Source organism: Rhinatrema bivittatum, chromosome 5, assembly GCF_901001135.1.
Source record: "Rhinatrema bivittatum chromosome 5, aRhiBiv1.1, whole genome shotgun sequence".
NCBI lineage: Eukaryota > Metazoa > Chordata > Amphibia > Gymnophiona > Rhinatrematidae > Rhinatrema > Rhinatrema bivittatum.
In genome coordinates, this window is record NC_042619.1 from 185,490,240 (window position 1) to 185,634,418 (window position 144,179).

Sequence of the window (144,179 nt, forward strand, 5' to 3'; positions counted from 1 at the left end):
TTCACCACCAAATCTCTGAATGTGCTAATGGCTGGATCCATAATTCCTGGGGGACACCACTTAGTTTTCGGAAATACTATTGAGGGATCACTCTGCCACTGATGGTTATTAAAATAAACTCTAAGCCAAAGTTGGCGAATGAATTTATACAAATGTTTCTCTACCTCAAAAAGGTCCAATCTTACAGTCGGTACATACGATAATCCTTTCTCTAATACAGCTCTTTTGTTGTCACTCAACGAACAAGAAGATAAATTAATTACCGTTGATTCGCTTAATCTTGATCCTGTTGTGAGCGCGTGACAGGACGGGATCGGGTTTGCTGTTGGTTCATTTTGGATCCTCGTCCCGCAAACTTGGAGTTTTTTTGCTCAAAAAACTTTACTCGTCTATTCTGTTTACCATCATTAGAAGTTTGCCATCTTCACCAGACGACTCAGAAGACGACGATGAACTCGAATTCTCAAAATTACGTAGTTTCTTGTTCTGATTACGCTTATAATTTGGTTGCATCCAATAATACACAGATCCTTTATGGTAATCGCGTTCATCGCGTAAAAATTTTTCCATTTTAGTTTGTTTGATTTGTCCTGCCATAACTTCTACTGCCTTCTCGGTTTCATCAATTTTGAGCTCAAATTCTTGAGCAGGCATTTCTTTCTTAACAGGTTCCATTAACTGTGCGATTTCGGTATTAATACCCTCTACTGTGATTTTAGTTTGTTCTATAATTGCCAACATCAAATCAAGCGAGCACTTGTTTAAGATGTGATTCCATTTTTGCATAAACAGGGTGTCCTCAGTATATAATAAGGGCTCTTTATTAACCCTTAACCCCCGCGGGATTCTTTGTACTCTGCAGTATTCAATCAATGTCTGTCCGTGCATATCCATACGTGTTGCCTTCTTTTTCAGATTTAAAATCTGTGTCCAAATCTCTCCCTGTGCCAACCCTTCCACAGGGGGCAAGAAAAAAGCTGGGGTCTGTAACACTTCTTGTAAATGAGTGTGAGAGAAACTAAAAACATCTTGCCACATCACTGCCATCCTAAAATGCTCCCAAACGATAGATAAATAATCAAATACTATGAAGCAACTACCTCTCCTGAATTGAACACAAACCAAAGGAGAGAGGAGATTCAACTCGCTTACCAAATGTCAAAAACTAATTTATCCAACAATTAAATTCCCAACAAATGACAATATCATAAAGCTTGTTGCTCTAATGTTGTAATCTGCGGCCTCTCACCACACAATGGGTCGCAGGCTGTAATCAGCTTACAGAGCTTAGTATAATGTAATCATTTATTGTCATTTGTCCACCCACCAAATACCTTTATTCACTAACCAATCCTATGGACCTATTATAAATTACTACAAATGTAAACTCTAACTGAACCCAAACGTTCTTTAAGAATCAAGTTCATCACAAATAGGAATACTTAGCCATGCGTTTTTCATCGAGCAGCTGCTTTGCTGTTCAATTTGTATATCCCAACATGTTTCGACTGAACTATCAGTCTTCTTCAGGGGAATAGTGATATCTCGACTCAGGCCAAAATATTCATATCCTACAAATTAAAAAAAGAAATTAAAAACACTCACACCCAGCCACCCAGACCAATTTCTGAACTAAGTCAATAACCTACTCTAAACCATCATTCATTCATTGTAACAACATATGGAAAGATACTCAGCTTACCCGGACCAAGTTTTCAGGTCTCTCTAAAGATTCAAAAATGGCGCCTCAGCGTCCTAGCTGGTCTCTACAATCGTACTCTCATTGAATTTAAACACTTCACATCCTTGTTAACCACCGGAAATCCGGATCCTCTATACCCAGTGAACTACATTACCCACTCTTCTTCGCTCTTAAACAGCCATAGTTCTCAAAAAACTGACCAATCAATGTCTTTATTTAATCCTTCTGGATCAACAGTCTTAAAATGATAGATCCATTTTTGCTCTCTTTGAAGCAAATAGCTGTCAAAGTCCCCCCCACGGCTCTTAGGCAAAGGCTTTTCTATTGCAGCGAATGTTAAATCCTCAAACGTGTGAGAATATGAAAGGCAGTGTTGTACTACCGGAGCTTCTACCTTCCCGCGTGTAATGGCACTCCTGTGTTCAATCATGCGGGTCTTTAAAGACCGTATGGTTTTGCCAATATATAAACGGGGACACGGGCACCATAGCCCGTAAATCACGCCTTTAGACTCGCAGTTGGTGAGGGACCGCAAATGAAATTTACCGTTTGCAAAGAACGGTAAAACACTGCCTGCAAAGGATTGAGTGCATACAGTGCACTTCCCACAAGGGAAATGTCCTTTAATGCCAAGATCTCTATTCCCTTCATCACCTTTTTCATCTGCGAAATCAGAATGCACAATCATATCTCTCAAGTTTCTACCCCGTCGAAAGGCAAACCTAGGAGGTTCATTGAACCCTTCATGTAGACGTAAAATGTGCCAAAATTTTTTAATGATGTTCTGAACTTTAAATATCTGTGGAGAAAAAGGCAGTACACACACCAACCTATTGTTATCTTGTTGTCTGTTCTTAGGCAAAAACAATAGATCTCTGTTGACCCAGCGCGCACGCTTATACGCCTTCTTAACAATCTGAGGGGGGTAACCTCTTTGTTGAAAATTATGACTCATCACTAGGGCTTTCGATTTATACTCTCTAATGTCTGAACATAATCTTCTTAAGCGCAAGAATTGACCGTAAGGAAGATTATTGCGTAAATGATGAGGATGACAGCTGTCATACCGTAACAACGTGTTTCTGTCAGTCGGTTTTCGGTATATCGAAAATTCAAACCCCACTGGTCGTAGCATAATTGAAATGTCCAAGTAAGCTACTTGGTTCTTGTCAAAAGTGTATGTGAACTTCAAATTGTTATCACAACCCTCCAACCATTCCATAAATGCTGCAAATTCACCAAGTTCACCCTCCCATACTACCAGGATGTCATCGATGTATCGTCTCCATAATCTTATATGATTTTTATAGGGGTTGTCTTTCACAAATTTATCTTCAAAATTCCCCATATACAAATTAGCCACGTCAAGCGCCATTGTGGCTCCCATAGCCACCCCTTTCTTTTGGAGAAAAAATTCGTTGTTAAACATGAAAAAATTTTGTTCCAAAGCTATGCGTGCCAGATTAACTAAAAAACTGGATGGAATACGAGATGTCACTTCACTCAGTTTTGCTGCAATAATTTCAATGGCCTCTTGCTGTGGAATATTCGTATAAAGCGAAACCACATCGATTGTAGCCAGCGCCAAACGATTATTGGGGAATAATTGCGTAGTCAGACAATCTAGCTGACACATCAAATCAGACGAATCCCTAACATATGATGGGAGTTTATTCACCATCGGTGCCAAAAATTTGTCGACGAAAATAGATAATGGTTCTAATAGTGAACCCTTGGTAGACACAATGGGTCTACCAGGGGGATTCACCAATGTCTTGTGCACCTTCGGCAGTATGTATAAGACCGGTATCTTTGGAAAATCGACTATCAAAAATCTCCTTGTAAACGGTAAATTTCATTTGCGGTCCCTCACCAACTGCGAGTCTAAAGGCGTGATTTACGGGCTATGGTGCCCGTGTCCCCGTGTCCCCGTGTCCCCGTTTATATATTGGCAAAACCATACGGTCTTTAAAGACCCGCATGATTGAACACAGGAGTGCCATTACACGCGGGAAGGTAGAAGCTCCGGTAGTACAACACTGCCTTTCATATTCTCACACGTTTGAGGATTTAACATTCGCTGCAATAGAAAAGCCTTTGCCTAAGAGCCGTGGGGGGGACTTTGACAGCTATTTGCTTCAAAGAGAGCAAAAATGGATCTATCATTTTAAGACTGTTGATCCAGAAGGATTAAATAAAGACATTGATTGGTCAGTTTTTTGAGAACTATGGCTGTTTAAGAGCGAAGAAGAGTGGGTAATGTAGTTCACTGGGTATAGAGGATCCGGATTTCCGGTGGTTAACAAGGATGTGAAGTGTTTAAATTCAATGAGAGTACGATTGTAGAGACCAGCTAGGACGCTGAGGCGCCATTTTTGAATCTTTAGAGAGACCTGAAAACTTGGTCCGGGTAAGCTGAGTATCTTTCCATATGTTGTTACAATGAATGAATGATGGTTTAGAGTAGGTTATTGACTTAGTTCAGAAATTGGTCTGGGTGGCTGGGTGTGAGTGTTTTTAATTTCTTTTTTTAATTTGTAGGATATGAATATTTTGGCCTGAGTCGAGATATCACTATTCCCCTGAAGAAGACTGATAGTTCAGTCGAAACATGTTGGGATATACAAATTGAACAGCAAAGCAGCTGCTCGATGAAAAACGCATGGCTAAGTATTCCTATTTGTGATGAACTTGATTCTTAAAGAACGTTTGGGTTCAGTTAGAGTTTACATTTGTAGTAATTTATAATAGGTCCATAGGATTGGTTAGTGAATAAAGGTATTTGGTGGGTGGACAAATGACAATAAATGATTACATTATACTAAGCTCTGTAAGCTGATTACAGCCTGCGACCCATTGTGTGGTGAGAGGCCGCAGATTACAACATTAGAGCAACAAGCTTTATGATATTGTCATTTGTTGGGAATTTAATTGTTGGATAAATTAGTTTTTGACATTTGGTAAGCGAGTTGAATCTCCTCTCTCCTTTGGTTTGTGTACAAGTTACATTTAGACAGATAACTTTTGAGTAATCCATCTAAATCACTTTTGAATATAGACCTCTAGATGTTTTGAAATATTTCTTCATTGTGTGAATATGATTGATACTTTATATTTCTTGATTTTGTTGTTTGATGTTTTGAGGAATTGTGATGGGACAATGGGTGGTGAGCACCATTTTTCAAAATGGCATGGCCAGTCCTTTGCCCCTAAAATTTGACAGGAGCTACCCAAGGGCAGCCCATGCTATTTTGAAAAATGGAAGCAAATAGGCCAAGGTGCAGTTAGCCAATCCAGGGCCCTCACTAGTCTAACAGGGACATTTTGGTGAGTCCTGGGGGCTCAGAAGGACTGGCAAGGATAGGCGAGGGGAGTCAGCTGGTTGGGGGGGGGGTGAATATTTTAATAAAGGAGAAAGGTTGGAAATGGGTCCTGTTAGCATTTTTTTTTTTAAATAAACCAAAACAAAACAAATTATATAGGAGGACCCGAAATGACACACTGTCAAAAAGACAGGGTAGGTAAAATTAATGTTTTTTTGTTTACATCTCTTGCTACTCTTTGAGTCCTTAGTGCTGCTACTATATGACAGATTTCTTTTTGTTAATTTTGTGTTACTTCACAAAGGGTCTTATAGTGGAAAGTGCTGGAGCTGCTGTTACTGAAGTGACAACATAATTTAAAAGTATTTTATTTTTTGGGTGTAGTTAATACCCTAGGTCCATTGTTGGGGCTTTTTTCTGTGGCTGCAGTTTGTGTTATAGAACCGGAGTTATAGGATTTACAGTATATTGAGATTCTGTACCTTCTTGCATGGACTTTAGAACATTCTCATATCCAAATAGAAGAATTGGTTGAATGAAGCTATCAAATTATTTTAATGGTTATTTTACCCAGAGGTTGAAACTGGCTGTTTTTTTACATTAGCAGGGGGGGGCATGATGTGTGTAAATGTCACTTTGACTTGCCCCCTCCCCCCATACTTAGCTTGCACCCTCTGTCATCACCCCAAATGTCTAGATACATCACTGCCAGCATGTAATGCCAGATTCCCCACATGACTAATATGGTAACACCAGGCACATAACTGCGCAGGTTTGTGAGAGTTAAACTGAAAAGGAAAAAAAACAACTGAAAAAGCAGAAATAGAAGTAAATGGTGAGAAAGTGTTAATATCTTATCTAGGCTCAGAAAATTGTTTTGGGTCATCATGACATATTTATCTAAGGCTCTGAAAATATTCCAAAATGTTCTAAGTTTTAGAATCAGATAATATGTTTTTATCTTTTCTAATAAAATGCTCACTACAGCTACCTTTTAACATAATAATCCTGGGGAAAATATTAAGAGTAGCTCAGTGAGAGAGAGTGAGAAAAAGGCTGTTATTGTGGTTCATGGGCAACTTGGTTAATGACTAAGGGGTGAATATTAAAAAGCATTCATTTAATGAAAATTGTGTAACCATATAAAAAAATACAGTTTAAAATTCTCCCCAATCCCTCCAACCTGCTTTCCAGTTAAATTTGTGCATGCAAAAATCACTTTGCACACTAATTTAGCCTGACAAAAATGGACTGAGTTGGAATATGCCCAGGGAGTTCGGGGACCCTGAAACCCAAATTAATTTTTCCCAAAATTTCAGGAAAAATTCATTTTCAGGTTAGTGCATGCTAATGTTAAAATGTTAGTGCATGCTAACGGGAGTTAGCATGCACTAACCCAAAATTTGGGTCCCCCCCGAATTTCAAAGGCCCGAACTGCAGGAAATACAATATTTCCCATGGTGGGCCGAAAATGAAGCCCTGTTCAGGCTAAATTTAGACTCATATATCTGAGGCTAGAATATTTATTTATCTATAAATATTGGGGGTGAATTTTTAAAACTTTACATGCATAAAACTTAGCATATATGTGCATAAATAGCCTCTACTTGCATATTCCATATTTTATAAAACTTTAAAATACATTCATACTTTCATTTTCACTCACATATACACACCTAAAAAAGGAACAGTCTTGTGGGGATCTGGGGCCAACACTTATGCATGGAAGTTGTTATTTTAAAAGACTTTCACACCTACTTATTTTCTGGTAAGTGATATTAAACGTGTTTATTGTGTAGTACTTACTGAGTGGCAGGTCTGGGTGATCTGGTTGGAGTTCAGGCTGAAGAACCAGGAAGGTCTCAATGACCTGGAGAAGGAAGGGGGAACTGATAGACTAACTGGTTAATTTCATTTATGCATGTGTGCTTTAAAATTGGATGACTTACACGAATCCTACTTTACTTTTGCACATAAAATATATACGTATATATATATATATATACGTATTTATGAAAATAGGTAGGAAAAGTACACATGTTCAATAATTGATATATATGGTTTCAATGCATTGCATATATTTGCAAATAAGCATATATATGTGCATATGTTGCAGGGTAGAGATATGCATATTTTATAAAACATGTACATATCAATCACACTGATTATATAACACTTGCATAGATCACCTCACTGCAATTTATGCATGGATATGCCTCTGTGTGCATTTGTTTGAAATATATTCTCCGTATATATATATATTTTCAAAATCTAGCCACAAAGCAGATTACATACAATTTAAGAATCACATTGAGAAAAGAAAGCATATAGAGGTACAGTATAATATATAAATATGGTGAGATTGCAAGAAATGTATAAAGAGCTACAAGTGGGTACATTGGGTAGCAATAAAGATATGAGTTAATTGGTATAGAAATATGTATATACTTTTATCTCTGTCTGTAAAGATAGAACTAAATATTGACATATAGATAGATAAATATAGTATATGGGATCTAGGCTTTAAATAAAAGTTATATGTGGGTACCTAAACTGCTATATCCATCAGAGAACCCTAAACTAGGGTGAGTAACACCACTAATGTTTTAAATGATTTGAAAGATGTTTAATGCTGTAAGCTTTATTACACAATAGCAAAGAATATCAAAACTTAGGGATGTGAATCGTTTTAGGACGATTAAAATTATCGTCTGATAATTTTAATATCGTCTTAAACCGTTATGGAACACAATACAATACAGATTCTAACAATTTATCATTATAAATCGTTAGAATCGTGAGCCGGCACACTAAAACCCCCTAAAACCCACCCCCGACCCTTTAAATTAAATCCCCCACCCTCCCGAACCCCCCCCCAAATAACTTAAATAACCTGCGGGTCCAGCGGCGGTCCGGAACGGCAGCGGTCCGGAACGGGCTCCTGCTCCTGAATCTTGTCGTCTTCAGCCGGCGCCATTTTCCAAAATGGCGCCGAAAAATGGCGGCGGCCATAGACGAAAAAGATTGGACGGCAGGAGGTCCTTCCGGACCCCCGCTGGACTTTTGGCAAGTCTCGTGGGGGTCAGGAGGCCCCCCACAAGCTGGCCAAAAGTTCCTGGAGGTCCAGCGGGGGTCAGGGAGCGATTTCCCGCCGCGAATCGTTTTCGTACGGAAAATGGCGCCGGCAGGAGATCGACTGCAGGAGGTCGTTCAGCGAGGGTTCCGGCGCCTCGCTGAACGACCTCCTGCAGTCGATCTCCTGCCGGCGCCATTTTCCGTACGAAAACGATTCGCGGCGGGAAATCGCTCCCTGACCCCCGCTGGACCTCCAGGAACTTTTGGCCAGCTTGTGGGGGGCCTCCTGACCCCCACGAGACTTGCCAAAAGTCCAGCGGGGGTCCGGAAGGACCTCCTGCCGTCCAATCTTTTTCGTCTATGGCCGCCGCCATTTTTCGGCGCCATTTTGGAAAATGGCGACGGCTGAAGACGACAAGATTGAGGAGCAGGAGCCCGTTCCGGACCGCCGCTGGACCCGCAGGTTATTTAAGTTATTTGGGGGGGGTTCGGGAGGGTGGGGGATTTAATTTAAAGGGTCGGGGGTGGGTTTTAGGGGGTTTTAGTGTGCCGGTTTTTCGATTTTTCGATTTTTCGATTTTTAACGATGTTCCGGCGAGGGATGGGGTTCGGGAGGGTGGGGGATTTAATTTAAAGGGTCGGGGGTGGGTTTTAGGGGGTTTTAATGTGCCGGTTTTTCGATTTTTCGATTTTTCGATTTTTAACGATTTTTCACGATATTTTACCCCCCCAAACGGCAAACAATACGATTCCCTCCCCCTCCCAGCCGAAATCGATTGTTAAGACGATCGAGGACACGATTCACATCCCTATCAAAACTATTCAAAAGATAAAATTGGCACAATAACACACACATATAATTAATTATCATCTGCCCTAGTCAATCATTCCCCCTGCACATCACTTCTAAACTCTCTTTAGTTTTATGAATTTATAGCATGTATAAATATCCATGTATTGTCAAAATATATAAAGAGTGCTTGTAATGAAACAATAAAACACTTGCAATGGAACTGGACTTCAAGAAAGATACTTTGTGAATTGCAAATGAGTCACATGGTATACAGTTGAACAACACTCCACAAGAAAGGATACTTTGTAATTTTTTTCACAGGAATGTTGTCCCAGTAATGTTTCTGTATCCTGTGTAGTATCTGATGTATTTCTTCTATATCCTGTGTTCTTTCTTTCCCTACAAAGGTCTCTGTTTTGCTATACAGGCTTCTTCAGGGGAAAATATGGTCCATAGCTTTTCTTACATTGATATAATGGACTGTATTTAGAGAAGATAAATCAATCTCTTTTTGTTGATTATACATTATCGGGCGGATTTTAAAAGCCCTGCTCGCGTAAATCCGGGCGGATTTACGCGAGCAGGGCCTTGCGTGCCTATTTTCCATAGGCCGCCGGTGCACGCAGAACCCCAGGACGTGCGTAGGTCCCGGGGCATATCAGGGGCGGGGCCGAATGATGCTGCGTTTTGGGGGTGGGACGCGGCATTTCTGGGGCGGGCCCAGGGGTGTGGTTTCCGGCTGGAGCGTTTCGGGAGTGTGGCCGCGCCCTCCGGAACCGCCCCCGGGTCGAGTCTCGGCACGCCAGCAGCCCGCTGTCGCGCGTGGATTTACGTCTCCCTCCGGGAGGCGTAAATCCGTGGATAAAGGTGGGGGGGGTTAGATAGGGCCGGGGGGGTGGGTTAGGTAGGGGAAGGGAGGGGAAGGTGAGGGGAGGGCGAAAGAAAGTTCCCTCCGAGGCCGCTCCGATTTCGGAGCGGCCTCGGAGGGTACGGTGACAGGCTGCGCGGCTCGGCGCGCGCCGGCTGCCCAAAATCGGCAGCCTTACGCGCGCCGATCCAGGATTTTAGAATCCAACGTACTTTTGTTTGCGCCTGGTGTGCAAACAAAAGTACGCGAACGCGCTTTTTTTAAGAATCTACCCCTATATGTTGATTTGCCAATTCAGTGTCTCAAGACTTCAACTGTTGTTAATTAACAGCTTGTTAAATGCACCAACCTAGTTTGATGGATTCTCTAGCTGGGTAACATCAAGCTAGGTTAAGAGAACATTGCACAAATATCATCTTTGAGTGAGTTTCCTCACTCCGAGGGTCATCAAATCTTCACAAGAGAGCACTGTTCTGTTTGTACGTCTCACTTTGAATGTCAAAGTGGCCCCTAACCCCCTACACTAATACCTAAACCTCACCTCGAGTTACTAGATGGGCCTCCCATCTACTAGATAAGGGAGCCCTGATCGACGTGCCAGAAATGCATGGTACAGAGCAGCTCTACCGTGCATGCACACACATCGGCCACAGCGGAGTGTGCCCGAAAAAAAAATGGCACCTGCTCCTTAGGAGCAGGAGTGGTGGCGGCAGCAGCAACGAGCAGGAGCGGCGGCGACGAGCAGTTGCCGTGGCGGCGGCGGCAACGACGATGACACGAGGGAGGGAGGAGCAGTAGCGGGAGTAGCGGTGGCGGCGCACGTGCGCGAGGGAGGGAGGGAGGAACACCCCCCTGTCTGCCGGTTGTGGATGATCTGAAGGGAGGGGATTGAGAGAGGGGGAGTGAGTGAGGGGAGGAAGGAGAGAGTGAGGGGAGGGGGGGAGGGAGGAGAGAGTGAGGTGGGGGGAGGGGGGGAGGTGAGAGTGAGTTGGGGGGAGGTGAGAGTGAGGTGGGGGGAGGTGAGAGTGAGGTGGGGGAGGGAAGAGAGAGAGTGAGGTGGGGGGAGGGGGATGTGGGGGAGGTGAGAGTGAGGTGGGGAGGAGAGAGTGAGGTGGGGAGGTGAGAGTGAGGTGGGGGAGGAGAGAGTGAGTTGGGGGGGAGGGGAGAGTGAGGTGGGGGGAGGAGAGAGTGAGGTGGGGGAGGGGGAGGTGAGAGTGAGGTGGGGAGGGGGATGTGAGAGTGAGGTATGGGGAGGAGAGAGTGAGGTGGGGGAGGGGGGAGGTGAGAGTGAGGTTGGGGGAGGGAGGAGAGAGTGAGGGGAGGAGGGAGGGAGACTAGAGGGGGGAGGTGAGGGGGGGGAGGAAGTGGGAAGGAAATGGACCAAATTTTTTTTTTAAATGTAGCCCATTGTTACGGGCTTAACGGCTAGTAGAGATATAAATACCTATCTAGGGTTAGGACACTATGGCTAGTCTCTCTCGCTCTCTCTCTCAAAACATGGTCTACCCAGTGGTTATATGTAGGAAATACCACTTATCTCAAAGTACAAAAAAGTTATCACAATTTGTAGTAACTTAGCTCTTCATATAGGTATTAGCAATAAACTGCCTATTACCATAAAACACACCCCTTTTTCTATCACAGGCAACATTTAGTGCATTTTGATAAATCCAGGCCTTAGAGATAACTTGTTCTATATTTTAAGGATAGAGCAATTGAATGGGTGATGTCTCATGCATGTTAATCTAACTGAAGCCAGTGAAGAGAAGGATGAAAGGGCCTATTGGAAGGATTTAAGTTCCTTCCTCAGTGTGAAGGAGAACAAAATTTGAGAAAGATATTCAGGGCCAGTTGATTAATGTTTTAAAAAACTAAGCAAAGTGTAGCAGGCATAAATCTGTAAACTAGTAACTCAGCTGTCGCCTTTACTGGCAGCCGATACTTAAAAAAAAAAGGTCCCTAGCCATGAAGCCTCTCCTTTCTCCCAGCCTCTGATTGTTTTAGAAACATTGCCCCAGCTGTGATCCCCCTTTCGTTTCCTCATCTCCAAAGCCTTGTCCTCCTATATCCTCTCCCAACCTCAAACCCAATCCCAACCCAATGCTCTAGAATACCCTAATCCTTCCCTAAGTCACCTAAGATATTCCAAACTGAGTCAGCACTAGAACTCAGTTTTCTCTCCTGCTAGCTCAGCATACAGCTTTATTAGTAGCATTGTTGTCAGAGAGATGTTGGATGCTGAACCAGCAAGAGGGAAGAGGGAATTCCCATACTGGCTCAGCTTGGGATGAATTCAGGAGACTTGGGGTGACATTTGGGCAGTTTGGAGAGTAAGATGTTCTGACAATGCAAGTAAGGGTTGGGAGGGAAGAATGGGGTCAATATTTTGGACGTGGAGGGAGAAGGGACCTCTAGATTGGACCCATTGTGCTTTAAACTCTGAGGTGCTGAAAAGAAGAAAGAGAGGGGGGGGGGGATCATGTCTAGGGGCATGAGTTGGACTTGCACATGCCCACTGAATTTTAAAAGCTGTCCAGGTGTATGCACATCTCCTGATGTGTGCACATCTCACTTGATCTAAGAAAGTGATGTACCCTGGGTGGAGAGTGGGAATTTCAGGGCATGTCCAAGAGATGTGCATGTAAATAGTTATGTTCCCTGATGTGTGCCCAGGTCCACTGCTATGTAACTTTACTTCTGCTATGGAGAAGGTATAATTTATATAATAAAATTAATTAGCTATTTCTGCTGGGTTTTAAAAAGTATGGGGTAACTGAGGGGAGAGCTGGCTATCAAATCGGGAGGGGGGGGGGGCTGTTTTAGAGAACCTAGCTAGCTCTTAACTGGGTGAACTGATTTATGCAGGCGAATCAGGATTTGTGTTCCTAGGTGTGCACCCACTTAAAGCTGGTTGCACATGTGAGCATAGCAAAGCTATTTTATAATGTGCATGCATATGTGTGCACAAGTTATAAAATGACCATGTATCTGAGCACATACCGACGCACTCATGCCAAAGTGGGATTATATCTTGTTTTCTATTATTAAGAGGATTTAACTGGATAGTTATGATTTTCCAAGCTAAACAGCAAATCCCAACATTCCTCAAAATGTTATAAATATAGTGGAAATAGCACCCATATTAAAAAAAAATGGGCATGACTAGGCAAATTATAGAGTTACCACATCACATATTGGGGTAGATTTTTAAAAACAGCGCGATCGCGTACTTTTGTTTGCGCAGCAGGCGCAAACAAAAGTACGCTGGATTTTATAAGATACACGCATAGCCGCGCGTATCCTCTAAAATCCTGGATCGGCGCGCGCAAGGCTGCCGATTTTGGGCAGCCGGCGCAAGCCGAGCCGCGCAGCCTGCCTCCGTTCCCTCCGAGGCCGCTCCGAAATCGGAGCGGCCTCGGAGGGAACTCTCTTTCGCCCTCACCTCACCTTCCCCTCCCTTCCTCTACCTAACCCATCCCCCCGGCCCTATCTAAACCCCCCCTTACCTTTGTCCGTAGATTTACGCGTGCGAGAAGCAGACGTAAATCTACGCGCGCCAGCGGACTGCAGGCGCGCCGTCCTCTGACCCGGGGGCTGGTCCGGAGGCCTGGACCACGCCCCCGGGCCGGCGCCATGCCCCCGGCCCCGCCCCCTAAATGCAGCGTCATCGGGTCCCGCCCCCGACACGCCCCCAACATGCCCCCTTCCAAAATCCCCGGGACCTACGCGCGTCCTGGGGCTCTGCCGCGCCGGCGGCCTATGGAAAATAGGCCGCCGGCGCCCAAGGCCCTGCTCGCGTAAATCCGGGTGGATTTACGCGAGCAAGGCTTTTAAAATCCACCCAAATATTTGTTGGTCATAACACACACCTGCAGCTGTTGAAAGATATATATATATATATATAGAGAGAGAGAGAGAGAGAGAAGAGAGAGAGAGAGTGTGTGTGTTTAAAATCACTGTGACATGCTATTTATATACTGCATTTAAGAGGGGAACATTTTGGGGGGATGGGTGAATTTGGGGGAGGAGTTGATTACTACAAAGCAGTCTCCATTGCATTGTACAATCAACTCCTCTTGTTAGTACCTTTTATTGATTCAAATGATAGAAATTCATCAATCATATCTAATTTGTAGTTAATTCCTCTGACTGTGTATGTAAAAGCACTCCCCAAAACTCTTCCCGAGTTAAAAGTGTACTCTCTTACAGTGGTATATATATATATATATATATATATAGATATAGATATATAGATATATAGCATGCCACAGAGTCTCTCTCTCTCTCTCTCTCTTTCATTTTCCCTGTTAATGCACAGAAAAAGGTGTAGTTAGTGTGTGTTACTCTATCACATTCCAGACTACTACATTTGCATACTAATATGCGTTGTGATATTTATTGCATGTGTTAGTGTTGTGCTTGGAGGTGGACCCTTGTCTTGGAGCAGTGGAGAACGCTCCATGGTAGGGACCAGGAAGTACCTGCCAGCAAGGGGCGGAGCATAGGAGGAGAAAAAGGCTAGGATGAGCTTCACCACTGGAAGCCCGAAGTCCCCCTGGGTGGAGCCCGTAGGGAACCGTGCCGCTTGGACTTAGGTGGGCCTCGCAGGGTCTCCTGGAGAGGTAGTAGAGAGGCATGCCCATGATCAGCAAAGGAGCACGGTCGGACTTCACGCTGTTGGCCTGGAGAGGCAAGAAAGGCCCAAACAGCATAGGCGATGACAAGGCAAGGGACAGAGCCAGAATCAGGAGATGTAGTCAATGGCGGCCGAAGTCAGAATCTGAGGATCAATCCGAGAAGTAGTCAACAAGGCAGAAGTCAGGTTCCGGAGGTCAGATGAGGTCACAAGGCAGGCAGAGGTCAGGATGCAGGCAGCAGACAGGAAGGTCAAGGAACAGGCCGAGGTCAGTACCAGAGAGACAGTCTGGGAAGACGAACAGACAGATGCAGGAACAGGAGGAAGCTGGAACAGTAGGACACTGAAACAAGGCTGGAACAGTAGGATCCTGGAACAAGGCTGGAACAAGACTGGAACAAGACTGTGAACGCGAAGGCAAACTATTACACAATACAATGCTGACCCGATTGCCAAGGCAAGGAAGTGCAAGCAGAGACTTCCTTATATCGTTCCATCAATCAGGGCATGCCGCGGAGCTAGGACCCGCCCCTGGCGCTATAAGAGGCCGGGCAGTCTGTGCACATGAATGTAGGGATGTGGCCGACGCCACTGGAGATGCCTACTCCGGCGTGAGGCATGGTGTACAATGAAAGGCCTGGCGACTGCAGCCGCAGGACACCGAGACCTAGCGGAGCTCACGGCTGCCACTGGGGAGGCTGACCCGTGACCTGCAGAGGAGCTAGCAAGGTGAGCAGGCCCGTGTGCGGGCCGGATGTGGATGGGGAGCGCAACAGTTAGGGCCCTAACCCATTTTGATCAATGACCTGGAAAGCTTGGCTCGGGAGCATGTCACACAGAGGTATGCTAAATCTTGCTGATCAAATTTTAACTAGCTAAATTTAGTCAAATTTTTACTGAAAACCTAGTCAGTGAGATAAAGTAGGACATTTTTCTAAAGATAACCTGTTAAAATTAATTGGTTGCTTTTGGCACTCAGCAGCTTTTTGAAAAGTAGTTCCCTAATGATCTCATTTAGTAAGCCTTTTTCCCATAGACACAGAAAGGAAGAAAAGCCTTAATAAATCAGACCCTAAGTTAGATACACAGCTAATTAGTTTATATATAGTTGCTATCTTATGAAAAGAAAGGAAAGAAAAAACATACAAAATGAAGATATGGGAACAAAGGAAGAAGAAGGGAAAAAAAAACTCTGATGAGAAAGAACTTGACAGCAAAGAGACACTTTTATTAGCAAGTGTGCGTTATCCACTGAAATGGTGCTATTTCCTGGCTAGATACTGTAGTGTGAAATAAAACCGGATATAATCTGCACAAAGCAAGAATCAGGGAGAATGTATTTATCATACTGTGCATGGTTTGGGACTTGCTTCTTACCACAGGGAATTGTAGCTATTACTTATATTATACCAAATGCAGACTGCAGAGTAGAGCTCCATAGCCTTATAGAGGTGTTCCACACGGTACTTATATTGCACCTTGAACCTGAGATGTTCCAGAGACTGAAGAGAGAAGAATTCTAACCCAAGAAGCCACAATAACCACACATGATTCATTCATAAGTGTTCAACTGATAATACCAAAGAGATTAATACAAGTTTATTATACATTAGAAAATGTCTAAAGATAAGAAACATATACATTTCAAGGTCCATGTTGTCTTTTACAAATGTAAGGGACAAGCAATTTTAATTTCTTTGGTCTTTCTGATCAAATACAGAAAACTGAAATTTTCTGACAATTGAATTTGATGGTGCATTCAGTAGGAGTTTCTCATTGCCCAGATGGAATCATGCATGCATTACTAGTTCTCTTACAAGTCCCATGCAGCTAGAGGCCTTTATCTTTCCAATGCAACCACCTTGCACTTTGGTTCATATAGACAGAATACAAATTATATCCTCCCCTGTACCAGCCAAAAAACAAATTATTTATAACTGTGACTCACTATTTGGCAGAAGAAACACTATGACGGACCACTAGCACAGTAATAGTGAAAGATCACTCTAAATTATGAACACACCAGTTCTAGTCTGGTGTTGAAAGTTGGAGTACTGTTGCTAGGGATGTGCATTCGTATTGAACATAAATGTAAAACGCTACTTTTTTTTTTTAACTTAAAAAAGTGATGAGACATAAACGATCGGATTTCCAACTTATTCAACATAGCTATGTTGAATAAGTTGGAATCACGTGACGCCACATCACTCCGACGTGACGCCGACATCACGTGCTCCTCGGAAAGGCTTTCAGAAATGGCGTCCTGACCCCGCTGGACCACCAGGGAGTTGTGGTAAGTCTTGGGTGGGGGGGGGGGGGGGGATTAAGGAGGGTGAGGGGTTTAAATTTTTATTTGCACATATGGACATATACTCAACTCATTGAATTCTGTTTATGTCCATATTGACCGCAAATGGGACCCCCTTTGGACATATGGACATATGAACTTAAACTTTTGCTCTGCACATCCCTAACTGTTGCCTTAAATTTTAATTTATCCAGAATTGTGTATTTAAAAAATATAAAAAAATATAAAAACATAAAAACATGATGGCAAAAAAAGCTCAAACAGCCTATCTAGTAGGGATGTGCAGAGTTATAAACATCATTTTGGTTCATACATTCATTTTGTAGGTCACAGTCATTTATCAAGTATACCTAGGACCAATAACAGGACCTGGCCCAAGAGAGGTCCCATCACAGAGGCCCAGGATGAAAGCTAGGGCCAAGACCAAAGCTGGCTCCTGCAGTTGAGGCTTAGCCTAGGGCTAGGTCTCATGCCAGGGCCTGGCTCTAGACAAAGTCCCATCACCAAGGCCTGGCCTAGTCCCAGGACTGATACAGGGCATAGCCTGAAGTTGGGTCCTGTCACAGAGGCCCTGGCCTTGGCCTAGACAGTGGTGAAAAAGCTAGAGCCAGGCCTGAGGTCAGGTCCTATCACTGAGGCCTGGACCTAGGCACAAGCTGTCCAGGCCTGATTCCAGGGATTGGCCTGAGGATGGGATCCATTGTTAAGGCCAGGGCCTGAGCCTAGCCCTAATTCTGATGCCAGGTCCCAAAAATAGGCCAGATTCCATCACTAAGGCCCAGGCCTAGGTCTAGGCTCAGGCCTGGAGGCCCAGGACCAGGGCTTCTTTTGTCTTTTTTCTTTGCCCAACTTTAGCCCTGTGCCTGAACTCAGGCTTGGAGATAGGTATCAGCCTTGAATCAGATCAGGCCTTGGCAACAGGATTAGACTGAGGCCTGTCCTTGCTTGAGACCTGCTTTGGTAATAATGCACCCTATTTTCTAATAAGGTGCACTATTTTCTGAAAATGAAAAATTCTTCTGCATTGATGACAGGTGGGTCATGAGATTTGGAAGTAAATTTGCTGAGAATGAGCGGTTTCAGAAATGAAACATGGAAAGCATTATGGATGTTGAGACCAGGTGGTAGCTTCAGACGGTAGGTGACTTTGCCAATACTTTGAAGGACTGGGAGGTGCAAACTGGGAGGTGCAAACTGAGAGGAGGGTAGTTTAAGTCTGAGGTGCTTGGATGATAACCAGACTTTGTCTCCTGGCTTGAAGACTGGAGCTTGCGAATGGTGCGCAATGTAATACTTCTTAGCATGGTCACTCGCTTTGATTAGCATATCCTTTGTCTAAACCCACAGATTATGGATATCATGAGCAGTAGATTGAGCTGCTGGGGACGTCACTGAGAGCTTCAGTGGAAGTAGCAGTGTTGGGGAACGTCCAAAAACCACTTCAAAAGGTTACAATCCAGTAGATGTTGCTGGATGAGAGTTGATGGCGAATTCAGCCCATGGAAGCAATTTGGCCCAGTTATTCTGTTGGGATGTAACATAAGCTCGAATAAACTGCTTCATTGTTTGATCCATCCATTCCGTCTGGCCATTCGACTGTGGAAGATAGGCTGAGGTGTAGTCTAGAGAGATGTCAAACAATTTGCACAAGGCCCTCCAGAATCATGCCGTGAATTGGGACCCACAGTCGGATATGATGTGAGAAGGTAGTCCTTGGAGGCGGAATAAGTGCTTTATGAAGAGCTTTGCAAGCTCCAAGGCTGAAGGTATGCCAGGGAGTGCCACGAAGTGTGCCATCTTGCTAAAATGATCCACAGTCACCCAGATGGTATTCATTCCTCCGGAAGTAGGTAAATCGACAACAAAATCAGTAGCGATGTGCGACCAGGGCCGTTCCGGAACTGGCAGAGGTTGCATCTGACCCCATGGCTGTCCAGAAGCGGGTTTGATCTTAGCACAATTGGTGCAGGATGCCACGTAGGAATAGGTATCCTTTTTGATGGTAGGCCACCAATACAGCTTCTGTATCTTGAGCAGGGTACGACGTTGGCCAGGATGGCTAGCCAGCTTGAAATCATGCACCTAAAAGAGTACTTTCTTCCTGAGTTTTTTAGGAACAATGGTTTTAACAGCAGGTTCAGACTGAGTGGATGCCAAGAGGATCTTCTTTGGGTCAATTATGTGCTGTGGCTCATCAGGCACATCCTCTGAATGAAAGGATCGTGACAGAGCATCTGCTCTGGTGTTTCTATCTCCAGGGCGGTACTTCGACACAAAATTGAAACGATTGAAAAATAAGGACCATCTGGCCTGTCTGTAATTAGACATTGTGCGTGGCGAAGATACTCTAGATTTTTATGATCTATGAATACGGCTATTTGATGTTGAGCGCCTTCGAGCAAGGCTGCCATTCCTCAAATGCAAGCTTTATTGCCAAGAGCTCTTTATCGCCGATCCCATAGTTTTTCTCGGCTGGAGGAAATCTTCATGAGAAGAAAGAACAGGGACGTAAGGCTTTCGAGTCTCCTGTTTGGCTCAACACAGCCCCTACACCCACATCTGAAGCATCAACTTCAACGTTAAAGGGCTTGTTTGGGTCTGGATGCCACAAGCACGGTTCTGTGGAGAAGGCAGTCTTCAATTTATTGAACAAGGAAATGGCTTCCGCTGACCATTTTGAAGCATTGGCACCCTTGCGGGTCAACGCAGTCAAGGGTAGGGTTAAAGAAGAATAGTTATTTATAAAGCTTCGGTAATAGTTGGTGAACCCCAGGAATCTCCTTAAAGCCTTCAGGCTGGTAGGTTGGGATCAATTCTTGATACTTTCAAGTTTGTTAGGGTCCATTTGGAAGCCTTCTTTCAACACTATGTAGCCTAGAAAAGGCACTGAGTCTTTGTGAAATTCACACTTAGAGTTTGGCGTACAGCCGGTGTTCGCGAAGACAGTGGAGTACTTAAGAACATAAGAACATAAGAACATGCTATACTGGGTCAGACCAAGAGTCCATCAAGCCCAGCACCCTGTTTCCAACAGTGGCCAATCCAGGCCATAAGAACATGGCAATTACCCAAAAACTAAGTCTATTCCATGTTACTGTTGCTAGTAATAGCAGTGGTTATTATTAGAGATGTGAATCAGAACCGGAATCTGATCGGTTCCAGTTCCGATCCAAATCTTAAAATTTTTATCGCCCAGCCCGATTTGAGTTCTGATTATCGGTTGCACCCGATCCGATAATCAAAACACCCTCCCAAACCCCCAAAAAAGGTTTTAAAATTACCTGGTCGTCCAGTGGGAGCGCGGGGAGTGATCAACGGCTCTCAGGCAATCGGCTGTGTTAATAAAAATGGTGCCGATGGCCCTTTGCCCTTACCCTGTGACAGGGCAAAGGTAGCGCCGGCGCCATTTTGAATATTGGCAATATGGCCTGAGTGCAGGAGATTGCTCCCGGACCCCCCCAAACATACCAGGCTGTCTCTATCACCAGTCACTAGTCACAACTCTAACCAGTCTCTCTCTCATCTGTCACCCCATAGAGTCACTCCAGTTAATCCCACTCTCACCAGTCACCACAAAAACATACCAGGCTGCCACTCTCTCACCAGTCACTTCTCCAACTAGTCTCTCTCCCACCTGTCACTTCATAAGGTCACCCCAGTCACTCCCCCTCTCACAGCCCTCCCCCCCCCCCACACACACACACATACCAGGCTGCCTCTCTCTCTCACCAGTCACATCTTCAACCAGTCTCTCTCCTGGCTGTCACCCCATAGAATCCCTCAAGTTAATCACCCTCTCACAGTCACACCCACACACTCACCAGACTGCCTCTCTCTCACCACTCTAACCGGTCTCCTTCCCACCTGTCACCCTATACGGTCACCTCAGTCACTCACATTTTACCAGTCACACCCACACAACTAGGGGAATTAAAAGTATGCATATACCAAAATGCCAGGGCCCCTTTCCTAAAATACAAAGGGATTGGAAAATTCAAAATACGCATTTATATTACATTCTTTTGCTTTTGGTTACTAGAATGTGATGGTATTATTATATCAATTGTTTGTTTACATTTGTTTTCTGGCACTGGCTAACCCCCACAAACACCACCTTGCAACCCTGGCAATTCAAAAATGTAACTAAGAAGACAGTGAATGGGAATGCAAAATCATACCTCTAGCTAAAAAACTGCGGCCTCAATTGACACATTTTCAGTTAGTGAGCACTAACTATAGTGCAAAAAGGCAAGCCATTTAGACTGATTGCTTGTGAGTTATCTATCTAAATGGATCTATCTAAGTTATCTATCTAAATGGATTTTGAATATTGACCTCCAAAAGACCTGAAAAGCTGTAAAACATGGAAAATGGAAAAATTTAGCTCTAACTAGTAGGAGTGTACTTATTTGTAGCAAAATCCTAATCAACTGTCTACACAAATAATGTTTAGACAGCTCAGAAAGAGTAAGCAAGCAGCAAAGAAACTGCAGACTTGCATTATGTCAAGTAGTTCAGAATTGTCATTAACTATTCAAGTTTTTCTTTTGTAGGCTAGGGTTGCTGTGGTAACCAGAAATTGTTACAGTTGTCAGAATCATGAAGGGGTAATTTTGTAATATTGCTCACAAAAAAATTCTGCACAAATTTTCTTCGTGAAAGTTTGCATGCATACTTTTCAAAATCCAAAAGTATGTGCATAACTCCAAACCACTCTGCAAATCTTCCCCAGGCATGCCTCTGCTCAGTCTGGGTAAGCTAAGGTTTGGCTATGCTATGTATTAGTTTATCAGTATATCAGGTGGATGATTTTAGAAACAAAAAAACATTTTTGTTTGCTCTGTTTTACCCACAGATGTCAATTACCTAAGACTAATGATAATAAAATATCAAGACAGTAGTTACAGTAGTAGAATTGTTTGCTTGTTTTGCTTTTATTCATTTAACTCAAATAGTTTAGTTGCACACAGGGAGAAAACCTTTGAAACATTCCTCTGTGGCACCATGTATGTACATATATAGACCTGCAGAGGTTTGCTATGGTTAGTAGTTTACTGCACAGATCCATCTATGTAGATTCTAAACTATGTGTATCACTGCACCACCCCACCCCCAACATATGTGCACAAGTTGAAATATGCACAATTGTTTGCATGTATGTAAAGTGTTGTATGTACGTATGTTATAACACAAGCATACCTGCACCTCCAGTTTTTCCAGGGTGGGATTATTACAAGATAGCCCAGTGGCAACACAACCAAATTATACTCCCAAGTATATGGCCAGGCTGGTGATCTGGAATGAGTTCCTGCTCTTTCCCAATATAAAATAATGCAATGGGAATGATGGGGCCTACAGGCAGAATTGAATCCCAGAGTCTCCTAACCCTCTAGGACAGGTACCATGTGGGAAATAGAAACGTGGGTGGGGGTATACTAGGGTTTGAGGGGTGGGGGTTGGGTGGGGTGCGGGAGGAGGCTAAGACAAATGCTGAACAGTATATATTGATGGGCAATGGGTCAGCAAAGAGTCACAATAACAGTGAGTCAAGGGTAAACAGCCAAAAAAAAAACAACAAAAAAAAACCAAAGCAAACCATTGAGGAAGACACAGGACCAGAAACATTGAACTAAGACCATTTTATTTCTATTTCTCCTCTATATTGTTTAAGGACCTCACGAAGAAGGCCCAGGAACTGCGCCACAAGAAGTGATTAGGCCAGCTGCATGCCAGGTAGGTGGAGGCCAGCGATAAGCTCCCTAAATGCCCTATCAGAGATATGTCAGCATGGTCTACCTATATCCTGGTTCCATCACAGGGCCTGCTATTGTCCTGCCAACCAGCTACACCTTACCTCTGCAAATAGTGACAAGAAACTCTCAAGCACATTAACTTTTCCTTCTAAAACACATGCCTCATAGCCAGCCCTGTCAGGAAGCAAAACTTAAAAAAAAATAAAAACCTCCCAGGCCAACTATAGAATTAAATAGAGTGAATGCACCAATTTTATAACATGTGCATGCCAACGTGCACATGTTATAAAATCCAATGGCCACAGGCAAATGCGCGCTGGCATGCACACGTCATAAAATGTGATGGCCGCATGCACATGCGCACCAGATTTTAAAATCCACAAGGGGGAAATATTATAACCTATGCGCAGAGATGCGATCGGCTGGTCCCCAGTTCCCTCCCAGTCCACTCCAAAATAAGAAGCAGACTGGGAGGGAACTTCCCTAACCCTAACCCTACCCTGCCTATCTTCTTCCCTATCCTCTCTGAGCCTTAACCTAACCCTACATAGCTCCTAATTTTTTATTTTAATACTTACTGCTCCTCCAGAGCAGAAGTATCTTTCACACACCAGCCAGCTGCCAGTGCGCATTTGCATGGAACAGCAGCTAATAACACTGTTCTGGCCCGCTCCCGCCCCTCCCCACCCAGACTACATCCCTAGGCCACCTCTTTCAGCAGTTCCGGTACTTCAGCGCACAACAAGATTTACACGCGTGGCCAAGTCTGTTGTAAAATGCGCATGGTACACACAAGGCCTGGCCATGTGCGCAACTCCTGAAATGTACTCGCGTGGCACTTTTAAAATCTGTAAATTCAGAATACAGTATAAAGTCTTACTAACTATCTATAAAATAATCACGGGGTCCTATGCATTTTGGTTGGAAGTGGCACTCCATCTGCATGCACCACAGTGAATACTAAAATCAGCAAATACAAGTCTCTTTACAAATCCAACAAAAGTAATGGACTTCACATGTCACCTAGACAGGATTTTAGACAGTGCTGGGGAGTAGCTGGCAATTTTTCTACATGTGGTCATCAATGACATAGGACTATGTGGGAGGGAGTTTCTGGAAGCCAAATTTAGTCTTTTAGGTAGAAAGCTGAAATTCAGTAGGGGTGTGCATTCGTTTGCGACGAAATAGGAAATAGAGACAATATTTCCTATTTCATCGCATTTTGTTTGGGGGGGGGGACGACAAAACGATAAGAAAACCCACAAAATGTTCTGTGATTTTCTTATCATTTTTGGGGAGGGGAGAAAGGGCATATTAAAAAAAACAACAAAAAACCCCACCCCAACCTTTCATATTTAATTAATTGCAACCCCCCCCACTTGACCCCCCTAGACTTGCCCAACTCCTCCCCCAAGACTTACCAAAAGTCCCTGGTGGTTCAGTGGGGTCCCAGGAGCGATCTCCCCTCTCGGGCTGTCGGTTGCTACTATCAAAATGGCACCGATGGCCCTTTGCCCTTCCCATGTGTCAAGGGCTATCAGTGCCATTGGTCGGCCCCTGTCACATAGTAGGAGCAATGGATGGCCCATGCCATTTTTTAAGATAGCTGTCCATTGCTCCTACCATGTGACAGAGGCCGGCCAATGGCACCAATAGCCCTGTCACACGGTAAGGGCAAAGGGCCATCAGCGCCATTTTGATTAGTGGCAGCCAATGGCCCGAGAGGGGGAGATTGCTCCTGGGTCCCCGCTGGACCACCAGGGACTTTTGGTAAGTCTTGGGGGGGGGGGGCTCAGGCAAGTCTTGGGGGGTCGGGAGGGTGGGGGTTGCAATTAATTAAATTTGAAGGGTTGGATGGGTTTGTTTATTTTTTTTTAAATCTGAAGAGTTGGGGCAATTTTTGGCCATCGTTTGGGGGGGGGGGGGGGCAGATGAAATAAAATTGGCCCGAACCACGGAAAAACAAAATTTCCTGTGGCGGGCCGATAATGAAGGCCGAACCAAAAGGTTCGGCTGAATCACATCTCTAAAATTCTGAACCTTCAGGGTAGCATTCTGTGAAATGCTTCCTGTTCCATGAGCAGGTTTCCAGAGTCGGGCAGATCTGCAGAGTCTCAATGTGTGGATGAGACGATGGTGCAGGGAAGAGGGATTCAGTTTTGTTAGGAACTGGGCAATGTTTTGGAGAAGGGGGAGTCTTTTCTGAAAGGATGGGCTCCACCTTAACCAGGGAGGAACCAGGCTGCTGGTGCTAACCTTTAAAAAGGAGATAGAACAGCTTTTAAACTAGAAGAAGGGGGAAAACTGACAGTCGCTCAGCAGTGAATGGTATGGAGGGAGGTATTTTCAAAGGATACTAATGAAGCAGGAGTTTGGGCATCTCAACAAAGAGGTTCTAATACAAGTAAAAGTAGTCCATGTGCTTATAAGTGAGGAATCACCTGTGCTAAAAGATTCCAAAATTATTCTTGTCGAATGAAAAGCAAGTTGTTAATATAAACAAAAAACATACTTTGAAATGTTTGTATGCCAATTCCATAAGTCTAAGTTGGGAGAGCTAGAGTGTATAGCAGTGAAAGATGTGATAGACTTAATTGGCATCTCAAAGACCTGGTGAAGGGAGGAATATCAATGGAACAGTGAAATACCAGGCAAAAATTCATAATAAAAAATTGGACTGTTAGATGATTGGGGGGGGTCTAAAAGGGCACTTAGGGAACATAAGGCCAATGAGGAAAGACTAAATGAATTCTTTCCTCCAGTGTTTACTAGTGAGGATGATGGGGAGATACCCATTCCGAAGATGGTTTTCAGGGGTGATGATTCAGCTGAACTGAACCAAATCACAGTGAGTCTGGAAGGTATAGTACACTAGTGACAAACTGAAGAGTGGCAAATCACTTGGACTGAATGATGCACTGCCAAGGGTTCTGAAAACTAAAAAAGGAAATTTCAGACTCCATTAATAGTAATTTGTAACCTATAATTAAAATTGTCCATTGTACCTGAGGACTGGAGGGTGGCCAATGTAACTCCAATATTTAAAAGGGGCTCCAGATGTGATCCAGGAAACTACACACTGGTGAGACTGACTTCAATGCCAGGAAAAATCAGGGAAACTATTCTAAAGATAAAAATCACAGAGCTAATAGATAGACACGACTTAATGGGACATATCCAGAATAGATTTAGAACATAAGAACATAAGAACATGCCATACTGGGTTAAACCAAAGGTTCATCAAGCCCAGCGTCCAGTTTCCAATAGTGGCCAATCCAGGCTATAAGTACTTGGCAAGTACACAAGGGAAGTCTTGCCTCACAAATCTGCTACAATTTTTTGAAGGGGTTAGGTTAATAGATAAGTGGATAATGGTGAACCAGTAGATGTAGTGTATTTGGATTTTCAGAAGGTGTTTGAAAAAGTTTCACATGGGTTTGGAGGCAGTGTCCTATGAATGGCAAACTGATTAAAAGTCAGGAAACTGAGAGTAGGATAAAATGGTCAATATTATCAATGGAAAAAGGCAAACAGTGGAGTGCCTCAGGCATCTATACTAGGATCAGTGCTTTTTAATATATTTATAAATCATCTGGAAAGGGGTTATCAAATTTGCAGATGACCCAAAATTATTCAGAGTAGTTAAATCACATGTGGATTGTGATAAATTGTAGGAGGACCTTGAGAGACTGGAAGATTGGGTATCCAAATCGCAGATTAAACTTAATGTGGACAAGAGCAAGGTGATGCATATAGGGAAAAGTAACCCATTCTGCAGTTACACAATGTTAGGTTCCATATTAGAGTTACCACCCAGGAAAAAAAATCTAGGCATCATAGTGGATAATACATTGAAATCAATTGGTCAGTTTGCAAACAGAATGTTAGGAATTATTAGGAAGGGAGCAGTGAACAAAAAACGGAAATGTATAATGCCTCTGGATCACTCCATGTTGAGACTGCATCTTGTGTGCAATTCTGGTCACCACATTTCAAACAAAATATTGTTGTACTGGAGAAGGTACAGAGAAGGGTGACCAAAATGATAAAGGGAATGGAAAGGCTTCCCTATGAAGACGGGCTAAAAGGATTAGGGCTGTTCAGCTTGGAGAAAAGATGGCTGAGAGGGGATATGATAAGGATTTATAAAATCATGAAAGGACTTGAATGGGTAAAGTTATTTACTCTTTCAGATAACAGAAGGAATAGGGGGCATTCCATGAAGTTAGCAAGAAGTAAATTAAAAACAAATCAGAGAAAATTCTTTTTCCATTTGAAATATTATCCTATAATATTATCATCCTATGGATGATTTTAATGATAGGTTACAATATGTTTTATTTGGAAAGTAAAACCAAGAATTCAAATAAAGTTTACCAAACATAAATGTCTTAAAATATTGTACTTCTAATCTCAGCTCTTAAAACTGTTGGTGAGATATGAAATTACACTATAATGATTGCAAATCACCTTTCTAAAGCCAACTCATAAATGTTTAAATCTGGGGACTTTCAATTTAACTTAACCAGAGGGATAGAGCAATAATAGAAAAATGACAACTATGATAGATTTTGAAAGCTATCCAACAGGTATGGTAGAGAGAGCATCAGCCCTTTAAAATCAATACAAAAGTAAATTAAAATTCTTATAAAGGTATGGTGATACAATAAGATCAAATTTATTTTCAGACTTAGGTCTCTAGCAGCTGTAGTTTGATTCAACTGCAGTTTCTGAATTGAGCCTTGAGGGAGATCCATCAAAACTAAGTTAAGGTAATCTAATTGAGTCAAGACAAACATATGAACTATTATTGCTGTAGTGTGAAAAGCTAGATGGGACAAATACAAGGCATATTTCTCAGTTCAGAATAAGCTACATTATTACTTTTTAATTTGTTCTAGAAAATGTCTATAATCACAATTACATTTATAACTGAAGGGTCAAAATAAATGTATAATATTGCATCCTATATTTCCCTGTAATAAGAAACTGGCCTTAATTTTTCAATGCCAGTTAACATAATACCTCTCGTATACGGTATCCTTTCAGTCATGGATAATTCAATATTGTCCAGGTTTCCTGTTCTCCATATTATTCTGAGTCCATTGAAATGGTGCTTACTAATGAGTAAAAACACTGAGCTCAGGATTTTTTCAAGTAATAGGAGGAGTTAATTTTCAACACCCTACAGTGAGGGAAATATATTACATTTTTTACTTCACAAAAAGAACTCTATGTTGCACCAAGCTTTGGGTTCCCAGGAAATTGTACTTTTATTAATTGAGGAAAATAATTGCAGCTCATTAAAAAAAGAGAATGGTACCAGTAGCTTATACAATCATGTACTTACACTTTCTTCCCTTTTCTGTCCCTCTTATAAGGGTACAGATTTCTTAACTCCTTTTGCATACTCACCTATTTCAAAAGTTCCAGATGGACAAAAGGATGATTGTGAATATACAATGCATACACTGTATTAATTTTTCTCAATAAATTATATCCATGGGTCAAAAATTGTATAGCAAAGCCAAAGAATATTGTGTAAAAAAGCTATACTGGCAAAACTTCAAAAAATACAATGTATTAAAAATCAAAATAAGTCAGAAGTATATAACAAATAAATCCCATATTACAATATGCAAAACTAATAAATCTAATGTATGTGCCACAAAAAACAAATTCAACATTATCAAGGCAGAAATTCTAACACATCAAAGTAACAATTTAAAATTTCACACTAATGGAGTATTAAAATAGATGTTTTATCTACCCTTTCCATCTATTGTGTTGTCAACAAGCAATGGTCCTTCTCCAAGGTCTTCTTTTGTGAACACCAAACTGAAGTATTTGTTTAATATTTCTGCCATTTCTTCGTCTCTCTTCACATATTGCTCCTCGCCATCTTTCAGTTTCACTATACTACTTCGTGCCTTCCTTTTTTCTCTAATACATTTAAAAAATATTTTGTCGCCTCACTCTTTGGCTATCGGTTCTTCCACTTGATCTTTCATTTTCCTGATTTCTTTCATTGTCTCCCTCAGCCTCACCAGATATTCTTCCCTGTGTTCTTCTTTTTGGGATCCTTTATACTTCTTGAATGTTGTTCTGTTTGCCTTTATTTTGTCATCCACCTCCTTTGAGAACCAGATCAGTTTATTTTTCTCTTACTTTTGTTTACTTTTTTAACATATAGATTTGTTGCTTTGTAATAGCTTCTTTTAATATTTGGCCCACTGTTGTTCCACCTCACCCATTTTCTCCCAGTCTTCCAGTTCTTCTTCCAGGTACAGCTCCATTTTGACAAGTCTGTATTTGTGAAATTCAAAACTCGGGTCTTTGTGTGACCTCTCTGTATCCTGATTACAATATCAAACCATACCGTTTGATAATCATGGGTGCTCAGGTTGGCACCTACCTGCACATTAGAGACATTATCCCTATTAATGAGCTCTAAAATGAGTATAATACCCTCCCTCATATGTTTCATTACCATTTGTTTGAGCAGAGCCCCTTGAAGGACATCCACTGTCTCTCATAGATTTCACAGAAGGGATACTCCAAACCACATCCTGTAGATTATAATTTCCAACAAGAACACGTCTCCCTTCTTTCTCACCTTTTGAATGTCTTCAATCAGATCTATGTTCATTTCTTCTGTTTGAGAAGAATTCCTGTAAATGACACCAGTAAAAATGGAAGCACCATCTTTTTTTTAGGAGAGTCCATAATCTTTACCAATGTCCCTTGCAATTCAGTTGCTTGGAAATTGTTTTTGACATAATGAGCTACTTCTCTATCTTTTCTGTCCTCCCTGTCCTTCCTAAACATGCTATAGCCCAGTATGGCCATATCACAATCAAAGAATCAGTGAACCATGTCTCCATAACAGCAACAATGCCCAAGTCCACCTCCACCATTAGCGTTGCAGCTCTGGGATTTTATTGCCCAGACTATGAGCATTTGTGGTCATAGCTTTCAAGCTGCTATTCTGAGCCACCTTTCTGCTTTTTTGAACTGATTGATTTTGTTACTCTTCCTTCCCACTTCCTGTATTTCTTGGAGGTGACCTGCCAATTTTATTGGCCACCTCCTGCCACCCCAACTCTCTAGTTTCAATGTCTGATAATGTATGATCTGAATGTTTCACTTAGCATCTTTTTTCCTGTCACAGACATATGTAGGCCCTCCCTCCATATACCCTTTTACTGTTCCATACACGGCCCCAGCCTCCAATGTATCCAAAAACACTTTCTTTACACCAGGTTTTGAGACAGGAATTGAAATTATCTATGTGGCATAGTCTTTCCTTTTCCATGAACAGATAATACTTCTGAAAAGGCAACATTTTTTGCCATGTGTCTAATCTTCTTCTCTAAATTTTGGAAGTCATTCTGTATTTTATGGATTTCTAGTGAGGTCATTGGTCCCCAGATGGATGATAACAATGATATCAGATTCTCTACCTTCTTCCATAATTGCTTTGACTGTCTGGTTGGTATTTCTACTGACTGAAGATTAAGGAAGGCATTTAACTGTTGTGTCCCCCACAAAGTGAGTTCCCAAATTGGTTCCTCTGATGGCTGAGTCTCCCAGTATAAGAAGCTTTCTTTTATGACATTTGATCCTGTTGGAGGATTTCTGATTGCACTGGGTAACTACTTCCCTTTCAGACATCAAATCATATTCTATTGCTGGGCTTCTTCATTTCCCAATGCAGAAAATGTGTTCTTTAATGGTAACATTAGGGGGAGAGGGTGTCTCTTCATCATAGGCCTTATTTTGCCAGAGCCCACTGTTATCCACTTATTACAGGGTTTCTGAATTCTGGATGTTTGACTTCTCTGTGGGAGTGGGGGCAGATAATCAGAATGCTTCAAAGATGGGGAAATTGGGTGTCTCAGAGTCACAGGTCTTGTTCTACCGGTGCCCACTATAAACCATTTATACTTGAGTTTTTTACTTCTATGTGGGATTTGGGAGAGATAGTCTGGATGCTGCAAGGAAGGGAAGGATATTTGTAACCTGAATAATTTCTCTTTCAGGTGAATTAGTTCCTTTTTCATGGCAGACAGCTGAAGGCAAATTGGAACATTCTTATTTGTCCAAATGATAGGCTTTGGAACATAAGCACCACAATTGTTGCACTAAATATAAATATAGGACATTTTGTTAATAGTGATTAATAAACAAGTCGTGAGATTGATACTTAAGTCCTACATTATTCACTTAACCTAAGTCCATGGAAAAACTATTTAAGAAGGAAACACTCTAGGGGGAGGAAGGAAGAAACAGCCTCTCTTTTGATTGGTAGCTCTACCTAGATTTTAGTATTTCCTTGATTCAATACTCCTTGCTATGCAACAAATTACACACCACACCCACAGGTGTGCTAGATAGTAGATGCAGCACTGTATTTCTCTTAAAAACACATAGGGAATTAAAATAATAACTAGCAAAGATAATAGCAGCTAGACAACAAATATAAGAATCTAGCAACACACAGGACAAAGTAAGCAGCAGCAGAAATAAAGCACTGTCTAATGGAGATCTTTTTTTTTTTTTCTTAATAGAGGTTCCTTTATTTTATATTCAACCGATCAATTTCAGCAAAGACTAGCCTTTCCCCCTGGGTAACTATATATAGAGGAGCAAATGCAAAACCACCTACACTTTAAAAGAAGGTAATTTTATTTTTGGCTGGCACAGTGGTTTCAGTAGCAGAACTGTGAACTGTCATGCAGAATGTCCCCATTCAGTTCTTGAGTCAGCTTTTCTGCTTTCTGGGTTGGCTGGGGTTGGGATGCTGCAAAGGCAGCATTCATAGCTCCCAGGGTGGGAGAGAGAAATATAGTCATTGCTACAGACCATAATCAGGATCCATGATTGCAAGGTTCCAGATGGAGCCCTGGTGTATGGCCCCCAGCTGAAGATTGACCAGATGAGGAATGTTTGGGGAAGGGATATAAACTCCTGCATAATTATGAATGAGGGCTTACAGCACCAAATCCCAACCCTGGCTCTGATTGAGCGAGAAGTACAAAGAATAGAAGGAATCTGCAGTATCAACAACAAATAAAATCAACAGAGTTTTTTTTAATCCAACAATGAAATACTTTATTAAACATTCACAAAAACAGATTTTTTTTCTTAGAAAAGTATCCAAATAGTAGTTACTTATAACTTTAAGGGGCCTATGTGCTAACTTGTGTTAATGTTGACATAATCATAGGCTGACATGAAAATGTGATCTGCAACAGAAGGGAGAGGACAAGGCAGAGAAAAACTGTAGGTGCTGGGGGCGAGCAGCTTTGCTTCCTCTCCTTCTTCCAGGATAAACTGCTACCTTGTATGTTGTTGTGGCATCCTTTGGCTTCATCTCTTCTGGCTGATGTCATTACAGTCTAACTTGAAAAAGTGGCCTGCTTTGGAGAAGGGATGCTCTGGCTGGATGCCTCCAAACGGGAAACCCAAGAGGTGGGTAATTCCTTCGGGAGCAACAGTGTAGAGGAATGCAGAGCGAACTTCTATTAGGCTGTTTCAGGAGTTATTAGGGGGTATTATATAAATTGCACTGGATTTTTGTGTGTTTAGTTAGTATTGATAGGGTGCTTAGATCCATGCAATTTTTGGACATTTTTATTAAGTATAATTGTGGTTAGAGGTAGGTTGAGAGGGATTGCATTGTTTTTGATTTGGTGGGAAATTCTTAAAACTGACTGGAAGGGAGTGTTATTTTTTAGTTGTACAAGAAGGCCTTTCTCATTTCCCTAATGAAATAAGAGGATGAATTAGGATTGTATTAGAAACTTTTAATCTATTATTGTATATTGCATTATGCTAATTTGTTGTATTGTATTGTAATACTTTTTATGTTGTATTGTACTTTTTTCATTAAGTAGAATGTTTTGGGGGCCCCTTTTTGAAGCAAAAGGCAGTAAATGTGTGAAATAGAAATAAGAAAATGTACATGTGTACATGTTAATTTTAGGGTTCATATGTTAAAATCTTCAGATGCTGGTTTAGCAGGAACCTCCCAGCCCCCACTTACCATTTCCATGGGGATTTTCAGCAAAGAAAGGGGCAGGAGTGATCTCAAGTCTGTTGCGCTGGAGGTGGATTCTTGGGCTGAGGTGGAGTTGATGCTACCCATGGCAATGGCAAATGGGTCCATCAGCAGGTGGAGTGGGCTGAAGCTAGAGGCCACTGGAGCTTCACCTATACCAGCCCACGTTCCCCTCAGGTTGAGCCTTTTTTTGTGCTGGGGCTGACAGGACTTAGGCTGGCCTCGAGGTATAAGTCTAAAGGTGGATGGTTCAGCCCAGAGACAGCTGCCAGTAGGTGGCGTGAGTCTATCCAAGACGGGTTACAGAACTGGAACCCAAGCACCAAGGAACCAAGAGTGACAGGGGGTGCTTGAGCAAAGAAAGGCCAAGGCTTGAAAGTCCACGCCCAGAGAATAGTCGCAGCGGCATCACTGTTGAGCTCAGATGGAGACTGGGGGCCAATGGAAGTGTGAGCAACATAGAACTCTGGACAAGAAAGAGTCTATAACAAGGTTATCCATAGCAATGGTCAGGGCAATGAGAAGGCAGGCGAAGTCAGGCATTTCAATGGTCAAGCACGGGGAAGGCAGGCATGGTCAGATGAAGCAATGGTCAGGCATGGAGAAGGCAGGCATGGTCAGACGAAGCAATGGGCAAGGCATGGAGAAGCCCGATGTGGTCAGGCGTAGCAGAGGTCAGGCTTGGAGATGGCAGACATGGTCAGGCATAGCAGAGTTCAGGCTTGGAGAAGGCATGTGGTCAGGCATAGCAGAGGTCAGGCTTGGAGACAGTCACAAGGCAAGGTCAGGCAAAGCAGGGTCAAGTCCATGAAGTCAATCCGATACAAGGAGCAAGGTGGATGAAGGAACAGGAACCAGGAACAATGAGGAATCAGGAACACTGGAACACAGGCTGAGACGAATCTCTGGAAGCAACGAGCCCCTGATCACAGGGAACCGAGAAAACCTGTTGCAAAGGCAATGCTTAGGAGTGCTGCCTGAGTTTAAGTATGCTGGGATCGATGATGACAACATCTGGGTCCGCAGCCAAGTTCCTGCCGTGGGCCCTTTAAAGGCATCAGAGGTGCGGACGTGCACACCTAGGAGGGGTGCAGTGCCGTCAGTGGCGTCTATCTGCGGAGCGAGCAGAGAGGCCTGCTTGGAGGTGGAATCCTGGCTGGAGGTTCTGGGCAGCATGGTGGGACCAGGGACACTGGCAGGGGCCCGAGGTTGGAGCCGACGGCCGACTGTCGTCAGCAACGGAGAACCAAGTGTAGAGGTCTGTCTGGGAAGGTGAGAAGGCCGAGTCGCGGGCCTCCCACAGGCAGCAAGTGTAACAGTCTTTCCTATCTCACTGGCATCCCTTTAGAAATAGAATTGGCTGGCTGTGAGACCAGTGCCAATGTTTGATATTTACAAAATGGCATCCGTTTTAGGGCAGTCCAGCCTCAGGATTAGCCTACACCATTTTTAGAAGGAGGCAAGAGTGACTTCCTTCCCTAGAAGGGGTAAATGGGAGTCAGGGAAGTCCATAGTCATAGATTATCGGGGGGGGGGGGGGGGTTGGAGAGGTCCAGGGAGGCCCTAGCAAAGGATGTCTCAGCCCAGTTGTTGAATTTTTTATGTACAATTTATTTGTGTTATTTGGAGAAAAGTGGTGCATGGCTAAATAATTTTGTAAAAACAAACAGTGCCTTACCAAATGGAGTACAGATGGTTGAATCCTTTGATAAGAAACTGGTAGAAGATCACTAATTGTGTTGGAATAACCAATACAGTGCATCTGGTTAGTGCTAATTTTTAAAATTGTCCCCTTATGGTCAGCAGGCTCTCCGTAACAGTAATATCCTATGTTTTTACCAGAATGTCCATGGGAGAAAGGGAAGGGGAAAAGCTGATAATGATTGTTGAATTTAAATAGCAAAATATTAGAGGGGGGCAGATTGTATGTGCCAAAGCCCCATAAGCCCATGTTCAAGTCTTTAAAGTACCTATCAATTGCTTTGCCTGAAGTTGACCTCTTCTAATCTCTGAAGACAAGAGTATTGCTGACAACTTAGGCCCTGAAAGGCATGTGCTGCCACAAATCCTATTTTCTAAAGACATAAATGTTGTCTGGTGTGAGTACTGCATACAACCTTTGGGCCTACAAATATACCATGGATTTGTAGCCCCCCACAGTTGGTGATAGAGTCACTGTTAGGCCCTATAAGGCAGACAATGAAGAAATTGACTGAACAATGCAAGAAATGTCCCATCATGGACTGATGCTATTTGGTGAAATGAGGATAGAATGAGTTGGCATTATGCTGGGGACTAGGACTAGCATATTTTGCATACTGATCTTTACTGAACGGTGAAAGCTGCATTGAGTTGGATGTTCCACTTGGTTAAATAAAGCTGCAGTCATTTTATTCCCCCTGGTTCAGGCTTGAGGGTTTCTTTTTACTGGAGGGAATATTGGGGGGGGGGGGGGGGGTACCTAAATGGGATTCTTGGGGGAATGTTAAGTTCAGGCTGATCATGTTATAATTATCAGTTTGTGAGATTTATCATTAATGACAGAATGAACATTTTTTAAGTATGGTTTGGAGATGAATATTGAAATGTTCTGGTTACAATGTTATAAATAAGAGACAGAGAAGTGGCAGCACTCTGCAAAATCATGGATTCAGTAGCAGCAAGTAATAGAGGGATTGCAGCCCAGCATTAATAGTGAAGTGCTGAAAACAATTTAACTTGTTACACTTACCAAAGAATATATAACAGGGATTGACACCCCAGCGTACATGCCAAAGACACTCTTGCCAGCGCAACAAGCAATTTTCAGACCTTGGTGGCTAGCTGAGTGAATGTTTTGATGCAAAAGATCATCATTACCAACCAGTGAGTGTTGAAAATGCTTGCAGTGCTGATACTTTGCAGGGATGAGCAGGTTTGCAGCTCTAGGATTTAATTGGGGTTTTGGAAGGAAGACTTTGCTGTGGACAACAGGCAGCACAATATTTGTCTGAGGCAGAGTTTCTTTGGAGTGAGACGCTCCCCTCCCGGAGGCAGAGGTTCATGAGGAGGAACTCTCCATCTCCACACTATGCCAACATCTACTCCTCCCTTTCATACAGTTGTTGAAGTAGAGCGTTTTGATACTGCATTTGTATATTTGGACTCGAGTCCCAGATGAATTATTTTTTCATTATTGATCAAGAAACGTATTGCAAATAAAAGAAAATATTGAAAACTACATGGAAAGGACAGATCTTAAGGGCAGAAATATGTAGAATTCTGTCAAAGAACACTGTGTATTAGGTCTATAGATGAAATGTTTTTGCAAAAGGTTGCAATAACAAGTAAGTAGTCTTTGCTAAAGCTTTTTCGAATATGAAATTGATACATCTACTGAAAAAAAGTTTGACAAGTTATTTCACTGTTTATTTGACATTTTATTTTCTTCCTCATGCTATGTTCAAATTCTGATTTAGAATCCAAAAGTAGAAAATAATATTTTTAAAGGGCACATCATGGCTTTCATAGTAAACTTAAAGAACAATATGCCACAAACATACCTAGATTTCCCTTGCACAAAGAAATATTCTGTTTACTGAGAATTATCTATCTACAGTCAAACTAATCTATAATCTCTGTAATATTAAGAAACTACATGTATTTATGGGCTTTAGACTCATAACAGGTCTGCTGTCCTATGCCTAAAGAAAAATGGAAGGATGAAAGGAAGTAGACTGGAAGTCAGTTGGAAATTAAAGTGAGCAAGGCATTGTGGGAGGGGAAAGGGCAGAAACTGCTAAACAAAATGAGGAACTGCTATCCAACAAGAACTGCTATCCAACAAGAAAGAAGAAAACATTAAGGGGATTAAGGAACAAGTATACTCTATATTAGGGAAGTGCAGAGCAAACGTTTATGTTCATAAGTCCATAAGTCGAAAGGGGGTCCCATTTGTGGTCAATATGGACATATGGAGAATTCCATAAGTTGAGTCTATGTCCATATGTGTAAATAAAAATTTAAACCCCTCATCCTCCTTAATCCCCCCCCCCCAAGACTTACCAAAACTCCCTGGTGGTCCAGCGGGGTCAGGACGCCATTTCTGACCTCCTTTGCAAGGAGCACGTGACGTCGGCGTCACGTCGGAGTGACGCGGCGTCACGTGATTCCCCGCGGGTTTGCTCCGGGACCCTCGTTTGACCCAAAATGAACTTTTGGCCAGCTTGGGGGGGCCTCCTGACACCCCCAAGCTGGCCAAAAGATCCTTTTGGGTCGAATGGAGGGTCCCGGAGCGATCGCGCGGGGAATCACGTGACGCCGCGTCACTCCGACGTGGCACCGACGTCACATGCTCCTCGCAAAGGAGTTCAGAAATGGTGTCCTGACTCCTCGCTGGACCACCAGGGAGTTGTGGTAAGTCTTTGGGGGGGGGGGATTAAGGAAGGTGAGGGGTTTAAATTTTTATTTTGGATCAACAATCGCGATTTCCAACGTATTCAACAAAGCTATGTTGAATACGTTGGAAATCCGATCGTTTTCGCCTCATCACTTTTTTAAGTTAAAAAAAAAAATAAGTAGCGTTTTACATTTAAGTTCAAAACGAATGCACACCCCTACTCTATATGCAGCTGCAGTGAATCAAAAAATAATGGCTGACAAAACATTAACTTTCTCATCAGCAAAGTCCATCTTCCTCATGGCTGAAGCTCCTTTTTCTGGTGGGGCAGATAACTATTAACCATGAACAGTGCCCATCTTCTAAAAAGAGATCACACATTTTTGCAGGTTGGCTTCATCTCTTTAAGTAATGCATCTGTTCCCCCCATGCCAGTTATTGTGTATACTTCACTACCCATTTCATTCAGCATCATGGAGAGCAATCATGGTATTCAAGAACTGGGAGACCCACCTGCTGACTCATATTGTTGAACTTTTAACAAAGTAGTCAGAGACTGAAATGCAAGACATATTAAATGCAGTTCTGGTGAGGATCACTATCACAGAGGCTTGCCACCCAGTTTACCTGCTGTTTAATACTGGTGGCCAATGGTACACAACAATCTCAAGGCTGTAGTCAGAAAAAGGCATTCTAACTTAATAATTACTGTGGCTGTTAAAATACAATGTTCTGTTCAGTGGTGAGCCAGCAAGTCCATTTGGAGCCATCATTATGCACATCACAGGGCACATGGGCAGTTTAGCAATGCAGGGACATGGTTGTCTACCAATCAACATGAATCCAAGATGGACATCTCTACTGACTGCATGCAGAGAAGATCCTGCAAGTACCATGGCCATGACTGCCCAAAAGTCATACTTTTAACCTACATGAAGAAAATGTAATTCATCATTTAACACAAAATTCAGAGATAGAACACATATTTGGACATTGCTGCAATAGCCATTCAACATCTAGGAACTGATTAAAACCGAGTCAAGAGAAATATTTACTCCACTTTTGCAATAAACACAACAAAAGTGGTGACAATTTTCAAAATTAAGCAACAAGCCAAGACCAGCAGTTTCAACACAGTGGAAGTCAGGAAAACAAGAGTTAAAAATAAGAAAAAGAGGAGGAAATGACTCACCTACAGGCGCTTACCAAGTCAATTAGGATGTTATGTCTCTGAGCCAGGATGTTTCCCAATTAAATAATCTTTTAATTTCTTCTAGGCACTCCATAGCCAGATGCTGGAACTCTTCACAAACTCCTCCTGTAAAGACTTTACTTATTTGGTTTGGATTACTCACTCATTGAAGAAATTCTCAATGGCACAAAGTTCTGGAACAATCCCTTTCAAGTCCAGTTGAATTGTTCAACCAAGTCATTGATCTAGAGATGGTATATACTTACCATCTTACACTAACTTACAGCAGTTAGTGTAACTGGGTTTGGATAAGTTCCTAGTAGGGATGTGAATCGTTTTTTGACGATTTAAAATATCGTCCGATATATTTTAAATCGTCAAAAATTGTTAGGGCCACGATACAATACCAATTCCCCCGATTTATCGTCAAAAAATCGTAAATCAGGGGAAGGGGGAGGGCAGGAAAACCGGCACACTAAAACACCCTAAAACCCACCCCCGACCCTTTAAATTAAATCCACCACCCTCCCGAACCCCCCCCCCCAAATGCCTTAAATTACCTGGGGGTCCAGCGGCGGTCCGGAACAGTCTCCTGCAATTGAATCGTGTTGTCTTCAGCCGGCGCCATTCAGCGCCGCCATTTTGCAAAATGGCTGTGCAAAATGGCGGCGGCCATAGACCAACACGATTCGACTGCAGGAGGTCGTTCCGGACCCCCGCTGGAATTTTTGGCAAGTCTTGTGGGGGTCAGGAGGCCCCCCCAAGCTGGCCAAAAGTCCCTGAGGGTCCAGCGGGGGTCCAGGAGCGATTTCCTGCCGCAAATCGTTTTCCGTACAGAAAATGGCGCCGGCAGGAGATCGACTGCAGGAGGTCATTCAGCCGGGGTTCCGGTCTATGGCCGCCGCCATTTTGCACCACCATTTTGCAAAATGGTGGCGCAGAATGGAGCCGGCTGAAGACAACACGATTCAATTGCAGGAGGCCGTTCCGGACCGCCGCTGGACCCCCAGGTTATTTAAGGCATTTGGGGGGGGTGTTCGGGAGGGTGGGGGATTTAATTTAAAGGGTCGGGGGTGGGTTTTAGGGGGTTTTAGTATGCCGGTTCACAATTTTAACTATTTTCACGATACTCTAAACACCCAAACGGCGACGATACGATTCCCTCCCCCTCCCAGCCGAAATCGATCGTTAAGACGATCGAGGACACGATTCACATCTCTAGTTCCTAGAGGAAAAATCTGTAAACTACTATTATGGTAATTAATAAGCGATAGTAGCTTGTGATTTATCTGATGTTTAGGTACTTGCGAGGTACTTGTGACTTGGCTTAGCCACTGTTGGAAAAAGGATACTGGGCTTGATGGACACTTGGTCTGACCCAGTATGGCATGTCTTATGTTCTTATGTTCTTATGTAACCTTCTTTGAAGGCTGAAAAGCAGAATATAAATAAATAGGCAATAACTATTAGGGATGTGAATAGTGTGCCCGATAATTTTAACGATCGGGTTCAGCTGGGGGGGGGGGGGGGAATCTGATAGTTAGGGATGTGAATTAGGATCGGTTCTGATTCCAATTCACATCACTAATTGTTTTTAGTGAGGCCCGCGCCGATAAAAAAAAAACCCACCCGACCCTTTAAAATTACCCCCTTAGCCTCCCCCACTCTCCCAAACCCCCCCCAAAAAAACATTTTACACATACCTGGTGGTCCAGGGGGGCCGCAGGGAGTAATCTCCTGTTCCCAGGCCATCAGCTGCGCTAAAATAAAATGGCGCCGATGGCCCTTTGCCCTTACCATGTGACAGGGTATCTGTGCCATTGGCCGGCCCCTGTCACATGGTAGGAACACTGGATGGCTGGCGCCAAAGATGGCGCTGGCCATGCAGTACTCCTACCATGTGACAGGGGCTGGCCAATGGCACGGATACCCTGTCACATGGTAAGGGCAAAGGGCCATCGGCACCATCTTTATGAGAGGCAGCCAATGGCCCAAGAGTGGGAGATCACTCCCCGCGCGCCCCCCCTGGTCCACCAGGTAATTTTAAAAGGTTTTGGGGGGGTCGGGAGGATGGGGGAGGCTAAGGGGGTCGGTTTGAAGGGTCGGGTGGGTTTTTTTTTATCGGGCCATCATTGCCATTTATATTAGTGGCAGCCAAAATGGCACCGATGGCCCGAGAGCGGGAGATCACACCGTGACCCCCCCCCCCCCACTGGACCACCAGGAAATGTAACATTTTGGGAGGTTCGGGAGTGTGGGGGAGGGTAAGGGATTGGTTTTAAAGGGTTGGGGTGGGTTTAGGGGTTGTTTTGGTGTGCCGGTTTTCCCGCCCTCCCCCCAAATAATTCCTGTGCCCGATTTAACAATTTTTCAAGATAAATCAGGGGAATTTCTATTGTATCAGGACTCTAACAATTTTTGATGATTTAAAAAATATCTGACAATTTTTTTAAATTGTCAAAAAACGATTCACATCCCTAATAACTATTTAGAAATTTGGATAGGTCAAATTCATAAGAGTTGGCAAAACACCTTCAGCAGCTGGGGAATGAAGGCTGTTCCTTGGTCCATCAAAAAAGTCCTGAGGCTACCTCATCTAACAGAATATATTCAACAACTGTTCTGGGAACGCTAGGAGAGCAATCCCATATTAAAGAGATTGTGTGCCCTTGAGCCTCGGCATGACCCCGGAAGACTCCAGGGCAGCACCAAGGTAGGCGAGGCATGTCCAAGCATGGATGAAGACTGAAAATCCTACCCTCTACTGGACCTGCATGCTTCTGGAAGGTCAACAACGCAATATTGGTTACTGAACAGTCCTCCGACCATTCCTAGCCCTTTCAGACCGGCCGCTAGATATCAGCAAGAAGCAGCAGGCCAGAATGGGGATGAGGGCAGATGAAGGCCTTATGACATAGAAGACTTTAGATGAGACAAGGAGCTTAGAAGACTCTGGATAAGACGAGGAGCTTGGAAGGTTCAGACATTAGCACTGTCTCTCAGGGTGCCCTACACAGCCCACCAACATGGGTGGACCCAATGGGCTGGTCACGGACCACCCAATCCCATGCGCACCCTACACAACCTGGAGAGGCTGGTCATGGACCATGCAGAGAGCAGGACAAGCACAGGAAGGGAATCCAGCCGAGACGAAGCTCCAATGACAAGAACAGGAACCGATGAGACGGATTTACCCCAACAAGGTGTCATCTGGAGAACCAGAGGAGCTGGAGGGTCAAAAGGGCTCAGAACAAGTGAAGGAGGAACAGAACCTCGGAACATCAGGAAATGGAACATCAGGAAGCCTGGACTAGGAACCTTGGAACCTGAAGACATGGAACATCAGGAAGCCAAGAAGACTCAGGAAACAATGAAGATTCAGGACATGGAGCTCCAATGAAGAACGAGGAACGAAGACCTGATGGAGAGCTGGAAGACAGGAACCTCCAGGGATGAAGAACTCCGATGCAAGGCAAAGCAGGAGTGTTGGAGAAGCCCTTTTATAGGGCAAGCAGGAAGACACCCAGGAAGATGTCATCAGATGGGGCCCGGTGCATATCCAGCCGCGGGCCCTTTAAATCTTGTAGAGAGGAACGCACCAGCACCTAGAGGCAGGAAGCAGGGGAGAAACAGCACCACGGACAGCAGTGACCTGCTGCACAGGAAGCAGAAGGTAGAGCAGGCCAGAACCTGAAGCAGGATGGCATTGGGAGTGGCCTCCACGCCGCGAAGAGGACTGAAGTGCGGCGGCCAGGGCCACATGGGCGTGGCAGTGGCAGTAATGGCGGCCTCCTGGCCGCATGGTGGAAGGTGGGCAGTCCGAGGCGTTCGGTGGCAGCTTCCAGCTGCATCGAGAAAGGCAGTGCAGGAAGGTAAGAGACCTGCTTGTGGGGGAAACTCTGCGAGCAGGAATCGCAACAACAAATCATTTGCTACTATGCACTCAAATGGATCAGTTTGGACAAAAATCAATAAACACTTATAGGCCTATTGATTCTTATTGGCTATCATTTTCTATTACACTGGCAGAAACAGGGCTGAGAATCTTCAATATTGCAAACAATCTATCCTTAACTTCCTCAAGAGCAGAGGCAAGGGAGAGGTTTCATCAGGCTGGATTTAAGCATAGACAATGTAGGCAATTGTCTAGGCACCAAATTTAGAATGCACCAAATATCCAGGCCAAAGAGAAACCAGCTTCTCCTTGCTGTAGTACAATGTTCCAGCATAGCTTCAAAGGAGCACCCATCACAATGACACTGACTATGAGTGCTGCAATCCTAAATCCAGCCCTGGGTTTTAGGATCTAAAGAATATGTGAAGAAAGAGAGCACAACCTAGAGATACTGCAAGCCATGGAGTAGCCATGTTGGTACTAGCAGGCTGTCTCTTGTATTTCTGTCAAATGAGAGGATCATGGCAAGGGTATCTCAAATAATGTATTATATGATGATGATGATCTTAAAACCTATGGGGAACTGTAAATCTAGAATGGCAGAGATCCACGAAGAAACATTGGTTATATAATTGCTTATGGATTATTACAATCTTGTATTTCTCCCACCATTATATGTATAATAAACTCTCACATATTGGTAGTTAATCAAAATTTGGGTTGCTGCATTCTGTGCAAACTTTAAAACCATGAGAGTGTTAGTGCGGTTTCTGAAATAGATGGAATTGTAATACTTGAAAGAGATCAGGACCAGTGCTTGCAGCATAGACTGGAAATGCCCATGGTTTTGCAGACAATTCAGCCACTGCAGCATATGTATTTTGAAGAATATCCCTTGCATTATCACTTTTACATGGGTACGTAAACACAAATCAGACTTCAGCCACACATTGAGATTCTTTATTTTGGACATGATCAATATTGAATATCTTCCAGATTGAAAAGCCAACTATAAAATTGTCTGAGGGGAAATGACTAAGAATGGTCACATCTGTCTTATCAACATTTAATGCTAGCTTATTGTGAGTGCTTGATAGCTGACAAATATATTATGACAAGGGCTAGTGTCTCAGACCATGATGCAAACTTAGGTATAATAAAACTGAATATCATCCGCATAAATGCGATACCCAACTCCTAACCCTGTCAGTAGAGTTCAGATGGGTACCATATAGATATTAGATAAGGCTTCCAATAAGGTAGAGCCCTGCGGCAATATTATTTATTTATTTACAAGCTTTTATAATCCTTGTACTTTACCAAAAACATCCTCTTACAGTTCTAATAAAACAGTAATCATAATAACACATTACTTAAAGGTATTATTAAAAGGAAATGCTTTAATTTTCTTCCTAAAACATTGATAACCATTAGTCAAACATAACTCTAAAAGGATAGAGTTCTATAGAGTGGGAGAAAACTGAAAGAAGGCATGACAGGAAGTTGATTTTAAGCATGTTTCTTTAGCATCAGAACTAATCAATAGCTGCTGATTAATTGAACTTAAATTATGTTGGAGACATGTGCATAAATAAGATTTTTCAGATACAGTTCATAGGGTATTCTCCATATAAAATCTGATGCACAAACATTAAAATTTTAAATTGAATTTGAGATTCATAAGGGAGCCAATGTAACTCTTTCAGCACTAGATTTATGTGGGCAAACAAAGGACAGACCACAGCCCTCTGAGCCACAGTATTTGCAATGCTCTCAAGTAGCACTTAGGAAGGTCAACATAGAAGACATTGCAATAGTCCACACATGATAAAACAAAAGCCTACAACATTCTTCTAAAATCATTCTTATCAAGTACATATTTTAATCAATTGTTTCCTTAATTTAAAAAAAGTCATTCTTAACCACTAATTATACTCGTGAATGCATAGTAAATTCTGAGTCTAAATCACTGACAGACTATACAGCTTTAATGCTGACTCCTCCAACCTGAATTGTTGGGTAAATAACTTTAGCAACATGTGCAAATGAAATCAGTTTTTTTTAACAATCATCAGTAGACCATTCTGATTCATCCATAAAATTATATTATTTATGAAACTAGTGATACTTTGGACATCATCATCTACAGTAGATCACCTGACATTGTAAATAATAGCTGTAGGTCATCAACATGTAAGTGAAAAACAGCGTTCATATTCTAGAGCAGGGTACATAGAGGGAGAAAATCAATGTTAGTATTGCTGATTATAACAAGACCCTTGTGAAACACCCCATTGTAATGGTAACCAATCACATGAAACAAATCAACCCTTACTTGCTATGAATGGCCCCTTTGAAAAGATGCAAACCGGTCACTCACTTTCCCTCCACTTCCAATGTCAGCAAGTCTCGACAAAAATATAGAAAGAAGACTGAGTCAAATGTTGCTGATACATCCAGAAAAACTGTGATTATCTGATGACTTTCGTACATGTCACAAGGGAAAGAAAATTAAAACTTTCTCTGTTCTGTGGCTGCAATGAAAATCACTCTGAGATGGATGTAAAACAGTGTTATCATCCATCAAAGTGGTAAGTCGGTTCAAAATTATTTTCTCAATAATTTTACCCATATCAGGTAAAACAGCGATAGGGTAGTAATTAACGGGATCAGCACTGGCCTAAGAATTATTAGGCCCTTTCAAAATAAATCTTATGACAGCATTTTTAAAAGCCCTTCATTCAGTGAGAGATTTACCAGTTTCACCTAAAAATCAATTAAAGTATCTCTAAGTAAATATAATATTCAAAAAAGACATGTATTTATTAGATGTCGGCACTTTTTCAGACCTCTAATTTCCACCTCCACCACCATAGAGGCCACAAAATCAAAAGAAGTCCATTTCACTGATTCAGGTATCACAACATTTGGGCTAACAGAAGCTTAGGAGTGAATGCCAAGGTGGTGGCCTGGACTGCAAATTGGTTGACGGACAGAAGACAATGTCTGATTGTAAATGGAACTTAATCTGAAAAGAGAGTGGTGTTAAGCGGAGTGTCGAAAGGATCGGTGTTGGGACCAGTCCTGTTCATTATTTTTGTGAGCGACATTGCAGATGGGATAGAAGGTAAGGTTTGTGGATGATACTAAGATCTGCAACAAGGTTTTAATGATCCATGGTCAACAACAAACCTTTTCTGTTGGAAAAAAAATCAGTAGAAATTGGGGTCACGATTTGAAACTCCAGGGAGGAAAACTTAGAACCAATGTTAGGAAGTATTTCTTCACGGAGAGGGTGGTGGATGCCTGGAATGCCCTTCCAGAGGAAGTGGTGAAGACTAAAACAATGTGTTTCCATAAAGGCTAATGGATGGGAATGAAGAGAAGAGCCATGGGGGTGGCTTGCTGGAATGGTGGCTATTACCTGGTGATTAGTACCCTTACTCAATAAGCCTTCACATGGTTAATGCAACTCCAACATTGCTCTCTGCTTCAACAGCAAGGGGAAATGTGGAAAAGAGGATTTGCATTCAGACAACAACTAACAAGGACTGAACTTCACAATCTGGGTAAACAAATAATCGTGGGGATAGCTTGCTTATTACGGCAGTTACTACCCTAAACCAATTAAGCCTGATACTTCACTTTGAATGCATATACAGCATTTCTCTCTGTTTCAATGGCAGGGAGAAAAGTGGAAAAGAGGATTTACTTTCAGACAACATCCAACAAGGCATTTATCTGTGCAGTCTGGGTAAACAGTTACCAACAAGGGCCCTGAACTTGGTGGTCGGTGAAACAGATATGGGAAAATAAGTGTGGGAGCTTGCTGGGCAGACTGGTTGGACTGTTTGGTCTTTTTCTGCCATCAGGTCTATGTTTCTATGTTTCTGTATGTTGAGACATTAAGTAGCAGAGACAATCCATAATACTTTCTCCACCCAAAAGTGGGCAATTTTAGTACAACTAACTCTATCTTCTGTTAATTATATGGAAATTCAATTAGCTGATTAACAATTGTGAACAGTTCATAAGGATGATTTAAAGAGGCCTGAGGCTGTGCAGCAAAATATTCTTTATTATACCTCATGAACTCACTTCTATAAGTAACCCTACATTGCTTATAGGACTCAGTGGTTTCTGTGCAATATTATTTCCTTTAATTTTGTTCTGATCTCAACTGCTTCTTCATCTGAACTAACTAGAGGAAATCCATGGTATATGATATCTCACTGTACAACGTCTGACCAGTTGTCAACACTTTACAACATGATGACACATTTGAGCTGATCTTCACGTTGTGAAAGGTTAGAAGTAAACCCCTCCAAAACCTTACTGGCAATTTAAACATTCCTCAAACTAGTTAAAAAAAATGTCAGATTTAAAGTATCAAACATGGCGGATATGTCCCGTAGTCAAAGCCATGCCTGAAGAATCGAGTTGACAGCAGCAAGGTCTCCATACTAAAGAATTTCCTAAAAATCAAATTAGAATTGATCAAGTACTTCATGCTCAAGACAGACGTTAAGTTGTTTCAAAACTACATCTGCAATGATTTTTGTCTGGAATAGAATCCCCATCACCCATTTCTCAGATCTTCAAGAGAAGCTTCCTCTGCATAGCCACACCAGAGATAATACAAGCCCTGAATAGTGTACACAAAAATCATTGTAATGGAGAAAATAAGAGGACTGTGCAAACTATCCAAAGATTTGAATGTAAAAGTCTGAATAAAACTAAATGGAAAAAAAAAGGACCAAGGGGAAAATCCTAGGACAGAGTGAAAGGCTGACTGCCCCCTCCCCTCACAAGCCCTGCAGACACAACATGAGGCCAAGGGAAAAGGAAAAAGGAGAGTAGAGATGAAGGAAGGAGGAAGTCACAGAATGTTGCACTTTGTGTACACTATTCAGAGCTGGTATTATCTCTGGTGTGGCTAATCAGAGGAAGCTCCACTTGAAGATCTCATATCTGAGAAATGGGAGATGGGCAGGACTAAATTTAGGCAATTTAGGTAAACATAGGCAATTGCCTAGAGCACAGAATTACAGAGCAGAGAGAGCCCTACCTATGTTTGCTTTAGGGCCATGTGCTAGTGCAGCTTCAAAAGAAGCACTGCTGTGGCAGTCTTCCTATGGTTGACAAAATCTTAAATTTGGCCCAGAAGATGGGGGAAGTCACCCTGAATTTCCAAGGAGAGGAAGAGGGTTCCTCTCTGGTGATGATTAATATAGCTGAAAATGAGCAGCATAGAGATATCTTCAAGTGGCTGCAACAGGTGTGAAAATCAGGGTAGGGTCTATGTTAGCTCTGTGCCTTTCTTCCACATTGCCTTCCTGTTACCTAGAAAAATCTACCGTATATACCTTTGTATAAGTCAGTCTCGTGGATAAATCGAAGGCAGTTTTTGGCCCCAAAATTAAGAAATTTTCTATGACCTGTGGATAAGTTGAGGTTATCCCTGGTCATTTACTCCTTCCCTCTCTACCCTAGGTCTATCCTTAGTCATTCATTCATTTCCTCCCTCCCCCAAAGCTATCCCCAGTCCATTCACTCCATCCCTCCCTGCCACCATGGCTATCCCCGGTCCATTCGCCTGTGGGATGAAGACATAGGAACATAAGAACATAAGAAATTGCCATGCTGGGTCAGACCAAGGGTCCATCAAGCCCAGCATCCTGTTTTCAACAGAGGCCAAACCAGGCCACAAGAACCTGGCAATTACCCAAACACTAAGAAGATCCCATGCTACTGATGCAATTAATAGCAATGGCTATTCCCTAAGTAAACTTGATTAATAGCTGTCAATGGATTTCTCCTCCAAGAACTTATCCAAACCTTTTTTGAACCCAGCTACACTAACTGCACTAACCACATTCTCTGGCAACAAATTCCAGAGCTTAATTGTGCGTTGAGTGAAAAAAATTCTCCGATTAGTCTTAAATGTGCTACTTGCTAACTTCATGGATTGCCCCCTAGTCCTTCTGTTATTCGAAAGTGTAAATAACCGAGTCACATCTAATCATTCAATACCTCTCATGATCTTAAAGATCTCTATCATATCCACCCTCAGCTGTCTCTTCTCCAAGCTGAACAGCCCTAACCTCTTCAGCCTTTCCTCATAGGGGAGCTGTTCCATCCCCTTTATCATTTTGGCTGCCCTTCTCTGTACCTTCTCCATCGCAACTATATCTTTTTTGAGATGCGGCGACCAGATTTGTACACAGTATTCAAGGTGCGGTCTCACCATGGAGCGATATAGAGGCATTAAGACATTTTACGTTTTATTAACCTTTCCGTTCCTAATAATTCCTAACATTCTGTTTGCTTTTTTGACTGTTGCAGTATACTGAGCCGACATTTTAAAGTATTATCCAATTGAAGCCTAAATCTTTATCCTGGGTGGTAGCTCCTAATATGGAACCTAACATCATGTAACTACAGCATGGCTTATTTTTCCCTATATGTAACACCTTGAACTTGTCGACATTAAATTTTATCTGCCATTTGGATGCCCAATCTTCCAGTCTTGCAAGGTCCTCCTGTAATGTATCACAGTCCGCTTGTGATTTAACTACTCTGAATAATTTTGTATCATCCGCAAATTTGATAACCTCACTTGTTGTATTCCTTTCCAGATCATTTATATATATATATTGAAAAGCACTGGTCCAAGTACAGATCCCTGAGGCACTCCACTGTTTACCCTTTTCCACTGAGAAAATTGACCATTTAATCCTACTCTCTGTTTCCTGTCTTTTAACAAGTTTGAAATCCATGAAAGGACATTGCCTCCTATCCCATGAATTTTTAGTTTTTGTAGAAGCCTCTCATGAGGGACATAACAGAATCAGATAGAAAGAGGCTGGTGGCAGCAGGAAAGCTTCTCCCTCGCACCCCCTCCTGATCCCTTAACTTACCCACTGCTAGCAGGATGATGATGAGAGTTCCAGTTGCTCAGGTGCATTCTCCCTCCTTCCCTGCCAGGACCCAGTGAGGTAGACTAGAAAGAACAGCTGCCTATGTATAAAGCTTTTAAAGATTCATAGTCACATTTCTGGGCTGCAGAAATGAATATACTTTAAAATACAAGTAAACTGTTTAGCATGCTTAATCTGGTCAGTTTGAATGGCAAAATTCTACTTGTGTCTAATGTACATGCAAAAAAACCAGGAGGTCAATATTCAGTAGTCCAGTTAGTTGGCAAGTTATCTGGTTAAAGTTAGCCAGATAACTTGTCCTGTATATTCAGCATGATAAATGTCCACTGAATATATTGTTTAAAGTTATCTGGCTAACTTGGGGGCTCATTTATCAAAGTGCTATATGGTGTTTTCGCATGCAAAAAATGCCTTTAATGTATGCAAAAGCACCATAATGTTGGACATTGGGGTGGGAATTGCTATCAGAGAGAGAGAGAGAGAAAGAGAGAGAGAGTAGATGTAATACCCTCACACTTGATAGGTATTTATATCTCTATGGGAGGCCCACCTAGTCACTGGAGGTGAGGTTTAGGTATTAGTGTAAGGGTTAGGGACCACTATGACATTCAAAGTGAGACGTACAAACAGAACAGTGCTCTCTTGTAAAGATTTGATGACCTTCGGAGTGAGGAAACTTACCCAGAGATGAGATTTGTGCAATGTTCTCTCAACCTAGCTTGATGTTACCCTAGTGTGAGGGTATTACAGCTAGTTTCTCTCTCTCTCTCTCATAGCTAGGCTGGCTCTCCAGGAGCTTAAAGCAATAAACTGCCTATTACTATAAAACACACCCCTTTTTCCTATCACATGCAATATTTATTGCATTTTGATAAAGCCAGGCCCTAATCTGCAATGTTTGAATATAGCCAGTTAAGTTTTAATGTTATCCGTTCTTGTGTGACCGAATAACTTTCTACTTAACTGGATACCTGCATAGGTCTAAAGTAATCCAACTAACATAGCCAGATATACATGATATTCAGTTTGGTTAGTCAGATATTGCAGCCCCTCCCTGGCATGTCCCTGAAACACCCGTTTTTTTTATCTGCTAAATTATAGCCGGATGACTACTTATCTGGATATAATTTAGATGGATAAGTGGGTAAATATTTGTTATTTAGACAGATAACTTTTGAGTTATCTATCTAAATGGCTTTTGAATATCTACCTGCAGGAAATTTAAAGTTATAGCCAACCATACAAATATAACCCAGCATCTTTTTGACTGATAATTACATCACAAACAATATCATCAATGGTTTTGTATCATATTATGTGGTAGAACATGGTCCTTTATAATGTACATCCTACTAAAACTCCATTTTTATTCAAGAACAATATGACTACTAGAATTTCTCTAGAATTATGTGAAATACAGATTGTTTTTTTCTATTTGAGAAATCTAAAGCGTCATAGGATTTTAGAGCTTTAAACATTTTAATGTACCTTGACTAGCTGCTTAACACTTAGAATTATATTGTCTAAATATAAAAGGGGAAAATTGTACAAATCAGCCAAAAATATATAGTTATAACAATTAAGACAGCAAATATTCCCAATTATTTGTGGTTTTACTTTTCAGTAAATAGTTGTCTTTATATAAAATATTTCACAAATTATTGTTTTTGCAGCTTGAATATTAAAATTTTCAAAATATACAGAGAAATCAGTTTAAAGAAATGCACTTATTCACATCCAAAGAAAGGGTATTTACAAACTACTCCCATTACGAAAAAGGAGGAATTTAATTTTACCTAAAAATTCCCTTCCCTTGAATCCTGCTACACCTGTTCAGACAGATTCATTTATTTCCCCTTACCAGCAAATGGAAGCAGAGAACACAACGTTTGGTGCATGTGATGTAAATGCATGCATGCAGTATAGTGCAGTCCAGAAAAAAAAAAAGAATTCCTATAACAAAGCACTTAAAAAATTAGAACCCCAAAATCACTATATGCAAAATTGAAAACAGCACCTCGAAGATGGAAAGGATCCTATTATGCATACTAGCCCTCTACTACTTAAGTGGAAAGTAATAAAACAGAAAAAGGAGAATAAATCAGACAGAGAAGAATATGTTTAATGCTTTCTTAACCTGCTCCTCAAGTGGCAACAAGTGCCTTTTCCAGATTTCAATAATACCACATCCATTTGATTCAAGTCCAAGTTTCCTGAGAGGGTCGTGGACTAATGAAGCAGGATTCAAGAAAATAAAATAATCCGGTAAGTATACATTTCTCCTTCCTTATCATCTTGCTACACCAGTGCAGACAGATGGGAAGTTCTCCTAATCTGGGAGAGGGAGGAAGGAGAAGAGGGTAGGAAGAAGGCAAGTTTAAAAAAGAGTCATTTTGAGGGGAAACAAACCCATCCCTTCAAGCTCAGCTGAGCTGAGTTCTTTCAAGCAGGGCTCACTATGCTGAAATATCAAGTGCCCTGCCCAAATCAGATTAAAAGGACTGACAGACTGAAAAGAATATGCAGTCCTGAATAGACTCAGAGGACAGGAAAAACCCTGAGAGAAGAAATCCTGCTGCACCACCAAGTATATCCTACCATCTGCAGGACTGCATCATATGTACATACAGGTGATGATGTCACAGGAAAAGTTTTATTCTCTGCTTCCATCTGCTGATAGGGGGAAATAAACCTATCTTTCTGAACTGATGTTGCAGGATGACAAGGAAAAAACATTACAAATATGTTGTGTTTGTGGACCCTTGGGCTGAAGCAGGATTGACTCTACCTGCAGGCAGGAGCCCTGCAGGTTCCCTACTGTCAACAGGTGGACTAAGGCAAAGCAGAGACCAGTCACTACCTTCACCTATATCAGCCCATGTTACCCTCAGGTTGAGCCTTTGGGTGCCAGGGCCGGCAGGATTTAGGTGGGATCTCTGTTGATGGCAGATGAGATAGTCCATAGTAGCTAGGGTCATAGTCAGGTGCCAGTCAGGCATATCTGAGGTCCAGGCAATGGACAGAGACAGGTGACGGTCAGGTGTATCTAAGCTCCAGATAATGGTCAGAGACAGGCAGCATTTAGGCATATCCAAGAACCAGACCAAGGTCAAACCAGGTATCTGTCTGAGGGAGGAGAAGAGGGACATATAGGCAGGGCAGGCAGGCAAGGACAGGAATAAGTGGGTAACATTGATCGAACAGGCTGGAGTGAAGACAGAAGACAAACTGAAGACAGTTGAATGAGGACTGAAGACAATTCTGGAGTGAAGACTGGAACACTGGGAGCAACACGCTCTACGCAGAAGTAGCTGGACCTGTTGCTGAGGCAATGAGGGAAGGACAGAAGGATCATTATAGGACTTGGTGTAAGAGGTAATCAGCGGGCACCACGAGACTATTCCCACCATGGACCCTTTAAGAGGAGTGATGACAGGCACGCGTGAGCTTAAGGAGGAGCACGTCTGGATAGATCCAGTGGTATCCTGTTGCGTGCGGAGCTGGTGGCATCCTTCCACATTGAAGTACGGTATCCTGCCATGTTGTAGCACAGCGTCTCATGGCAGAGAGAAGCAGCGGCATCTCATCATGACAGGAGCCCGTCAGAATGGACCGGCTGGAGAGGTAAGTGTGGCAGTTCACGGGGGCAGTCCATGAACGACCAAACGTAACAAAGTAGAAATGTGCAGTCAGGAGCAACAAAATAGGATATAACAAAATGTCCAATTTTATTTCATTTTGTTCTCAAAATGAAGTGATTGAAAAGCTGACAAAATATTGTGGGTTTTCAAGTTTTGTTTTGAGAACTGAAACAATAAAAATCCACCCATCGAGTTTAAGCCCAGGCCTGAAGCTGGGTCCTCACCTAAACATAGGCCATATTACAAAGCCCATGGGCCTATGCTCATTCCCACTGTAAACTCTATTCCTATGGTGCAGGGCAGGAGAAGGCAGAGTTAGTGGATGGTGGTATTAGCAGTGGAGCAACAGGGTCTATGGAGTGGAGCACCCAAAAGCAGCAGAGCACTCTTCCAAAATTCCTTCAGAGCAGTGTTTGCAGCAGATATTGTGAGAAAATTCTGATTCAGATTAAGTACTGATTCAGATTATTCATTTGAGGGCTTCTTAGACTCAGTGGATAAATAAGTTCTATTAGTTCAGGAAAGCATAGGAAATCTAATTACTGATGTGCTATCCTGTGGTGAGTAGCTACAGGAGGCAGAAAGAGATATGGCTGGAGCAAAGAGAACCCCCCTCTGGACTTTTGCTTCTTGAACTGCCCTCAATCCCAGCACTAGCAGCAGCACCCAAGCATCCAGAAAGGGAAAGGAGGTCCTGAAAGACATGAAGTTTGGTGGCTTTCAGCATCATTTAAAAATAGTACATTAGTTAACATTAGTTTTAGAGGACACTGGCAGTAATAACCTGGGAACCCTGTCTACCACTCAAAGCAACAGAAGCAGCAGCTGCAGCAGAAATAATGGAAAAGTAGAAGTCATTCTCCCAAGCTGACTCCTCAGCCTCTTCATGCATAAAGTGACAGGCAAGCAGCCCCCAACCCAACATCAGAAGCAAGCCACCATGGAGTCACTGTTCCATAGTAGGAGACAGCATCATAGGTGGTGACATAGTGCACAAGGGGAATGATTGCCACTGTTCTGTTTGCTTTACTGCTCACTCTATACCTGACTTATCTATGCATTGTGGTTTTAATGCCAATCTACTCTTTGCTTTTCCCCACACTCTATGTCTTCATGTGTCTATGTCACTGTGCTGACTCACTCAAAGTCATAGGATGTTCATGCCACTGTTGATGCTGCTTTGCCTCTCCAACATGCCTTGGGATATTCATGCCTCTGTTTAGGATACTTTGCCCCTCACAGCTTTATTTATTTATTTATAAAAAAAAATAATTGTATTACCTGTCCTTCCTATGTACAGGAAGGGGTACAATTGCAGATTTGGCATTTCTTGGGCTGTTCATACCACTATTTGTACCATATATCCCCTCTTTTGGTGCCTAAGATTGTTCATGCCACTATTGCGGGTGCCCTTTGGCCTTTTTGTTTGGAACTTTGGGGGTATTCTTGACACTCTTGGGACTGCTTTGCTCCTTTCACAGTTCCTTGGGGTGCTGATACCTCCAAGCTACTTTGCTCTATTATGGTGCTTAGGACTATTCATGCCAGTATTGGTACTACTTTGCTCCATTCTTAGGCCCTAATTTCAAAAAGCATTTACACACTTAAAACTGGGTTTTACTCGAGTAAATATACTTTATTCAAGTAAGTGGGCTTTTGAAAATTGCAGCAATATATGCCTTTGAATTGGCCACAGGATATACTCTCGTAAGTGCACTTTACTCAAATAAATGGCTTTTGACAATTGCTATGATAGTCTGCTAGATTTATGTGCATAACTCCTTTTAAAATTACCTCCATAGAGTCTTTGGATGGCTGTCCCTCTGCTGCTGAGGGCTGCTTGCAAGTTTCACTAAATTTGAATAGAATCTCCAAATTTTGAGCCCAAAATGCAATTCATTGCTTCCCTCATTGACTTTAATGGGAAATAAACGAATGAATGACACACACAAGAAAAGAATAATCTGGCTCCAAACTGAACAAAACAAATCACTGAGCCCAATGAACCAAATGAACAAACTGAGCCAAAAATATAATCCATGCACATGTGTACCAGGCAGTACTTCTACAAGTACCTTCTCTGGCCTGAGCCAACAACATTTCTCTTTTGGCACCAGAGTAAGGACAGGTGATAAGGAAGAAGAACTGATATTTTCTATTGGCACATGACCAGCAATTGGCTCTTTTGCTACTCTGCTCCAACTTTGCCTTCAGCCTTTCCCTCAGTTCATGGTTAGTCTGCAGCCCAACTGTGATGTGTAAATGCTAACGGCATTATGTGAAAGTCTTCGTAGCACATTTGATCCACTGCATACTCAAAGGCAATGCTGGGTTGGCGGCTGCACCTTCCTCCAACATGTGATGTGCTGTCTCAGGAGCCCCACACTACCTTCCAGCTAATGTCACTGAGGCGTTAGTCCAGATATTTTGAGTTAGCTGGATAAACTTGGAGATTTGAACATCTGGTCCCTTTAACTGAATAATTTATATCTGCTTAAGTCATTTATCCAAAGTGGTACTTAAATGCTTTACTTCTAATATATCTGATCATTCGCAGCAAGTCAGGATTAACACTGCTTTCTCATTCTGGCACCTAATGACTACAGGTGTGCTGCAAGGCTCTGCTCTGTTGGCAATATCATTTAACATCTATTTGGGAACAATCTGTAAACTTCTGTTGGGGCTCAATATAGGCTATAGAATTTATGCAGACAAATACAGTTAGGTATGTTTTCCACATTAAACTGCTACCTGGTCGGACATGCTGGTTTCCATCTACCTGTCTGCAATTAAACAGTGGATCTATTATGATAAACTTGTCATTAATGTAGCTCAAACTGAATTAATTCTATGAGTCGATTCCCACCACAGAATGTTTCACCAGTTTTAACTTTGCCAGTTGTAATAAACAACTGATGTTTGCAACTACTCACGGTAGCAATATTTGTGATAAAGTAGTAAGAGCAGATACAAATGTGAATGTTTTGAGCATGCCTGTGAAAGGATTCCATCAGAAATGTGGAGCATGTACCGTGTGTAACATGACAGTTGAAGGTGAGATATGGGTTGATCCCATTTCGGGGTAGAAAGTGACCCGCACAGAGTTAACTAACTGTAATACAGTTAATGTTATATATATCATCACTTGTACTTGCCCTAAAGTATATATGGGGCATACTAAGAGACCTGTTAAGTGCATATTATGGAACATCAATCCAGGATCAGGAATAAAGTGCTGTCGGCACCGTTGGTTAGACATTGTATCGCATTTGGACATATTTTTGAGGATCTTAAGTGGACAGTTTTGGAGAAGGTTAAAGCCAGAGCTCCTTTTGCTGACATAGCATCTTTGCTCAATTATAGGGAACAACATTGGATATATAAATTAAAGACTGAGTATACTGTTGTAGGGGTGTGCATTCGTTTTGAACTTAAATGTAAAACGCAACTTTTTTTTTTTTAACTTAAAAAAGTGATGAGGCGAAAACGATCGGATTTCCAACTTATTCAACATAGCTATGTTGAATAAGTTGGAAATCGTGATTGTTGATCCTAAATAAAAATTTAAACCCCTCACCCTCCTTAATCCCCCCCCCCAAGACTTACCAAAACTCCCTGGTGGTACAGCAGGGAGTCAGGACGCCATTTCTGAACTCCTTTGTGAGGAGCACGTGACGCCGACGTCACGTGCTCCTCGCAAAGGAGTTCAGAAATGGCGTCCTGACTCCCTGCTGTACCACCAGAGAGTTTTGGTAAGTCTTGGGGGGGGGGGGGGATTAAGGAGGGTGAGGGGTTTAAATTTTTATTTGCACGTATGGACATAGACTCAACTTATGGAATTCTCCATATGTCCATATTGACCGCAAATGGGACCCCCTTTCGACTTATGGACTTATGAACATAAACTTTTGCTCTGCACATCCCTATCCTGTTGGATTGAACAATTCAATTGATTGGCCATCACTTTTGTAATTCTGCAATTTGGTCTTGTGTTTGAATGCTTTCCAGCTTGCTTATTGATTAAGTATTTTAGCGCCAGGTATAATCACATGATCTGACCCCTTTAAAAAGAAAATGCCAAGAATAAGAACATAAGAACATAAGAAAATGCCATACTGGGTCAGAGCAAGGGTCCATCAAGCCCAGCATCCTGTTTCCAACAGTGGCCAATCCAGGCCATAAGAATGGCAGCTCAGGTTCACTATTTTGGATTTTACCTTCGGAGGCAGCACTGTTCGAGTGACCCATATAAGTAAGTATATGGATTGAGATTATGGACTGAGTTATGGACTAAGATTTGGAGTTTGCTTATTGAAGATGGCAGTTTAATGAAGACAGCATGTGGGTGAGCGGGGACCTCTGAGGAAGAAAGAATTTTCGAAACTTGGCCATGTCGAGTTCAAGCACTCCTGGTTACTAAAGCTAAGTGCTCTTTAATGTCATCATTTGAAGTTCAAGTATTTTTGTTTACTTAAACAAAGTGCTCTTTCACGTCGTCATTTTTCTAAAGTTTACATCACCAAGCATTGCCTTTCAAGTTGCGTTTAAGATTAAAAAAAAAACGCAGTGAGCTGTTCAGTTCAAGTATTTTTCGAAGATGATGTTTTGAAATTAAAAAAAAAAACCCAGAGATTTTTGATTAAAGAGATAAAAAATGTATGGATGAGGGCGTTCATGATTAAAACTAAGAGTCGGGTTAACCTGGATGAGACCTGTGCTCATTTATGAAAAGACCACCGCACATCTAAAAATAATTTTTCTTGTGATGAATTTTTAAAAAATAAATTTAAAAAAGTGATTATATTTCACACCATTGAATTTGCAAAAAAGAAAATACACAATAGATTTTTTGTACATGTGGGTTTGATATTGTATGAAAGTAATATCAAGCATTTAACCCAATTTTCACCTGCTCCCAAAATAGTAATACATTTACAGGCATATCTGCCTGAGAGCCTTCCCCTCCACATGCTTTATTAAAATATATATGCTTTGGGGAAACTTCCTAGCAGACATTTTGGGTTTTAAATTTCTTATCCAGTAAAGTTAAGATAAAGTTATCCAGGAACATGTACTCAGGATGTGCCTTCATATGAAAAGAATGCATAGAATGCAACAAATAGGGTGCCCACAAATGAAAAACAAAACATGTAGATTCATTCATTTATGTTTTCCATTGAAATCTATGACAATCTGAGGAGGTATAAAAGAAACTTCCTCAGAATACCTTAAAGCAGTGGTTCTCAACTGATGTGTCGGGACAATAGTGTGCCACGAGGTCACGGAAGGTGTGTCGCAGACCCAGCAGAAGGCTGCACTTTCCTCATCAGTCTGGACAGGAGTTGGCTGATTTCTCCTTTATTCCGTATGAGAGGAAGCTACTTTTGCTTCCTTATCCTCTTCCTGGCCCAGTGGGAGGTTATTCCCTTCTCTTTCACCCAGAGTGAAATATCACCAACTCCTGTTCATATGGGCCCAGCAGGACATGAACTTTATCTTACTTTGCCTGGACATGAAAGCAGAAGCATGAGGATGAGAGCTGCAGCTCTGTAGATCCATTGCTGATTTCCGCTGCTCTCCTCAATGGTTCCTGCTCTCATCTTCTGCTGGTAAAATGGGAGGAAGACTCTGCATTGGACTGAAGGCCTATGCTGGCTAGGAGCCAGGAGGAGGGGGCAATGTGCTGGGCAGGAAGGCCTGGGGAGACAGGGAGTCAGGAGTCTGCTGGGTAGGATGGGGAAAGGAGGCTGGGGTTGCTGGGTAGGGAGAGGTGGAGGAAAGAGGGGCTGTGGGCTACTGGGTAGGGAGAAGAGATGGAAGTGGAGGGAGAGATGGAGGTGTGGAGCCTGCTGGGTTGGGGGAAAAGGGAGGTCAGAGGATGCTGAGCAAGAATAGGTGGGAAAGAGTTGGTCAGAGGTATGTTGGGTAAGGAAGGGGAGTGGATTGCTGCTATTGAGATGACACCAGAATCAGAATATCTGTATTGTATGGTGAGTTGTACAGGGAAATGTCTTAGTTCTGCTCTGCACTCATTCTTAGGAAGCAGGAGAGTCCTGAGGATGCGGAGGGTATGATTATATTTAGTCCAGTGATGGTCATGTGTTCAGGGTGCACATATGTGAGCATCATCTCTCCGGTGTGCCCTGATAGAAAAAAGGTTGAGGACCACTGCCTTAAAGGATCAGCCACAGTTGTCTAGCTAGAGCTCATCTAGCAAGGGATTCTGGTCAGGGATATACCAGTCAGTCAAGGATAAGAAAGCAGGACTCAGAAGGGTTAAGAGGGCCCCTGTAGAAAGAAGGAAGCTTAGAGAAAGAAAATTGCACTGGACTGTAAGTTGTATTGTCACCTTTGTTGAATTGCATAGAATAGCAAAGTTGTTTTCGTTGTTACTTTCTACAAATAAAGACATTTATAAAAAATGTTTGCCCGAGTCCAGCCACAAAACTGTTCTCTGGCTACCCTCTGACTGCTCAGTACCCCTTATGGTAGCAGAGTGGGTTTCCTGTTCTAGGTGGGGAGCACAGACAGGAGCTCATAGACACAGAATAAAGAGATGAGAACAAATTGTTTTTCTTTTCCAGTGGCCTGTCTGCAGGTACAGCATGGAACTTTAGTATATTCGGCCAAGGGGCTATCCCATCCTCAAGCACCTAGTGGAATAATATTTTAATAAGGACCAGACAGGCCAGAAAGCTTCTACTTTTTTCCTGTCTCTCTCCAGCCTCCGTGGAGACTCACCAGATTGTGGCTTGTTCATGTGAAGGAAGAAGGAACATGGAGTGGCTGGTACGTGTCCTGGCAGATTCAGAAATATGTTCAAAGTTTGCATGAACAGTTCATCCAGCAGAATGGAGAGTCTGTGCAGGTTGTTCAAGCCATGCAAGCTACCACAACCCAGGGAAATCCACTCCCTCTCACCCTGCTTTTTTTTTTTATTATTTTGTCTTTATTAAGTGTTATATGATAACATGAAATAAAGCAAAATCAAAGATACATAATACGAAAATGCATTTTTAATTAAATCCAAAATGCCAGCAAAATGCTAGCAATGAATCACAAGTTCCCATTTTAAAAAATGGGGCAAAAATACAGGAAAAGAAAAAAAAAATAGAAAAATAATTCCTGTTACAAGCTGTCCAAGTAAAACTGACCAAACCCAGAGAATAACTTAATTTGCCAATGTTGTATCCATCAAAAAAGTTTCTAAATAAAGAGGTTCAACAAAAATAATTTTTTTTTCTCTGAAATATCACCTCACATTTGCAGAAAAAAGAAAACACTAATAGCAAGAACATGTTTATGTATAGAAATTGCTTCCTGCTTACTTGAGTCACCCTGGAAATGTCTGCAAATACCTGAATTTACTATCCTCAAAATATGGAACTAATGCTCAGGATGATACATAAGTCTGCAATCCATTTGATGAGCTTACCTTTTATATTCTTAACTATACTAACTATACTAATCTTATCTTTAGTTTTATGCTACGAATAGTTTTTTAACCTTTTTATTATTTTATTGATTTTTTATTGTATTTATTCTGTTTTCTACTGTTATTTATTAGTTTGTATCATGTCAACCATAAAGATAGAACCTTGTGTTCTGAGTAACGGTATATAAGAATTGCATAAATAAAAAAATAATACAAATATAATAGAAGATAAGACACAAGAAAGTATATGCATAGAATAAGTAAATCAAAACTTAAAGAGTATATCTATCTATTTATCTATAGATATTTAAAATGCAATGCTAAATCTGATCATGTCGAAGGCATAAAGTCAGAAAATGAAGAGCTCTTAGAAGGAACAGGTAGAGCTAAACAGGAGCCCGCCCTGCTGGCATGCTCTATTTGTAAACCAATCAACAAAAAATAGTACAAAGCCCAAAAGTATAACAAACCAGATCAGTATTATTTATTTATTTATTTATTTAAGTTTTTTTATATACCAGCATTCAAGACGATAGTCCCATCATGCTGGTTCACAAGAAACAGGGGTGCAATTAAAATAAACTTTACAATTTGAACAATAGTGCAGAAAAGCAGTTACATGTAACAGGGAATCAAAATATACTTGGGTATCCAATTCTAAAATTCTTGAGACACAAGGGCTTGATATTTTTACTTTTTGAGGACCATCATAACACCAGAGTGGTTACTTGGTTAATCATAACTTTTCCACCGCTTGTTCAGTCATGATGTATAATCATTGGACTACAGAAATCATTGAGAAACTCTTCAAATCAAAATTTCTTTTTACTGTTATGATATTGGTCATAGAAGTTAGCCATAAGCTTGTGACAAAATTATGCTCACATAGAGGTAGATTTTAAAAACATACGCACGCGCGGACTTTTGTTCGCGCACCAGGCGCAAACAAAAGTACGCTGGATTTTATAAGATACGTGCGTAGCCACGCGTATCTTATAAAATCCGGGGTTGGCGCGCGCAAGGGGGTGCACATTTGGGCAACTTGCGCGCGCCGAGCCCTGCGCGCTCTGCCCATTCCCTCTGAGGCCTCTCCGAAATTGGAGCAGCCTCGGAGGGAACTTTCTTTCTACCCCCCTGCACCTTCCCTTCCATTCTCCTACCTAACCCACCCCCCGGCCCTATTGAGACCCCCCCTACCTTTATCGGAGAAGTTACTACTGCCTCCAGGCAGGCCCCGACACAGGCCGCTGTGTCGGGCACTCGGCCACGCCCCCGGACCGCCCACATGCCCCCGGACATGCCCCCGATCCCTAACCATGCCCCCTGGCCATGCCCCCGACCACCCCTTTTTGCAAACCCCGGAACTTACGTGCGTCCTGGGGCTTGCGAGCGCTGCCGAGCCTATGCAAAATAGGCTTGGCGCGCAGGGGGGGTTGGGGTAGGTTTTTGGGGGGTACGCGCATATCTTACGGGCGTGCCCCTTTGAAAATCTACCCCATATCTTTCAAGTCAAGTTGCCTGACATGGCACCATGTTACAAAGGAACTTCTTCAGGGGCTTAATCGCCAATTTAGAATTTCAACCTGTTCTCTCTGAAAATCAATATATGAAAAAGTCATTATATATAAAAAGGCAAGATACAAAACATTTCTACAGTTCATCAAAAGAATTATATTAAAGAGGTCCAAAAATTTGTGATTATCGTGCTTACTATCACAGCAGCTCACGAGTGTATCTGATTTCTTCGTAGATAGCCATTCTGAATGAATTGTCCTAGCATCAAACGCTTTCATATATCATCACTTGTGCATTCAAGATGCTGTGCTGACGGCACTGTTACATAACACAGTGAATTTCATTCAGATGAACATGGCCTTTCAATCTCCTTAGTCAAGCTGAATGGGGCCACTGTGTTCATATGGAAAATCCAAGCTTGTTCCTTACGTGCCAAATAAAGAGCCCTATTCCCCTCTCCAATGTTCATGTATGATATCTAATACATCCACCGTATATCTGCAACAGTATGTTTTTGTTCAAGAAAATGGGACACAATTGATACCTCCATTTTACCAGCAACATGTTTAAACAACTCTCATGTTCAATCAAACGCTTTTTGAGCATCCGTTTGGTCATACCAATATAATATAAGCCACATGGGCAGCTTAAAATATATACCATGAAGGATGCTCTGCAAGAGGACTCAGCTAACACAGGGTAAACTTTGCCAGATGTAGAATTGTCATGATACTCGTGAATTTTGATTGCACACCAAAAACATCCCCTACAAATAGTGGTCAGTTCTTCACGTGGGTGGGCTGAAATGTAGAGAATCTAATAACTTAATCACGAGCATTGTGACTCCTTGGAAAGGCAAACTGTATAGGTCCTTGAAATGAGGAGTAGGTACGCTGCAAAACTGGCCAATGTTTATGAATGGACTTGCAAATAAATGTAGAAAGTATGGAATGTCTCAAAAGAAAAATCTGTCTGTCAGATTATTCATGTATTTGGGGTTGTAACAACAAATCTCAATTGCTGTATAAAGCTCGATGGTAGGCAGGTTTTACACAGGACAAAAAATGATTTGCTATCAATTTAGTCTGGAATTTAAATTCACTTATATCAGAGTATAACCTCCTCAGTTGTAAACATTGTCCAAGAGGAAGGTTCTTCTTGAAATTAACTGGATGGAAACTCTCACCCCCCCCCCCCCCCATCACCACCCCTATTTCCATTAAAAAACTAGACAAGTGGGGCTCCTTAATCTCCCTGCCCAGGCCCACCAGCCCCCCAATCCATACCTTAAAATGTTTAAGTCTGCAAAGGTAGAGGGCTCAGAGTTCCCCTTAGCCCTAGGCCCAGTAGGCCCCATTTTCCAGAATGGCATTAACTTTACCTTGCCCCATCATATGATGGGGCAAGGTCCAGGGACAGGACCATGACATTGTGGCTTTGGTCCAGGTCCCTGTATCTTGTTCCTGTGAAGTGACAGGGGCTAGGTCAGATCAGTGCCATTTTGGAAAATGGCGATAACTGGGCCCAAGGCTAAGGGGTACTCTAGGCCATCTACATTTATAGAACTGAAACATTTTAGAGGGACTAGGGTTGGGGGGCCATTAGGCAATCAATGATTTATTTCAATTGTTAGGGAGTGGGTAAAGAAGGAGGGAATAGTGTTTTTAAGGAAAGAGTGGGCAAAAGTGGGGGATGAGTATTTGGGAAGGTAATCTGAGTACTTCAGGAGTTGAGTGGTGTGTGTGTATGGGGGGGGGGGATTGTCATCACACCACTGTGTTCTACACTTTTGTTAATTTCTTTTTGTGAGGCCACCTTGATTAACAGCCCAGAATGGCTGGTGGTGGTGGTGGTGGGGGGGGGGGGCGTGTCTAAGAAGCCCCTGTTTACTTTTTTACATCTTTTAGGGTGCTGACATCTGGATTTGCATGACCCATTAAGGTTATGGTGGCTCCATGCATTAGGAGCTGCCATCATGCTTTACCAAGGATCCTGCCATATTGTTTTGTCTCATAGACTTTCTCCAAGAGACAAAGCAATGTGGTGGTACTGCCGCATTATTTTGTTGTGGAGAGGTTAAATATCATGGGATCACTGTGATAAAATATTTTGGCTTAGTGAATCTAGGCCTCCCTTTGACAAGTTGGCAGTGCTTGCTAAGCACTGACATGAACTCAATCTGTGAACTTCATTCAGTGTGTGTGTGAAAGACACACTCATTCAGTGGTACTAGAGCCGGGCTTCCCAAACCTGTTCTGGGGACTCCACTGCCAGTAGGGTTTTCATGATATCCACAATGAATATGCATGAGATAAATTTGCATATACTAAGTCTCCATGGTATGCAAATGTATCTCATGCATATTCATTGTGGATATCATGAAAACCCAACTGGCTGTGGGGTCCCCAGGACAGGTGTGGGAAGCCCTATACTAGAGTGATACTTGTGAATGCTGGTACAGTAGCAATAAAATCTACTATGATTTCAAAAACCCCAGTAGCCACTTCAAATTCCAATATTCCATCATGTTACTGCAAGGAAAGGGAATGGCAGGGGCAGAGAATTGAGTGTTGCTGTAGAGTTAACCAAGCCTGTGAGAAGTACAAGCAGTATTAATGGCAGTGAGAAGAAAAAAGCTATCCTGTCTCTAAACTTAAAAAGAAATGTTTTAGCTGCAGAAAGCTAGGAGTGGAAATCAGCTCAAGCCATTAGAAACTGAAATTGAGAGAGCATGTGTCACCACTGCATGTTGTTCATTCTCTTTATGGGAACAGGGGATAAAAAGGCAGAAGAACCATCTGAGGCTGGTTTTAGCAGGGCAAGGGAATGGACAGGGGAAGCAGAAGTGCAGCACCCAAAACCAGCATCTGCTCTTCCGTGATTACTGCTCTGAGCTAATGGAGGCAGTATTTTCAAGAAAAGATTGTTTCAGAATAATTTCTTGAAAAACACTGCCTCCTTGTTGCTGCAGACAATTTGCCAGCTCGAGTCGTTAGCATCTCTACTGAGAAGGTGGGGGAGGTAGACAAAATTAATAGTGTTGAGAGCAATTCCTAAGAAGACCAGTAAGTACAGATAAGGAGTGTGAGTAATACCCTGGACTTTTTATCCTATTATTACTACTTAACATTTCTATAGCGCTATACAACATACACAGTGCTGTACAAACATACAAAAAGACAGTCCCTTCACAGCAGAGCTTACAATCTATTAAGACAAACATACAAGACAAGAGACTTGGAGTATTTCATAAAGCAAGACAATGGTTAAAAAGAAATAAAAGAAAGTTAGTTAACAAGTCTAAAAGCAGACAATCAGACATAAGATTTAAAAGTGGTTTCAAAAAGTTGGGTCTTTAGATGGGATTTAAACATGGAAATAGAGGGAGCATGATGCACCAGTTCAGGAAGACTATTCCAAGCACATGGCACAGCCAGGTGGAAAGCAAGGAGTATGGAATTGTCATTAGAGAAGAAGGGCACAGTTAGGAGTGAATTATCTGACCAGAAGTGTGCACGAGGAGGAGGGCAGAGAGACATAAGAGAGGAGAGGTAGTGAGATACCGCAGAATGAAGGCATTTGTAGGTGAGAAAGAGGAGCTTGAACTGTATGCGGGAGCAGATAGGGAGTCAATGCAGTGGCTTCAGAAGAGCGGTTATGCGAGCATAGCGACTTTGGAAAAAGATAACTCATGCAGCTGAATTAAGGACAGATTGCAGTGGAGAGAGATGGCTGCCAGCAGACCTGTGAGTAGCAGGTTGCAATAGTCTAAGTGGGAGGAGATGAAGGATTGGATAAGGGTTCTGGTAGTGTGTTCAGAAAGGAAAGGACAGATTTTGGCAATGTTATAAAGAAAGAAACAACACATTTTAGCAGTGTTTTGGATATGTGTAAAGAAGGAGAGAGAGGAAATGAAGAGGAGTTGAAGAGGACTCCAAGACTGATGGGACTCCAAGGGCTGATGGGACCAGGATGACAACCATGTTATCCACAGAAACAGAGAAAGGATAAAGAGGTGAGCTGGGCTTGGGGGAAAGATAAGGATTTCTACCTTGGCCATGTTGAGTTTAAGGTGGTGGCAGGACATCCAGGCAGCAATGTCAGAAAAGCAGGCTGAGATCGGGGACTGAATTTCTGGTGAATTTTGTGGTGTACAAAGATAGATCTGTGATTCATCAGCATAAAAATAGTATTGAAAGTCATGAGAGGAAATCAGAGCATCAAAAGAATTAGTATATAGTGAGAAGAGAAGAGGGCCCATGATAGAGCCCTGAGGCACACCAATTGATAGTGGAATGGTAGTAGAGGAGGAACCAGCAAAGGAAACACTAAAAGTGGAATGGGAGAATTAAGAAGAGAAGCAAGACAGGACAGAGTCCCGAAATCCAAGCAAGGACAGAGTATGAAGCAGTACATGGTGATCAACAGTGCCAAAAGCAACAGACAGGTCAAGGAGGATATGGACAGAGTAAAGACCTTTGGCTTTAGACATAAACAGGTCATTGGAAACTTTGGCAAGGGCCAAAAACTAGCCTGGATGGATCAAGAATGGCTTGAGATGTAAGAAAGTCAAAACAGTGGTGGTGAACATCATGTTGAAGTAGTTTGGTGGCACCGGTACAGTGGCCATTTGCCGCTGTGTCGGGGAAGCATGCACCGGCAGTCAGCCAACACGCACAAGTTGCTTCTACTCTGGAGGAGCCGCAACATAAGAGACAAAAATAAAAAAGGAAGGTAGGCTACATTTAGGGGGTGGGGAGGAGAGGGGAAGGAAGGTTAGGAAGGTGGTAGGGAAGTTCCCTCCCAGTCTGCTGCTTAATTGAAGCAGACTGGGAGGAAACTGTGGAAGGCAAGGATGCATTGCATGTGAAAATAGCAAAAGTCTACCCCTTCTTGCATGCACTGCATGCACATGCGCGCACAGATTACTTAATCTGTGTGCACATGTGCATGGCCCGCTGATTTTATAACATGCATGCGCCAGCGTGCGCATGTAATAACATCGGTGCATCCATGTGTGCGCACCAAATAGAGCGTGCACCTATTAAAATCCTCCCGAAAATGAATAAGCAAAAATGTTTTCTGCTTCAGATAAGACAAATGAATGACTGTGACCTACAAAATGAATAAGCAAAGAGAAACAAATATTTTGCCTCTGCACATCCCTAATGAACTCTAATCACCTTTCCTTCCCTTTGCCTCTAGGATGGGGAATTCTTTCTAAATAGGGGGTGGATGGACCACATTTTCTTTTTTTGTCATCTATTTTGTACTAGTTTAAATCAAACTTCTTTTGTCCTTTCTGGTTTTGGTTTGGTCTGGTAATGTGTGTGTGTGTATGTCTGTCTGTCTGTCTTTATGGTGTCCTGTAAAATGCTTAGAGGAACACATTTATTTATTTATTTATTTATTTATTCTAGTGTTTATAGAGGGGCAGATCTTTAAAACTGCACACAGGCGTATATTTCTTCGTGCAACCCGGCGCAAACAAATCTACGCCCGATTTTATAACATGCGCATGCTGCCGCGCACATGTTATAAAATCCAGGATCGGCACGCACAAAGGGGTGCACAATTGTGCAACTTGTGCATGCCGAGCCGAAATTGGAGCAACCTCCGAGGGAACTTTCCTTCCACCCCCTCCACCTTCCCCTCCCTTCCCCTATCTAACCCGCCCCCCATCCCTATCTAAAACCCCCTCCTGACCTTTATCGGGAAAGTTACACCTGCCTCCGGGCAGGTGTAACTTGCTCACGCCAGCCGGCTGCCGGCGTGCCATCCCCCGGCAGGGCAACTGTTCCGGAGGCCTCAGTCCTGTCCCCGGAACGCCCCTTTTTTGAAGCCCCGGGACATATGCGCGTCCCGGGGCTTAGGCTCAGCATGCACAGGGGCATAAATAACTCATAAAATTAAGTAAAATCGACTAAAAACATCATAACAATAGGAACATTTCAATTAAAATAAATTAAAATAGAATAAAACAAATCATCTAAGATAAATAAAAATAAGATCAAAAGATATAATCAAATAAAAAGAGACCTCAGTTAATTCAAGTTCCTGGGTCATTATAGTTCAATCAAACTGTAAAACATGCTTAAACTCCTGTCTCATATGCTTACTTAAACAACCATGTCTTTACATTTTTTTTTAAAGTAAAAAACTCCATCTGTAGCCTTAAGTCAATAGGAAGAGTATTCTAGAGTTTTAGTCTGGCAATTGAAATTGCCCGTTCCCTTACTGAATAGATGGAATTGTTAAAAGGTAGCACAATTGTTATTTCTTTGCACCAGGATCCTGATCAAAGCACTGTACAGCCAAAAAGAGATTCTAATAATAATCCAGGTTTAAAAGTTATAATCAAGAAATACTACTTGACAGTACCTAATATCATACTATTTCCGTAGGTGAGGAGATGCTATTCATCCCTCTTCTATCTCTATTATATCTTTTTCCATGAAATTTTATCACATACTGTAACTAGATATGGAAATCTTTTAGCAGAAGATTATTTAAACAAAACATAAGCATTCTGCTTTTTTTGGTGGAGTGCAAATTCATTTACATGTCCAAAATAAAAACCCCATTGAAACTAGACACCCATGTTTCAAAATTATTTAGATTATATTTTATGAATGGTATCTAGGTGTTGTGCTCCCCGGCCGCTTCTGCAGCGCGGCCGGCCCCGCTCACCTCGCTACTCTGTCCACCAGCACCGGGCTCATCTCCTCCGCAGCCTTGGCCTGTTTGCGGCGTCCCTGGCCTCCCCACTCGTCTTTGCCCGACCAGGCCTCGCAGCGGAGCTCTCGCCGGGGCTCCGCGTCTTCCTGCTCCTCGACCCCTCCCCGCGAGGCCAGCATCACTCCTTTTGAACATTATAGCGTGGGAAACCTGGGTCCAACGCTCCCCAATGATGTCACCATCAGTCCGTATATAAGGCAGGGCTCATTCCCCTGATCCCTGCCTTGGCAATCGGGTTGACACCATGAGTGTTTCTAGTTTGCCTGCGTTCCTGTCTGTGTTCCAGTTTTGTTCCAGCCTTTGTTCCAGTCCTGTTCCAGTCTCGTTCCAGTCCTGTTCCAGTGTCCTTCTGTTCCAGCGTCCTTCTGTTCCAGCGTCCTTCTGTTCCAGCATCCCTTGTCTCGTCTCCCCAGGTAGTACCATCGGGCTGTCTTCTCGGTACTGACCTTGGCTTTCCTTGACCACGTTTGACCGCTGCCTGCCTCTGACCTTCTGCCTGTTTCCATGGCCATGTTTGACCTCTGCCTGCCTCTGACCTTCTGCCTGTCTCGACGATCACATCTGCACGCTGCCTGGAACTGACCTCTGCCTGAACTCGACTACGCCTGACTGCCTTCTGGAACTTGACCCCTGCTTTGGCTGACTACCCCACATACTGACTACTGGTATCTGACCTCTGCTTTGCCTGACTATCCATGGACTGATTATTGGCTCTGACCATGCTTCCTTGAACCTGGCCGTGATCCTAGCTATACATTCAGAGACACTCTTCTGGCCTTCCCAGACACCCAGGACTTCCAGCCTACGGGTCGACCGCGCAACCTTGCTGGTGGTGGGCACAACTTGAACTGCCTGTTAAGGAGATCCTGCGTGGCCCACCTAAGACCAGGCTGCCTGGGTACTCAATGGCTCAAACCGGGGGTACCGAGGGCTGCTAGTGTCAAAGCTCCAGCTCACCTCTGTCTCCTCTTGTGCGCCGCCTCCTGGTGGCAGGTGCTCTCTGGGTCCAACTAGGGAGCCTACCAATCCTGCACTAGGCCAAGGGCCCACCTCCTGGCGCAACACCAGGAAATGAGAAAAAACAAACAAACAAGGTCACATCTGAAAACAAGATTCATTATTGCAACTGTTTGAACATTTCTTAAAATTGCATTAGGGATGTGAATCGTTTTTCAACGATTAAAATTATCGTCCGATAATGTTTATATCGTCTTAAATCGTTATAGAACACGATACAATAGAAATTCTAACGATTTATCGTTAAAAATCGTTAAATCGTGTTAGTGCGCACTAACTCCCCGTTAGTGCGCACTAACTCGATTTAGTGCGCACTAACTGAAAATGATACAAATAAACACTTTCCAGGTCACTGAAGGTCAGTTAGGAATGAATATGTGTTCCTATTGGCTGGCTGCCCTCTTATCTATTGATGTTACCAAGGTTACCACTGAGGTGATGGTTGGGGGGATGGGAAATGGAACTGGAAACTAACGAACACCAACAGAAAATGAAACAAAGTGTTCACACTTCCCAGGTCAGTAAAGGTCACTTAGGAATGAATATGTATGTATGTATTCCTATTGGCTGGCTGTGCTCTTATCTATTGATGTTACCAATATGGTTGGGGGGATGTGAAATGGAAACAGTTGGAAGCTTGACAAAAAAAGAAATGTAATGATCAGCACTCACGTGACTAGAACTTGTTTGTTTATTATTTTTGTTAGCAGGCACCTGAAATGCTAGTGCATGTTGAATTTGCCAATCACTGTGCATTTTAGAAAGGTGGTCCTGGCTGGAACTGTACACAGTTCAAATATATGTAATTGATTGTTGGTAAGTGTATTTTTTAAGTAGCCACACTGGCACCAGTATGTTTACTTTTCCTCCTACTTAACTCACTAGCTCAGCTTTGTAAGAAGGGCTTCTCTGCTTGTGTGTTGTTTTTGTTTGGTGTGAGGAGAGCAGAAACATCAGATCTTTATTCAATCTACTACAGTCATCTCTTACAGTGCCCTATCCCTATTAATACCAGGAGTGTTGTGATCTTCCTGCACACAGTGCCCTAACACTGATACCAGTCTGAGACAGCTCCCTCCCTGCATTACTAGTGAGAGGCTGGCTTCACAGACAGGGGGGAGCTGCCTGACCCTCACTCCTGACTTCCCCCATGTCCCAGCTAGTGAATGGTGTGTGGGTGAGGGGGGGGGGAGGATGGTGAAGTCTGAGACAGCTCCCTCCCTGCATTACTAGTGAGAGGCTGGCTTCACAGACAGGGGGGAGCTGCCTGACCCTCACTCCTGACTTCCCCCATGTCCCAGCTAGTGAATGGTGTGTGGGTGAGGGGGGGGGGGGGGGAGGATGGTGAAGTCTGAGACAGCTCCCTCCCTGCATTACTAGTGAGAGGCTGGCTTCACAGACAGGGGGGAGCTGCCTGACCCTCACTCCTGACTTCCCCCATGTCCCAGCTAGTGAATGGTGTGTGGGTGAGGGGGGGGGGGGGGAGGATGGTGAAGTCTGAGACAGCTCCCTCCCTGCATTACTAGTGAGAGGCTGGCTTCACAGACAGGGGGGAGCTGCCTGACCCTCACTCCTGACTTCCCCCATGTCCCAGCTAGTGAAAGGTGTGTGGGTGAGGGGGGGGGGGGGGTGGATGGTGAAGTCTGAGACAGCTCCCTCCCTGCATTACTAGTGAGAGGCTGGCTTCACAGACAGGGGGGAGCTGCCTGACCCTCACTCCTGACTTCCCCCATGTCCCAGCTAGTGAATGGTGTGTGGGTGAGGGGGGGGGGGAGGATGGTGAAGTCTGCGACAGCTCCCTCCCTGCATTACTAGTGAGAGGCTGGCTTCACAGACAGGGGGGAGCTGCCTGACCCTCACTCCTGACTTCCCCCATGTCCCAGCTAGTGAATGGTGTGTGGGTGAGGGGGGGGGAGGATGGTGAAGTCTGAGACAGCTCCCTCCCTGCATTACTAGTGAGAGGCTGGCTTCACAGACAGGGGGGAGCTGCCTGACCCTCACTCCTGACTTCCCCCATGTCCCAGCTAGTGAATGGTGTGTGGGTGAGGGGGGGGGAGGATGGTGAAGTCTGAGACAGCTCCCTCCCTGCATTACTAGTGAGAGGCTGGCTTCACAGACAGGGGGGAGCTGCCTGACCCTCACTCCTGACTTCCCCCATGTCCCAGCTAGTGAATGGTGTGTGGGTGAGGGGGGGGGGAGGATGGTGAAGTCTGAGACAGCTCCCTCCCTGCATTACTAGTGAGAGGCTGGCTTCACAGACAGGGGGGAGCTGCCTGACCCTCACTCCTGACTTCCCCCATGTCCCAGCTAGTGAATGGTGTGTGGGTGAGGGGGGGGGGAGGATGGTGAAGTCTGAGACAGCTCCCTCCCTGCATTACTAGTGAGAGGCTGGCTTCACAGACAGGGGGGAGCTGCCTGACCCTCACTCCTGACTTCCCCCATGTCCCAGCTAGTGAATGGTGTGTGGGTGAGGGGGGGGGAGGATGGTGAAGTCTGAGACAGCTCCCTCCCTGCATTACTAGTGAGAGGCTGGCTTCACAGACAGGGGGGAGCTGCCTGACCCTCACTCCTGACTTCCCCCATGTCCCAGCTAGTGAATGGTGTGTGGGTGAGGGGGGGGGGGGAGGATGGTGAAGTCTGAGACAGCTCCCTCCCTGCATTACTAGTGAGAGGCTGGCTTCACAGACAGGGGGGAGCTGCCTGACCCTCACTCCTGACTTCCCCCATGTCCCAGCTAGTGAATGGTGTGTGGGTGAGGGGGGGGGGTGGATGGTGAAGTCTGAGACAGCTCCCTCCCTGCATTACTAGTGAGAGGCGGGCTTCACAGACAGGGGGGAGCTGCCTGACCCTCACTCCTGACTTCCCCCATGTCCCAGCTAGTGAATGGTGTGTGGGTGAGGGAGGGGGGAGGATGGTGAAGTCTGAGACAGCTCCCTCCCTGCATTACTAGTGAGAGGCTGGCTTGACAGACAGGAGGGAGCTGCCTGTCCCTCACTCCTGACTTCCCCCATGTCCCAGCTAGTGAATGGTGTGTGGGTGAGGGGGGGGGGGGGTGGATGGTGAAGTCTGAGACAGCTCCCTCCCTGCATTACTAGTGAGAGGCTGGCTTCACAGACAGGGGGGAGCTGCCTGACCCTCACTCCTGACTTCCCCCATGTCCCAGCTAGTGAATGGTGTGTGGGTAAGGGGGGGGGGAGGATGGTGAAGTCTGAGACAGCTCCCTCCCTGCATTACTAGTGAGAGGCTGGCTTCACAGACAGGGGGGAGCTGCCTGACCCTCACTCCTCCGGGGTATTGTGATCTTCCTGCACACAGTGCCCTATCCCTGATACCAGGGGTGTTGTGATCTTCCTGCATGCAGTGCCCTATCCCTATTAATACCAGGAGTGTTGTGATCTTCCTGCATGCAGTGCCCTATCCCTATTAATACCAGGAGTGTTGTGATCTTCCTGCATGCAGTGCCCTATCCCTGATATCAGGATGTGTGCAAGAAGATCACAACACCCCCGGTATCAGGAATAGGGCACTGTGTGCAGGAAGATCACAACACCCCCAGTATCAGGAATAGGGCACTGTGTGCAGGAAGATCACAACACCCCTGGTATTAGGGATAGGGCACTGTGTGCAGGAAGATCACAACACTCCTGGTATTAATAGGGATAGGGCACTGTGTGCAGGAAGATCACAATACCCCTGGTATCAGGGTTAGGGCACAAGTTCTAGTCACATTGACTGATCACATTACTTGTTTTGTCAAGCTACCAACTGTTTCCATTTCCCATCCCCCATATACTGTCAGTAGGAAACTTGGTAACATGAATAAATAAGAGGGCAGCCAATAGGAATACATATTCATTCCTAAACTGACCTTAACTGACCTGAAAAGTGTCAAATTGTATCATTTTCAGTTAGTGCGCACTAACTCCCAGTTAGTGCGCACTAACTCCCGTTAGTGCGCACTAACTCGAGTTAGTGCGCACTAACTCCCGTTAGTGCGCACTAACTCGAGTTAGTGCGCACTAATCGGAAAAAAACGATTTTTAACGATTTTTTAACTAAAAAATCGTGCCTAAGATGATTTTCTTGCCCTGCCACACGATTTCTATCGTTAAGACGATATGGAAAACGATTCACATCCCTAAATTGCATAGCTGTACACATTTATAATTATCTTTTAAAACTGGATATGATAGTTGAGATAGTTGAAGTACTTTTTTCTCTTGATGAAAAAACATTGAAGTCTCAATTCAGCCTATTGGCCTTCGGTCAAAAATTAATGATATTCTTTTGGGAGGGACCAGCCAACTTTTCTCATTTGAAGTTCAAAAATAGGGCAGTTATCAATACTATACTTCTCAGCAGCTTTTTGTAAGAAGGATTACTCTGTTTTCATGTCCTTGACTTAGCTCTGTCAGAGAACATGTTAACTTAACTTATTAGAAAGTTTCACCCTTCATTATCTATAGGGAGGACAGTTTTCAAGTTATTCATACAAGTAAATGGCCATTTACCAGGTTAAGAAGGCTTTTTGAAAATTGCCCAGTAACTTGTTCTCCTCCTTGCTGGAGGAGAACAAGTTACTGGGCATACCTCTCAAGATGACATCAGCATGAAGTGTGAAGAACATCAAATTAAATGTTTGTAATTTCTTAGACGATAACTTTCGAACCAGCGTGTGGTGCACATGTTCATGTGTGCATCGGCCCACGCCCAGGAACGCGGTTATTTTATAATTTGAATGCCTATATGCATGTACGTTTTAAAATAGCTTGGCCACATGCACATGAGAAGGGTAGGGCAGTGCCTCCCAACTACTATGCAGTGGTACATTAGTGTGTCTTCAAACCTGATCAGATGTGCCATGATAAATTTGCCACTTTTTTGAGTGCTCATATCTAGGCCAGCATCTTGGCTTTTCTCCCAGCATCTCACAGCAACAAGAGGCATCAACAGAGGTACTTAAACATGGGAAGCATGCAGAGCATAGATAGTTGGACCCTGGTTTGTGCAAGATACATATGGCACAAAGTACTGCCTCCTTTGAGTTCTTCCAGCTTCTCTCTTATCCTCAGGTTGCAAAAAGTGGGGAGAGCATGCATTGAGCACTATATGTGATTCACTTCAAGCTATGGAGCAGCAGCGGTAGAGATCTGTAGCCACATGCAGCAGCCAAGGTATCTAACCAAACCAGCTGCTCACTCTGAAAAAAATTTCTCCTTTCTCTTAAGCATAGATTACAAGAATGGGGAGGTCTGCCCATGGTGAGGAACTGAGGGGAATGGTATAAGGAGAGGAATCCATGCATAGCAAGGAGCTGAGGGTGGGGAAGGGGCAAGAGTTTGCAAGCAGTGAAGAGCAGAAGCTGTAAGAGTATCTGTAAGGTGAGGAACCTGAGCAGGTGGATGATGTGTCCTTGTCTGTCCTTATTAAGACAGTTGAGTGCACAGAGAAGGGGTCCCAAGGCAAGACTCCTTTATGTACTTCAGGGCCAAACTGTGGCTGAAGTCCAAGGAAGAGTTACTAAAAAGTGTATTGAAACTGTGGACAACCATTAATGCAGCTGTAACTTCCTCTTTCATTACCAGTGAGGTCATAGAGATGGAGGTGAAATTCATGGATAACAACTGGAAGAACAAAACAAGAATAGGCTATCTGCATGTTGCAGCATGACTGTCTTTCTCTCTCTTTGTATGTATGTTAACCACACCCACTTAAAGCTGGTGGTGTTGGAAAATCATCAGAGCCTACAGCTGAAACACAGGTACATCTGAATTTGTATTTTAGATTTAATTGCTTGCCTTTCCAAACTTGAGCTCAAAGTGTGTTCATTTAGACAAAGTAGGTATTTCCTGTGCTAGAGTGATTACAATCTAAGGACGTGTTTTACCAATGTGTTTCTCCCATTCTATATCTATGAGCTAAACATTTATTAAATCAGGCCCTAAGCTGAAGCAAGGGAGGATGAAGATTTAAATCTTATATTTTATTTATTTGATATACCATTATTCCAATAAAGATAAAAAATAGTATACAGTTTAAAATTATATAAAAATAAAAAAACCCCACAAAACCAAACAGCAACACATTAAAACAATTACCTAAAACCAAGCATATCCTCTATAAAATATCACCAGTAAAACAGGGACTCAAATTAAATAAGCTAAAATAATTTAACCCAATGCCTTGATAAAAATCCCTAAAAGTCTCCTTAAATAGTCAGGTCTTCAGGCCTTTACTGAATTTCAAGCAATTATTTTCTAGCCTCACCTCTAAAGTAGAAAATTCCACATTAAATGATCTTGGTATTTAAAACAAAATTGTCTTGCACCTTCTAACCCAGGGCTTCCCAAACCTGTCCTCATACCCCGCTGCCATTTAGGTTTTCAGAATAGCCACAATGAATATGTATGAGATCAATTTGCATTATATGGAAACTCATTATATGCATATTTATCTCTTGCATATTCATTGTGGCTATCCTGAAAACCCAACTAGCTGTGGGGTCCCCCGAACACACTTGGGAAGCCATGTTTTATCCTAAATTTCCAATGATGCATGAAGTCTCAATAATTCTTGATTGGACGATCTGAGACATGGTCACAAAGAGCATCAATGAGAGAAGCAGTGTTTGAACCCTGACATTCTTGGTTCTAAGTTCTCTGCTCTAATTATTAGGCCACTCCTTCCCTGTCAATTAATTTCAGTCACTGGAACACTGCTTCATTGTGCTATGTCCATGTGTATCTTTGCCCCCTCTTTCCTTTTTTTTTTTTTTTTTTAAGGGAAGGGGCAGAGGAACTGGTGGGGCTGTCAATGTTTTCCTAATTCTTCTTTTGACACGAGTCTTCTCCATCTACATACAGCTTGTTCCACAGAGGCTGGTGTGTCATATTTCATTTTTTGTTACTGTAGTTGTGCCTTTAGTTTGAAAAAGTTGGAAAGCATAGGGTCAGTGAGTGCGTAGCTACTTTAGATCAAGTTCTCAATGAAGTGCAGGATCTGGTGCAAGGATTAACCTCAGTGGAGTCAGAAGCATTAGGGCTCATAAAGTTCTCAAATTTGAGATACTCACTGGCGAGATTTCAAAAATATATAAAACTACTGCAATAATATGTAATTTTAAAATGTGAGGCTATGATAATCTGGGAAAACTAGCTAGGAGGAAACCAAAAGGAACAGTTACAAAGGCTAAAAGTCTGCAATAAACTTTGGAAATTGCTACAATAAATACTATTGAATTGTCAATAGGTTTTACCTACATTTAAAGGCTAATTTTAAAAGTCCTGCTCATGTGAAATCTGGGAGATACATGCGTGGATCTTCGTAGGCCCACATCGTATCTCCTGATAGGCATAGAAGATTGGGTTTAAGAAAAAGGGGTGGGCAAGAGGAGAGGTCTGGGCAGGGTCTGGGCGGGGCATGGGAGGACTGGGACAGCACCATTATGCACTGTCCTGCTGAAGCATGCACCAGGAGTCGACTGCCCGCACAAGTTACTGCTTCTCTGGAGAGCTGGTATGTAGAAAGCAAAAAAATCTAGGGTAGTTAATGGGGTTTTAGGGGTTGGGGTTAGTAGGGGAAAAGGGAGATGAGGGTTTAGGAAGTTCTCTCCCAGTCCGGGAATAGGGCCTATCGCATCACTGAGTGCATATAATGAAATACCCCCAATTACACACAGTTCAGCACTCGCATGCACATGTGTATGCCGATATAAAATCATACATGCATGTTCACACTGGTAGAACATTTTATAACGTGTGCATTGATGCACTCATGTTATAAAATTGCTGTGTCCACATACACTTGCCAGGAACCACACACACATGGACGCCCACATACGGGTCTTAAAATTTACCTTTAAGTGTACTTAATGCAGCTCTCGGGCCGTCAGCTGCCAGTAAACAAAATGGCGCCAATGACCTTTGCCCTTACCATGTGACAGGGGCTATCGGTGCCATTGGCTGGCCTCTGTCACATGGTAGGAGCAATGGATGGCCGGCGCCAACTTAAAAAATAGCACAGGCCATCCATTGCTCCTACCATGTGGCAGGGGCCGACCAATGGCTCCGATAGCCCCTGTCACATGGTAAAGGCAAAGGGCCATCGGTGCCATTTTGATTAGTGGCAGCCGACAGCCTGAGAGGGGAAGACTGCTCCCGGGACCTCGCTGGACCACCAGGGACTTTCGGTAAGTCTTGGGGGGAGGTCGGGCAAGCCTTGGGGGGTCAGGAGGGTGGGGTTTGCAATTAATTAAATATGAAGGGCTGGGGAGGGTTTGGGTTTTTTTTATGTGCCCTTTCTTCCTCCACCCCCCCCCCCCCTTGAAATATGATAAGAAAACCACACAAAATTTTGTGAGTTTTCTTATTATTTTGGGGCCCTCCTGAAATGTGACAAAATAGGAAATATCGTTTCTATTTCCTATTTCGTCGCAAACAAATGCACATCCCTAGTATGTTACATTTACATTTTCCTTTGAAAATTACCCTATGAATTAATATTTCCTTAGCTTTTAATGAGAAGGATGTTGGAGAGATACCATACTGGAACCATTCTATGCAGTGATGATTCAAAGGAACTGAAACCAATGGATGTGAATCTTGAAGAGGTGATTGATCAAATGGACCATCTAAATAGTATCAAATCACTGGAATCTGATTGGTATTAACCCCAGGGTTCTAAAGGATCTCCAGTATGAAATTGTAATCCTGCTACTGGTAATCTGAAACCGATCATTCAAATCTGTCTCTACACTTGAGAACTGGAAGATAAACAATATAACTCCGTTTCTATAAAAGGGCTCCACAATTGATGCAAATAACTACACACCAGTGAGCCTCACATTGGTGCTGAGTAAAATGGTGGAAGATAATTACTAGGCATGTGGCTAAATATGGAAAAGATGTAACATGGATCTAGCAAAGAGAGGTGTTTCTTACTAACCTATCAAAATTATGTGAAGGTGTATATGAGCATGTGGCAATGGTTAGCCAGTCGATATAGTGCATTTGGATTTTCAGAAGGCATTTGATAAAGTTTCTCATTAGAGTCTCTTCAGAAAATTAAAAAGCCATGAAATAGGAGGTAATGTCATATTGTGGATAGACAATTGATTAAAAGAGAGAAAACAAAGAGTAGGACTAAATGGCCAGTTTTCCCAGTGGCACTGGGACCGATATTGTTTAACTTATTCATTAATGATCTAGGAAAGGGAACAATGAGTAAAGTGATCAAATATACAGACCACACAAAAGTAAAGTAGTTAAAATACAAGTAGAATGTGAAGAACTACTGAAGGACCTTGCCAGACTAGAGATCTTGGCATAGTATTGGCAGATGAGATTTAATTTAGACTAATACAAGTGATGCGCATAAGGAAGAATATTTCTAACAATAGGTACACAATGCTGAGTTCCATATAAGGAGTAACCATCCCCAAAAAGGATCTTAGAGTCATTGTAGTAGGCAATGCATTTACATCCTCAGCTCAGTGCTTGGCTGTAGTTAAAAAGAAATAGAACATTAGGAATTATTTGTAAAGGAATGGAAAACAAATCTGGCAATATCACCATGCCTCTGTAAAAATGTAAGAGGCAACTGCACCATGAGGATTATATGCAGTTCTGGTTACCTCATTTTAAGAAAGGTACAGCATAACTAGAAAGGATACAGAAAAGGGCAACAAAAATGATAAAGAGATGGAATGGCTCCCTTATGAAGAAAAGCTTAACTGGATTGTACTTTTCAGCTTGGAGAAGACATGACTGAGAGGTGCTATGTTAGTGGTTTATAAAATCATTGGTGGGGTAAAATGCATAAATAGGGAATAATTATTTTACTTTTCAAATAGCACAATGATATGAAATAGAGGATATGAAACTAAGTGGTAGCAGGTATAAAAACAATTTGTAGAAAGGTGGGGTTTTTTTTCCACTCAGCACTAAATTAAGCTGTGTAATTTGTTGCCAGATGACATAGTCTTGGTATCTAGCATAGCTGGTCTTAAAATTAGTCTGAACAAGATCCTGGAAGAAAATTACATAAATATTAGCAAGGTAGACCTGGGAAAAATCACTGCTTTTTCCTGGAAGTGAGGAACAAGAAATGGATCTACTCTTTGCGATCTGCTGGGTAATTCCTAGTGATCAGGACTGGCCACTGTCTGAGAAAGGATACTGGGTTTGATAGGCCCTTGTTCTGATCCAGTATGGGTCATCTTATGTACTACAAGATAAGTATAAACAATTAAAGTCCTTAGAAGATACCATAAGTGAATTAATAAACAAGCATTAAAATATATCAACCATAAACATATTCTAATGAAAAAAATCAATAAAGAACAAACTTCATAAGAACACCTAATTTAAAGATCAGGTTTTCTTTTGTTTCCTGATTTTTACATAATTATGTTTTGTTGATACTCCAAAGTTAAATGTTCCAAAAAACTGCTTCAGCATACAAAAAAGGCTTTGCTCTATGTTGCTGTAATTCTCATCTCTATAGAAGAGGGTGTACAGAGACAAAATTTGTTTATAGATATAAGGGGTCATCTAGGAATATAATAGGATAAACAATTCTGCAGATAGGTTGAACCTGCTCCCCATAAGAGCCTTGAAAGCCAAACTCTTTTTTTTTTTTGTTTTGTTTTCAAACCCTCCAGGACACAGGAAGTAAGTGAAGCTCTTTTAAAAGCAGACTGATATACTCATTATTATTACATCTCAAGATTGTACTTGCAGCAGCATTCTGGATTTATTGTAATTTGTAAAGGGATTTTGCATGCAAGTTGACATACAAAGAATTATAGTAATCAATCTTTTTCTGAGTTAATTAAAAAACAAAAGATGCAAACAGCAATCCTATCCAGACTTTTGCTCTGCATGCCACATGTATGATTTTTATCTTGTAGGAGAGATCTCCTAGCACTCATAAAATGATTATGGTTTGAGGAAGTTAGAGTGGATGATAGGGAGATAGACAGATAAATAAAGGAAACTTGCAAGGATATAGTAGAAAAGGCCCACTTTCATTCTGGCAGCCGCTGTTATGTTTTATAGAAGCAAGGTCACCATGCAAGAGAGTGTCACTTTTCACTTGCACAAAGTGATCTTGTAGCTGGGACTTAGCTTCTATTATTCCCTAGCACTGAGGATGCATCTTTAGTAGGGATGTGAATCGTTTTTTGACGATTTAAAATATCGTCCGATATATTTTAAATCGTCAAAAAATCGTTAGGGCCACGATACAATACCAATTCCCCCGATTTATTGTTAAAAAAATCGTAAATCGGGGGAAGGGGGAGGGCAGGAAAATCGGCACACTAAAACCCCCTAAAACCCACCCCCGACCCTTTAAATTAAATCCCCCACCCTCCCGAACCCCCCCCCAATGCTTTAAATTACCTGGGGATCCGGCGGTGGTCCAGAACGGCGGCGGCCCGGAACGGCCCCCTCAATAGAATCGTGTTGTCTTCAGCCGGCGCCATTTTTCAAAATGGCCGCCGCAATATGGCGGCGGCCATAGACAAAAACGATTCGACGCAGGAGGTCGTTCCGGACCCCCGCTGGACTTTTGGCAAGTCTTGTGGGGGTCAGGAGGCCCCCCCAAGCTGGCCAAAATTTTCCTGGGAGTCCAGCGGGGTTCCGGGAGCGATTTCTTGCCGCGAATCGTTTTCGTACGGAAAATGGCGCCGGCAGGAGATCGACTGCAGGAGGTCGTTCAGCGGCGGTCCGGAACCCCCGCTGAATGACCTCCTGCAGTCGATCTCCTGCCGGCGCCATTTTCCGTATGAAAACGATTTGCGGCAAGAAATCGCTCCCGGAACCCCGCTGGACTCCCAGGAAAATTTTGGCCAGCTTGGGGGGGCCTCCTGACCCCCACAAGACTTGCCAAAAGTCCAGCGGGGGTCCGGAACGACCTCCTGCGTCGAATCGTTTTTGTCTATTGCCGCCGCCATTTTGCGGCGGCCATTTTGAAAAATGGCGCCGGCTGAAGACAACACGATTCTATTGAGGGGGCCGTTCCGGACCGCCACCGTACTAGACCACCGCCGGATCCCCAGGTAATTTAAAGCATTTGGGGGGGGGGGGTTCGGGAGGGTGGGGGATTTAATTTAAAGGGTCGGGGTGGGTTTTAGGGGGGTTTAGTGTGCCGGCTCACGATTTTAACGATTTTTCACGATAGTTTACACACCCAAACGGCAACAATACGATTCCCTCCCCCTCCCAGCCGAAATCGATCGTTAAGACGATCGAGGACACGATTCACATCTCTAATCTTTAGGGCTGTGTGAAGAGGCTGCAGCTTTGGGTCCGGCTCAGAGGTTGTGTCCTGATGCTGGGCTTTGGCCTGTACCCAGGCCTGATGCCAGGGCCTGGCATGAGACTGTGTCCAGATTTCTGGGCCTTGACCTAAGGTCAAGCCCAAGCCCGGAGTCCAGACCTTGGACCAACTCTATCCACTTCTTCTTTTCGTCTTCAATGCTGTACATCAAAATGTTGTCATCTACTGGGGCAAATGTGCTGCAATTAATTAACTCCAGAGTGACCCCAGTAGATGGCATCAGTTGAAGAAGAAAAGAAGAAAGAAGAGTACATCATCCGAGTAGATCCAAGGTCTGGGTTCCAGGCCTGATCCTGACCCTAGGCTGAGATCTAGGTATCGACACCCTCCCTCCAGGCCAGGCTCCAGCATCCATCCTGGGACCAGGTCAATGCTCCAGTGTTGGGACTTGGCCTCATGGCTGGGCCTCAGCATCAGACCTTGGCCTAAGATGAGGTCCAGGCATTGGACTCCAGCCTAGGCCGAGGCCCAGACATTGGGACCCAGTCTCTGGGTCAAGACCCTGGCATTGAGACCTGTTCTCCAGACTGGGTCACAGCCTTGAACCTGGTCTCGTCCCTGGCCTAGGTCCAGGCCCAGATTTCAGGGCCAACTCTCTGGACCAGGCATTGGCTTCAGGCCTGCATCCTAGTAGAGGCCCCATTCATTGGAAACCAGCCTCTGTACCAGGCCCTGGCATGGGGTCTGGGTCTGGGCCAAGTCTCCGGCATTGTGACCCAGTCTTGGGGCTGGGCCATGTATTTGGGGCTGGGCCCAGGTTCAAGCCTAGGCCAAGGCATCGTACTTGCATAGGCAGAGGCTGATCTCATGGTGACCAAGTGTGTTGATGACCTTGTTGGTGGATCCCCACTGGACAGGGCAAGTGGGGATTGGGAGGTTCTGGCCCTAGCATTTTTTCAAGTCAGTGGTAGGGAGTGACGGGAGATCTTGGGTGGCCCCAATTTTTTAATGTTTGATTTGTTTTTTTTCAAACAAATGAAAAGAATCGAACATTCCACTAACCTAAATTGGTAGGGAAAAAACTCCTGAAACTGAATTGAAAAACAAAAACACATTTTATTCTCCTGAGAGCCCCTATCAAATATTTGCATATATTGCACATAAGTCTGCTTTCAAAATTATACCAACACACAACCCACATTAAATATTTTTTTTATTTTTCTTTATATCCTTTAAACTGTAAAAAATGCCCAACAACTGGGTCACCAATGTTTTTTCATTAAGAATCAGACTCCCTTTTCACAAAAACGTTTTTGGAAAGGAAAATGGTTGTTTCATAAAATTTATTCAAGGAAACATCCAGGTTATCCTCGTTATTATTTTTAATCATGAACAGACCACCGTCCCCCCTGTGTTTACTTTATTTATTACCCAAAAAACTTTTTATGTTTGTTATGTTATTGATTTGTAAAAAAATTGTGAAAAAGTCTAAAGAATTACTGAGTGAGTTAAAAGGATGGATTAATACTTTGGACAAAAATTTGATTTTTACTCATCAATGTAGTGCTTCTAGTATCATGTACCTGGATGTGTTGGTGGAAGTTTGAGGTTTACATATCATTACAACAGTGAACAGGAAAGACACAGACAAAAATAACCTGTTGAGATACCATAGTCACCATTCTGCTGCCTTTAAGAAGGGGTTGCCTGTTTCCCAATTTTTTTAGGATTAAACGGATTTGCTCTTTAAAAGATGAGTTTGAAGTAAAAGCAAGCATGCTGATGAAATGATTCAGAGATCAGGGGTATCCTGCTAAGGTTATCTGGCAGGCGTATAAAAGAGCAAAATACATGAGTGGACTCAACTTTTAAATTACCAGGCTCGAAAGGAGCAGGATTGTCTGGTGTACGTTTTACAACAGAGCACTTCTATTTCAGCAGTGATCAAGTCAGTTAAAAAAAAACACTGGCATGTGTTAGAGCTGCTTATGTTTGCAACTAGCCGTAGTCCTAATATTCGGGACAAGGTTGTCTGGGCCAATTTGGTGAGCAAAGTTAAGAAGTCTGAAAACATGGGGGGACATCGTAAATGTGGTGCCTGTTCAGTGTGTGAAAACACCATTGTAGGAGATTGCTGGGTGGATGCTAACACAGGGTATGTAGTGAGACATAAGTGCTGGACAGATTGCACCACAAGTAATATCGTTTATGCAATTGTATATGGCTGCCCTAAAGTTTATGTGGGATGAACGAAAAGAGCTATTAAGTTATGCTTGATGAAGCACAGGTCAGAATAAACAACAGAGTTTTATCTGCATCATTGGTGGATCATTGTATGGAACAGGGACATTCTTTTTCTGACCTTGAGTGGACTGTGATTGAGAAAGTGGAGAACAGTACACCGTTTGGAGATTTAGGATCGCTGTTGAATTACAGGGAGCAATTTTGGATTTACAAATTAAAATCAGAAGCTCCTGCAGTATTAAATGACCAGGTGGATTGGCTTTCATTGCTCTAAGCTAAGGTCTGGTTAAAGGGTACGCTTTTTACATTGATGTCATTCACATGACACATGGTGGGGGTCCCTTTAAAAGAGGACGCTGAGAATGGGAACTTAGGTTCACCATTTTTCAATGAACATACAGGCAGCACATTTGCGAGCATTTTTTGAAATTCTTTAAATGAGGAAATGGGGAAGTACCTAGAGGAAGAACTAAATGGATGGGAGAATGAGAGAGATGTGGATCAGCAGTGGATCAATCTAAAAGGAGCAATCACCAAGGCAACTACTCTTTATGTTAGAAATGTAAAGAAAAGCAAAAGGAAAATGAAACCTATCTGGTTCTCAAACGAGGTGGCTGACAAAATTAAAGCTAAAGAACAGCATTCAAAAAATATAAAAGATCCCAAAGGGAGGAGCACAAGAAGAATATTTGATTCAACTGAGGGAGACGAAGAAATTAATCAAGTTGGCAAAAGTCAAGCGGAAGAGAGGATTGCCAAGGAGATAAAAAATGGTGACAAAACATTTTTCAGATACATCAGCGAAAAGAGAAAAGTCCATAGTGGTATAGTGAAATTGAAAGGTGGAAATGATCAATGTGTGGAGAGAGACGAAGAAATGGCAGAAATATTAAATGAATACTTCAGCTCTGTATTCACTAAAGAAGACCCTGGAGAAGGACCATTTCTACACAAGAAGCTGGAGGGTAGTGGAATAGATGAAAATCATTTTACAGTAGAAAATGTATGGGAAGAGCTAAAGAATCTGAAAGTGGACAAAGCCATGGGGCCTGATGGGATTCATCCAAGGATTCTGAGGGAGCTCAGAGATGTGCTGGCGGGTCCGCTGTGTGACCTGTTCAATAGATCCCTAGAAACGGGAGTGGTGCCGAGTGATTGGAGAAGAGCGGTGGTGGTCCCGCTTCACAAGAGTGGGAACAGAGAAGAGGCTGGTAACTACAGACCGGTTAGCCTCACTTCGGTGGTGGGAAAAGTAATGGAGTCACTGTTGAAAGAGAGAATAGTGAAATATCTACAGTCCGGAGAATTGATGGACCAGAGGCAGCATGGATTCACCAGGGGAAGATCCTGTCAGACAAATCTGATTGACTTTTTCGACTGGGTAACCAAGGAATTGGATCAAGGAAGAGCGCTAGATGTCATCTACTTGGATTTCAGCAAAGCTTTTGATACGGTTCCGCACAGGAGACTGGTGAATAAAACAAAAAGCTTGGGAGTGAGTGCCGAAGTGGTGACCTGGATTGCAAACTGGTTGACGGACAGAAGACAATGCGTGATGGTAAATGGAACTTTCTCTGAAGAGAGAGCGGTTTTAAGTGGTGTACCGCAAGGATCGGTGTTGGGACCGGTCCTGTTCAATATCTTTGTGAGCGACATTGCGGACGGGATAGAAGGTAAGGTTGTCTTTTTGCGGACGACACTAAGATCTGCAACAGAGTGGACACGCCGGAAGGAGTGGAGAGAATGAGACGGGATTTAAGGAAGCTGGAAGAGTGGTCGAAGATATGGCAGCTGAAATTCAATGCCAAGAAGTGCAAAGTCATGCATTTGGGGAGTGGAAATCCGAATGAACTGTATTCAATGGGGGGGGAAAGGCTGATGTGCACGGAGCAGGAGAGAGACCTTGGGGTGATAGTGTCTAATGATATGAAGTCGGCGAAACAATGCGACAAGGCGATTGCAAAAGCCAGAAGAATGCTGGGATGCATAGAGAGAGGAATATCGAGTAAGAAAAGGGAAGTGATAATCCCCTTGTACAGGTCCTTGGTGAGGCCTCACCTGGAGTACTGTGTTCAGTTCTGGAGACCGTATCTACAAAGAGACAAGGACAAGTTGGAGGCGGTACAGAGAAGGGCGACCAGGAAGGTGGAGGGTCTTCATCGGTTGACATACGAGGAGAGATTGAAGAATCTAAATATGTACACCCTGGAGGAAAGGAGGAGCAGGGGTGATATGATTCAAACTTTCAGATACATGAAAAACTTTAACGATCCAAAGACAATGACAAACCTTTTCCAACAGAAAAAAATCAGCAGAACCAGAGGTCACGAGCTGAGGCTCCAAGGAGGAAGACTAAGAACCAATGTCAGGAAGAATTTCTTCACGGAGAGAGTGGTGGATGCCTGGAATGCCCTTCCGGAGGAAGTGGTGAAGTCCAAAACTGTGAAGCACTTCAAAGGGGCATGGGATAAATATTGTGGATCCATCAGGTCCAGAGGACGCATATAAAGAGCAGGTAGTAAAATACTGCACGGAGCGGCAGTAGCCACAGAGGCATTCACGGAGCGGGATGCCAGTGGCCAGTGGTAGGTGTCCACCTTCATGGAGCGGAAGGATGTAGGGCTGTCATCTCCCAATTAAATAAAAAACAAAAACAAAAAACAAAACAGGGATGGGATCCATCAGGTCTAGAGGACACATATAAGAGCAGGTAGTAAAATACTGCACGGAGCGGCAGTAGCCACAGAGGCATTCACGGAGCGGGATGCCAGTGGCCAGTGGTAGGTGTCCATATAAAGAGCAGGTAGTAAAATACTGCACAGAGCGGCAGTAGCCACAGAGGCATTCACGGAGCGGGATGCCAGTGGCCAGTGGTAGGTGTCCACCTTCACGGAGCGGAAGGATGGAGGGCTGTCATCTCCCAATTAAATAAATAATAAAAAAACCCAGGGATGGGATCCATCAGTTCTAGAGGACGCATATAAAGAGCAGGTAGTAAAACACTGCATGGAGCGGCAGTAGTCACAGAGGCATTAACGGAGCGGGATGCCAGTGGCCGGTGGTAGGTGTCCACCTTCACAGAGTAGAAGGATGAAGGGCATCCATCTCCCAATTAAAAAAAGAAAAGAAAAAAAGAAAAAAAAACAGGGATGGGTTCATGGGCTTATAGGTATTACCAATTATTAGGCTTTTCAATATTTGATGATAGTTAATGTGACTTTCAAGGCATTCTTCACTTTCGGTGCATGTCCGGCATGACTCCTTGCTTCAATGACAGGGGAAAAGAAAAACTGATACTTCACACATTTCCAGCATTGCCCTCTGCTTCATGGCAGAGAGCTATGCTGCCGCTTACCCAACTAATCAAACTTAATATTTCACTTGGAAGCAGCTCCAGCACTGCTCTCTACATTAATGGTGGGGGTGAAAAGGGAATTAGAACATAAGATTACTAAGAGCCAAGAGAAACAGTTAAGTATGAGAACAAATGTGTGAAGCTTGCTGGGCAGACTGGATGGACCGGTTGGTCTTCTTCTGCCGTCATTTCTATGTTTCTATGTTTCTATGTTTAAATGCAATTAGAAGATTACAGAGAAGCAATTTTTGAGAGCTGAGATGTGCGATGAATAAGCGGTTTCCCCTGACGAAGAATTAATTTGAAACTCGGCCTTGTTGGGCAATAACGCATGTGTGATTTGAGGTCTTAACATCTATGTTAAGCTAAGTACTGTCTGTTGGTCTATTAAGACAATAAAAATATAATAAGTTGGCGAACTGTTCCTATTTGCTTGTAGGATTAACTTTTCACACTTTTTTTACAAATCAATAACATAATAAACATAAAAAAAATTTTGGGTAATAAATAACAAATTAAACACAGAGGGGATGGTGGTCTGTTCATGATTAAAAATAATAACGAGGATAATCTGGATGGGATCTTGAACACATTTTATCAAACAATCACTTTCCTTTCTAAAAATTTTTTTGTGAAAAGGGAGTCTGATTCTTAATGAAAAAAACATTGGTGACCCAGTTGTTGGGTATTTTTTACGGTTTAAAGGATATAAAGAAAAATAAAAAAAATAAAAAAATATTTAATGTGGATTGTGTGTTGGTATTAGGTTGGTGGATTTTTTGGAGTTACGTTCAAAATTATACCAGCAAAACTATGGTCTTGATTTAGAAAGCTCTTCTCGGATTAAACTGAATTTTACTCGAGTAATGCACTTTACTCAAATAAGTGGTCTTCTAAAAATTGCTACAATATATACCATTGAATTGTCCATAAGATTTACTTGTGTAAGTGCACTTTTCTCAAGTAAATGGCTTTTGAAAATTGTTAAGATAGTATATTATATTTACGCGCATAACTCCTTGGAAAATTACCTCCTATATGCACACAATTATACCTGCTGTTTGCACATACATTTACTAGGGATGTGAATCGTTTTTGAACGATTAAAATTATCATCAGATAATTTTAAAATCATCCAACATCGTTAGAGTGCACGATACAATACAAATGCCCACGATTTTTAATCAGGGGCATTTGTATTGTATCGTTAAATAGGGGGCGGGAAAACCGGCACACCAAAAAAACCCTAACACCCACCCTGAACCTTTAAAACAAACCCCCACCCTCCCGAACCCCCCCAAAATGTTTTAAATGACCTGGGGTCCTGGCGCGATGATCCCGGCGCGATGTCCCGCTCTCTGGCCACGGCTGCTGTGAAGAGAAATGGCGCCAGTGGCCCTTTGCCCTTATCATGTGACAAGGCAAAGGTAGCGCCGGCGCCATTTTGATTCCTAGCTCCCGACGTCACGCATCCAGGAGATCGCTCCCGGACCCCCGCTGGACCCCCAGGGACTTTTGGCCAGCTTGGGGGGGCCTCCTGACCCCCACAAGATTTGCCAAAAGTCCAGCGGGGGTCCGGGAATGACCTCTTGCACTCGAGCCGTATTGCAAAATGCCCTGTCACATGATAAGGGCAAAGGGCCACCGGCGCCATTTCTCTTCACAGCAGCCGTGGCCAGAGAGCGGGACATCGCGCCGGGATCATCGCGCCGGGACCGCAGGTCAATTAAAACATTTGGGGGGGATTTGGGAGGGTGGGGGTGTGTTTTAAAGGTTCGGGGTGGGTGTTAGGGGTTTTTTTTGGTGTGGCCAGAGAGCTGGACATCATGCCGGGATCGCGCCGGGACCCTCCCACTGGACCCCAGGTCATTTAAAACATTTTGAGGGGGTTCGGGAGGGTGGGGGTTTGTTTTAAAGGTTCGGGGTGGGTGTTAGGGTTTTTTTGGTCTGCTGGTTTTCCAGCCCTCCTCCGATTTATGATTTTTAACGATTTCAAAACAAAGCAAAACACGACGATCCGATTTCCCTCCCCCCCTAGCCAAAATTGATCGTTAAGATGATCGATCACACGATTCACACCTCTAACATTTACTGACAGAGTTTATACATATTTTTAGAGGGTAATTTTCAATAATCCATATAAATCTGTGCATCAAAAGTCACAGCAGTATTTTATGAACTGCATGGTGGGAGCAACATGCTCTGTACATGCTCTGTACATCTTATTTTTAATGCAGAAAACTGCATATTATAGACAAGTGCAATTTCTCTTCTGTATAAAAGTTTATGAACAAGTGTGTAATTCAGGGCTTTTTTTTCATGGAGTATGCAATGCTACTGAGCAGCAGCACCTTTTTTTCCACCCACTTGATTTGGCATATAGCTATTCACAAAAAAATCAAAAAAATTACATTCTGTATGTGAGTACTGGCACTCTTTTCTCCAGAAAGAAAGCACTGGTAATAATGTATGCACATATACCACTTGCAAAATAGAAACTTGTACATGGACTTCTATATCCTATTCCAGAATACCCCAGACCGCCCCTTTGTTTTCCTGTTAACATTTACACACAATACTGCAAAAAGGCACAATTGCCTAATCAGAGTGGCAGCTATGTGCTATTGCTTATTTTGAATAGTGCAGGGCCTAGGATTTGTAAGTGAACCGCCTAACTCAGGGATAGTTGGAAATCAAAGAGAAGGGATATAGCTGTGTGGTTATTTTTCTGTCCTTTGCAGAAATAATCAGTGAGAGAGAGAGAAAGAGATAGAGAGAGAGAGATAATCCAGGCCTTGTTTTTAATCTTGTTCCTGCTATCTGGACTTTAATCGCTCCCAGCCTACCTCTAATCCACAGATCCCAGGGTCTACCTTTCTTAAATATTATTCCTAGGACATAGGTCTAATAACCATTCAATTAAACTAATTTGGTGAATAAAGGGATTCTTTAGATTCATTAAGTATAATATAGATGTTCCCCATAAGAACACTGCCTACCCATCTTAAAGGGGAGAGGAAAAAAAAACGGGGCGGGACGTAGCGTTTCGGGGGCGGGTCCGGGGGCGTAGTAACGGCCAGGGGCGGTCCGGGGGCGTGGCCGCGTCCTCCGTACCCGCCCCCAGGTCACGTTCCGGCGCGCTAGCGGCCCGCTGGCGCGCGGGGATTTACGTCTCCCTCCGGGAGGCGTAAATCCCCCGACAAAGGTAAGGGGGGGGTTTAGACAGGGCCAGGGGGGTGGGTTAGGTAGGGGAAGGGAGGGGAAGGTGAGGGGAGGGCAAAAGAAAGATCCCTCCGAGGCCGCTCCGATTTCGGAGCGGCCTCGGAGGGAACGGAGGTAGGCTGTGCGGCTCGGCGCGTGCCGGCTATACGGAATCGGTAGCCTTGCGCGCGCCGATCCAGGATTTTAGCGGATACGCGCGGCTACGCGCGTATCTACTAAAATCCAGCGTACTTTTGTTTGCACTTGATGCGCCAACAAAAGTACGCCAAATTGCGCTTTTTGAAAATCTACCCCATATTGTATATATACATTGTACACCCAGAAATGTTTTTTGCTTATCAGCCCCATTACATTTTCTCTCATTTTCATTGCAGTAGATCTTAGTATCGCAATGATATTAAGTAAGACGAATCAAAGAGAGCAGTATTTTTGTTTTTTCATGTGCCCTTGGCTCACAGTAGGACTTAATGCCAGCTCCAGGGCTGACAATAAATTTGTCGCTTTAAAAAGAGTACATTGGGCAACCGGTGTTTTTTTGCATTGGGGGGTAATAGCCTCATCTACATGGCATATATATGTGATGATCGATATTTGCTACACGTTTGTTTGGACATGTGTTTTGGATGCGCTAATCCCCTTTTTGCATCGAGTGTTAGTCTAGCGCATCCAAATCACACATCCAACCACCCATTATCCTGTGTGCTAGGCTGAGCACACTTTATTGCATTGACCTGTTAAGGTCAATGCAATAGGACAATGCAAAGGACAAAATTTTCAATCAGAAAGCAAATTTCATAAGAAACCCCAAATTCCACTCATCAGCAAGATCAAGTTCAAGTAGGGAATGCAATAAAAGCTTATGTTATTCTGATGACAGATCATTCTCTTGTACCATATCTGACAAGTGGCAAGTGCTTCAAACAGGAAGATGGATCTCTCCCTTGCCACTCTGCCTTGCTGCAATACCCCTTATCTAATACCTTTGGAGTCTTTCTTCTACTCAGCATTTCTGCCACACCCAGACTTTGAATGCTTAAAATCTTGCTATCCTTGCGCCCATAAACCAGACTCTTCACCTTCTGGTGTTCTTGCCATTGTATGGGACAGCTTTGCACCTCTCATGTTGCCTTGATATGTTGACACCACTCTTTGTGTTGCTTTTGCTCTTTACAAGTGCTGTAGAGTTTTTCCTGCAACTTTTTTTGTTTTGGTCCCCTTTCATAAGAACATAAGAAATTGCCATGCTGGGTCAGACCAAGGGTCCATCAAGCCCAGCATCCTGTTTCGTCCTATTTTGTAGCCTTTGGTTGTTCTTGCCATGCTTGATGTTTTTTTTTTTTTTGCTCCTCTGGTACTTGTTTGCCCTATTGCAGGTTTTTGGGCTCTTCATGCCACTTTTGGTGCCATGTTGGCATATTCTTGATTCATTGGTATTCCTTCAACCTTTTTATGATGAATATCCACCAGTTTTATTGGAAATAATTAGAAAATCCCAATTTGGGGACCCATAATAGACTGTATTTCTTCCCCCATTGACTTTAATGGGAAATTAAAAACAAATTAAACTTTTTTTTTTTTTCCATTTGAAACTAAGGAAATGAATGTAGGTATTCTAAGAAATGAAGGAACAATCCAAACAATGTTTTTCCCTCTTCACACCCCTACTCTTAATAAACAGACAGAAGCACATATGACTAGGACTGAATCCCCATGGGCCCTCTATAGCTGTGCCTTCAGGATCTGGCTTCATCCCATCATTCTTGATCTTGCCTTTCCCTAACAACTATTTTTTAAACCAGGATGCAAGTTTATCTCATCATTTCTAATGTCACAAATCTTAGTTACTACATGTAAAAACACTACACCAATTGAAATATTTTGTCATTAGGAATGGCTACGTCACTCACATTTAATTAATAGTGCATTTCAGTAGGCAAGGCTTTTATTTTAAACTAAATGGAAATACTAAGGATACTGTTCTCCAAATATTTTATTGAAAGGGGAGAATGTGAGAAAAAAATGTTGTGCAAATAGAGCCCTAAATACTTATATTCTTCAAACTTGGAGGGCCATTTGCAAAGTATTTTCCCCATAGACACAGTATGGGAGAAAACCTTTAGTAAATAAATAGGCCCCTTGGTCATTTGTTTTTGAATACTATTTTCTACCATTATGGCTGTTGTTGACAAAAGAGAAGTTGGATCAAAATATGTGTATTCATTTTTTTAATTATCCTTGTTCACTGGAACAGTGTTTTATTTTTACCAGGTGAAGGAGATTTGTCTAGTTCTTAGAGACAACTTAATTAAAAAAAAGTCAGTTAAGAAATAATTCTGCTTTAAACACATTTAAAAAATGTGAGCTACCAGAGCTCAATTCACTGAGCTTCAGGATTTAGTTAAATTTTTGCCGAAAGATATTAGACTACCTTGGCACATAAAAATAATCACACCACACATTAAGAAAAAGCACACGTCAGAAGCACTCCATTTCTCAGGAAAAGTGAATAAATCCCCATTGCATAGCATGTTAGACTGGCACTCACTTGGAATTTTGTAATCCGTTATCATTACAGTATATTCATGAGACTCATTTTCTCTTTTTGGATATGCAACATCACTGTCCTCATATCACCAGCATCTGAATAAAGTGGAAGAAACTTACTCAGCATGTCACTTTAAACTAATGGGAAAAAGGCAAAGATTGCTGCCCATGCTTCACTAACCATATTGCTCCATTTAAATATGCTCAAGAGTCATTCACATGGCTTAACCCTATAAGATTCAAATGGGGAAAAAGGAAAAAAGATACATAAGACTTTCATTCCTGGCTAAAAACCCATTTTACTAGTTAAGTCTACATGTACTTTTTAACTTTACACAAATTCTCATAGGGAAAATACAAGCTTACTTTCCCTTTGAAATGTACCCCATCAAAACTACCCACATACATTTACATCTTTAGATTTTTTTACAGATTTTTTTTTTTTTGGGGGGGGGGAATATGTGCATACTTTTAAAAAATGCAAAAATATGCCTGTAATTCCAATCCCCATCCCAACTATTAGAAAGATGTCTCTTCTATACCTTGCACTACTGCTGTTAACGTGGCTGAAAAAATGGCCAGAGGTTCAAATCAATGATCTTCCTCTATTCATACAGCACATTTCTGCATCACTATTTCGCATGTGAGAGTTTGCATGTCTTTGATGAAGACAGTTTTGATGCTTTTGATGGTTCTTCATTTCCAGAAAGAACTCTTATCCCATAAGAGGACTTTGTTATAAATACTCTCTCAGTTTTTAGAAGAAACTGTATATTTCTTCTGATTATTTATGTTGGTCCAATATTGTTTAATTTGTTAATGCTTTTTAGGGTGGGGGTGTTATTTGCAGGTTTTTTCATTTTATGTTTAGTAACTTTAAATGAGGGGTATTGGAGGGGGAGGGTATTTATTTACATATAATGTGGGAAGTGGGGATCTGAATCATTTACATTTTTTTGTATGGTACTTTGAATAGAGACTGATGTATTATAATCAAATATGTGTATAGTCTTTAAGGTTAGTACCTTTTTTTGAATATATGATAAATAATTTTGAATAACATGTTTATTTTTATATAAAGAGTTAAAGAGAATGTATATGTACACGTGCCCTGACTTTTTGTTTGCTGTATGAGGGGAACTAGGCCTCCAGAAGATGGAAACAGTGGAAGGCCAACAAGGTTAAACAATGCCAAAAAAGTTCAAATACAGAGCATAACACACACAAGCAGATCATGCAGGCACAGAGCTCGCATGAAAGAGTGAAGAGGGGAATCCCACAGGAGGTAGAAGCAGCTAACCAATAACGCTAGTCAAGGCAGAAAATACTGAAGCCAGGAAAAACTCAACGAACAGTCAGCAGTGACAAAATAGTCAGTGGAATAACAGGCAAGCTAAAGAAAATTCAATATGGAACACATAGGACAATAAAAGATCATATTCTATAACATCTCTGGATTGAATATGAAAGTACCTATGTGGGAGAAAAAACATGCTATAGGCTAAGAGAGAGACTGTAAAAAAAATATGTTTTCCAATTCATGAACACCAGCAGACACAATCACCTGTGTCCTTCAAAAGGAAAACTAGCAGTGTGCTGCCAATTCCCAGTCTTTCCTGAGGAAGGAATAACAACACATGAAAGCTGGGGGTGGGAAGAGGAGGGGGAGGCTACATGGAACAATATCACAGTAAAGGTGTCTAAAACAGCTCTCTGTGTGATGCCCCTGAGCCCTACAGATACCATGTCAAGGGGCATAGCAAGTTTATCATTTAACCACTACAATCCACATTCCCATGTATGTGCGAAACACATAAAAGCATTGAAATAATGTCCATATCATTCAAAATCTGCAAAACAATCTGTAAATGTGACAAGTGAAACATGTTATGTGGCGTCATGCATTTTTCCAATTTTTGAAACTCAGAACTTAGCTGATATTCAAATAATAATAACAAGTTTTGAAGAAATAAAAAGACCAGATTGTCCATGACAAAGAAAAGCAAATAGACCAGCTAGAAACCATCTAGAGCTGGGAGGGAGGTCACCGCTATCTACACTTTTTGAAGTTATTAACAGATGTGAATAAAGGTGAGCCAGTTGATAGTTTACCTGGATTTTCAGAAAGCTTTTGATAAAGTGTAAATTTTAAACTTGAAGTTGAATTTTAAAAGGCTTACTTGCTTAAGAAAAGGCCATATACAAGTGCATGTGTCCCGAGTGCACGCAATACATATTTTAAAAAGGAGCCAGATGCACGCATATTTATATGTGCAAGGAAAAGTACATGTGGAAAAAAGGGGCATGTTGTGGACAAGCTGGGGAGGGTTTATCAAATATAGTTTAAAAATAATATATATGAACAGATCAATGTAAATATGCATTTATATTCGCTACTGCTGATTTATGCACACATGTCCTAATTCTGATTTTGATTTTGAACTTGAAATTTGATGGGTTAACTTCTACAGGGAATTGGAAACAGGAGTAGACTAGGAGGTACAATGGGAGTATACCTGGGACAGACTGGGACCAATTAGGACATACCAGTTTATACTTAGGTTTACTGGAACAGATTGGGGAGAACAGAGGCATACAGGGCAGTAAAGGTGGGGGTTAAGAGTGTGTGTTGCGGGGACATAGTATTAGGTGAGAGTCCGTGGGGTACAGTCCCGTTTCACTATGACTCTAATTGCCCTATGGCTACTCAAGTCAATATGGCTGAGAAGGTAGAGAGGAAGAAGAGGAGGAGGGACCCCTTAAAAAGAGTATACAAGACTAGGAATCAGTTTTTGGATCTGTCCGAGGAGTAAATCATGGATAGATTCAGGTTAAAAAAGGAAACCGTACTGTACCTATGCCAGCAGTCAGAGCGGGACCTCCAACCTATCGCCTGAAGGGACAATGCCTTGCCAGTATACAACAAGGTCAATGCCCTGGCATTTTTTGCACTGGTACCTTCCAGACACCTCTAGGAGGTCACAGTTGGAATCAGCCAATCTGCCACTTTTATGTGCGTAGATCAGGTACTGGCTGGCTGTCTTGCTTAGGAAAATACAATACTATATATCCTTCCCTTGTAGAAAACAAAAACAGCAAATAATGACTAATTTTTATCAAACTGCATGTTTCCCCTCTGTCTTGGGGTCTATTGATTGCACATATCCCTATAAGAGCACCAGAGCCAGATGAGGGCAATTATAGCAATTTCAAGGTCTTCCACTCCCTCAATTTGCAGGTGGTCTGCAACACCAAGGGCATTATCCTAGACATTGTGACAAGTTTCAGGGATCTATTCATGATGCCTATATCCTCTTGCAGTCAGAAATTTGTAACCTCTTCTAGGAAGGCCACATCACCAGGAGCTAGCTTCCAGGTTGGAATGCACTTATCATTACCACCATTCACTAAGTAACCTCTTCTATTGTCTCATCATATCTAGGTGATCTGACAGCTTGGGCCAAGAAGGACCACTCTAACCTTGTCCCATAACCTGCCTGTTGGCCCACCCTACAGCATATCTTACTGTGTTCTTCTCTCTCTTTTCCCCTACAGGTGACAGAGGATATCCACTCAAAACCTGGCTCATGATCCCAATGGCTAATCCACAGACCACTGCAGAGGACCATTATAATAGAGCCCCCTGGCAGATCAGGGCAGTTATTGAGAGAACCTTTAACCCACTCAAAAACTATTTCTGCTGTCTGGACAGATCTGGAGGGATTATTTCTTTACAACCAACCTAATATCTATGAGATCTTTCTAGCTTGCTGTATCCTACATAACCTGGACAAAGCCAAAAGCATGCCACCTGAAGAGAATCCAGATGAAGAGGAAATGGGAGGAGAAAGAAGAGCTGACTCAGCAGGAATTGCAGGAGATACATCATATGAGTCAAAGGCAGGCAGAAGAAGGAACACTGACAAAAATGCATTTTCAAAGGTGATTGTGCATTTATTTACATGATGTGCTCTATGTGAGAAAAAATAAAGAAAATAAAGTTAGTACTTTCTTGGCCACCCTCTTTTGCTAAGTGGGGAAAGCTCTGCTGCCTTGGTTTTCCCCCTTCTGGAGCTCCTCCACAGCAGTGTTTTGTCATTCTATGGGGTTATGCTCAAGCTGGCCTCTTATCAGGAGACTGTGCTAGAATAGTGACTTGCTGGGTCTCCTGATAGAGGCCAGCTGGAAGATGACCAGGAGGAGATCAGCTTGGCAGGGCAGGAACTCATCTCAACTGAAGAAAAGGAGGTACAGGTCACTCCTGCAGAGTGGCTACTGATGAACATGAATGGCAGAGTGGTGGAAAAAATAACAGGACTTTGCAATGAGTAGCATGGCCTCCAGGAAGCTGTGAGGGAGAAAATGCAGGACCTCAGAAATGTTGTGTGTGAAAAGATGTGGGGCATTTATGAGACAATAGATAGCCAGACGTCATTGTAGATGGAGCTACTGCAAAGGATGCCTCCCTTCCAGCAGCAGTCCCCACCTGCTCTATACTTAGTAATGTCTCCATGTATGCGACCTCCAGCACCCTATCCTGTACCAGGCTTTCAGGTGACTCCTCTGCAGGAAGAGACCCTAATAGCACCCTTGGGGTTTCTACACAGGGTGAAAAGCTGAGTATTGCATTAGCCAATATGCACTTATCAGGACTAACAATTGTCAAACTCTTCATTAAAACACTGTGTACATGTATGGTATGGAAGAAGCATAAGAGATGGCTTTCAAATGATGGCATTAGCGGGGACTTCTGGTTATGTTCTGAAGACAGCAGATGAACGTTGGCTGAGCTCCCGCCAATCTCCTATTACGTCACCCACTTTTTCTTACTAGCTTGCTTTTTGAGTTGTCATGCCTCCTGTGAAAGAGCTCAGGAAAAGACTGATTTTGTCTTTGAGTGGACATATGCACAGTCTCTCATATTGTTGCAGCCAAACATGCAGATGGTGAATTTGGCTTTTATTTTAGGTCATGGCTGCAATACAATGTGCCTTAAACTTTATTACTGATGCCTGCACAATTTTTTTGTGACCATCGTCATGTTGTCAAAATGGCTGGTAGGGCCAGTTGCAGGAGTGGAGAATGGCCAGTAGCATTGAGATGCAAGCATTTTATGTGCAGGACCTTGTGATGCAAGTGATTTTCTTTTTCTTTTTTCTTGCTGTGGCAGCTGAGCCTCTTAATTCAGTTAAAAATAATATTATGCATTGTCTAGGACTTCTTATATTTGAATGTGATGACATTTATATTTAATGTGCTTTTTATTGATCTAAATTTCTCTTTTTACTTTTCTACATCACATGGTTTTGTTTATGGATCGGGAGATGTTGGTTGACTGAGACTAATGACTATGTGAAACAAAATTAACTATGGACTTGTGCTGTTTCTCTCCTTTTTCATGCTTTTCCTTTTTTTTCTCTATGTTGTTTTCTATTAACTTCTTTGGGCTATAACATTGCACTTGTATTCTATAAATTAATTAATTTATTTTTTATTTCTAGGGATTGGCAGTAATACTGAGGAGTTTTACTGAGTATTGCGGTGATAGAACCCTGAATGGGGGATGGTGGTTTGAGAATCTGAAGGGAATGGGTATTGGATGTTTTAGGGTTACCTGTCTCAGTTTATGGTTAGCTGGGGAGGGGTATGGTGCTTAGAGCAGGTCAGGTTGGGGTTAGTCCTTGGTTGGGGTAAGGGAGGGAACATGTAGGATAGGTGGCCATCCTATCAGGTCCCAAAGACCTTCCCACTTGAGGGGCACAGGACTTTTGAGGGTTCTTTCAGTGTTAAAGGATGGGTTGGGGAAATGGGTTGGGATTAGAAAGGTTTGTCTGATGCTTAAGAGCAGGGATGTATCATAAAGGCATATTATTTAGGAGAGAAAATGAATAAAATGAATAAATTAGATCAGAATCAGAAACGAGAAGTAGATAAAGAACAGGAAGTGGTTAGTAACTCCATAGATTTGTCAGATCTATTGTAAAAATCTCAAGATGAGATAGTAATAAAATCTAGTGGGGTACTATTAGTACAGCTGGCTTTTTCCACAGATAAAGATCTTGTAATGAGATCCTTTTTCCAAAATAGGTCAAGTACCTATTATGGAGAGAAAATTTGGATATTTCCAGATTTGATAAAGATAACTCAGATTAAGGAAAGAACTTTGTACAATATAGGGGAAAAGTCTTGGAGAAAGGTGGATATTTCAATTTGAAATATCCATGTAGATGTATCATTAAACTGAACGGTAATAACTATTCATTCACCGATCCTGCGGGACTAAAGGATCTTCTGGCAATGTAATGTTCGGATTAGGAAAATGTTAAGGGATTGAATGCATAAATGTCATGTTTTGGTTTTTGTTACCTTTAGACCGTTCAATTAAGGAGAAGACACTTCTATTGCCTTAAACAAGTCCTATAAAAGCCAGGAAAATATTACCTTTAAGTAAACAATGCTTTTGTAATAATTTTTCTTTCATTTTCTGACTAATAGGACTGTATTTCCAATTGTTGTAAATTTTGTTGTAATTTTCTTTTTGAAAATAAAACAGAGAATTAAAAAAAAAAAGAGCAGGGATGTGCAGAGGGACCGCATACATTACATTTGGTATTCATATTCGTGGAGGGGCAGATACATTGCATTCGGCAAGGGGGGGGGGGGGCTGTTTCCCGGCTAAAATTTAATTAACTACAACCTCCCACCCTCCTGACCCCCCCCTCCCCAAGGCTTACCAAAACTCCCTGATGGTCCGGGAGCCATCTACTGCACTCATGCCGTCGGCTGCCGGTATTCAAAATGGCACAGATAGCCTTTGACCTTGCTATGTCACAGGGGCTACCGGTGCCATTGGTTGGCCCCTGTCACATGGTAGGAGCAATGGATGGCCGGCACTATCTTGTGCTCCTACCATGTGACAGGGGCCGACCAATGGCACTGGTAGCCCCTGAGACATAGTAAGGGCAAAGGCTATCGGTTCCCTTTTGAGTACCAGCAGCCGACGGCCCAAGTGCATGAGATGGCTCCAGGACCCCCGCTGAACCACCTGGGACTTTTGGCAAGTCTTGTGGGGATCAGGAGGGTCCCCCAAGACTTGCCAAAAGTCCCTGGTGGTCCAGCGGGGGTCCGGAAGCGATCTCCTGCACTCGGGCTGTCAGCTGCCAGTTATCAAAATGGCGCCGATAGCCTTTTCCCTTACTATATCACAGGGGCTATCGGTACCATTTTGAATACCGGCAGTTGATGGTCCAAGTACAGGAGATGGCTCCCGGACCCTCGCTGGACCACCAGGGACTTTTGGCAAGTCTTGTGGGGATGAGGAGGGTCCCCCAAGACTTGCCAAAAATCCCTGGTGGTCCAGCGGGGGTCTGGGAGCCATCTCCTGCACTCGGACCATCGGCTGCCAGTAACACTGGGCAACAAATTTTCACAAAAGTCATGTTACGGAAATGAAATTAGTCAATTCTTATACATTTCCATGTGCTAAACACGAATGTGACTGTGAAAATGCAAAATTGGCTCTAGTTTTTTTGTAATATGCAATAATATAATTACATCTTGAACTGTATGCCAATAGCTCACTAGGCAAGAAATTTTCACAAAAGTCATGTTACTGAAATGAAATTAGTCAATTCTTATAAATTTCCATGTGCTAAACATGAATGTGACTGAAAATGCAAAATTGGCTCTAGTTTTTTTGTAATATGCAATAATATAATTACATCTTGAATTGTATGCCAATAGTAGGAGACCTACGGTTAGTACCGTTTGAAAAATGAAGTCATAGACTACGTCTTAGATTTCTTTGCTTGTCTCTTGTACAGCTGTTCTGGAGCATCTCTGCGGAGTGTCCAGCAGTAGTCAGCCAGCATGAATATTTCAAATGCTCACCCTTTCTGACTGGGCTTCATGTAGTGCACTGCTGACGTCAGCTTACTCAGCAGCAGCATGGTAGTAGAACTGAATTGCATCATAAAATGATGTAATAAACTCTGGATGATGTGTGCATGATGGTATTATGCAATATGATGCAATATTATATCATTCTAGGCTTATTTACAGTCCTACTGGATAAATTTACATGACTAAACATAGAAAGTGAACTATATTAAATATCTTCAAAACGAGAGCCAATAAAAACTTTTCATGGTCATATTCGTGTTCAGCACATCAAAATACTACAGAGTAGGACCTTTTTAGGTCAGTAACTCTTTCATTGTTGCCCAGTGTAATCAAAATGGCGCCGATAGCCTTTGCCCTTACTATGTCACAGGGGCTATCGGTGCCATTTTGAATACCAGCAGCCGACGGCGTGAGTGCAGTAGATGGCTCCCGGACCCCCGCTAGACCACCAGGGAGTTTTGGCAAGTCTTGGGGGGGGGGGGTCCGGAGGGTGGGGGTTTTGTTTAAATTCGCACCTTTAGACGGCCAAATAATTTGGTGAAGATTTGTTGTATTCTTGGGGGGGGAAGGATACATTTCTTTAAATTAATATTTTACCAAAAGTGTTGTATTTATTCCAGCATCTTCCTTGCTCAGTACCTGCCATGATTTTTGTGAAATTATATAGAACATTGGCTCAATATCTCTGGAGGCAGTGGAGGGTCTAGGTGAAGCTTGGGCAGTTGTGGTTGCCTAAATCACAGGATGGCATGCATCTGTATTACTGGGCTAGTAATTGGTTTGCCTGCATGATTGACTTATTGAGGGGGGGGGGGGATGTCTCATGGGTGGTTTCAGAGAAGGTACAGGCAGAGATGGTTAATATAGTTATGCTTCCATTTCTTTCTCCAAGTTCCCCTATATGCTGTAAAAATTGTAGATCAAGTCCCATACTGACACAAACTCTCTCTGTTTGGGGTCAGGTTAATAAATTATTGGGGTGGGATAGAGATAAACCTTTGCCAATTGCACCTTTATATGAGAACCCAATCTTATATAGTTGTACTTTTTCTTCAACTTTCAGGAGTTGGAGGAACAAGAGCTTAGTTTTATATTTCAACTATGGAATGCTGACGCTTTTTTAGGGTTCGTGGAATTAGAAAGTTATTATGAACTTAATCCTGGATTGAGGGCTTCCTTCTTTCAGATAAGAACTGCATTGCGGCAGCACTTCAATTTTGCAGAACCTTTGAGGCCCTTGAATGGTTTACAAACATACTTAAATGACCCCGGGACCATAAAAAAGGGGATAGTGCTGATATTTATTGGCATTCTGAGGGTGGTGGGAATATAATACCAATTCTACACCCTCTTCGATCACAGCATGGAATGAAGTCTTGGCATTTGAATTGGATGTTAAAGCTTAGAAACAAATATGGACATTGGCGTATCATGTTACTACATGGAGTACTGAACTAATGGTTAAATTGCTGCATAGAACTTATTGACAGCTCTATACTATTCTACGTTTTCTCCTTGTAGGTGTCCTGTATGTTTGTGGGGATGTGGACAGAGGGCAACATACATATGTGGTGGTTTTGCCTGAGTGTGCATTTTGCTTTGGTCTCAGGTGGTCCAAGAGATTTATGATATTATTAATATTCCTGTTCATGTTATATTGATGTTGAGTCTGTTGATAAGATAGGCTCACTTATACCTCACTTTTTTTTTTTAACTGGTGGGGCAGATGTTGTTGACAACTAGGTTCACAATTGCACATTTTTGTAAGTTTCAACCTAGTATGGATTACTGAAAACACAAATACTTGATGTGGCTGACTTAGAAAAGCTTTGACTTGACCTAAATGGAGAATCTTCTAAATATGAGATTATCTGTGGTATGTATCATCAGTATTATGATCACTCTAGGCCTTATCTTGAATGAGTAAATGTAATCTAATCTGAGGATGCTGTTCTATTTCTCTTGTTCGATATTGGTGCCCTCTGCATGCTGTACCATGTTCTTTATTTACATTGCTGCCTAGTATGTTGTATGGCAAAATATGTTGGATAAATAAAGAGTTAAAAAATAAATGATGGTGTTAACAGGAACATTTCTTGTATTGTGTAGCTGCAGTGTATGTATGCACAAAGAAGTTACTGGAACCCACTTTCATGTCACCTGCAGATCTACTAGACTGCACAAGACTTTGGGACAGGAACCAATTTCCCCCAAGGTGCCCACCCCCCAGAAGATTAAAGTAGGCTGTGAGATAATGTTGCAATGCTATACACCTAGAGCCAGTAAGCAACCATTTTCAAGAGCCACACCATTTACTGTATCTTCTCTCTTAGGCATAGCATGCAGGTGCTTGACAAGTTTTGTCAGACTGTATACAGTATCTGTAGCTCAGCAATGCTTTCTAGACAGTTAGTAGTATACCAGGAACTGCTATATGAGGGATCATGTAGCAGTCATGATAGAGATAAAGGAAGGTCAACAGAGTGTTAAGAGAAAAAAAAAACCCAAATTGCATGTATTCTGAAAGTCTGTACTATTTTCAGTATTGCAGGGGATCAGGCTGGAGAGGATTCAGATGCGCTGTGGAGATAGGGAAATACCTATAATATCTGAATATAACCCTAGACTACAATTTCTGTTACATTATATTACATGGCAATACATTTGCATTAATCATGCTATTAATGGAATGCACAACTGTTACTGTATGCATACATAGCTATTTGCTTTTGCCCTATTTGTTGATCACTTTTGATGTGCACTAATGACCCCCATGGACACTCTAACCTATTCCAAATCTTAGCTCCCCCTAGTGAACCCCATGCACAACCTGACCTACCCCACCCCCAAACCTTAGCCCCTTCTATTGAACCACATGCACATCCTAACCTGCCCCCATCCCATAAAAACCCCTATACTACTTACCATATCTGGGCATGATACCCTACAGCTGAAGCAGGCGTGGAGCAGGCACCAGGCCTGTTTACTGTGGAACAGGTTCTGCCTTATCCCTTGAATAGGGACAAGGTCCGGTTGAGCTCCAGGAATGTCATGCACATGATGTCCTTAGTGGTAAAGTTGAACTGCCTGGCTGGTGGCAGCATGGTTCTATAAATGCACCCCTGAGGAATCAGAAGTTGCATAATGTGGAAGTGTGCAAATGGACAGTATGTTCATATTTGCACATGAACTGCAAACTATGCTCACATGTATGCAAAAGACACACACAATATTGAAGGCAAAGCTGCATGTATTTTATATCGTACACATGCATATGCACTAGAGATGTGAATTGGAACCGGAATCGGTTCTGATTCTGGTTCCGATTAACATGTGGGGTTTTTTCAATCGGGCCCGATCGCGGTTTTGTTTATCGGCTGTGCCCCAGCCGATAAACAAAAAACCCACCCTGACCCTTTAAAAGTAACCCCTTACCTACCCCCACCCTCCCAACCCCCCAAAAAATTTTACAGGTACCTGGTGGTCCAGTGGGGGTCCCGGGAGCGATCTCCCATGATCTCCCGCTCCGGGCCATCCTCCCGCTCCCGGAGCGGGAGATCGCGGGAGATCACTCCCGGGACCCCACTGGACCACCAGGTACCTGTAAAAAGTTTTTTGGGGGGTCGAGAGGGTGGGGGAAGGTAAGGGGTTACTTTTAAAGGGTTGGAGTGGGTTTAGGGGTTATTTTTGTGTGCCGTTTTTACCGCCCTCCCCCAAAACGATAAGGGAACCCCCACGATCAATATCGTGGGGTTTTCCTATTGTTTTGGGGGAGCCCCCGATTTCTGACGATTTTGAAAATATCAATGATATTTTCAATCGTCTGAAGCCCGATTCACATCCCTAATATGCACAAACAATATAAAATAAATATACATCAGCATGTGAGCCCATATAAATGCTTATATGGGCATGCGCCTGCATGTTTCAAATTTATCTTCCCAGATTACGAGTTCACTGGGGACAGCAAAATATCTACAGTACTTTAGTGTAACCCATTTTGAAGTGCCTGAAAAGTGGAATATAAATTAATTAATAAATAAAATAAAAATAAATTACCTCATGAGATACTTTTGAAGAAATTAAAAAGTCATGGGGTAGGAGGCAACGATCTAATGTGAACTGAGAACTTGTTAAAAGAAAGAAAACATAGATTAGGGCTAAATGGTCAATTTTCTCAATAGAGAAAAGTGAATAGTGGAGTCTCCCAGGGATCTGTACTGGGACCACTTTTTTAAAATCTAACTAGATAAATGAAGCTTGACCGACGTGCCCACAAATGAGCAGTAGAGAGCAGCTCTACTGCGCATGTGCGGGCGAGCACGTCAGTCTTAGGCAGCTTCAAAAAAAACCAAAAAACATGGCGGCAGCGGTGGTAGCAGCGGCAGCGGGCAGCGGTAGCGGGTGGTAGCGGCGGCGGTAGCGGGCGGCAGCGGCGGCGGTAGCGGCAGCGGTGGTGGCGGTAGCGGTAGCGGGCGGCGGCGGTAGCGGCAGCGGGGGCGGGCGGCGGCGGCGGTAGCGGAGGCGGTAGTGGCGGGCGGCAGTGGCGGCGGTAGCGGGCGGCGGTGGCGGGCGGCGGCGGTAGCGGCAGCGGGCAGCGGCAGCGGGCGGCGGCAGCGGTAGCGGCAGCGGCCAGTAGCGAGGGAGGGAGGAGAGAGAGAGAGGGAGGGAGGGACGGACTAAGTGGGAGGGACGAAGAGAGAGAGTGGGAGGGAGTGATTGAGTGAGGGGGAGGGACTGAGTGAGGGGGAGTGAGCGGGACTGAGGGAGAGGGAGGGAGGGAGTGGGACTGAGGGAGAGGGAGGGAGGGAGTGGGACTGAGGGAGAGTGAGTGGGACTGAGGGAGGGAGGGAGTGGGACTGAGGGAGAGTGAGTGGGACTGAGTGTGAGGGAGAGAGGGGGAGGGAGTGAGTGAGACTGAGTGGGAGGGAGGGACTGAGTGAGAGGAGAGGGAGGCTGGGGAGGAGTGGGTGAGTGGGTGGGAGGGAGGTAGGGGAGAGAGAATGAGGGAGGTAGGGGAGAGAGAATGAGGGGGAGGTGAGAGACAGAGGGATGTAGCCCGTTTTAACGGGCTTAACGGCTTGTATATTTATAAATGACCAAGAGATGGGAGCAATGACTGAGGTGATCAAATTTGCTGAAGATACCAAAAATTTGATTGGGAATAACCAATAAGGAAAAGGATTTAGGCATCATTGTGGATATGTTGAATTGCTCTGCTCAGTGTGCAGCAGTGTCCAAGAAAACAAGTAGAATGATAGGAATTATTTGGAAAGAAATTGAGAATATAACAGAAAATATAATGCTTTTGTATCACTCCATGGTGAAACCACATCTTGAGTATTCTGGTTACTGCATCCTTAGGGGTCATTTTCAAAGGAGTTACGCATGTAAATGTGACATACTATCGTAGCAATTTTCAAAAGCTATTTTCTCGAGTAAAGTGCACTTACTTGAGTAAATCCTATGGACAATTCAATGGCATATATTGTAGCAATTTTGAAAAGCCCACTTACTTGAGTAAAGTGTATTTACTCGAGCAAAAACCAGTTTTGCTCGAGTAAATGCTTTTGAAAATCTGGCCCTAAAGGTATAGCAAGGTGTGGTGGAGATTCCCTCCCCCATTGGATTGCAGCTGGAACACCAAGAGTGCTGACATCCTCTCTTTGCGTCCTGGACCATCTCAAAAGGAGGTCTACAACCGTCAGCATCAGGCAGTGGTGATTCTCTTCCCCATTGGACTGCAGCCGGAACACCGAGAGTGTTGACGTCCTCTCTCTGCACCCATAACCATCTCAAAAGGATGTAATTAGCTGTGAATTTTAAGTAGTCAATCAATCAATTTCAACTATCTTCCTCTTCTCTTAGTTAATTGATTTTCTTCAACAGCTGGAAAGTGGGACTAATGTGTGGAATACTTTGCTAGTGTCACTTTCTTCAACTAATCAAAAAAAATTGATAATGAGGTTAGACTTTTTAAATATAGATGTTCTCTTTGTGGGTCATAAAATCCAGATTTTCCCAGATGTTTGTAAGCAGTCACAAAATAGGAGGAAAGCTTTTCTCCAACAGAGAGAAAGGGTACTTGTTTTAAGAGGTGTATTTTCTCTTCAATATCCTTCCAAACATATCGTTAAATTGGATAGTAATAGGTATTCTTATTTTGATCCTGTTGATTTAAAGAATCTCTGAGGTATGGGTTAGTTGAGATTACTACTTCTGTTCCAGTACCTATATTGCCTGGTACATAGTGAAATTTAGAATTACTTGCAGTCTTTCTTACTGTCTTTCTTGCTTTTTTTTTTTGAAGGGGGGGGGAGTGCTGCATTAATCCTCACTTTCCATTTTTGTGTTTTTTTATATTTTCCTTATATATATATATATAATATTTTCCTTATATGATTGCTTTTCTTCATGATGCAAATGTTCCTTTTATTAATGTACTCACACAAAATTAGTTCTATAAGGCTTCCAAATCCTCCTCATATAAATCTATCAATCCAACAAATCCCAATCAAAGAGGAATTATGTTTTCCTAATATTGTCCCAAAGAAAATTTTTTGGGAAATTGTATCAGAATAAATGTGCTTTCACAGTCGCCTGGCTCTTGCCCACAAAGGGCTACAACCAGTATCGTGTATATAGCACACACAGTCACCTCATTTACTCTTTCCCAACAAATGCTGTTTTTTTGTTTTTTAAAACCCCATCACATGACCCACTATTTTTTAAAAACCAATCACTCAATATTTAACTGAACTATTACCCAACACCTAAGTGCTCGAGATTTTTCTCACAGTGTATTTATCACATCATATTCATCATATTCATTGGCACTTTTAAATCATTATCTTTTTGCCTTTTTTTCTTATTCTCCATCACTCCCACTGTTCAATAGACTCGTTGTTTCACGAGTCTGATGTCGGGAGGCACGGGAGTGTGTATATAACAGCGGCACTGTGAAACAACGAATCTATTGAACAGTGGGAGTGACGGAGAATAAGAAAAAAGGCAAAAAGATAAGGATTTAAAAGCGCCAATGACTATGATGAATATGATGCGATAAATACACTGTGAGAAAAATCTGGAGCACTTAGGTGTTGGGTAATAGTTCAGTTAAATATTGAGCAATTGGTTTTTAAAAAATAGTGGGTCATGTAATGGGGTTTTAAAAAAAACAAAAAAACAGCGTTTGTTGGGAAAGAGTAAATGAGGTGATTGTGTGTGCTATATACACGATACTGGTTGTAGCCTTATGTGGGCAAGAGCCAGGTGACTGTGAAAGCACATTTTTTCTGATACAATTTCCCCAAACATTTTCTTTGAGACAATATTGGGAAAACATAATTCCTCTTTGATTGGGATTTGTTGGATCGATAGATTTATATGAGGAGGATTTGGAAGCCTTATAGAAATAATTGTGTGTGAGTACATTAGTAAAAGGAACATTTGCATCATGAAGAAAAGCAATCATATAAGGAAAATATAATATATATATGTAATATAAGATATATATATGTAATATATATAATATTAAATATATATATATATATATATATATATATATATATATATATATATATATATATAAGGAAAATATAAAAAAACACAAAAATGGAAAGTGAGGATTAATGCAGCACTCCCCCCCCCCCCCTTCAAAAAAAAAAAAAGCAAGAAAGACAGTAAGAAAGACTGGAAGCTTGTGTGCATGCCCAATCATGTGCACCTTAAAGGCCTCATGGCAGGACACTGTCCGGCCAGCGCCGCATGATGACATCATGGGGCTTGGTGTTTAAACTAAGCTGTGATTCCAGAAGGCTGCCTTCACAATTGGCCTCCTGTCTTAATAGGTTGAGTTGAGTTGCAGCATTCCTGTTCCAGCCTTCCAGTCTTGCCTAGTCCAGCCTTGCCTCATTTAGCCTTGCAGCCATGCCTGATCCAACCTATCAGCCTTGACTCATCCAGCCTTGACTCATCTAGCCTGCTTCATTCAAGCCTGCCTTGTCATTGACTGTCCAAGCCCACCTTATCTAAGCCTGCCTTGACCCTGCTAATCAAAGCCTGAATAAAAGGACATAAGATCATAAGAACATGCCATACTGGGTCAGACCAAGGGTCCATCAAGCCCAGTAACCTGTTTCCAACAGTGGCCAATCCAAGTCACAAGAACCTGGCAAGTACTGAAACATTAGATAGATCAAAAGCTACTATTGCTTACTAATTACCATCATAGCAGTTTATGGATTTATCATCTAGGAACTTATCCAAACTGTTTTTAAACCCAGTTATACTAATTGTTGTAACCACATCCTCTGGCAAAGAATTCCAGAGCTTAACTCTGCGCCGAGTGAAAAAGAATTTTCTTTGATTTATTTTAAATGAGCTACTTGCTAACTTCATGGAGTGTACCCTAGCCCTTCTATTATCTGAGAGAGTAAATAACTGATTTACATTACAATCTTTTCATGATTTTGTAGACTTCAATAATATCCCCCCTCAGTCATCTTGCCTGCCTTGTCTAGTCCACCTTGTCTTGCCTTGCTTGTTCAGCCTCAACTTGCCTAGCCTTGCCCTGATCCTGCCCTTGCCCTGTCTCTGTTGCCTTGCCCTGTCTACCTGCCTTGTCTGTGTCATCACAGTTTTGACTCATCTTGTCTTGCCCTGCCTTGTCCCTCTGTGACTTGTCTGTCTTGGTTTGATTCCCCAGTTCTGACCTCAGCTTCAGACCTTGACAACTCCCTTGCTTGTCACCTGGATATGACCTTGCCTTGTACCCTTTTACACTGCCTGCTGCCTGCCCTGACTTTTGGCCCATCTTTAGACTCTTTCTTTCTCTTTTAGATCACCCTCAGGATCAACCTAAGTCCTTCCAGTCCCTGGAACCCAAGGGTTCATCCTGTGGGGGAACGGGACTAGTTCAGGTAAAGTTGCAACCTTTCCCAGACCAAGGTGTGTTCTCTAGCTGTTGGAAGAGGCCTAGTAGTTTTGCCTATTAGACTGTATCAACCTTGCCACAGCACAAGGGCTCACAAACCATACATGCACATTTTGTTTATTAAAAGATTGTGATTGTGATCCCATTGGGTCTTACAGCTTTGCTATCCCCCATAAAGAATCCTGACCCAGAGCTGGAACTAGGTTTATCCTCATCCTCACAGCATCAGAAGATGGTCACTTGCCTGTTTCTTAGCGTGCTTGGAAAAAAAGTCACATTAGTAAAGTAAAAATTGCATTATATTTCCAATATTAGAATTCAAAAGACAAATACTGTAGATATATTCTGATTATAAAAGCAAAGGACTTGAAGTGGAATGGACTTAAAGATTTAAATTGTGCGAAAATTGAATCAATATACTGCAGCACTCAGTCAAATAATTATTGTCTGTTTTGCTTATGGTGCTACATTTAGTCAGAAATTATGATTGAGGGGGCCGCTATAGAAATCTGGCTGTTAAGAAACTGTGCACTGTATTTCAGTGCTCATTTTCAAAGCCTATTTTAACAATTTTTTGTTAATATGGGCTAATGCTATGCAAATGCATTGAGAGTTTAAAATAACACATTGGGGCAGATTTTAAAAAGTTGTGCGAGCGCGTATCTTATAGAATCTGGGGTCGGCGCGCGCAAGGCTGCGCAAAATCGGCAGCCTGCGCGCGCCTAGCCGCGCAGCCTGCCTTCGTTCCCTCCGAGGCCGCTTCGATTTCGGAGTGGCCTCGGAGGGAACTTTCCTTCGCCCTCCCCGCACCTTCCCTTCCCTTCCCCTACCTAACCCACCCCCCCAGCCCTATCTAACCCCCCCCCTTACCTTTGTCGGCAAAGTTACGCCCGCTGGAAGCAGGCGTAACTTTGCGCACGTTGGCCGGCAGCCCTGCTCCGTCCTCCGGTCCCGGGGCTGGTCCGGAGGCCTCAACCACGCCCCCGGGCCCGCCCCCAGGCCCACCGCGTCAGTAGGCCCTGCCCCCGACACGCCCCCTTACAAAAGCCCCGGGACTTACGCGCGTCCCGGGGCTTTACGCGCGCCGGCGGCCTATGCAAAATAGGTGCGCTGGCGCACAAGGGCCCTGCCCCTTTGAGTGTAAAATGTGTGCTCCGTACAAGCAGAATTTACATTTTAACTCGAAAAGCAGAGGGCATCCCTTACCGGCCAATACATTCCTAATAGCTGCCACCACTACTTATCCAGGTAAGTTTATCTAAATGGTGGTAGCTGCCACTTATCCAGAGAAGTCCATACTTATCTAAGTGATATAAGTTAAGCCCAATTTCTTTTTATTATGTTTTTATTAGTTTTTGGAGGGTTTTAAGTACCAGTGCATTAGCACTGGAAACGTAACTCCATCTCTGACTAGGGATTAATTTTCCAGCACTATAAAAAACTGTGATGGTCCAGCATACCTCTTTGTATTATCAGGGAACACTGCTTAATGCTCTCATTTGCATGGGATTTCCATGTAAGGGTGCTAAGCAGTACTCTCATTTTTCAATGTATATTTTCTGCATACACAATTCCTTGTTGTATAAGCAATAAGTCTTCCATACAGAAAATGTGTGTTGAGGTGCAGGCACAAAGGTGCATTTGGCTGGACTGCATCGACCTGAGGTGTGAGGCAGCATATCAGAATTATTGTTCAATATGTTATATTTTTATTGCTTGCTTATTGTATACAAAGCAGTGTGTCAGTCAATGTTCTAAACAAATTGTTTTGTAATTTAGCTAATGATAAATCTCAGTTGGTGGGAAAGTATTCAGAAAAATAATGAACAGCAACCCCTTCAAACATACATACACACACACACTCTCAAAGAATCTGCCATTGATTTCCTCCGAACAAAGAAACAATCCAACTTGAGATATTTTCAAACACAACCTTTTGTGATGCCGAAAATGTTTTTGGGTAAATGAATAGCAATATAAATATTATTTATGTTAATAATAAGCATAGCATACACACAAAGAGTAGAATGACAGAATTTCATAGTATAAAATATTTATTATCTCTTCAGCTAATAGTCTCCTCAAAGAGGCTGATAGTTTTCTTCTCTAAAGTAATTATGCCAGCTTACACTGTATTATATGGTACAACATCTTTATCTAAAGACGATCATGTTAATACCTATTTTTCAGACACAGAAATTTCTTCTGAAAGTTCCTGTAGATTCTTTTATTCCTGGTACAGCATTTTCTTAAGTGTTCTTTTCAAGCTTTTTTTTTTTTTTATTAGTGGCTTCTGCTAGGATTGGAAATGTTCATGCTGAGAATCTTACCACTAAAGGAAATTTATTTTCAAGCTTGATATGTCCTTGGGTAGCACAGGATAAAATTATATCAGAAAATGTGTACAGACAAATCAACTCCCCTTCCCCTCCCTTTTCTCTTTTTCTGTGAAATTTGATGATGTGCAGAAAAGTATATACAGACTTAAATCTCTGTGAGACAAGGTCAAATCTCTCCTAAGATGGTCCAAAATGACTTTACAGTATAAGAACATGACTTGGGCCAAATGACTTTGGTCCATTTATGTGGCTCAAGAATTTTCAGAATCGAGGTCTATATAATTAAGGACCCAGCTTGTCTCAATCTGTTTATCAACCAGCAATATCACTTTAAGACCCTTAATTTTCCAATGAGTCTTAGAGTCAAAAGTAAATTACAAAACTTTCCCAGTGCTATACAGTATAACTAGTCAAAGTTATTTGTGAATGCCTAGCCAAGGATTTCTCATGATATACAGCTCAGTGCTTTATCTACTAAGCCATCATACTCTGTGAATATATAAGAAAAAGGTGACATTAAGAGAATTTAATAATTATAAGAGTGGTTTAAGAACTACTGAATGTATGCAACACAGTACAATAGTGACAAGTATTCAGGTATGATAAGTCCTTTCCCATAAGAGCTTACAATATAGCAGGTAAATTTTAAAGGTGTTGCTCATGCAAAAATGTGTATGTGGGCCATGCGTGATCAACACACATTTTAAGAAATACACGTGTAAGTACCTGTGCCTGCGTCAAGAATAAGGAGGCAGAAAAGGGACTGAGCATGGGCATTCCAAGGTGGGGCCAAAACGTATGCGTGTAACTCCAGAATTTTGCAAGGCTGAACATGGCAACGCTCGCTAAGTTACCTGTGTAACTTTACTACTGTTCCTGATGAGGTGCAAGTCTGGAGATTTTGAGCCAGAGGGATCCTCAATATGAGAGAAAGAGATGGAGAGAGAATTTGACAATCTATATATCTTGCACTGTAAGAGGGGCATGTTCAACTTAGAGTGGGTTTTTGGGGGGGTGCAGTTTTACATTTGTCTGCCTAGGGCACAAGGGTCTGTAGACCCTTGTAACACTGCCCCCTCCCTAAAACTCACCTGAGTTGAAAGTATCCTTCATACAGTGTGAGATATATAGAAGGACAAATCTTCAAACCTGTGCACGGTTGTAGATTTGTTCACGCAACCCGGCGAGAACAAATCTACGCCCGATTTTATTACATGCGCGTGCCGCCGCTCGCATGTTATAAAATCCAGGGTCGGCGCGCGCAAGAGGGTGCACAAATTATGCAACTTGCCCGCGCCGAGCCACGCAGGCTTCTTCCATTCCCTCTGAGGCCACTCCAAAATTGGAGAGGCCTCGGAAGGAACTTTCCTTCTGCCCCCCCCCCCACCTTCCCCTCCCCCGTCGATAGCCTTTGCCCATACTATGTCACAGGGGCTACTGGCACCATTGGTCAGCCCCTGTCACATGGTATGAGCACAAGATGGCGCCAATGGCCATGTGACAGGGGCTGACCAATGGCGCCGGTAGCCCCTGTGACATAGTAGTTCAGAGGCTATTCGGCACCATTTTGAGGAGCACGGCTTGCAGTAGCACACCGGGCACGGAGGGACAAATGGAACCCGGGACCCCGCTGGACCCCCAGGGATGTTAGTAAGTCTTGGGGAGGGATCGGGATGGTGGGGGTTGTATGTAATGTATTAAAATGAATTTAAATGCTTGGGGTGGGGGTTTTTTTAGCTTCGTTTCCCGCTTCGTTTTTTGGGCCGGTTTCGGGTTTCCTCGTTTCGTTTTTCAAAAAAACTAAACGAGAAAACCCGAATTTTACCACGAAGTATCCGAGTCAAAAAATGACCCGGTAGAAAAAAATGAAGCACATCTCTACACGACACAGGGAGGAGCCCCAAGGCACAAACCGTGGGAGGTGAAAGTGTCCAAGCACAGGCTGGTGCTGGAACAAGGCGGGACCAGGATCAAGAAGTGGAACATTGTAGGCACTGGAACAAGGCAGGCTCAGACCTCCACTGGACCTGCATGCACAGGTGAGACCCAGCAACACAATGCTGGCTACCAAGTGATCTCCGGCCACTCGGTAGCCCTTCTGGACCCACCACTTGGAAACTACAAGTGTGTGAGGCCAGACGGAGGCTGAGGATAGCAACATGACGAGACATGGAACTAAGGAACTTAGAAGACTCAGTCAAAGTCTCAAAGAACTTGGAAGACTCAGACGAGGACTCAAGGAACTTGGAAAACTCAGATTTGGATTCAGGATTCAGGCACTAGTACTGGATGAGTACTGCAAATCAGCACACCCTACACAGCCACCCATGGCTTGTCATGGTCCATGCCAGAAGCAAAGCAGACTCCAGATGAGAAGATGAAGGCTTGAAGCTGGGAATATGATGAAGATTGAGGAAAGGCCTGCACCAAGGTGCGCCCTACACAACCACCCATGGCTGGTTCACACCACGCTGAAGCAGAGCAGGCTGTGGCTTGAGTCTAGGGCATGGACAGAAGCAGGAACAAGGAAATCCGAAGACCAGGAACAGGATTCAAGGATTAAAGACTCAGGATTCAAGGATTCAAGATTCAGGATTTAGAACTCGGATTCAGGGACAGACCTCTGGATGTTGGGTTATCAAAAACTGTGATTCCCGCTGAGTAATGTATTTACGCTCCACTGCTTCTGCTACTATGTCTTTGATGAGGTTACTCAATTCCTCAGTAGGATCATACGTGAGAGGTCTAAATGATGTAGTATCACTTAATTGTCGCCTGTTTTCAGATAGATAATTCAAACTATCCATTAAGACAATCCCCCCTCCCTTTTTTCATTATTTCATTATTTTTCATTATTAATGTAGTTTTGCCGACAGTGAGGGGAGGAGATCTAGCGATGGCTCTAATTAGAAGGGAACAAAAATGGATTTTCACTTTAGATAGTTTCCCCAGCCGGCCTAAACGCCGAGCTGGAATGGAATTATTTTCTTTGACAGATCATATGTCATGGAAGTGCTGTGCTGTGATTGGCCAGAGAGGTCCCATCAGACTTTGGGGCACCCGTTTGGCGTCAAAATGGTAAGTTTAAATGGCAGTGTATTCTGCATGTCTGAGGTGCTCCTGTACAAATGTTGATCTGACTGACAAAGGTATGTGTAATTTTGGACACTATCAGTAGAAATGTTGCTCTGTTGCCCTATTTTCTTGTAACAGCTTGGTCATTGTTTTATTTGGTGTTATTACAGATATTCTTGTTGTTAAAATTGCCCCCCCAAGGCAGCCGGACAGGCGAAACACGGTCCGTGTCGGGGGACCTGCTATGAATTTTGTGTCAATGTGGAGTTGCCGCTCTTACAATTAAAAATAATTATTATAAATTGGACCAGCAAAGACTGTCTGCACTTATGTTCATCAAACTTTAGTTGCTGAGTGCATGAATTGCTCCTGAGTGTGATTTCAAATGTGGAGCATGGTGCCATGTGAACAGTGGTTCAACATGGGTCAACAGGTACTAAGAGATAGGCCGGCTAACCTGGGGAGAGTTCCCTTTCCTTTGAGCAGGAAAGGGCTCCCAGGAATGGGTTGGCCTCTAGAGTGGAGCACGAGCCTTCAAAGCGTGGTGATCTGGAGCAGGGTGCCATGTGAAAAGTGGTTCAACATGGGTCAACAGGTACTAAGAGATAGGATGGCTACCCCAGGGAGAGTTCCCTTTCCTTTGAGCAGGAAAGGGCTCCCCAGAATGGGTTGGCCCCTAGAGTAGAGCACAAAACTTCAAAGTGTAGCTATGTGAAGCAGGGTGCCATGTGAACAGCAGTTCAACATGGGTAAACAGGTGCTAAGAGATAGGCCAGCTTCCCTGGGGAGAGTTCCCTTTCCTTTGAGCAGGAAAGGGCTCCTCGGAATGGGTTGGCCCCTAGAGTGGAGCACGAGCCTTCAAAGCATGTTTTTTTAATTAAGGATCCATGCTGTGAAGGATTAGCATTTTGAATTTCCAGAGACTGAGGGTTCTCTTTGCAACAAGGGTTCAGCCGCTAGGACTAAAAGAAGTGCTGACGTCATCTGCCGCCCAAATCTACAATATCAACCTATGTTGACTTTGTAGTTTACACAGTGCCTCTGCAAACTATGGGAACAGAGAGGATGAACTAGAGTGCAACTACCACCAGTTTTCTATAATATTAGAAACATTACTGTTGGTACCTAAGAAAGATTTCAGGAACATGGCCCATATTATGAAGGTCAGGAAAACTATTAAGCATATGAAATATGCAAGCTCCAAACATCTTAAGTCAGCTTTTTATGTTCTTAGATTCCAAATGTGGATGGACAGGCAAGCATTAGAGGTCAAGCCCTAGTAGGGACATAATTCCTGGACGGACAGGCACAGCATTTGAGGATAGTAGTCAAGCCCTCGTAGGGATGTAAGGCCTGGATAGACAGGAAGGCACAGCATTTGAGGATAGAAGTCAAGCCCTTTTAGGGAGGTAAATACTGGATGGACAGGCACAGCATTAGAGGTCAAGCCCATGTAGGGACGTAAAGCCTAGAAGGACAGGCAGGCAGGCACAGCATTTGAGGATAGAAGTCAAGCCCTTGTAGGGACATAAGGCCTGGATGGACAGGCACAGCATTAGTTAAGTTCCTGTAGGGACGTAAGACCTGGACCAATGAAACAGGAGGGTAGGCTGTCTAAGAAAGCCATTAGGACAACAGAATAGATTAGACGCCCAAAGGTAGTCCAAAAATGAGCTTTATTTGAATGGAGACGTGATCTTTAATTATTCCCGACTCAGGCTGAGCTTTGCCCCACTTAGGGGCTACCTCAGGGACTGTGTGTAGTTCATCTTTAATGTGTATGAGTGTGCTCTCATAACATTAATTCACAATTTCTCTGATAATCTGGTAATGCATCAATTTTTCAAGTGGGGATGATACTTGATCGCTGTATCCACAAAGTCTATGAAAAGGAGCTGAGCATTTAAATACCTCCAGGAAGAGGGTGGAGACCTCTCGGTATTGGGCAGCATTCCCGCGCTGACCCCTTTAAGAAAGGGGCCGGCTTCACTGCGTGCATCAAGAGGACGTCGGGGGGGGGGGGGGGCGGGGAGTCTTCTGCGACGGCATCCCAGCTTCAGGGGTAGGCCTCTCGCTGTCACAGTAGGCCTCAGAGCTTGAGGAGGTGCCGATCAACCCAGCCTCAGGAACCTGGAGTGCGGCGGACCATGGCCAGAAGGGGTAAGATCAGTTAGCCTCGGCCTCCTCGGCTGACCAGCATAACATGGTGTAGCTGCAAGCCCGCCAGCATCTGTCTGATGCATGCTAGAATATTGGCTGAGGTATGGGCCTCGTCCGTCAGGTGGGTGTGCAGTAAAACCCACCTCCACCCTGATACTTGTTCACTAAGGGGCGGATTTTAAATGCCCTGCACGCGTAAATCCGGCCGGATTTACGCGCGCAGGGCCCTCGCGAGCCGGCGCACCTATTTTCCATAGGCCGCCGGCGCGCGCAGATCCCTGGGACGCGCGTAAGTCCCGGAGCTTTGTAAAAGGGGCGTATCGGGGGCGTGCCCGGAGTGACATGGCGTTTTGAGGGCATGTCGCGCATGACGTGGCATTTCGGGGGCGGCGACGCGGGCATGGTTTCGGCCCGGGGGTGTTCCGGGGGCATGGCCGTGGCCTCCGGACCAGCCCCTGGTACTGGAACACGGAGCGGGGCTGTCGGCCGACGCGCGCAAAGTTACGCCTGCTTTTAGCAGGCGTAACTTTGCCGACAAAGGTAGGGGGTGGGTTAGGTAGGGGAAGGGAAGGGAAGGTGCGGGGGGGTGGAAGGAAAGTTCCCTCCAAGGCCGCTCTGATTTCGGAGCGGCCTCGGAGGGAACAGAAGCAGTCTGCACGGCTCGGCGCGCGCAGGCTGCCGATTTTGGGCAGCCTTGCACGCGCCGACCCCGGATTTTAATGGATATGCGCGGCTACGCACATATCTATTAAAATCCCGCGTACTCTTGTTCGCGCCTGGTGCACGAACAAAAGTATGCGTTCGCACACATTTATAAAATCCGGTCCTAATAGAGCTGCTGCCTGCCTCTGCCTCAGCTAGGTCCCACCAGCATGCTGTCAGGGAGAGGTAAGAGTGTGCAGAATTCATGGCGGTCCAGATATTGCAGGTGAAATGCACACTCCCTTCTGCCTTAGCTATCAGCGCTTGGATGCGACTGTGACACTGCTTGAACAGGCTGGGGATGACCTTTCTGCTAAATGTGGTTCTGGAGGGGACTTTGTAATTTTGAACTAAGACCGTCAGCAAATGCTTGAAACCCATATTCTCCACTATCTGCAAGGGCTGGTCATCAAGGGCAATCATTTCCATAAAGCTCCTGGTTACAACTTTTGAGGCTGCATGCCTCTTATCCCGGGATAGTGTTAATGCACACCACCCCATTTCCTCCGTGGTGGGTTGTAGCTTCTGCCACATGGCAGGGGGCTGCTGGCCTGCCACCTGACTGCTAGAAGGGGCTGAAGGCATGGGGTGACTCTGCTTCTTTTCAACCACTTTACGCTGCCTGGAAAAAGGGATAGCCTGACTGGTACTGGCACCATCCCCAGATAGCCGTACAGATGTTGGGTGTTGCCTCTTCATATGATGCGTCATGCCAAAATTAGATAAATGTCCCATTTGCTTGCCTCTGCTACTAGCCCTGGCACAGTAATTACACTGAGCAAAATGTGGGTCCTCCATCTCTTTAAAGTGGCTCCAGATCGCAGATTTCTTTTGTGATCCCTTTATGGCCTTCTGGGTGGATGCTGGAACTAGAGCTGAAGTAGTGGGTGTACCCTGAGAAGCAATGCCAGGGGCATCAGTCACAATCTGTGCCTGCGCTGACTGCTCTTCCTTCTCATCATCTTCAGTTTCATCTCTCCCCTGCTGCACTGAAGTGGAGGCTAAGACTGGACTAACTAATCCTCCTAAACCTTCTTCAGCTATTACTTCTTCCATTTCTGATGATGAGAATCCCACACAAGATGATTCTTCATCGGAATCAGAAGCAAACAGTGCCTGCGCTACATTGTCAACGCTGTTGAGTATGCTGTTGCACTGCTGCTTTTGGGTGTCGCCATTTTGTCTGGCATGACTCAGCCTCCCCTTCCCTCACCTCCAAAACTACAAAGTCAGAAAAAGGTGTTGGTGATGCATCATGTTTAAATTTCATTTTTTTCTGGATGGAACTGCCTGCCCCTCCAGAGATTTTAGATTGGAACAGGTCCCTTTTTATCTTTAATGGGGGACTGGCACTGCCTTTTGAAGTGCCTCCTCTGCCAGTACCAATCACTCCACAATGTCTAGCATTCCCTGACATTACGGATTTAATGTCACTGCCTACTAGGGATTTCAATTAACAGAATTATTTCCAAAAGAGGCCCACTGGGGAATTTGCTTCAGAGAGCACTGCTGTCCCAATATAGGTAAGTCTGCAAACCTCCCCCAGGCCCACAAGTCAGTGCTTGGAAGTACACTCTACTGGGACCACTGTATGTGCACACACCAAACTTGTAACTACAAAAGAGGCCCACTGGGGATTTGGCTTCAGAGAGCACCGCTGTCCCAATATACTTGAGTCTGCAAAACTGCTCCCAGTGCACGAGGCTGTGCCCGGATGTACACTAAAACTGTGACCGCTGTATGTGCATACACACCAAGCTTGTAACTACAAAAGAGGGTCACTGGGGATTTGGCTTCAGAGAACACTGCTGTCCCAATATATGTGAGTCTGCAAAAGTGCCCCCAGGCCCAAGAGGCTCTGCCTGGATGTACACTAAAACTGGGACTGCTGTATGTGTGCACACACCAAGCTTGTAACTACAAAAGAGGCCCACTGGAGATTTGGCTTCAGAAAGCACCACTGACCCAATATACGTGAGTCTGAAAAAGTGTCCCCAGGCCCACGAGGCTGTGCCTGGATGTACACTAAAACTGGGACCGCTGTATGCACGCACAAAGCTTGCAAATACAAAAGAGGCCCACTGGGGATTTTACTTCAGAGAGTACCCCTGTCCCAATATACGTGAGTCTGCAAAAGTGCCCACTGGCCCACGAGGCTGTGCCTGGATGTACACTAAAACTGGGACCGCAGTGTATTGTGCACACATCAAGCGTGTAACTACAAAAGTGGCCCACTGGTGATGTGGCTTCAAAGAGCACCGCGTCCCAAAAAGTGAGTCTGCAAAAGTGCCCTCTGGCCCATGAGGCTCTGCCTTGATGTATACTTAAACTTTGACTGCTGTATGCACACACCAAGCTTGAACTACAAAAGAGGCCCACTGGGGATTTGGCTTCAGAGAGCACTGCTGTCCCAATAATATATATGTGAGTCTGCAAAACTGACCAGTACCCACTGATGCGCAGTGAGTGCACTGTCTTCTTGGCTTAAAAGAGCACAAAGAGACAGCCTGAGTGCAATAAAAAAAACTGCAGTAGAATAAAAAGGATGGCTTGCTTGGCACAGCAGCAAAAACGAAGAAATATCTTTTTCAATGGAAAATTCTATCAAAATAGCTAGCAATGTAATATATCTCCCACCCACTACACCCAAATCCTGCTTGCAAGCTACTCCAAGGGGTAAAATAAGCATAAAAATGCCACTGCTAGCAGCTTCTCTCAGTGGCACAGACAGAGAGACCATCTCAGATCAATTAAAAAAAAGTGTGGTCAAAAAAAAGCATGGATAGCTCGCAGCAGCATTGCAGCCAAATCGAACAAATATATTTTTCAATGGAAAATTCTATCAAAGTAGCTAGCAATTGAATACAGATTTGAGATACTCAGACTAGCTCTGAGTGCGACCACCTCCCCAGACCATCCCCTCCAAGAAACTGCATGGCACGCCGCGTGCTTAACGTATAAATAGTGCTGCATCATCAGGAATAGCATCAAGGAGCACTGAGTGAGAGCGGCGATTGGCTGCATTACAAAAAGTGCTTAGTTCTGATAGGTTGCATCCTGGTTTTCTTGCCAACCTGTGACAAGGCTGTGAGGTCATTTATGACTCATAGGAAAGGGCTGGTTTTTGCTATCTCCTATTTCAAATGGCTGCTAAGAAATCACTGCAAGCCTAAAGAATGAAACTAATATGATATGTTGTATTTGTGGGGGATCGCGATGCGTTTCACGAACCCACGAATACAAAGAATAGGGACTTATACATTGCGGATTGCCAATGCGTTGAAAATGAATGCACATCTCTATAAATTATACAGGCCAGCCCAACCCAGCTGCCAACCTAAGGTATACTCTCTGAAAGAGAGAGAAAGAGAGAATAGAGCAAGGTTCCCTGCAAAAAGTGACTATGTGTGTGCAATTTTTATTTTGTTTGTGCAACAATTTTTTTAAACTTTCGAATTTGAGTGCCAGTATTAGCACTGCATTTCTGTATATCACACAAAGAAAATAAGCATGTGAAGGACCATGTAAAACCTGTGAGCAATGCTCTGAAAAGTATATGTGATCACTCGTGCACTCAGTTTCGAGGGAACTATGATAGGGATATATATTTATTTGAAAAAAAATTGGCCTAGATGAATGCACATCCCATATATATATATATATATATATATATATATATATATATATATATAGGTGTATAGGTGTGTGTGAGAGAAAAACCTTTTTGCACACACTGAGGTGAATTTTAAAAATCTAGCATGTATCAAAATCATGAGATACACAGGTATGTCGGGCCAGTGCATGCCATGTTGATTTTAAAAGATGCCCAAGTACACGTGTATCTCCTGGTACATGCACAAATAAGAAGTTGCAAAAACGGTGCAGAGCATGGACATGGTTTGGTGGGACATAAGCATTCCAGGAAACCCAAAAGAGTTTTTGCCCCAAAATTTCTACCATATCCCCCCGTCAGCCATCTCTTCTCCAAGCTGAGGAGCCCTAACCTCTTTAGTCTTTCCTTATAGGGGAACTGTTACATACCCTTTATCATTTTGGTTGCCCTTCTCTTTAACTTCTCCATCACAATTATATCTTTTTTGAGATGCTGCTACCAGAATTGTACATAGTTTTCATTTTGTTCACCATTCCCTTCCTAATAATTCCTAACATTCGGTTTGTTTTTTTGACTGCCACAGCACACTGAGCCGACAATTTTAAAGTATTATCCACTATGATGCTTAGATCTCTTTCCTGGGTGGTAGCTCCTAATATGGAACTTAACATCATGTAACTACAGCATGGGTTATTTTTCCCTATATGCATCTCCTTGCACTTATCCACATTAAATTTCATCTGCCATTTATCAAAGTAACCATCCTTATGAGGAATGACCCTAGAAAGATAAAGACTGAGTTTGTGCCACTAGCAAGCTGCTAGTTCCTCTTAGTAAGTTGGCACTATCCTTGTTAAGCACTAGAGATGTGATTCAGCCAAACCTTTCAGTTCAGCCTTCGTTATCAGCCTGCCACAGGAAATTTCATTTCACGCGGTTCGGGCTGATTTTTTTTGGCTGTCCCGAACCGAAAGCACCCCCCCCACACACACCCCAACCCTTAAGATTTAATTAATTATGATCCCCCCACCCTCCCAACTCCCCCAAACTTGCCTAAATTCCCTGGTGGTCCAGCCGGGGTCCTGGGAGCAATCTCCTGCTCTCAGGCCAACAGCTGCCAGTAAACAAAATGGCACTAGTGGCCCTTTGCCCTTACCATGTGACAGGGGCTATCGGTGCCATTGTCCGGCCTCTGTCACATGGTGGGAGCAATGGACAGCTGGTGCCATATTAAAAAATGGCATGGGCCATCCATTGCTCCTTCCATGTGATAGGGGCCGGCCAATGACACCGATAGCCCCTGTCACATGGTAAGAGCAAAGGGCATCGGTGCCATTTTGATTAGTGGCAGTCGATGACCTGAGAGGGGGAGATCACTCCCGGGACCCTGCTGGACCACCAGGGTCTTTTGGTAAGTCTTGGGGAGGTCGGGCAAGTCTTGGGGGGTTGGGAGGGTGTGGGGTTGCAATTAATGAAATTTGAAGGGTTGGGGTGGGTTTGGGTTTTTCCCCCACAAAAAATAATAAAAAAAACCACACAAAATTTTGTGTCTTTCTTACCATTTCGGCGACCCCCCAAAACGCGATAAAATAGGAAATATCGTCTATATTTCCTATTTTGTCACAAATGAATGCACATCCCTATTAAGCACTGAAATGAACTCACTCTATGAACTTGATTGAGTGAGTGTGGCAGGCACACGCTCATTAAGTACTTGGATGGTACTGGTGAGTGCTGGTACATTATCAATAAAGTATAGTGAGATATTAAAACCCCCCAGTAGCTACATCAAATTCCATCATGCCACTCCAAGTAAAGGGGAAAGAAAGGAATGCAGAGGTTTAGGTGATTGCTGCAGAGCCAGCCCAGCTTGTCAGAAGTACAAGCATTAATAGTAGCAGCGAGAAAAATGGGAGTCCTTTTTTTTAGCTGCAGAAAGCCAGAAGACAGCTAAAACCATAAGAATTTGAAATTGCCATCACTGGCTATTGTTTTTCCTCTTATTTTTTGAGCAGGGGCAAAAGGTAGGAAAACCATCTGAGGTTAGTATTAGCAAGGCAGGGCCATGGACAGGAGTGCAGAATTGCAATGCCCAAAACCAGCAATGCACTCCTCCATTATTACTGTTTCTGAGGTAATGGAGGTAAGAACTGAATCTGAGGAAGAATAATTTCTAGGATTTCCTGAACCAGAAAATATCAAATAACTAGTAGATGAAGAGAATTTCACAGCCCTAGTCAGTAGTGTCTTAGTCTCTGGTGAGGAGGTGGGGAATATAGATGATACTGACAATGATGAAAGCAAACCCCAGGTAGAGCAGACAGTGCAGCTATGGAGCATGAATAATGCCTCTGTTCTTATCCTTTCTGGTCAACCCCCAACATCAAAAAGCAACAGCAGGCCACAAGGATTTAGAGAGGAGATTGTGCAAGACATCCCTGTTTTTGATGAGGTCCTTTAAAGGGAAGTAGGACCTGCAATTTGCTCATTGTATTTCCTGCAAGAAAGCCACCAGTTGAGAGAAGGTACTGGTTCATCTGAAAAATGGTGGAAAGCAGCATCACCTACACCTTCTAGCATTGGCATCAGGGGAGGCAGTAGTACTAGCCTTTTTGTCACTTAAAACAGAATCTGTAGCAAAGGGGTTGAAATAGAGAAAACCTTATGGCCCCCTTCTACCAGATAAGAGGTAGGCTAGCAACCCCCTTCCATGCATCTGAAGTAGCAAACTATCATAGAGGAAATGGAGTGGTGTTCTGTATCACTGCCCTGTGGCAAGAGGCAGACAGCATCCATAGTAGTGATGAAGTACATTGGGGAATTGATTGCAGAAAGAGAAAATAAAATTAGACCTTAAGCATCTGCTGCACCTCTTAGCCTCAAATTACAAAGTGTCCTCAGGCAGAATATCCCCACCCTGTTCAACCAGTGCAGTAGCAGCATTCAGAGACAGGTGGCCAGGGCAGAGGGGAATAATGTACATTTTACCAGCATCATGGGGACCAGCGTCAATACTACACATATTTAACTCTCCATGACAGCAAATGCTGGCAGCTGGCTGAAGCAGCAGCTGTAGGGTGGATCGAGCATCAGGATGCAGGTAGAATGTGCAGTGCACTCAGAAAATGGATAGCCTCCATATTTCAAGTAATATTCTAATAGCCATAAGGAAGATGCTGGAGGCCTGGCATCTAGATCAGAGAGGCATATGTCTTCATGCAGTATTCATTGTGACAAACAGTAAAATTGGAAGATGAAAGTTATCTAGGGATCTGTTGCCTTGCATATTTTCTGCACCTGGCAGCGATGGATGCTCTGTGGTACCATGAGATTCCAGTCCTGAAGGACAAGATTAAGAGATGCAGGAAAATTGCAGGGCATTTTCAGCTTAGCATAAAGGGTGAGAACCATCTCTATGAGAAGTTGGAAGAATTTGGGATACTTCATAAGCATCTGATTCCAGTTGCTCACACCCAGTGGAATTCCATATTTCTGATACTGTAGAAGAGAAGCAGGAGAAATTCCTTTATGATCTGTCTCTAGAAAATAAGATAGATTGTAATCTTCCCTTGCGGCATCATGATTGGATAATGATGATGTAGCTGATGCAAATCCTGAAGCCCTTCAAGCATGCCATAAATCATCTGAGTTTCAGATGCACCACTTTGGACAGAGTTTTCCCCATTGTAAATATTCTGAAGGAAAATGTATAGGGCTTCAATGAGCAAGAGGGAATGAAAGCAGAGGTGTTACTTGGTTTTGGACAACTTTCAGCAGCAGGTTCAAAAGAGAGTGAAACCTCTGATTGAATACTATACTTACTAGACATGTGCATTCATTTTTCATGAATTAGTCAATTTAAACGAAATGTCTAATTCATCACGGTTCGGGGACAACAAAAAACAAACTGAATTTTTACAAAATTTCAGAAAAATTCATAGTTTGTGTTAGTGCAAGCTAATGGGAGTTAGCATGCACTACCATTAGTGCGTGCTAACCATAGATAGTGCCCATTAACATTTTAAAAATAGTGCGCACTAACACGAAAATTGGGACCCACAAAAATAAAAAAAAGAATCACGGGAAAAGCAAACTTTCTCGCAGGGGCCCGAAAACAAAGCCTGAACTGATGAAACAAAACAATGAACATCTCTAATATTTACATGCTTCCCACAATTTGTGAACTATGAGTGAAAGGAAGTATTATCATCTGCAGACAGCATTTCACTTACATAATGGAGATTCTGATGGCTAGGGTGCATGAACAGGAGTGCCAGAGGCAGAGGAGCAGTGGGGATGTAATGCAGCAAGGAGTGTTTACCCAAAGAGTAGTGCAGGCATGAATAGCTACCACTTTCTCCCCCTCTATACAGCAAACCAAAATTGCACCCACAGAACTGTCTCTCCTGATGCTAAGGCAGCCAGCAAAAGAGATTCTCACCCAACACAAGCAAAGAAGACCCCAGTCGAAATGTATTTGACACCTGTCACTATGAGAGAGCCAGGAGCGGGTAACAGTGTAAGACTTAGAGAACAATGTTATAGAGCCAGGAAAAAGATTACGTGAAGGTAGAAACTTTGTTTTTCTTTTATAACATTTTAGTTTAGGTACAATATACCCCAGTATAACCAAGAAAGACGTAGGTTAGAAGAATTAAACTGGGATACAAGATTCAAACAACAAAGACATTGTACTCCCCCCCCTCCCCCCCCCCCCCCAATGTAACATCAGTGGTATAGCACTTAGACAGAATTACAGAAAGTCCTCCAAGATGTACAGCATCAGAACATGAATAGCAGCAATGCACAGTAGCAGGAAAGCCCCCAAGCGGCAGTATCAGGAGCATTACAGCCAGGTAGAATGGCAGCGAGTATACCAAGATATAGCATCATAGGCATGAATACAAGTAAGGCAGAATGAAGACAAGACCCTCAAGTTGTAGCATCAGAAGCCTGGATAGCAGCATGACAGAGTGTTAGAAAGACCCCCAAGGGATAGCATCAAGAACATGGAAGCAGCAAGACTCCAAGACGTCGTACTAGGTTCATGGATGGCAGCAAAGCAATAGTGGCAGCAGGAACACCAAGCTGTAGCTTTAGGGGCATGGCAGCTAAGAAGAGTGGCAGCAAGATCCCAAAGGTTTAGAATTATGGGCATGGCAGAAAGGCTTAGAAGCAGAAGAACAAAAGCCAATTTATGGTGTCTTAGGGAATTCATACCATTTTTAGTGCTGTCTTTGCTGTCCTTTTGGTGCCTTCATTACTTTGGGCCGTTCATAAAAGTATTGTTGGTTCCCTTTGCCTCTCTGAAGATGTGTTTTGATGCCTATTTTCTGTTTGCAATACCCCAATTTCACTCTGACCTTTAGGGTTTTGATGCATCTGTGCTATTTGTGATACTTTGCCTATACTCTCTGACTTGGGGATTTTGATTTCTCTTTGTTATGTCCCACCAACACTCTTCTTGGTGGGTTTTATGCTTCTGAGCTGTTTTCAATACCCCACTTGTACTCTGTATCTTGTGAGGTTTGATGACTATATACTATTTGCAATACCCCACCTGTACTTTATGCCTTGGAGTTTTGATGCCTCTGTGCTGTGTTTGATACCACACCTGCACTCTATGACTTGGGATATTTGATATCTCTATGCCATTTGTGATACCCCACATGCATAGTCTGCCTTAGGGATTTTGGTGCCTCATGCTGTTTGCCATATCCCCACCATCATTCTGCACCATGGGGGTTTTGATGCCTATGTGCGGTTTGATTGCCTGCACTGTAAAATGTGTGTGGGGTTATTACACTCTGCCTTTCTATCTTACCTTGCATGCTGCTGTCTTGTCTGCACATTCTATTAATATAAGAGGCAGATTACAGTGAATAATGTAATGAGACTTGCTGTATCTTCTCTGTCTCAGAGTTTGTGAGGGTATGAATAAGGAGTCAGCACATATACACAGTATGTGAGAGTCATTTTTGCACATACCATTAGATTTTCTGGGTATAATAGTGTACTGTACAACTGTAGTATACTATACAGGCTAGCCAGCCTTCAGACAGTATGTGCTGCTGACATGAATTCTAACTCTGCTTGCTAAGAATTGCCAACTTTTCTTGATGCATTTGTTAGTGTTCATGGTAGTTGTGGGTGGATCCTTGGGCCGGTGGCAGATGACAATGCCCCCAGGGTAAGATCCCGAGAGGGACCACCGGTCAGGCTCAGAGTATGGAGACAGATAGGGATGTGAATCGTTTTTCAACGATTAAAATTATCGTCCGATAATGTTTATATCGTCTTAAATCGTTATAGAACACGATACAATAGAAATTCTAACGATTTATCGTTAAAAATCGTTAAATCGTGTTAGTGCGCACTAACTCGAGTTAGTGCGCACTAACTCCCCGTTAGTGCGCACTAACTCGATTTAGTGCGCACTAACTGAAAATGATACAAATAAACACTTTCCAGGTCACTGAAGGTCAGTTAGGAATGAATATGTGTTCCTATTGGCTGGCTGACCTCTTATCTATTGATATTACCAAGGTTACCACTGAGGTGATGGTTGGGGGGATGGGAAATGGAACTGGAAAATAACGAACACCAACAGAAAATGAAACAAAGTGTTCACACTTCACAGGTCAGTAAAGGTCACTTAGGAATGAATATGTATGTATGTATTCCTATTGGCTGGCTGTGCTCTTATCTATTGATGTTACCAATATGGTTGGGGGGATGTGAAATGGAAACAGTTGGAAGCTTGACAAAAAAGTAATGTAATGATCAGCACTCACGTGACTAGAACTTGTTTGTTTATTATTTTTGTTAGCAGGCACCTGAAATGCTAGTGCATGTTGAATTTGCCAATCACTGTGCATTTTAGAAAGGTGGTCCTGGCTGGAACTGTACACAGTTCAAATATATGTAATTGATTGTTGGTAAGTGTATTTTTTAAGTAGCCACACTGGCACCAGTATGTTTACTTTTCCTCCTACTTAACTCACTAGCTCAGCTTTGTAAGAAGGGCTTCTCTGCTTGTGTGTTGTTTTTGTTTGGTGTGAAGAGAGCAGAAACATCAGATCTTTATTCAATCTACTACAGTCATCTCTTACAGTGCCCTATCCCTATTAATACCAGGAGTGTTGTGATCTTCCTGCACACAGTGCCCTAACCCTGATACCAGTCTGAGACAGCTCCCTCCCTGCATTACTAGTGAGAGGCTGGCTTCACAGACAGGGGGGAGCTGCCTGACCCTCACTCCTGACTTCCCCCATGTCCCAGCTAGTGAATGGTGTGTGGGGTGAGGGGGGGGGGGGAGGATGGTGAAGTCTGAGACAGCTCCCTCCCTGCATTTCTAGTGAGAGGCTGGCTTCACAGACAGGGGGGAGCTGCCTGACCCTCACTCCTGACTTCCCCCATGTCCCAGCTAGGGAATGGTGTGTGGGTGAGGGGGGGGGGGGGAGGATGGTGAAGTCTGAGACAGCTCCCTCCCTGCATTACTAGTGAGAGGCTGGCTTCACAGACAGGGGGGAGCTGCCTGACCCTCACTCCTGACTTCCCCCATGTCCCAGCTAGTGAATGGTGTGGGGGTGAGGGGGGGGGAGGATGGTGAAGTCTGAGACAGCTCCCTCCCTGCATTACTAGTGAGAGGCTGGCTTCACAGACAGGGGGGAGCTGCCTGACCCTCACTCCTGACTTCCCCCATGTCCCAGCTAGTGAATGGTGTGTGGGTGAGGGGGGGGGGAGGATGGTGAAGTCTGAGACAGCTCCCTCCCTGCATTACTAGTGAGAGGCTGGCTTCACAGACAGGGGGGAGCTGCCTGACCCTCACTCCTGACTTCCCCCATGTCCCAGCTAGTGAATGGTGTGTGGGTGAGGGGGGGGGGAGGATGGTGAAGTCTGAGACAGCTCCCTCCCTGCATTACTAGTGAGAGGCTGGCTTCACAGACAGGGGGGAGCTGCCTGACCCTCACTCCTGACTTCCCCCATGTCCCAGCTAGTGAATGGTGTGTGGGTGAGGGGGGGGGGGAGGATGGTGAAGTCTGAGACAGCTCCCTCCCTGCATTACTAGTGAGAGGCTGGCTTCGCAGACAGGGGGGAGCTGCCTGACCCTCACTCCTGACTTCCCCCATGTCCCAGCTAGTGAATGGTGTGTGGGTGAGGGGGGGGGGGGAGGATGGTGAAGTCTGAGACAGCTCCCTCCCTGCATTACTAGTGAGAGGCTGGCTTCACAGACAGGGGGGAGCTGCCTGACCCTCACTCCTGACTTCCCCCATGTCCCAGCTAGTGAATGGTGTGTGGGTGAGGGGGGGGGGAGGATGGTGAAGTCTGAGACAGCTCCCTCCCTGCATTACTAGTGAGAGGCTGGCTTCACAGACGGGGGGAGCTGCCTGTCCCTCACTCCTGACTTCCCCCATGTCCCAGCTAGTGAATGGTGTGTGGGTGAGGGGGGGGGGGTGGATGGTGAAGTCTGAGACAGCTCCCTCCCTGCATTACTAGTGAGAGGCTGGCTTCACAGACGGGGGGAGCTGCCTGTCCCTCACTCCTGACTTCCCCCATGTCCCAGCTAGTGAATGGTGTGTGGGTGAGGGGGGGGGGGTGGATGGTGAAGTCTGAGACAGCTCCCTCCCTGCATTACTAGTGAGAGGCTGGCTTCACAGACAGGGGGGAGCTGCCTGACCCTCACTCCTGACTTCCCCCATGTCCCAGCTAGTGAATGGTGTGTGGGTGAGGGGGGGGGGGAGGATGGTGAAGTCTGAGACAGCTCCCTCCCTGTATTACTAGTGAGAGGCTGGCTTTGCAGACAGGGGGGAGCTGCCTGACCCTCACTCCTGACTTCCCCCATGTCCCAGCTAGTGAATGGTGTGTGGGTGAGGGGGGGGGGGGAGGATGGTGAAGTCTGAGACAGCTCCCTCCCTGCATTACTAGTGAGAGGCTGGCTTCACAGACAGGGGGGAGCTGCCTGACCCTCACTCCTGACTTCCCCCATGTCCCAGCTAGTGAATGGTGTGTGGGTGAGGGGGGGGGGAGGATGGTGAAGTCTGAGACAGCTCCCTCCCTGCATTACTAGTGAGAGGCTGGCTTCACAGACAGGGGGGAGCTGCCTGTCCCTCACTCCTGACTTCCCCCATGTCCCAGCTAGTGAATGGTGTGTGGGTGAGGGGGGGGGGTGGATGGTGAAGTCTGAGACAGCTCCCTCCCTGCATTACTAGTGAGAGGCTGGCTTCACAGACAGGGGGGAGCTGCCTGACCCTCACTCCTGACTTCCCCCATGTCCCAGCTAGTGAATGGTGTGTGGGTAAGGGGGGGGGGGGGGGGATGGTGAAGTCTGAGACAGCTCCCTCCCTGCATTACTAGTGAGAGGCTGGCTTCACAGACAGGGGGGAGCTGCCTGACCCTCACTCCTCCGGGGTATTGTGATCTTCCTGCACACAGTGCCCTATCCCTGATACCAGGGGTGTTGTGATCTTCCTGCATGCAGTGCCCTATCCCTATTAATACCAGGAGTGTTGAGATCTTCCTGCATGCAGTGCCCTATCCCTATTAATACCAGGAGTGTTGTGATCTTCCTGCATGCAGTGCCCTATCCCTGATATCGGGATGTGTGCAAGAAGATCACAACACCCCCGGTATCAGGAATAGGGCACTGTGTGCAGGAAGATCACAACACCCCCAGTATCAGGAATAGGGCACTGTGTGCAGGAAGGTCACAACACCCCTGGTATTAGGGATAGGGCACTGTGTGCAGGAAGATCACAACACTCCTGGTATTAATAGGGATAGGGCACTGTGTGCAGGAAGATCACAATACCCCTGGTATCAGGGTTAGGGCACAAGTTCTAGTCACATTGACTGATCACATTACTTGTTTTGTCAAGCTACCAACTGTTTCCATTTCCCATCCCCCATATACTGTCAGTAGGAAACTTGGTAACATGAATAAATAAGAGGGCAGCCAATAGGAATACATATTCATTCCTAAACTGACCTTAACTGACCTGAAAAGTGTCAAATTGTATCATTTTCAGTTAGTGCGCACTAACTCCCAGTTAGTGCGCACTAACTCCCGTTAGTGCGCACTAACTCGAGTTAGTGCGCACTAATCGGAAAAAACGATTTTTAACGATTTTTTAACTAAAAAATCATTCCTAAGACGATTTTCTTGCCCTGCCACACGATTTCTATCGTTAAGACGATATGGAAAACGATTCACATCCCTAGAGACAGACACACACTAGTTCTTTTATTAAACAGTATATGGAACCACCAGAGGTGGAAGTAGTGAGCTGGAAGTGCCCAGCTGGGCTGTAGTCCCTCAGATACTGGAACAGTGATCTTGGATAACTGAGCTGTAGAGAAACTGAATATAGTGAGTAGGCAGAGTATGCAGAGTTCAGGAACAGAACCTTGATGGTAACACTCACACAATAGTCTCTTAGAAGCAGCCCAGGAGCTGGAATGAAGTAGGCCCTCGAGGACTGAGTACCTGGTTCCAGGGAATGCTCTGAGAGAGCGATGGTAACTCACTGGTGTTGTAGGCAGCGATGACTTCCTGTCAGAAGTGATATTCAGTAGCATGTCTGGGAACGAGGGCCCTCAAGGAGCGAATACCGATTCCAGACTGCAATCTGAAAAGCAAAGAGAAAGTGAGGTCCCCGAGGAGTGGGTACCCCTGGTAAGTCTGAGGAGGCAGAGTAGCAAGGTATGCGGAGAGCGAATCCCATCTGCCCATACCTTGAGGAAAGCTCTTGCTAACTCGATTCGTTAGCGATTTCTGAGACCTTAAATATCCGGTGATGATGACGTCACCTCAGGGGGACGATCCTGAGGTTCGAGCCACTGCTGGTACTTGAGTCAGGGCTGCGCTGCGCACGCACCCTTTGGCAGCTGGGAAACATGGCGGCATACAGCATCCAACTGGTCCAGGGACGCCGGAGGGGAATGGCAAGATAACGCCACGGCAGCCAAACTTCCAACAGGCAAAGAGGGAGTCGCCAAAGAGGTAAGGTGGGCGTAGTGGAGACGTCGGGCAGCGATGGTCGCAACAGCATTGCTCTTCATTTACCATTTATGCTTTTAATCTCCAGCACTAGTGCTGCTGTTGCTACTATTTCAAGTCACTCTTGACACCTTTAAGTTATTCCATCTCTGCTCCAGCTATATTTGAGGTTCTTTCGAATTACCCCCCCCCCCCTCCTTACAGTACTTGCTGACTCTTGTTCTTATCCTGGCAAACCAATGCTTTGCACACTTTCTACACCACTCATGGATCCTGTGTCCCTTAATCTTACTCCTGATACCACTTTGCTTCTTTTGGAGACTTGGATTTTTGAGACCATTCTTCTTTCTGCCTCAGCCCACACTCTAAGGGGCGGATTTTCAGAGCCCTGCTCGCGTAAATCCGCCCAAAACCGGGCGGATTTACGCGAGCAGGGCCCTGCGCGCCGGGAAGCCTATTTTACATAGGCCTCCCGGCGCGCGCAGAGCCCCGGGACTCGCGTACGTCCCGGGGTTCTCGGAGGGGGGCGTGTCGGGGGGCGGGGCCGGAGCGCACGGCGTTGCGGGGGCGTGTCGGCAGCGTTTTGGGGGCGGGTACGGGGCGTGGCTACGGCCCGGGGGCGTGGCCGCGCCCTCCGTACCCGCCCCCAGGTCGCGGCCCGGCGCGCAGCAGGCCCGCTGGCGCGCGGGGATTTACGTCTCCCTCCGGGAGGCGTAAATCCCCCGACAAAGGTAAGGGGGGGGGTGTAGACAGGGCCGGGTGGGTGGGTTAGGTAGGGGAAGGGAGGGTAAGGTGAGGGGAGGGCAAAGGAAAGTTCCCTCCGAGGCCGCTCCGATTTCGGAGCGGCCTTGGAGGGAACGGGGGGAGGCAGCGCGGCTCGGCGCGGGCAGGCTATACAAAATCGATAGCCTTGCGCGCGCCGATCCAGGATTTTAGTGGATACGTGCGGCTCCGCGCGTATCTACTAAAATCCAGCGTACTTTTGCTTGAGTCTGATGCGCAAGCAAAAGTAGGCTGATCGCGCTTCTTTTAAAATCTACCCCTAAATCTTGGGACATATCAGGTAAATTGCTGGACCCAAGGTAGCATGGATCCACCAGGGGAAGGTTTGGTCAGACAAACGTGATTGACTTTTTTTGGCTGAGTAATGAGAATTGGATCAAGGAAAAACACTTGGATTTCAGCACAGTTTTTAATATGATCCCACATTGGAGACTCATGTAAAAAATGAGAGGCTTGGGAGTGGGCATCAAGGTGGTTGAGGGGATTACAAATGGATGACTGACAGGAGACAGCATATAATGGTAAATGGAGCCTACTGTGAAGCGAGAACAGTGCTAAGTGGAAGGCTACAAGGATCAGCTTTGGCACCAGTTCTGTTTAAAAGATTTGTGAGTGACTTTGCAGACCTTAGTATCTATTTGCAGATGATACTAAGATCTGCAACAGAGTCCGTATCTAAAAAAAGGAGAGAAATATGATGGAGGGAGTCCAGAGAAAGCTGATCAAAATGGTGTGGGGTCTGTACTGGAAGACTTATGCGGAGAGGCTGATGAATCTGAATATGTATACCCTGGCAGAGAGGAAATGCAGGGGAGATATGTCACAGACTTTCAGATACCTGAAAGATTTTTAATGATGCATGAACTTTGAACCTTTTCCATTTGAAAGGAAACAATAGAACTACAGATCTTGAAATGAAACTTCAGGGGGGGATGATTAGAAACCAACATCAGGAAATGTTATTTCAAGGAGAGGGTGGTAGCTGCCTAGAATGCCTTTCCAGTAGAGGTGGTGAGGACAGAATAGTAAACAAAATTATAAGAACATGGGATAAAAACTATGAATCCCTAAAGGCTGGAGGTTAGAAATAAAGAAAAGGCAGAAGGGGGTAACCCTTAACAGAAGGCATGGGGATTAATACCCTTAACCAATTAGCCATGATGGTTTTGACATAACTGCAACTTCACTCTCCACTTCGACTGCAGGGGGAAATAGGGGAATTGGAGTCAGTTGACAGCCATTGCTGGGCCCTAATTTTTACAGTAAAGAGTACTGATATTTATTTATTTATTTATTTATTTATTTTAGGATTTTTATATACCAGGGTCCGTAAGAAACATCACCTCGGTTTACATTCAAACATTAATTCAGCATAGAGCTTTACAATATAACATAATAACTGAATGAATATAAAACCAAGTCTAACTTTGTATTAAAATAAAGAAAATCAATATGAGTGTTATGCAGACATTATACAATATATATATTATGTTATGCAGACAATTTATATATATATATATATATATATATATATATATAATGTTATGCAGACATTATACAATATATATATTATAATATGCAGACATTAGGGAAAAAGCACAGGACTGCTTCTATGACCAAGTCCAAAAGCAAAGCACATTCAATCAGCACTGTCTGAATTATCAGGAAGGCTATTCAGCCCCTAAAAATGTTATTAGAAGTAATTTTGTTATGAGTTTGACAGTTGTTTGGTTTTGATTGTAAATATTACTATGCTTAACATAAAGCTTGGGGTAACCAGAATTGAGCAGCAGTTAATATTATAAGAAACTTGCTTGCAGTCTGGATAGACCATTTTGTCTTTTCCTAACATCATTACTTTGTTACCATGTTGGTATGTTACAATTTGATGTTTTATACAGACATTACTCTGTTATCTTTAAAGGCATTTTCTTTAAACTCCCTTCCCTTACAATTCTTACAGCTATTGGTATTATCTAGTATTTAACATTTGATGCATTAACCACAGCAAATGGCAGTGACAGCAGAAGTTCAGCACCCACATTCAGGACCATGATTTTACATAACTAATGCTTCTCAGGTACTGCAGACAATATTTTCAAAAATTGATTCTGAAGAAGTAACACTATGGGTTTCCTGAATTATAGGATATTGAATAGGGATGTGAATCGTGTCCTCGATCGTCTTAACGATCGATTTCGGCTGGGAGGGGGAGGGAATCGTATTGTTGCCGTTTGGGGGGGTAAAATATCGTGAAAAATCGTTAAAAATCGTTAAAAATCGAAAAATCGAAAAATCGAAAAACCGGCACATTAAAACCCCCTAAAACCCACCCCCGACCCTTTAAATTAAATCCCCCACCCTCCCGAACCCCCCCCAAATAACTTAAATAACCTGCGGGTCCAGCGGCGGTCCGGAACGGCAGCGGTCCGGAACGGGCTCCTGCTCCTGAATCTTGTCGTCTTCAGCCGGCGCCATTTTCCAAAATGGCGCTGAAAAATGGCGGCGGCCATAGACGAAAAAGATTGGATGGCAGGAGGTCCTTCCGGACCCCCGCTGGACTTTTGGCAAGTCTCGTGGGGGTCAGGAGGCCCCCCACAAGCTGGCCAAAAGTTCCTGGAGGTCCAGCGGGGGTCAGGGAGCGATTTCCCGCCGTGAATCGTTTTCGTACGGAAAATGGCGCCGGCAGGAGATCGACTGCAGGAGGTCGTTCAGCGAGGCGCCGGAACCCTCGCTGAACGACCTCCTGCAGTCGATCTCCTGCCGGCGCCATTTTCCGTACGAAAACGATTCGCGGCGGGAAATCGCTCCCTGACCCCCGCTGGACCTCCAGGAACTTTTGGCCAGCTTGTGGGGGGCCTCCTGACCCCCACGAGACTTGCCAAAAGTCCAGCGGGGGTCAGGAAGGACCTCCTGCCGTCCAATCTTTTTCGTCTATGGCCGCCGCCATTTTTCGGCGCCATTTTGGAAAATGGCGCCGGCTGAAGACGACAAGATTCAGGAGCAGGAGCCCGTTCCGGACCGCTGCCGTTCCGGACCGCCGCTGGACACGCAGGTTATTTAAGTTATTGGGGGTGGGGGATTTAATTTAAAGGGTCGGGGGTGGGTTTTAGGGGGTTTTAGTGTGCCGGCTCACGATTCTAACGATTTATAATGATAAATCGTTAGAATCTGTATTGTATTGTGTTCCATAACGGTTTAAGACGATATTAAAATTATCGGACGATAATTTTAATCGTCCTAAAACGATTCACATCCCTAATATTGAACAGCTAGTGACTGAAGAGAATTTGCCACCTCTAGTCAGTATCATCTAGGCCTTTAGTAAGGACAAGGTGGATGAGGAGGCATAAAATACTGACAAAGCTGAGATCATAAATAAAAAGAAAACCAACTCCATGCCGGAACTATCAGCAACTTCCCATAATAATGTTGTTTGGAAATGACATGAGGCTGTAGACATTTAATTTTCACCTTAACAAGAAAGAGCCTGCCCACTGCTTCTACCATTAAGGCACTAAATATTTTTGAAGTGCCTACTGCTCTACCTGAAACCGTTAGTCATAGGACCAAACAGTTAGATTTACTTGCTATTGAAGCTCTTGATGTTGAAACCTCTAGGATGTAATTGACCCACTTCTGATATTTAACTAGGGAGGAATTTTGTGATTAGGAAAGCTTTTCCTTGAGCTTTTCAGTTTAATACTCAGAAACAGCCCAGAGGTAATGGATTGTGCAAAGTAGAAACTAAACATTAATAGAATATATTTAGAATGTATTATATATTGCATCTGTAACAGAAATATTGCTTAAGACTTTGCTATCAGACATGTGGCTTTGTAGACAAAGTGTTGCACTCGGGGGTGGACCCTTGTCCTGAGGCAGTGGAGAACCACCTCCTGGAAGGGACCAGGAGGCAACTGTCCCAGGGGGTGGAGCACTGGAGGAGACAGATGCTAGGAAAAGCTTCACCACTGGAAGCCCAAGGTCCCCCGGGGAGGAGCCCGTAGGGACCCAGCCCGCTTGAACTTAGGTGGGCCTCACAGGGTCTCCTGGGAGAGTGTGCCGGCATGCCCACAGACAGAGGGGGAGCATGGTCAGGTTCGAGACTGGAGGTCAGGTGAAACAAGGAAGACCAGAATAGCATAGGTGATGACAAGGCTAGGAACAGAGGTCAAGCAGGCAGAGGTCAAAGTCCAGGAGTCAGTCCAAGGAATGATCAACAAAGCAGAGGTCAGATACCGGAGGGCAGATGAGGTCACAGGCAGGCTGAGGTCAGGAAGCAGGCAGCAGGCAGGCAATAGGGATGTGCAGAGCAAAATTTTATGTTCATATTTTTTATGTCCGAAAGGGGGTCCCACTTGCGGCCAATATGGACATAAAAAAAATCCAATGAGTTGGGTATATGTACATATGTGCAAAAAAAAAATGTAAACCCCCTCACCCTCCTTAATCCCCCCCCCCCAGACTTACCACAACTCCCTGGTGATCGAGCGAGGAGTGAGGACGTCATTTCTGCAATCCTTGGCGAGAAGCATGTGACGTCGGTGGCACGTCGAGTGACGCGGCGTCACGTGATTCCCGGCTCGTTCGCGCCGGACGGCTCGTTCGGCCCAAAAAGAACTTTTGGCCAGCTTGGGGGGGGCCTCCTGACCCCCCCAAGCTGGCCAAAAGGTCAGGAGGCCCCCCCAAGCTGGCCAAAAGTTCTTTTTGGGCCGAACGAGCCGTCCGGCGCGAACGAGTCGGGAATCACGTGACGCCGGCGTCACTCGACGTGCCGCCGACGTCACATGCTTCTCGCCAAGGATTGCAGAAATGGCGTCCTCACTCCTCGCTCCATTACCAGGGAGTTGTGGTAAGTCGGGGGGGGGATTAAGGAGGGTGAGGGGGTTTATATTTTTATTTTGGCTCAACAATCGCGATTTCCCACATATCAAACATATCTATGTTCCCACATATCGAACATATCTATGTTCGATATGTGGGAAATCCGATCGTTTATGTCGAATCAATTTTTTAAGTAAAAAAAAAATATGAGTTGCGTTTTACTAATGCGGTCAATCCGAATGCACACCCCTAGCAGGCAAGTTGAGTAGCAGGCTGGAGTCAGAAGGCAGGCAGCAGGCAGGCGGGTCAAGGAGCAGGCTGGAGTCAGAAGGCAGGCAGCAGGCAGGCAGGTCAAGGAACAGACTGGAGTCATAAGGCAGGCAGCAGGCAGGCAGGTAGGTCGAGGAGCAAACCAAGGTCAGTACCAGAGAATCAGTCCAGAGGTATTACCTGGGAAGACAGACAGTTGAACAGGAAAAGGAGGATGCTGTAACTAGGATGCATGAACAAGGCAGGAACAGAACTGGAACAGAAGGATCCTGGATCAAGACTAGGACAAGATTCAAACGCAGTGACAATCTAGCAGAACGCCGACCTAATTGCCAAGGCAAGGAAGTACAAGCAGGGACTTCCTTATAACAAGGAATCAATCAGGGCACGCCGCGGAGCTAAGACCCGCCCTTGGCCCTACAAGAGGCCAGGTGGTCCGCGCACGTGCGCGTAGGGGCGTGGGCAACACAGCCAAGGATGCCGAGCTCCAGCGTAAGGTCTGGTACGCAGTGGAAGGCCCAGCAACCGCTGCCGTGGGATGCTAAGGCCTGGAAGTGCTAGCAGCTGCCACTAGAGAGACCGACCCGGAACCTTCCGTGGAACCATGAATGTGAGCAGGCCCGTGCATGGGACGGGTGCTGACAGGACGTGTAACACAAAGTTAAAAAAAAAAAAAATAGGGAACGTGGCTAAAGGTGAAAGGAGGAGGAAGTTCTAACTTTGCTTTGCTGTGCAGGTAATAAAATATGCCAAAGATGAAAGAATTGATTATGCCTGGAACAAAAAAGATAGACTGATGCATGGAATTAAAATGATGAACAAAGATAGGTAGACTGATGTATGAAATTTAAAAAATTAAAAGCAGAAATGAAATTGCTACTGATCAAGCTGACCAACAAATGCTGAGATAAGTGAATCATGCTGGTTTTGTAAAAGTATAAGAATAATCCCAATGGAATAATTATGTTATATGAGGAAACCTGTTGTCCATCTGCAACATTTATGGGATATGATTTACTCTAGTGCCCGGGGACATTGGATTGATTCAACAGCAATATGAGACATGTAATGGCTTAATAGCAAATGTTCCTTGTGCGTTTCAGTGAGATGTTATTAAGAAGAAGCGGTTTTGTAAACCATTGCAGTTATACCACATATGAGTTTCAAGATATAACAATGAGCATTTAGGTTCATCACTGGATGTTTTCCACAACGCTATCTATTGAGGAGGTTGAAAGATAATGTTCCCGCTAATTTGTACCGATGTCCTAAAGATAAGTTAAGTATTTTGAAATGAAACTGAGGTTTTGGGAATCCCCTTCTCCTTTATTCTCTTTCTCTTTCTTTTTGGATTTTTGAACTTTTTGTTTTTGTGTATTTTTTTAATATTTTAATTGGGGGTTTGGATGTGATGTGATGAATGAAGAGTGAATGGTTTTGGCAAACAAGAAGTGCGAGTAACCATAATGGAATTTATAGTGGGATTTGTAACACATGTTTTATGAATGAATATTATACTTATATTTCTATATTTTTGAAAAGTGTACATGTTTTCAAAAGTGTTTATATATACTACAGTGTTCATGAAAGCATTTGTATAATTATATTTTAAATAGACTGCTGTTTGGGTATTTGTTATTAATAGACCACATTTGTGACGAGACTTGTCTCTGTCATGCTTTTCTGATGTGCACTCATCAATAAAAGTAATTTCTGTAGAAAACTTGGGTGTGACATTTATTCCATCTAATTAAGGACAAAGAACAGTGACCTATTGACATTTGGAAATTTCCACAAGGTCTCCTCCAGAGATTTCCATTGGTTTCTCTCTGCCTGGGGCTTTGCACCAATTTGGTTGGTGCTGTTTGCTCCTCATTTGGAGCCTTGAAATATTCTTGCCACTGTGGATGGCTGCTTTGTCCCTCTTAGGATGAATGGGGTATTCATGCCACTCTTGTGCTTTGACCCTCTCTCACTGCCTTGGGAATTTTCCTGCATCTTTTGGTACTTTCCTCTTCCTTCATGGTGCCTTGAGCTGTACATACCACACTTGGTGCCTCTAGAGCAACTTTGGCTGGTTCAAGTCACTGTTGTTGTTGCCCTTTGCTACACCTTTTGAGCCTTGGGGTGTTTTAGAGAGTCTTGTAGCTGCTTCACTCCTCAGAAAGTACCTTGGAGAACTCCTGCAGTGCTTTTTCCTATTGCAGTTGCTTGGGCTCTTCATTCACTTTTGGTGCCACGCCGCGGTGATATAATCTTAATGTGTTGGAGTGCCTTAACCTTCTTATGATTTTTAGCATAAAATTTCATTAGAAATTATTAGAAAAATCCAATTTGGGAACTCAAAATATTCTGCATTGCTTCCCCCCTTTGACTTTAAATGGGAAATGAATGAACAAATAAGCATTTGTTTTTCATGTTAAATGAACTAAATAAATGATTGTGACCTAACTGAACAGAAACACAATTTATAGAATGTGATTTATGCCCTTGGGCTTTCACTTTATAGTCTGCCCTCAAGCCCAGTGCCAGCAGCAGCACACCCCCCTCCCAAAAAAAAAAAAAAAAAAAAAAGTATACAGAGAGGGAGAGGAGATCCTGTAAGACTTCCATGGTGTGGATGCAGTTTAAAGTAAGGGAAGACCCATGTTTTGTTCAGTTCATTCGCTATAGTAAGGCCATCAGTCAAGGGAAAGTACTGGGGCCTCTTACACATGCTGGTATGCAGCATCACTTACAAAAACACCACCCACAGGCATTGCCATCAGTGGAGGATGCTTGGGGATCTCATCTGTCACTCAAAGAAGAGGCAGCAACAGGAGCAGCAGTAAAATCATAGAAAAAGGGAATACTTTTTCCCTAGCTAACGCCATGGCCCCTTTCATCAGTCAGGTAGCATGCTAGCAGCTACCAACCACACATGAGCAGCAGCAAGCCACCATGCAAGAGATTGGATGGTGTTCTGTAGCACTGTCATGAGGTAAATTCAGGTGGTGGCCACAATTGTGATAAGGTGCATGAGGAAATTATTGCTTTGGATGTCTAGCCCTTGCAGATAATGGAGAATCTGGGCTTTAAGCATCTGTTTCAGAACGTAGCTCTCAAAGTGTCTTCTAGGACTATATTCAGTAGGAAGGTTATCCCCACTCTGTATGATTAGTGTCATTGTTGCATGTAGGCATAGCATGCCAATATAGAGGTCAATAGCATGCATTTCACCAGTGACATCTGTACAGATGCAAGTGCTATGCACACCTACCACTCCCTGACAGCACACTGATGGGAGTTGGCAAAGGCAGAGGCAGGTAGCAGCTCTGGAAGTGACCAAGCAGCAGGCTGCAGGTGAGGTGGGCTGCACATCCAGTTGATGGATATAACTCATACCTCATGCAATATACTAACAGTAATTAGGAAAATGCTGGAGGGTTGGAAACTAGACTGGCAAGGGAGGAGTGTTCTTTTTTTTCTTTTGTGACAGACAGTGGGAAAATTATGATTAGGCCAGAAGAAGGTAAGGGGTATTGGTGAATCCATTGCTTTGCACACCTACTGCACCTAGTTTAAGGATTGCTGTATGACTGGGAGTCAAAGAATAATTCATTCAAGTCCTGAAGTTACTGATAGAGATGTTCATGAAAATAGTGAGGTATTTCCATTACAGTATGAAGGACTGGCAACTTCTCAGTGAGAATCATGAAGAAGTTGGAATGTCTCATAAGCACCTGATAAATGTTCTTGGCACCAGGAGGCATTCCACTTATCTGATGCTATAGAGGTTAGTGAAACAGCAGACACCACTTCATGACCTGTCTTAGAATAGAAGGCATCATAATTTGGAAGTGATTCAAGTTCTGAAACTCTTCAAAGATGCTATGGAGAATCTGAGTCCAAAAGGACCACCCTTTGTGGGGTCATTCCCATAGTAAATATTCTGGAAGAGAAGTTAGATAATTTTTGTGAGTATAAGGCACTAAAAGCAGAGGTGTTAGAGTCTGTGGACTCCTTGCAGCAGCAGGTGCAAGAAAGATTGAAACCTGTAACAGAAAGAAATACCTAAAACCTTGCCATGGTTTGTGACCCATGGATGAAAGGGAGTATATCCCACCTGTTCCAGTTCACTTATATGAGGGAGATATTGGTGGCTAGGGTGCATGAACATGAGTGCAAAAGGCAGTGGCACAGCAGAGAAGCAGTACAGGAAAGATGGGCCATCCCAGAGAGTAGAGTGAGCATGAGTAGCATCATGGCAGCTACCATTTCCTTCCTCAGCTTCATATGCCACAGCCATGTTGCACCAAAAGACTTATCTTTCTTGATGCAGAACATAGCTAGAACAAATGAAAGTAGAGATCCTTGCTTCAACAAAATAAAAGAGATTTCAGCAGAAATTTCTCTGACACTCTATCTGACAAAGGCTATCAAGGACATGGCAAAAGATCCATTGATATATTGGGTACTCAAGTCCATGGTCAGGATAGATCTGGCTACGGTGGCCCAGAATTATCTCTACTGCCCACCATCCTGTTGGAGATATGCCAAACAACACATTCTACCTCTTGAGAATTTTAATGCCCCTGTGCAGGGTATCGAAAACAGTATACAGGTATCAAAACCACCAAAGCACAGAGTGCATGGGATTTCAAACAGCACAGAGGCATTAAAATGCCTTAAGAGGTAGCATGAGTTGTGTGGCAAACAGCATAGAGACATCAAATCCCAAAAGGCAAATAGCATAGAGGCATCAAAACCACTAAGCGTATTGCAAACAGCACAGACACATACAATTCCCAAAGCATAGAGTTCAGGGTAGGTGCCTAGGGCAGCGGTGGTGGCTTGAGTCCAGAGACACATCAGAAACAAGGTAGTCAGTAGGCTTATGGAAATCAGAGGAGAGCCAAGGTCGGGGCAGGTAGTGAGCAAAAGTAGTTGGATTGAGGTTAGCGATCAGATCCTTGTGGCAAGCAAACATGGTCAGGTCCAGGCAAGAGTTCAGGTCCAGAGCAGCAAACCGAGGGAGAGATGGACACACAGGAGACACTGAGGAGACACTGAGGATGACACTGAGGATGAGAATGAGACAGACTGGATGAGGCTGGACCATGTGACAACACAAGACTGGGCTAGAAGACAAGATGAGGCAGAACTGGAAGACAAGACAAAACTGAACTGAAGGTAAGAAAAAGCTGGAAGAAGCAAGGCAAGGCTGGAAGGCAAGGTAAGGCTGGATGAAGAGGCAAGGCTGGAAGATGCAAAAGGGAACAGGAACACTGGCAAAATGCACTTCAGGGAATGCAGGAGGCCTATTGCTAAGGCAAGGTCTGGATGACCAAAAGGGTCTGAAGCTTATGAAGACATCCAAGGGTATCGCGTCTTGTTTCCTGCCACAGGCAGCTTTAAGTCTGGGAGTCCAGCATGTACATGTGCATAAGAAGAACTGTCCCAGTGTAAGGATGGCAGCATCTATGTCATACAAGTAGAGCCTGATGTTGCGGCATTTGGGAGCAAGTGCACAGGCTCGGGGGAACATACTGCGAGCCGGCAAATGTAACATTCAGAGTTCTGGTTTGTGCAAAAGAAATCTCTATGAAAATACTGTGGGTTCAAAATTCAAGATCATTTAACCAGATAACTCATAAGTTATGTGTCTAACTGGA